Source organism: Bufo bufo, chromosome 1 (genome assembly GCF_905171765.1).
Source record: "Bufo bufo chromosome 1, aBufBuf1.1, whole genome shotgun sequence".
Taxonomy (NCBI): domain Eukaryota; kingdom Metazoa; phylum Chordata; class Amphibia; order Anura; family Bufonidae; genus Bufo; species Bufo bufo.
In genome coordinates, this window is record NC_053389.1 from 46,863,072 (window position 1) to 46,984,984 (window position 121,913).

Sequence of the window (121,913 nt, forward strand, 5' to 3'; positions counted from 1 at the left end):
GCCCGAGTTATAGGTCTCTTGTCATCTTCCATTCAAGCTATCTTCCCCGCACCTCTGCATTATCAAGCTCTCCAACGACTCAAGATCGCCCACCTGCAGGCGGGTGCATCATATGCGGATCTAATCTCCTTGGATTCGGAGACGAGGGACGAGCTAGAGTGGTTGATTGGCAACCTTTCCGCATGGAACGGCAGAGCACTGTTCGGACCACATCCGGATATTGTAGTGGAATCGGATGCCAGCCTCCACGGCTGGGGAGCCCACTGCGAAGGTGTTTCCACCGGAGGCCCATGGTCAGCGATAGAGTCCCACCTACACATCAATGCTCTGGAGCTCCTGGAAGGTTCCTTTGCGATTCGCAGCTTCACCAGTGGGAGGGCCAGGGCATGTATTCGTCTTCGGATGGACAACGTCTCCGCAGTTCGCTATATAAAATCCATGGGGGGTACCCGCTCCACCATGTTGACTCATTTGGCGAAGGACTTCTGGAACTATTGCCTGACCAACAACATATCGGTAGTGGCGGAATATCTGCCTGGTCTACACAACACGTTGGCCATCTGGAACTCGAGTTACATTTCGGACGCCAGTGACTGGAGGTTAGATGTGGACATTTTCTCCGCTATCGCGTCACGTTGGGGTCCGTTCTCTATCGACCTCTTTGCGTCTCGCTGGAATGCCCAACTTCCCAGGTATTTCAGTTGGAGACCGGATCCGACCGTGGAGGCGGTGGACGCATTTCTTCAACAATGGTCGGACGACGTGATGTATGCCTTCCCTCCGTTTTCCCTTATCCCTCGGATCTTAGCCAAGGTGCGTCTCCAAGCTTCGGAGCTTGTTCTGATACTTCCTTTTTGGAGCACTCAGTCGTGGTTCCCGCAGCTGTTGGAGTTACTGGTGGAAGTACCCCTGTTACTTCCCATCCGGTCGTCTCTGCTACTGGGTCCAATGAATCAGACGCATCATTTGGTTCTGGAGGGCTCCTTGCATCTGCTGGCCTGCAGAGTGTCGGGATGTCCTGGCAAACCTCGGGAATTTCGGAAACAGCTAGATTCCTGTTGGAAAGCGCGTGGGCCCCTGGAACCAGAAGAGCCTATCGGGCAGCTTGGAAGTCTTGGGCTAGTTGGTGCCTCCTTCGGAACCTGGATCCCACTACGGCAGCTGTGAATGATGTGATTCAGTTCCTCACCTCTCTCTAAGAGGAGGGCAAGGCCTATCGCACTATTAATGTGTTTAGGTCGGCTATTTCCTCCGGCCATAGGGGGTTTGAGGGTTGTCCTGCGGGACGTCATCCTCTGGTATGTCGGTTACTTAAGGCTTCCCGCCTCACTCGGCCGCCTCGGCCTCGCTTTACTAGCTCTTGGGACGTCTCCTCAGTTTTGTCATTCCTTTCAGCTTGGCAGGCCAATGAGGAATTGTCACTTCTCCAATTGTCGGCCAAGTTGGTTACTCTCTTTTGTCTGATATCATGCAAAAGGGTTTTGGATGTCCGAGCTTTGGATCATGACGCCCCGGTCATTTACTCCGGAGGGGGTGACATTTAACATTTCTCGATGTACTAAGACCAATATCAGCTCGGTCTCTTATCCCACTTTTCCTTCATCTGTGGCGCTCTGCCCGGTCGCATGTTTGAGGGAGTACCAGTTCAGAACTCGGTTGCTACGATCCCCATCGGCTTCACAATTATTCATTTCATTTCGTAGACCCTATGCTCCGGTTACTCTTCGGTCACACTGTCACGGTGGGTGAAGTGGATTCTATCACTGTCGGGTATAGACACTTCTATCTTTACAGCGCATTCCGTTCGTGGGGCTTCCACCACGTCTTTGGCTCTGTCTGGTGCGCGCCTAGAGGATGTCATGAAGTTGGCGGACTGGTCGCGAGTCTCCACTTTTAGGGAATTTTATTTCAGACCGGACCCTCATGTGTTTGCCTCTATTGTAAACCGGCTTTAAACTAGCAATAGGAGCCTCCGTGTCTTGAGATAAAATTGTATGATTTTACTAGTTTATGACGTAAAGTCATGATTTTATGAAAGACACGGAGGCGAGTATTGACCCGCCCTTATTTCCCTCCTCGGTTGGTTTTCACAGTTTACTGTTTCCCGTGGTGTGTTTTTCTGATATGTTGCTTATTTATTTATTTTATTTATTTATTTATATTTGCATTCTGTTCCGATGCTAATGTTGATAAGGTAGACGCCTATTTTGCGTTATCTCTACTATTTACCTGTTTTATTTCTTCTCAAGGTTGATTCTTGAGGTTGAAACTTCGGATGGAAAGTTGATTCCTGCTTCTGAGGATGGTGTTTCGCTGTCAGACTCTCCGTTTCGGTTGTTTGAGATTGGGTTTTCACTACGGTTCAAGTTGATCAGTTCCTTCAGGTGGCGTTTGTTCCGGTTCCTTCTGAGGAGGGTGTCAAGCCGACAAAGAAAGAGGAAGAGGATTGGAGAGGAGTTCCCTTTATACTGGGACTAGGAGGAGGGGCTATCCGTCTATTGGTGGTTATGTTATTGTATTTTCTTTGCTGCTATGTGGTTCAGTAAAGAAAGGGTTAAGCAATACTCTCCTCCGTGTCTTTCATAAAATCATGACTTTACGTCATAAACTAGTAAAATCATACAAATGTTGACTTTGACACACATACACCTACCTCCTGGAGAGTGTTCTTGATCTGGCCAACTGTTGTAAAGGGTGTTTTCTTCACCAGGGAAAGAATTCTTCGGTCATCCACCACAGTTGTTTTCCGTGGTCTTCCGGGTCTTTTGGTGTTGCTGAGCTCACCGGTGCGTTCCTTCTTTTTAAGAATGTTCCAAACAGTTGTTTTGACCACGGCTAATGTTTTTGCTATCTCTCTGATGGGTTTGTTGTGTTTTTTCAGCCTAATGATGGCTTGCTTCACTGATAGTGACAGCTCTTTGGATCTCATCTTGAGAGTTGACAGCAACAGATTCCAAATGCAAATAGCAGACTGGAAATGAACCCTGGACCTTTTATCTGCTCATTGTAATTGGGATAATGAGGGAATAACACACACCTGGCCATGGAACAGCTGAGAAGACATTTGTCCCATTACTTTTGGTTCCTTAACAAGTGGGAGGCACATATGCAAACTGTTGTAATTCCTGCACCGTTCACCTGATTTGGATGTAAATCCCCTCAAATTGAAGCTGACAGTCTGCAGGTAGAGCGCATCTTGTTCGTTTCATTTCAAATCCATTGTGGTGGTGTATAGAGCCAAAAATTTTAGAATTGTGTCGATGTCCCAATATTTATGGACCTGACTGTACATACACTGCGGTACCTAATGCTTGTTGGAGAGGCATTTGTTCTGTTCAGAGTCACCAGCGGATGCAGAGCAGACCTGGGTCGGTAAGATCGTGCACGCACCTCATTACAGTGTTGGCGCCTAGAGACTGAGACCAGGTCTGTAGTTAGTTAGTTAGGGTTTCTGTTTGTGTCAGGCCACAAGTGTTACTACTGTTCATTGCAAGGACTCCATAACTTAAAGTGACATTTCACATCGTAGAGCTGATAACATTCCGACAAACTCAAGCCAGGCTGGCGTTTTGCTCAGAAGGAATACTCAGGCACGCGCTACAGGACCAGTTATGGGAGCGGGAATACTGTAAAGCTTTGTAAGATTGTAAGCTGTTGTGCTGCACCGCAGGCTAGCCCGTACCACACACCCATACAGTGGTTCTTGTTTTTTCAGGGTAATAACAGGCAGGGCCGGTGCAAGGATTTTTGCCGCCCTAGGCAAGATAAAAATTGCCGCCCCCCCCCCCCCCCCTCCCTTATCAGATGATCTGCCCATATCATGTTCCACCCCTTTCTCAGCATTTAAATTAAAAGAACTGCTATGTTTCCCTTAGGGTTAATCAAGCTTCTTGTAGCCGTCTCCCTGACAGCCGCTAGAGGTGCTTCCGCGATTCTCACTGTGAAAATTACAGTGGGAAGACGCGGGACATAGTTTTGAATGTGTCTGCGCATCCGCATTCGCAGCTGAGAGGAGGATCGGGGAGAAGAGTTCCCAGTGATGGCGCTGGAGAAAGGTAAGTGGCTGAAGGGGTTTTAACCCCTTCAGCCCAGTGGGAGGGGGACACGAGGGTGCCCCACTCCTAACAACTATATAGTGCCAGGAAAATGAGTTTGTTTTCCTGGCCCTATAGTGCTCCTTTACCACCGGTACTGCACAGTGTCTGTTCTCTACAGGAACAAGCTACAGACACCAGTACCACTACATTAACTGTACTGGTTCTGGGACTATAGTGTCCTTTTAGGCTCCATTCACACGTCCGCAATTTCGTTCTGCATTTTACGGAACGGAATTGCGGACCCATTCATTCCTATGGGGCAGCATGATGTGCTGCCCGGACACGGAATTGCGGATCCGCACTTCTGGGTCCGCACTTCCGTTCCGCAAAAAAATCAAACGTCCTATTCTTGTCCGCAATTGCGGACAAGAACAGGCATATTCTATTAGTGCCGGCAATGTGCGCCCCCCCTCCCTTGTCACTCTCTTCTCCCCCCCCTCTGTGCCTTGTCACTCTCTTCTCCACCCCTCCGTCCCTTGTCACTCTTATTCCCCCCCTCCTTTGTCACTCTCATCATTCCCCCCCACTCCCTTATCACTCTCATCATTCCCCCCCACTCCCTTGTCACTCTCATCATTCCCCCCCCACTCCCTTGTCACTCTCATCATTTCCCCCCCCCCACTCCCTTGTCACTCTCATCATTTCCCCCCCCCCACTCCCTTGTCACTCTCATCATTTCCCCCCCACTCCCTTGTCACTCTCATCATTCCCCCCCACTCCCTTGTCACTCTCATCATTCCCCCCCCTCCCTTGTCACTCTCTTCTCCCCCCTCCGTCCCTTGTCACTCTCTTCTCCCCCCCTCCCTCCCTTGTCACTCTCTTCTCCCCCCCTCCCTCCCTTGTCACTCTCTTCTCCCCCCTCCATCCCTTGTCACTCTTATTCCCCCCCTCCTTTGTCACTCTCATCATTCCCCCCCTACTCCCTTATCACTCTCATCATTCCCCCCCACTCCCTTGTCACTCTCATCATTTCCCCCCCACACTCCCTTGTCACTCTCATCATTTCCCCCCCCCACTCCCTTGTCACTCTCATCATTTCCCCCCCCCCACTCCCTTGTCACTCTCATCATTTCCCCCCCACTCCCTTGTCACTCTTATTCCCCACTCCCTTGTCACTCTCATCATTTCCCCCCCACTCCCTTGTCACTCTCATCATTTCCCCCCCCCACTCCCTTGTCACTCTCATCATTTCCCCCCCCCCCACTCCCTTGTCACTCTCATCATTTCACCCCCCCACTCCCTTGTCACTCTCATCATTCCCCCCCCACTCCCTTGTCACTCTCATCATTCCCCCCCCCACTCCCTTGTCACTCTCATCATTTCCCCCCCCCCACTCCCTTGTCACTCTCATCATTTCCCCCCCCCCACTCCCTTGTCACTCTCATCATTTCTCCCCCACCACTCCCTTGTCACTCTCATCATCCCCCCCCCCACTCCCTTGTCACTCTCATCATTTCCCCCCCACTCCCTTGTCACTCTCATCATTTCCCCCCCACTCCCTTGTCACTCTCATCATCCCCCCCCCCACTCCCTTGTCACTCTCATCATTCCCCCCCTCCCTTGTCACTCTCTTCTCCCCCCCTCCCTCCCTCCCTTGTCACTCTCTTCTCCCCCCTCCATCCCTTGTCACTCTTATTCCCCCCTCCTTTGTCACTCTCATCATTCCCCCCCACTCCCTTGTCACTCTCATCATTTCCCCCCCACACTCCCTTGTCACTCTCATCATTTCCCCCCCCCACTCCCTTGTCACTCTCATCATTTCCCCCCCCACTCCCTTGTCACTCTCATCATTTCACCCCCCCACTCCCTTGTCACTCTCATCATTTCCCCCCCCCCACTCCCTTGTCACTCTCATCATTCCCCCCCCCACTCCCTTGTCACTCTCATCATTTCCCCCCCCCACTCCCTTGTCACTCTCATCATTCCCCCCCCACTCCCTTGTCACTCTCATCATTCCCCCCCCCCACTCCCTTGTCACTCTCATCATTTCCCCCCCACTCCCTTGTCACTCTCATCATTTCACCCCCCCCCCCCCACTCCCTTGTCACTCTCATCATTTCACCCCCCCCCCCACTCCCTTGTCACTCTCATCATTTCCCCCCCACTCCCTTGTCACTCTCATCATTCCCCCCCCCACTCCCTTGTCACTCTCATCATTCCCCCCCCCCACTCCCTTGTCACTCTCATCATTTCACCCCCCCCACTCCCTTGTCACTCTCATCATTCCCCCCCCACTCCCTTGTCACTCTCATCATTCCCCCCCCCCACTCCCTTGTCACTCTCATCATTTCACCCCCCCACTCCCTTGTCACTCTCATCATTCCCCCCCCCCCACTCCCTTGTCACTCTCATCATTCCCCCCCCCCACTCCCTTGTCACTCTCATCATTTCCCCCCCCCCCACTCCCTTGTCACTCTCATCATTCCCCCCCCCCCACTCCCTTGTCACTCTCATCATTCCCCCCCCCCCCCACTCCCTTGCACACTCTCCGCGCTGTGCAGCACAAGTGTCTCAGCCTTCAGGCCGGGTGTATGTAAATCTATTGGAGTTTTCCAGCATTTGTGGTTGTGTTTATTGCCACATTTAAGTAAAATTCTGTTTTGGCAAAAGCTGGTGTTGGGTTTGCTTTTCTCGTTCGTGACTTCACTGTATCCTGGGGAGCCCACCCCGGTACACGGCATACAACTATGGGGGCATTATGTATACTGTGAGGGCACTGTGGGGGCCACGTGAGGTCCAGGAGGCACTATGGGGGCATTATGTATACTGTGAGGACACTGTGGGGGCCACGTGAGGTCCAGGAGGCACTATGGGGGCAATATGTATACTGTGAGGGCACTGTAGAGATTGGGATGTTAAAACAAAATGGCTGTTTTTAAAGGCCATTAAAAACGTATGCAGAATAGCCATAAAAAAAACGGACAGATGGACAGAAAATGTGTGACTGTAGCCCAAATGTAGTAGAAACCACTACTAGTTTTCTGAAGTGCGAACCTAATATGTTCAGTTAATACACTCTATGCATTAGACAAACCATAGGAGTGTATCCAGAGTCTTATCATTTCCATCCATTATATGCCCTATTTACAGGGCTGACCTTATCCTATTTGGCTGCAGGGCACCTGCTGCTAGGGTTACTCTGCCAGCAGTACCGCGAGTGCCCGCACGGGGGCGAACTCCAGCGCGGTTTCCGGACGCTAAGAAGGACGCTCTGGTTTCCCCTGTGGCCATAGAGACGGGCGGAAGTCCGGGGTGTAGTAAGATGGCGGATAGCGATTACGAGTCGGTGTTGTGTGTTAAGCCCGAAGTTCACGTTTACCGGATCCCACCCCGAGCGTCTAACCGAGGTTACCGGTGAGTACCGGGGGCAGAAGGAGCGGCGGAGGCTGCGCTGGAGGCTCCTGGAGCGTCGTAACCGATCTCTCCTCTCCACAGAGCGGCGGAATGGCAGCTCGACCAGCCGTCCTGGAGCGGCCGCCTCCGCGTCACCGCCCTGGGGAACAAGGCGTTCATCAAGCTGGAGGATAAGAACTCAGGTGAGGAGGAGATGGGGGGCACACCCCGCCCGGGAAGCAGGAGCGCCCCCATAATAATGTGATAAACAACCCTCTATGGGGGAGGGGAGCAGGAGACATCATCCCCTCCAGCCATCAGGCTGATCCTCACTTTGCCACACTGAGGAGATAAGCGCTGCCGCAGGAAGGGATGTGCCGCTTATCTCTTCCCACTATACGGCACGTATTTCCCATAGAAAACAATGGGAGGTGGAGTGGAAGTCTGCGTGGGAAAATGCGCCATGTGGACATGCCTTCAGGCTAGGGTCAGATCCCTGCAGCATTTCCGTACCAGTATGGTGTGAACATAGCCTTAGCCTGGTACATGATCCTCCTGAATGTGGTAAAGGTGGTGGCTGGGGGCGTGTACTTCCCGCTGCCCTCATCTTTGGTCAGTCTCCATGGACTATGCCCTCACCCCTCATAGACCGTGGCCGGACGCCGCTGTAATCTCGTCTCCTGACCTCCCCTCCCTGCTGCTGTCAGGATTTCCTTTAGAGGGGATGATCAGCCCCCGAGTCATGATATTGCAGCTCTCCGTCTCAAGGTCCTAGGTGGAGGAGCCCCTCCTGACATGTCTGTTTTAGTGACTACATGCATTCCCCTTGTAATAACAGTTCTGGAGCATCAATTCTTGTGTCTCTGACGTGTTATTCCTCTATTATTCCTGCTAGATGTTATAAATGAATTTCTATAAGTTTGCAATGAAGGTCCAGATGGGTGTTAGCATCTGACACTGGCAGCACTGATTGTATAGTGTCAGGGACCCTGTACCCTTACTGCAGGCTGCTAGCAATTCCTTCATAACTTCTAGTAGAAATAACAGAGGAATGGGAACATACAGACATGAGAATAGATGCTCCAGAATTGTTATTACATGGGGAATCCATGAAGCTATTAAAACAGACATGTCAGGAGAGGGGAGAGGTCCTCTTTTAAACTGCGACTGTGCCAAGAAGGGACGTCTCTTCTTGCCGTCATGTGTCTGTCCGCTTCCGGCTTTGTTACATTCGGTAGGAACTCCCATAGAAGTCAATGGAGAACACAGCGAGGCTGTTTATCGTTTTACCTCTGTGGCCCCGATCTGGAGATAGGTGCAGGTCCCACCTCTGGGACCCTCACATATGACATTGGTGGCATATCCTAGTGATATACCATCAATGCCTGAGCGGACACTTCCCTCTTCTGGGCAGTGGCTGTAGCCCCCCTCTCTCCTTCGGGGCACTACCTGCAGATCCTTATTTTGCAGTCTTCCCTTTCTCTGCGTTGTGCCCGCCGCCCCCCCCTCCCTTTCTCTGCGTCGCGCCCACCGCTCCCCCCTCCCCTCCCTTTCTCTGCGTCGCGCCCGCTGCCCCCTCCCTTTCTCTGCGTCGCGCCCGCTGCCCCCTCCCTTTCTCTGCGTCGCGCCCGCCGCCCCCCCTCCCTTTCTCTGCGTCGCGCCCGCCGCCCCCTCCCTTTCTCTGCGTCGCCCCCGCCGCCCCCCTTCCCTTTCTCTGCGTCGCCCCCGCCGCCCCCCCTCCCTTTCTCTGCGTCGCGCCCGCCGCCCCCCCTCCCTTTCTCTGCGTCGCGCCCGCCGCCCCCCCCTCCCTTTCTCTGCGTCGCGCCCGCCGCCCCCCTCCCTTTCTCTGCGTCGCGCCCGCCGCCCCCCCTCCCTTTCTCTGCGTCGCGCCCGCCGCCCCCCCTCCCTTTCTCTGCGTCGCGCCCGCCGCCCCCCTCCCTTTCTCTGCGTCGCGCCCGCCGCCCCCCTCCCTTTCTCTGCGTCGCGCCCGCCGCCCCCCCTCCCTTTCTCTGCGTCGCGCCCGCCGCCCCCCCTCCCTTTCTCTGCGTCGCGCCCGCCGCCCCCCCCCCCCTTTCTCTGCGTCGCGCCCCCCCCCCCCCCCCTCCCTTTCTCTGCGTCGCGCCTGCTGCCCCCCCTCCTTTTCTCTGCGTCGCGCCCGCCGCCCCCCCCTCCCTTTCTCTGCGTCGCGCCCGCCGCCCCCCCTCCCTTTCTCTGCGTCGCGCCCGCCGCCCCCCCTCCCTTTCTCTGCGTCGCGCCCGCCGCCCCCCCTCCCTTTCTCTGCGTCGCGCCCGCCGCCCCCCCTCCCTTTCTCTGCGTCGCGCCCGCCGCCCCCCCCTCCCTTTCTCTGCGTCGCGCCCGCCGCCCCCCCTCCCTTTCTCTGCGTCGCGCCTGCTGCCCCCCCTCCTTTTCTCTGCGTCGCGCCTGCTGCCCCCCCCTCCTTTTCTCTGCGTCGCGCCTGCTGCCCCCCCTCCTTTTCTCTGCGTCGCGCCTGCTGCCCCCCCTCCTTTTCTCTGCGTCGCGCCTGCTGCCCCCCCTCCTTTTCTCTGCGTCGCGCCTGCTGCCCCCCCTCCTTTTCTCTGCGTCGCGCCTGCTGCCCCCCCTCCTTTTCTCTGCGTCGCGCCTGCTGCCCCCCCTCCTTTTCTCTGCGTCGCGCCTGCTGCCCCCCCTCCTTTTCTCTGCGTCGCGCCTGCTGCCCCCCCTCCCTTTCCTCCCTCTGCTCCTCCATTTTGCTGCAGCCTGTGTTTGTCTTTCCCACTTTGCAGGGGAGCTCTTTGCTCAGGCCCCAGTGGAGCAGTTTCCTGGAATCGCTGTGGAAAGCGTCACTGATTCCAGTCGTTACTTTGTGATTTGCGTTGAGGATGGGAATGGTGAGTGCACGCTGGGGGTTCCTTGGTAAGGTCATTCTAGTCGTCTTCTGTGACTTACCTGCTGTTTTTCCTTCATCAGGACGGCGGGCATTCATCGGTGTGGGATTTGCTGACCGCGGGGATGCGTTTGACTTCAATGTGGCTCTACAGGATCACTTCAAGTGAGGAGATATCTATGCAACCAAGTCCTTTAAAGGGGTATTCCAGCCTTCTGACATTGATGACCTATCCTCAAGATTTTAGGTCATCAATATCAGATCGATGTGGGTCCGGAAGCAGAAGGCTCCACCCATTGTGTGTTGTCCTTGCCGGCGTCTGCAGCAGAGGTCACATCCTGGTGTCTCTGGTGGATGTCCTGTAGTTTGTGTATTAAGATTACTGCACTGACTGATGTTTTGGGATTTGTGGGGCACACCCTGAGGGCCGCTGCTTCTAATGATCTCCAGCTCCTCCCTGACGTCTCGTTACGTATGTGTCACGTCTGCTCCAGTGTCTGATATGTCTGGATCCTGATGGCGGGATTTCTTCCTTCCGTGACTATTGTCTTGGCTTTTCTTCCCGCAGGTGGGTGAAGCAGCAGTCGGAATTTGCGAAACAAGCTCAGAATCCGGATACAGGGCCAAAGCTTGATCTCGGCTTTAAGGAGGGACAGACCATCAAGATCAACATAGCTGTACGTCCTAAAGAGCCCCTGCCAGTGTTATATTGGCTACCGTTTGGAAGAAAAATACATTTAGGGGGTCATTTATTAAGCCCCTGCGCTGGCGATGGGTCCGCCAAAGTTGCGAAGAGGCACTGGCCTAATTTTACATCATTTTCTACGCCTAAAACAGGTGTAGAAAATGGTAAATGAGACTGGCCTGTCCCCGCCCACACCACACCGCCTTTTTTGTAGCGGGGAAAAGTCACATTGTTTTGATTATATACAAAACGTGCATATATTTGATAGTAAATGACCCCCTTAGTACCTATCCACATAGACGTTGGATGGAGCACAGCATGCACGCTCCATTCAGACTCCTCATTAATGCGGAACCATTTTCTACTGGCTTGTTGGTGTTCCACTCATCATACATTTATCAGCTGCCCTTCATTATGCAAAGACAGTGTAAGGGTTCGCGCACACGGCCGTTGCCGTTTTTGCGATCCGTAAATTGTGGATCCACAAAACGCAGATATCAGGCATGTGCATTCCACATTTTGTGGAACGGAATGGCTGGCACCTAATAGAGCAGTCCTATTCTTGTCCGAAAAACGGACAAAAATAGGACGTTGTATTTTTTTTGCGGGGCCGTGGAAGGGACATATGAATGGACTTGTTTTGTTTTTGTGGCTCTATTGAAGTGAATGAGTCCGACCGGCACAAAATGGGGATACGGTGGGGGCCAAAAATCCGTTTGTGTGCCTGAGCCCTAAGAAGTATGATAGGGTTGTCCAGGATTTTACCACTGGTCATCAATGTCTGAACAGCCGGGATTGGACACCCCGCCCCTTCCGTTCTTTCAGAGTAGATCCAGTGCTAGAACTGCACAGCTCCGTCCATTGTGAAGTGGTTATGGCGGTATTCACTTCATTGTCAGCAGCGCTGCGGTAATCGGCTCCTTCCACTACACAATGGACAGAGCTCTGCGGTTTCCAGACTGCAATCCAGCGCCGGGGCTACTCTGAAACAGCTGATCGGCAGAGGTGCAGGTTGTCGGACCCCCGCCAGTCAGATATTGATGGCCTTTTCTGGGGGAAATCCTGCACAGCCCCTCTAAGATTAAAGTGCAATTGATTTGTGCAAAAATATAACGTACTGATATCGTCTGTACAGACCCCGGAACGTTGTTCTTGGGAGCCCCGAGGTGGATGAGGAGAGTAGCTGTCTGAAACATAACTTTAAGGGGTTTTCTGGGAGTAAAATATTTGACTACTTAGGGCTCTTGCACAAAAATTATTTTTTGTTTACGTTCCGTTTTTTGCTTTTTGTATACGGAACCATTCATTTCAATGGATCCGCAAAAAAAACGGAAGGTACTCCGTATGCCCTCAGTTTCCGTTCAAAGATAGAACATGTCCTAATATTGTCCGCATAACGGACAAGGATAGTACTGTTCTATCAGGGGCCAGCTGTTCTGCTCCGCAAAAAACTTAATACACACGGACGTCATCCGTATTTTTTGCAGACGCAAAATGCCTAAAAACCCATATGGTTGTGTGCAAGAGGCCTTATCCTCAGGATAGGTCATCAGTATCTAATAGGTGGGGGTTTGATTCCCGTCACCAGCACCATGTGTCAGCTGTTTGTGATGCGTCCTCCTCGCACAGCACAGTGTATTGTAGAGTGCTTGTGTTTGGTATTCCAACCCAGGCCTATTAACTTGAGCTGCGCCTAGGCCATGTGACTGTGGAGTGTGACATCACTGGCCTAGGAAGAGACCCCAACACTCGCCAAAGCCCCGCAGCCTCTTCATGCAGCTGATCGGTGGGGTGTCGGGAGTCAGATCCCCACTGATCAGATATAAATGACCTATTCTCAGGAAAGGTCATCAGCATTTTATCCCAGGAAAACCCCTTCTTAGCACAAAGCAGACTCTTGACTATTGGCTTTCTCTAATAACCTGTCTCCATAGTATTGGGGCGCTGGGCTGTCTTCTCTCTCCTGAGACTCTATTTACCCTAGTAACCCTCAGAGTGCCGCTCTGATAGACCTTGTCCTTTATTTTCCCTCAGAACATGAAGAAAAGAGATGGCGCTCCTGCAGCTGGTAAACCGCGTCCTCTGAGCACTGGAGCCAACCTGCTGCCCCCACCACCTGGCACCAAGACAACCTCTCACCAGAGCACCCCGCAGCCGGCCTCAGCCTCAGGTACTCCGCTCATCATTGTCATGTAGCACACTGTAAGTGTCGGTGCGTCCCCAGGATTTTCATCTTGCATCTCATTTGAATGCGGTCAGTTTGGACGTACCCCAGCGTCTGCTGTAGGCGAAACCAAGGATCATGTTCTATTTCATCATGTTCCATGCTTGGTGGAGATAAGTGACATTGTCACAGTGATTTATACTCTTTTAATCTCTCCCGGTACAGGGCTGCTCTTTGATATTGGGAGTTTCTCCTCCAGTGCAGAACCAGCAGCTTCTACAGACGCTTGGGGAGATTTCACGAAGGCTTCTGGGTGAGTGGGGTCTGTCATTACTGGGGTGGAGGGGCTCGTCCTTCTCCTTCCAGGACTTTATAATGGAAAGTTGTCTACTGTTCTCTTTTGCTCCTCACAGTTCAGCAGCCAGCCAGCCAAGCTCCGAGTGGGTTCAGTTCTGATGGTTGATTCTGCACCTTGGACCATCTGTCTATGAACACTGGGTTCATTCATGGACGAGAGCAGCACTAGAAGTCTTGGATTTTGTGGACTTAAATCAGCATTTCGAGATGCCACAGCTTCTGGCCTTGCTCCTCTGAACTCAGTGATGGCGTCTGAAGAAGGTGGGCGGTTTTCAGTTTACTCACTTGGGTCGGGGGCTCCCAAAAAATGTGGCATCTTCTTGGATATTGGTGTCTTCTGCTGCTGGGATCAGAGTTTGTTCGGAAACCACATGGACCATACTGGATGAACGGAGTTCTCTATGGGAGAGCCTGCTTCTTCCCTCCCCATTCATGGAGGGTAGGCTAAGCTGGTGCTCCCATCTGATGTCCCCCTTCTGAAGGACAATCGTATAATCCCCGAAAACTGTTTACTTAAAAATGGCGCAACTTTGGACACAGAGCACAAGTCACAACCTCAGTTTCCTTTGGGGTGCCTAATGTTATATATTAGGTTATACGTAGTCGCTGCCACCAAAGAGAGCAGTAAATGGTATCTCCAGTGTGAATTCAGGGGTGCACCGTTAGTTATGCCCCTTCTGCCTGTATCTGAGGAAAGCTGGGCAAACACTATCCGATATGCGCCTCTTCATAATTTTGACTGATTCGCCACCAGCTCAGTAGTAATTAAGACCAGCATCTAAAAAGCCAGTCTTAATAAATAATGACCCTCTAAGATTTTAGATCAGGTTTTCATACTGATTCCTGAGTCATCCCCATGGTCGGTATTGCTAGGGGGGCGAGCGATGCTTGCCACGTTGGCCGTCATCCACCTCTCTCCAAGGGCCTTCTGTGCAGTTGCTCTGTCTGGAGTTGTGCACTCCCTCACCTGAGTGCCCCCCTCATCACGTTCTCACCCAAGTGCCCCTGTCGTGTTTGAATGTAGATTTTGGGGGGTTTTGCCTTCAGCCTTCTGATGCGGACACAAGTCCCTTCCCTGCCCCCGCCCTTCTGTGCACTCCTTTACATTTGTATATATTTCCACTCCTTGTCAGAGCTTTTGGTGCAATGAAAATTTCCAAAGATTTTAAATGATTTTATACCTTGTAGAGAAGAAGAATGAGAAGACTTTATGTATAGCGAGGGGGCTGTGGTGATATTCCTGAATGTGAGGTCGATGCTGGGTAATCTGTGACTTCTGGCTAGGCAACGTCTGACTCCTAGCACCCCTGACAATCAGCTGTTCGCAGAGGCTGCAGCCCTCCGTGAGCGCTTAGGCCTTTTTCTAGGCCGTGTGACAACACGTTTGTCACCTGGCCTAAGTGCATCTCAGTCCCATTCAATTGATTGGGGCTGAGCTGTGATACCAAGCACGGCTACTATCAAATGGGCGGCTCGGTGCTTGATAAGCTGCAAGGAGGCTGCAGCACTCATCATGGCTCCAGTGAGTGTCCTTAAACAGCTGATCGGCCGGGGGTGTTGGAGGTCGGACCCCCACCGTTTTTTTTTTTTTTTTTTTTTTCATATGGCCTATCCAGCGAAAAGGCCAATGATGTAAAAATGCCCTTTAAAAATTTTCTGGCCGCCTGTTAGCTGTCAGGCCGCCACACCACATATCCCAGTGCTGCCCCCTGCTGGTTGACTGTACAGGGCATTCTCAGCTGTTGTCCACTGAGGACTGGGCATTTGTGATAAAATAACACACGCTATTTCATCCAGCGCTGACTCTCTGATTCCAAGGAGCGCCAACAGAACTGCAGCTCTGGATGCGAGTGGAGTAGAAGCCATGACGTCGCTCAGAATCTATACAAGAGAAGTAACTGAAATGATTTCCAAAATGCCTACTTTATAAAGAGAGCCTGGTTGGTTGCCTTGGCCGAAGAGCTGACACTCTCTTGGGCGTGCACGGCCCTCTGTGTAGCATTCCCTGCTTGTATATGGACCAATAATCAGACATATGTAATGTTTTTCTATTGCTGCAGTGATCTCTATTTCCGGGCTCTTACTATTAATTGTGTGATGTTCTAGATTCGTTGCTTTTTGAGGCTTTTGTTCCTTTAATATTTGTGACATTTTATGAAGATTTATAATAGTGGAATAAAATTTTATTTCAGTAAATATAAGAACTGATGTCGTTCTCCATTCCTGCATCCTTCATGCATACATCTACATTGTGTAGTTTTCCTGCTCCACAGCTCCAGTCAATCTGCCAGTGTGTCAGTCTTCAGCGGCATTCTATTCATGAATCAGTAACCTCAGGATAGACAGAGATTTTTAAAAGGGTTTTCTGAGATATAGGATAGGTCATCAGTATCTGATCGGTGGGGGTTCACCACCCGGGACCCATGTCAATCAGCTGTTTAAGAAGGCTCACACTAGCGCTGCGGCCTTCTCCCTGCTTGCCAGGCACAGCGCCGTACATTGTATAGCGGCCATGCTTGGTATCACAGCTCAGCCCCATTCACTTCAATGGGGCTGAGCTGCGCCTAGGCCACATGACAGATGAACGTGACAACATGTGTCCTAGGAAAAGCTGAGAAGGCTGCGGCACTATCGCTAGCCCTGGTGCCTTCTCAAACGGCTAATCTGCTGTTCGAGAAGGCATCAGTAGATCATCAATAAAAAGATCTTGCAAAACCTCTGAGTCTAGGGTTACACCATTACATTGCATGTTATATTGCCATGGGGTTTTGCTGATGACCTCAATTAGGCCTCCTGCACACAACCGTTTTTTCTTTCGCGTTCCGTATACGGAACCATTCATTTTAATGGTTCTGCAAAAAAAAATGGAAGTACTCCATATGCATTCCGTTTCCGTATTTCCGTTGAAAGATAGAATCAAGTTCCGTGGCTCCACTCAAGTCAATAGGTCCGCAAAAAATAAAAAAGGAACACATATATGGAAATGCATCCGTATGTCATCCGTTCTGCTTTTGCAGAACCATCTATTGAAAATGTTATGCCCAGCCCAATTTTTTTTCTGTTATTACTGTATACTGTATATGGCATACGGAAAAACAGAATAAGGGATCCGTGAAAAACGGACCGCGAAACACTGAAAAATCCATATGGTCGTATGAAAGAGGCCTTACACTGTGAACATTTCACCTGCTCTGAGGTTCCAGTTTTTCACCATTCTTCACATAACTATACGCATTTCCATTCTTTAGCGCCATTTAGGATTTTTTATTTTATTTGTAAGGTTTGTATCACATGGTCTGGGTCACAATCTTCAGAAAATGTCTCATTAAAGGGATATTATGCAGTCTAATTTTTAATATTTAACCCCATACCAGTTTTGCCCAAGCTCTGTTCGGGCTGTGGGAAAAGGACCTAACAGTCCAGCCTGAGTGGAGCTCGGGCATACGGAGGAGGGCTCATTTATCCCTTCGTATCTTGGGCTTTGTAGCAGCTAGCGATGGGGGCCTGCTGTTTATACAAGATCAGGCTCGCATCTCTAGCTGCTACACAGCCCGAGATATGAAAGGTTAAAGTAGCCCTCCCCCTTCTGCTGGCTGTGATCTCATGGAGGAGGTGAGGGGGGATTGTAGGCAGGAGAGCAAAAAACATCCTATCTCATGACCCGGGAAAGAGGGGGGTAATATGGACTTCTGTGCATGTTATCTATCCCCTTTCCACCATCATTTAGACAGCATACTTGCTTTCTGATTGTCAAATATGAAAGTCTTTTTTTTTTTTTTCAGAAAAGGAGAGAGAAGATGAACACTTGCTCATCTAATCACCCCTTTGTGCCAAATGAGGCCATTTTACAATAACATTATCCAGACATTGACCAGCATCAGGATCCCAGCATCAAATAAGTCACACCAAACACTTTTACTCCCACACAGAAACATCAATCAAGTTTCCTTTCCATTTTACACTGTAAGGCTGGGTTCACACGAGCCTGTCCGAATTAGTTCCGGATGCGTCCCGGCAAACCCGCGCGAGTAGGAATGCAACTGCAGTCAGTTTTGACTGCGATTGTGTTCCGATGTTCAGTTTTTATCGCGCGGGTGCAATGTGTTTTGCACGCGCGTGATAAAAATTATTATTGATGACCTATTCTCAGGATTAGAGATGAGCGAATTTCTGTAAAAGCAGAAAATTGCGTTATGGATTCTGTTACCACGGACCATAACGCAATTCTATGACTGAATGCCTTTAGAGGCATTCCGTCATAATAGAAGTCTATGGCTTGCAATACGGATCGTTTCCGTTATGCAGGGGAGTCCTGCAGTACCGTTATGACGGAATAAATAACGGAATGCCTCTAAAGGCATTTTGTCATAGAATTGCGTTATGGTCCGTGGTAACGGAATCCATAACGCAATTCTGCTTTTACCACCAAACGAAGCGTCAACGAATTTCATAACATGAAATTCGCTCATCTCTACTCAGGATAGGTCATCAGTATCAGATTGGCGGGGGTCCGACACCCGGCATGCTAGCAGATCAGCTGTTTAAGGAGGCTGCTGCTCCATAAACGCCACGGCCTGTTCCAGTGATGTCACCGTACGTTGGTCACATAGCCTAGTTGCAGCTTAGCCCCATTTAAAGGGCTTCTGTCAGCCCACTAAACCGTTTTTTTTTTTTGTTGTTTAATAATAATCCCTACACTGCGATCTCTGCATACATAAGTAAAATAATAATTTTCGTTCAGTAAAATTTGATAAAACGCAATTTTTATAAAATGTAAATTACCTTGCTACCAGCAAGTAGGGCGGCTAATTGCTGGTAGCAGCCGCATCCTCCGATCCTAATGACGCCCCCTCCGCATTGTGATTGAGAGGGCCAGCGGACGGGATCTCTCTCTGCTGGCCCTGCCTGTTTTCATTCAATATCTGGCGCCTGCGCCGCGGCCGTACCTATCTTCAATCTGCGCAGGCGCACTGAGAGGCGGCCACTCACTCGGCCGGGTGTAGATGTGACGTCATCGGCGCAGGCGCATTGAGGATGGAGCGGCCGAGTGAGTGGCCGCCTCTCAGTGCGCCTGCGCAGATTGAAGATAGGTACGGCCGCGGCGCAGGCGCCAGATATTGAATGAAAACAGGCAGGGCCAGCAGAGAGAGATCCCGTCCGCTGGCCCTGTCAATCACAATGCGGAGGGGGCGTCATTGGGGTCGGAGGATGCGGCTGCTACCAGCAAGTAGCCGCCCTACTTGCTGGTAGCAAGGTAATTTACATATTATAAAAATTGCGTTTTATCAAATTCTACTGAATGAAAATTATTTTACTTATGTATGCAGAGATCGCAGTGTAGGGATTATTATTAAACAACAAAAAAAAAAACGGTTAGTGGGCTGACAGAAGCCCTTTAAGTGAATGGGGCTGAGCTGCAATACCAAGCACAGCCACTATACAATGTACGGCGCTGTGCTTGGAAAGCTGTCGCGAGCCGGCTGCGCTCACCAGAGCTCTGGGGAGCGTGGAGGCTTCTTGAAACAGCTGATCGGCGGGGGGTGCTGGGACTCAGACCTGCCCGGGCACATCACCAGCCTGTACTGGGCAGCAATTTTAGGCTGGGTTTTCACCTAGCGGCTGCCACCCTGGCCTCCTGTGGCAACAAATGAGTGCACAATTCTGAAGGTAATGCCTTTGTGAACCTGCAAATTTGTGCGCCCTTTGCCCACATTGTGGCTACTATGTGAAATCCTAACCTTACATTACATGCGAATGGCTCCACGTCTGGGATCTGTCTCTGGCATACTGGGTACTAAAATGCTAAAGTGTGCCAAGGGACCTGTCTGTTCAAGAAAAAAAATTAACATTAACTGTGGAAGAAACAGAACACTTGCACCCCCTTTTCATCTTTTTAGCTGCAGATCCATTTATTCTCGAGCTGCTCTCCTACCATCCTAGATAGCCGCACCGCTTCTCAGACTAGCTGATGCACGCTGGGCGGCTTCCTGCTTGTTTAGCACTGCTTTTGTGGTCAATGCTGGCCAATCCACGGGCCGACGGATGTGTTTTAGGCTACAAAATGCACCATGTGCACCAGGTCGTCTGAGAAGTATTACAGCAGAAGAGCCTGGGAATAGGTGGATCTGCTGCTGAAAAGATGAACAGGAGAGCATTAGGTAAGTGTTCTGTTCTCCCAGGTAATGTGATTTTATTAAAATTTTTTCATCTTGAACTAGAAGGTCTCTTTAACCACCTCAGCCCCCAGTGCTTAAACACCCTGAAAGACCAGGCCACTTTTTACACTTCTGACCTACACTACTTTCACCATTTATTGCTCGGTCATGCAACTTACCACCCAAATGAATTTTACCTCCTTTTCTTCTGACTAATAGAGCTTTCATTTGGTGGTATTTCATTGCTGCTGACATTTTTACTTTTTTTGTTATTAATCGAAATTTAACGATTTATTTGCAAAAAAATGAAATTTTTCAGTTGTAAAATTTTGCAAAAAAAACGAGATCCATATATAAATTTTGCTCAAAATTTATTGTTCTACATGTCTTTGATAAAAAAAAAATGTTTGGGTAAAAAAAAAAAATGGTTTGGGTAAAAGTTATAGCGTTTACAAACTATGGTACAAAAATGTGAATTTCTGCTTTTTGAAGCAGCTCTGACTTTCTGAGCACCTGTCATGTTTCCTGAGGTTCTACAATGGCCAGACAGTACAAACACCCCACAAATGACCCCATTTCGGAAAGTAGACACCCTAAGGTATTCGCTGATGGGCATAGTGAGTTCATAGAACTTTTTATTTTTTGTCACAAGTTAGAGGAAAATGATGATTTTTTTTTTTTTTCCTTACAAAGTCTCATTTTCCACTAACTTGTGACAAAAAATAAAAACTTCCATGAACTCACTATGCCCATCAGTGAATACCTTGGGGTGTCTTCTTTCCAAAATGGGGTCACTTGTGGGGTAGTTATACTGCCCTGGCATTCTAGGGGCCCAAATGTGTGGTAAGGAGTTTGAAATCAAATCCTGTAAAAAATGGCCAGTGAAATCCGAAAGGTGCTCTTTGGAATATGGGCCCCTTTGCCCACCTAGGCTGCAAAAAAGTGTCACACATGTGGTATCGCCGTACTCAGGAGAAGTTGGGCAATGTGTTTTGGGGTGTCATTTTACATATACCCATGCTGGGTGAGATAAATATCTTGGTCAAATGCCAACTTTGTATAAAAAAATGGTAAAAGTTGTCTTTTGCCAAGATATTTCTCTCACCCAGCATGGGTATATATAAAATGACACCCCAAAACACATTCCCCAACTTCTCCTGAATACGGAGATACCAGATGTGTGACACTTTTTTGCAGCCTAGGTGGGCAAAGGGGCCCATATTCCAAAGAGCACCTTTCGGATTTCACTGGTCATTTTTTACAGATTTTGATTTCAAACTCCTTACCACACATTTGGGCCCCTAGAATGCCAGGGCAGTATAACTACCCCACAAGTGACCCCATTTTGGAAAGAAGACACCCCAAGGTATTCGCTGATGGGCATAGTGAGTTCATGGAAGTTTTTATTTTTTGTCACAAGTTAGTGGAATATGAGACTTTGTAAGAAAAAAAAGAAAAAAAATCATCATTTTCCACTAACTTGTGACAAAAAATAAAAAATTCGAGGAACTCGCCATGCCCCTCACGGAATACCTTGGGGTGTCTTCTTTCCAAAATGGGGTCACTTGTGGGGTAGTTATATTGCCCTGGCATTTTCCAGGGGCCCTAATGTGTGGTAAGTAGGTAAATGACCTGTGAAATCCTAAAGGTGCTCTTTGGAATATGGGCCCCTTTGCCCACCTAGGCTGCAAAAAAGTGTCACACATGTGGTATCGCCGTATTCAGGAGAAGTTGGGGAATGTGTTTTGGGGTGTCATTTTACATATACCCATGCTGGGTGAGAGAAATATCTTGGCAAAAGACAACTTTTCCCATTTTTTTTTTATACAAAGTTGGCATTTGACCAATATATTTCTCTCACCCAGCATGGGTATATGTAAAATGACACCCCAAAACACATTGCCCAACTTCTCCTGAGTACGGCGATACCAGATGTGTGACACTTTTTTGCAGCCTAGATGCGCAAAGGTGCCCAAATTCCTTTTAGGAGGGCATTTTTAGACATTTGGATACCAGACTTCTTCTCACGCTTTGGGGCCCCTAGAATGCCAGGGCAGTATAAATACCCCACATGTGACCCCATTTTGGAAAGAAGACACCCCAAGGTATTCAATGAGGGGCATGGCGAGTTCATAGAATTTTTTTTTTTTTTGGCACAAGTTAGCGGAAATTGATATTTTTTATTTTTTTCTCACAAAGTCTCCCTTTCCGCTAACTTGGGACAAAAATTTCAATCTTTCATGGACTCAATATGCCCCTCACGGAATACCTGGGGGTGTCTTCTTTCCGAAATGGGGTCACATGTGGGGTATTTATACTGCCCTGGCATTCTAGGGGCCCTAAAGCGTGAGAAGAAGTCTGGAATATAAATGTCTAAAAAATTTTACGCATTTGGATTCCGTGAGGGGTATGGTGAGTACATGTGAGATTTAATTTTTTGACACAAGTTAGTGGAATATGAGACTTTGTAAGAAAAAATAAAAATAATTCCGCTAACTTGGGCCAAAAAAATGTCTGAATGGAGCCTTACAGAGGGGTGATCAATGACAGGGGGGTGATCAATGACAGGGGGGGTGATCAATGACAGGGGGGTGATCAGAGAGTCTATATGGGGTGATCACCCCCCTGTCATTGATCACCCCCCTGTAAGGCTCCATTCAGATGTCCGTATGTGTTTTGCGGATCCGATCCATGTATCCGTAAAAATCATACGGACATCTGAATGCAGCCTGACAGGGGGGTGATCAATGACAGGGGGGGGGGTGATCAATGACAGGGGGGTGATCAGGGAGTCTATATGGGGTGATCACCCCCCCTGGAAGGCTCCAGGGAGACGCCTGTATGTGTTTTGCGGATCCGATCCATCTATCAGTGGATCCGTAAAAATCATGTGGACATCTGAATGGAGCTTTACAGGGGGTTGATCAATGACAGGGGTGTAATCAATGACAGGGGGGTGATCAGGGAGTCTATATGGGGTGATCACCACAGTCATTGATCACGCCCCTGTAAGGCTCCATTCAGACGTCCGTATGCGTTTTGCGGATCCGATCCATCTATCAGTGGATCCGTAAAAATCATGTGGACATCTGAATGGAGCTTTACAGGGGGTTGATCAATGACAGGGGTGTAATCAATGACAGGGGGGTGATCAGGGAGTCTATATGGGGTGATCACCACAGTCATTGATCACGCCCCTGTAAGGCTCCATTCAGACGTCCGTATGCGTTTTGCGGATCCGATCCATCTATCAGTGGATCCGTAAAAATCATGTGGACATCTGAATGGAGCTTTACAGGGGGTTGATCAATTCCAGGGGTGTAATCAATGACAGGGGGGTGATCAGGGAGTCTATATGGGGTGATCACCACAGTCATTGATCACGCCCCTGTAAGGCTCCATTCAGACGTCCGTATGCGTTTTGCGGATCCGATCCATCTATCAGTGGATCCGTAAAAATCATGTGGACATCTGAATTGAGCTTTACAGGGGGTTGATCAATGACAGGGGTGTAATCAATGACAGGGGGGTGATCAGGGAGTCTATATGGGGTGATCACCACAGTCATTGATCACGCCCCTGTAAGGCTCCATTCAGACGTCCGTATGCGTTTTGCGGATCCGATCCATCTATCAGTGGATCCGTAAAAATCATGCGGACATCTGAATGGAGCTTTACAGGGGGTTCATCAATGACAGGGGGGTAATCAATGACAGGGGGGTGATCAGGGAGTCTATATGGGGTGATCACCACAGTCATTGATCACGCCCCTGTAAGGCTCCATTCAGACGTCCGTATGCGTTTTGCGGATCCGATCCATCTATCAGTGGATCCGTAAAAATCATGCGGACATCTGAATGGAGCTTTACAGGGGGTTGATCAATGACAGGGGGGTGATCAGGGAGTCTATATGGGGTGATCACCACAGTCATTGATCACACCCCTGTAAGGCTCCATTCAGACGTCCGTATGCGTTTTGCGGATCCGATCCATCTATCAGTGGATCCGTAAAAATCATGCGGACATCTGAATGGAGCTTTACAGGGGGTTGATCAATGACAGGGGGGTGATCAGGGAGTCTATATGGGGTGATCAGGGGCTAATAAGGGGTTAATAAGTGACAGGGGGGGGTGTAGTGTAGTGTGGTGCTTGGTGCTACTTTACTGAGCTACCTGTGTCCTCTGGTGGTCGATCCAAACAAAAGGGACCACCAGAGGACCAGGTAGCAGGTATATTAGACGCTGTTATCAAAACAGCGTCTAATATACCTGTTAGGGGTTAAAAAAAACACATCTCCAGCCTGCCAGCGAACGATCGCCACTGGCAGGCTGGAGATCCACTCTCTTACCATCCGTTCCTGTGAGCGCGTGCGCCTGTGTGCGCGCGTTCACAGGAAATCTCGCGTCTCGCGAGATGACGCGTATATGCGTGATTGTGCGCAGCGCTGCCACCTCCGGAACGCGAATCTGCGTTAGGCGGTCCGGAGGTGGTTAAATCCTGTATCATACTCCAGAGCTGCACTCACTATTCTGCTGGTGGAGTCACTGTGTATATTACATTACAGATCCTGAGTTACATCCTACATTATACTCCAGAGCTGCACTCACTATTCTGCTGGTGGAATCACTGTGTACATACATTACTTATCCTGTACTGATCCAGAGTTTTACATCAAGACACGGAGGCTCTTATTGCTATCTCTTTCTTTACTGTCCACCAATAGCAGCAAAGAAATTTACATAGAGAACAATGTAACCATGGTAACAACAGTCCCTTCCCAGTCAGCCCCTATAACAGGCCGCTCCTCCTCTGGACCTTCCTCTTTCTTTGCTGCTGCCACCTGATAAGTACACCTCTATACTGTTTCTGTTGGTGATTTAGCTATATATTTCATTATTGTCATTTACTTTGGGTTATTCCATTTTGTTACCCTTCTACCCTGTTCGGGTGTTCTGTTCCCCACTTTATTAGGTGCATCGCCACCCCACAAACCCCCCCCCGCGGCCGCCATCGTTCGCCACCACTACCATTTGTTTTGTGCATTCTCTGTGTCTCCTTTAGTGCCCAACTCTTTTTCTTACCCCCTGCGCCTTCAGACATTCTCACTTGGCGCTTTGCGCGGCCCGCGCACCATTCCTCACCTCCCCGGCGGTCACGAGATCTTGGCGGCCATCTTTTTCCCCCCGCATGTTTGCACTATTATCGCGCGAGTTCGGCCGCCATCTTCTCTCCCTACAGCGCGGCTCTTCAGGTCGGACTCCCGGTCTCCCGCTTCTGCTCGGTTCGTCCTCTGGGTGACTAACCCCTTACCTGCCCCTCCCTTAGTTTTCGGGCTCAGTAGGTACTGTTAGTTGGTTTACCCGGGTTTAGCGTTCCTCCCTATAGATTACTGGGGTCATCATCTGCCAGCATGTCTAATGCAGACCAGCCACCCACTCATGCTAGCCACCCATCCTCCGCTGAGGATTCAAGGCTTACAGGAGAAGATGCTCAGGCGCTGGCACTGCAGCGTTCTGTATCCAACGCCATTATGGCGGCTATGGGCTCAATGTCCTCCATCCTGTCCCAGAGCATCTCACAGGCCTTGCCTGCCCATCCTCCTAGAGAGGCCCTGCAGACGGCCTGTATCTAAAATGCCCCAATTTAGGGCTGCTTTAACAGCCCCATTGAATAATCTGCAGCCTACCTACTTAGACCCTCCTGTCTCACAGGAGACTGTGACTGGTGTGCATACTGCCACCCATGAAAGCGTGCTGAGATCACGCAAAAGACGCCAGGCGCGTATGTGGAAATGTGCTAGAGCACAACCTTATAGTGATTCTGACTCCGAAAGGGGTTCAGACGAGGAGGCTTTTGCGGAAGCTAGTTTTCAATCTGAGGAGGATGCCCCTAATCAGGTGTCAGACCTCATTTGCCCCACTCCTTCGACTTCTTTGGTCAAGGACTCTTCATCCTCCGCTACTAACTTAGCCGCTTCGCTGGTGGACCCTTTGGGCGAACCCATGTTCGACCCAGATGCCCTCCACCATCTGAGTCTCACAGGAGACTATGACTGGTGTGCATACTGCCACCCATGAAAGCGTGCTGAGATCACGCAAAAGACGCCAGGCGCGTATGTGGAAATGTGCTAGAGCACAACCTTATAGTGATTCTGACTCCGAAAGGGGTTCAGACGAGGAGGCTTTTGCGGAAGCTAGTTTTCAATCTGAGGAGGATGCCCCTAATCAGGTGTCAGACCTCATTTGCCCCACTCCTTCGACTTCTTTGGTCAAGGACTCTTCATCCTCCGCTACTAACTTAGCCACTTCCCTGGTGGACCCTTTGGGCGAACCCATGTTCGACCCAGATGCCCTCCACCATCCGAGATCGGCGGAGTGGCTTTCGGCGGATAACATGCGTAAATACCTCGAACATTGGGTTCGTCATCCCCTCAGTAAGGAGGCACGCAACAAACTCAGATCTGAGTGCCCCACTGCCCCTGGTCCCCAACAAGGTTTGCGACACTCCTGTTGTCGATCCGAAGATGACACAATTTCTGTCTAAGACTGGCTGGAACCCCCATAAAGGGTTGGATTCCGCTTTGAGGAGCTGCCAGGACAAGCTCCTTGATATAGTCGGCCCTTTGGCCAAACTGTTTGAGATGGCTAGAGCAGAGGGCTCTCCGGTAGATCCGGAGGAGCTGCGAGGCTGGGTCCAGAGAGCGATATGTATCGCAGGGAATGCCAATACGTCCCTGGCTATAGAACGGTGTAAGGCCATTCTTTTCAAAATCGACCCCAAGTTGGCCAACCTTGCCCTTACCGAGGCAGGTAAGGATGCACAGGGTCTTTTATTCGGTGACTCGTTTATTAAGGACCTGAGTCGCTTTGTGGGGGCATTTACGGCTTTAGACAAGGCCCAATCCTCTATGCGTAGAGTATTTCAGGGACGGGTCTCCACCAGGGCCGGCAGTAGCAGGGGCCGCCTGTCCGGCCGATCCAGCTTTCATGCCCGTAGCGCGGGCCGAGGCTCCTTCAACAAGAGACCTCCCTTCCAGGAGCAGAGGAGCTCATTGCCCTTCTTCCCAGCCACAGGTGGCCAGTGGCGCTCCAGGTCCTTCAGAGGAAATCTCAATTCCAGGAGACCTTTCGGTAAGTCCTCCCCCAGTGGGGGATTTTTCGGATCATTGCATCGGGGGCAGACTCCGTAATTTTTTCCATGCCTGGTTAGCCATCACGTCAGACCCTTGGGTCTTGACCACAGTCAGGGTTTTCCACATCGAACTCGTAGACTCCCCAAGCCTCCCCCCCCCCCCTCCTCTTGTGCTGTCAAGGCCCGATTGTGCCCTAGTAGATCTGGAAATCATGTCCCTTTTCCGCAAGCGAGCGTTAGAGAGGGCTCCCCCGTCTCCCAGGGGAGTCCTCAGCAATATCTTTCTAGTACAGAACAAAGGAGGTCAGATGCTCCCTGTTATAAATCTTCGGGCTCTGAATGCCATGGTTCGCTATCGCCACTTCAAGATGGAGGGGATTCACCTCCTCCGAGATTTGCTACTTCCTGGGGACTGGATGGTGAAATTGGACCTCAAGGACGCTTACTTGACGGTTCCGGTTTCTGCACCGTCCAGGGACTTACTCAGTTTCCTATGGAGAGGGGAGATTTGGCGCTTCACCTGCCTCCCGTTCGGCCTGTCGTCGTCACCTTGGTGCTTCACCAAGCTGATGCGTCCGGCCATGTCCTGGCTACGCAGTCGGGGCGTACGGTTGATAGTATACCTGGACGACATCCTCATCATGCACTAATCCAGGGCAACCTTGCTAGAACACCTGCGTTGGACATCGGATCTCCTCTCAACCTGGAGAAATCTTGCCTTACCCCGCTACAGAGGATAGAGTTTCTGGGCTTCACCGTGGACTCGATTGCGGAATCGCACAGTCTCCCTATAACAAAGTTGCCCTCTATTCGCAAGGAGCTCAGGCACGCTCTGTCCGCTCCCCAGTTATCGCTACGCCATCTAGCCCGCATCATTGGCCTGCTGGCCTCTTTGATCCAAGCTGTGTTCCCGGCTCCGTTGCATTACCGCGCCCTTCAGCGTCTTAAGATCGCACACCTTCACTCCGGTGCGGCGTTTGCGGATACAGTGGTCCTAGATTCGGAAGCTCGAGAGGAACTCCACTGGTGGATCAAAAACCTGGAGGCGTGGAATGGCAAGGTGATTTTCGGTCTTCAGTCAGAGTTCACAGTGGAATCGGATGCGAGCCTCCAAGGCTGGGGGGCCCATTGCAACGGAATCTCTACGGGCAACCGATGGACGGAAGACGAGACGCGTCTCTACATCAATGCCTTGGAGCTTCTGGCCGATTCCTTTGCCATTCGGAGCTTTACCAATGGGATGGCCCACGCCTGCATCAGGTTACGTATGGACAATGTCTCTGCTGTGCGTTATGTCAACCGTTTGGGAGGAACACACTCGGCAACTCTGGCGCGTCTGGCGAAGGAATTTTGGTTCTATTGCCTATCCAAGGATATCATGGTTCAGGCGGAATACCTTCCCGGTCTCTACAACACTCGAGCGGATTGGAGTTCCCGCTACTTCACGGACGGCAGCGATTCGAGGCTGGCTCCGGAGATGTTCTCGGCAATATCAGACGTTTGGGGTCCTTTTGCCATAGACCTTTTTGCGTCGCGACTCAACACACAGCTTCCTCGCTTCTTCAGCTGGCGCCCGTACCTGGGGGCGGTGGATGCTTTCCTTCAGGACTGGTCCGATTCTCTTCTTTATGCTTTTCCACCTTTCGCGATGATCCCGAGGATGCTGCTGCAGACACGTCGCCAGTTGGCCGACCTTGTCGTGGTGGTCCCGTTTTGGGGGACTCAGATTTGGTACCTGGCTCTTCTGGAACTCATCATAGATGTGCCCCTTCTTCTTCCGAGTCAGGTGGATCTTCTTCGCGACCCTCAGGGGCTACACCACCCGCTCCTGCTCGAGGGATCCCTGCAGTTGCTAGCATGCAGAATCTCAGGATATCTATATATATCTATAAGTTGAGGGCATTTCGGATGCAACTAGACGCCTCCTGGACAACGCATGGGCTCCCGGCACCAGAAAATCTTATAGGGCAGCCTGGAGATCTTGGGCTAGCTGGTGCTTGGAACGGGACCTGGATCCCGTTTCGGCGCCTGTGAGTCACCTCTTGCAGTTCCTTACCTCCTTATTTGAGGCAGGGAAAGCTTATCAAACTAGTAACCTCTTTAGGTCTGCCATTTCCTCCACTCATCAGGACTTTGAGGGCACCCCTGCGGGACAACACCCTTTGGTGTGTCACTTATTGCGCGGCTCTCGCCTGGCTCGATTTTCTACCACTTGGGATGTTTCCTTGGTATTGTCCTCCTTTGCTTCCTGGCCTAGTAATCCGGATCTCTCTTTGCGACAGTTATCGGCTAAGTTGTTGGTGCTCTTTTGCCTCATTTCTTGTAAAAGGGTTTCTGACGTTCGGGCTCTCGATCACGACGCCAGATCCTTGTCACGGCGGACAGGATACCAGATACACAGAAAATAAACAAACAAGTGTCTAGGCGAGAAGCTGGGGATCAAGGTCACCTCCTGACAAATCCCTACCAGCTCTCCCTATACTTCTATGCCCACGTTCAGACCCTGAAGGTGGGAATAACGTGTCCTCGTGCCTGGGCTGAAAATTCCCTAAAATCCCTAAGATGGTGAAAGGAGAGAGGCAGCCTGCTCCCTCAGAACCTGGAGGGGGCAGGCGTCTCTCTAACAGCCTAGACAGCCAACCACAAGAAAACAAAAACCAACTTATCTTTTCTGAGCAGGAACAGCAAATCCTTCCTTCCTTTCACAGAGCCAGACAGAAGCTGTTACCCGCACAGGACACTGGGAGTGGGCATAATTTAAACTCAAACCAAAGACCCCACCCAGTGCACCTGAAGGGAGGCGGATACAGCTCAACTCCAAACAAAAACAAAAGGCTACACACGTGCTGCTAATCTGGCAGACCTCCGCACATAGCCTGAGCAGGGCATGACAGTACCCCCCCTTCTACGGGTGACTTCCGGACACCCCGGCCCAACTTTATCCGGGTGGGATCTGTGAAAAGCCCTCACCAGTCGGCTGGCACTAACATCCACAGCCGGAACCCACATCCTCTCCTCAGGGCCGTATCCCCTCCAGTGTACCAGGTACTGAAGGGAACCCCGAAGAACTCTTGAGTCGAGAACCCTGGAGATCTCGAACTCTAAATTTCCATCAACCAGAACAGGGGGAGGAGGCAATGGCGATGGTTCCACCGGTTTCACATATTTCTTCAGTAAAGACTTGTGGAACACATCATGGATCCTCCAAGTCTGCGGAAGATCCAGACGAAACGCTACTGGATTGACCACCGCAGATATTTTGTAAGGTCCAATAAATCTTGGACCCAGTTTCCAAGATGGTACTCTCAGTTTAATATTTTTAGTAGACAACCACACCAGATCACCCACACAGGTCCGGACCAGTCACACGTCTCTTGTCAGCCATTCGCTTATACCTCTCACCCATCTTCTCCAAATTCACTTGGATCCTCCGCCAGATAGAAGACAAGGCAGAAGAAAATCTCTCCTCCTCTGGCATCCCAGAGGAACCAGTCCCAGAAAAGGTACCAAACTGAGGATGAAAACCGTATGCGCCAAAAAATGGCGACTTACCCGTGGACTCCTGCCTACGGTTATTCAAAGCAAACTCTGCTAGGGACAAGAATGAGGACCAGTCCTCCTGATTCTCAGCCACAAAGCACCTCAAGTAGGTCTTCAGGTTTTAATTAGTACGCTCTGTCTGCCCATTCGACTGCGGATGAAAAGCCGAAGAGAACGAAAGTTAATGCCAAGCCGAGAGCAGAGCGCCCTTCAAAACCTGGAGACAAACTGCGTGCCCCTATCAGAAACCACATCTGAGGGAATGCCATGCAATTTCACGATATTATCAACAAAAATCTGAGCAAGAGTCTTGGCATTGGGCAGACTGGCTAACGATACAAAGTGAGCCATTTTACTAAAACTGTCAACAACCACCAAAATTACTGTTTTCCCGGAGGAACTCGGCAGATCCGTAATAAAGTCCATAGACAAGTGCGTCCAAGGACGAGACGGAATAGACAAAAGAAGCAGTGAACCAGCAGGTCGAGTGTGAGCAACCTTTGACTGTGCACAGGTTTCACAAGCTGCTACGTAATCCTCAACACTCTTACGTAACTCGGGCCACCAGAACCTCCGGGAGACAAGATCAAAGGTGGACTTACCACCAGGATGTCCAGCAAGGACAGTATCGTGATGTTCCTTGAATACCTTGTATCGCAGTCCATCAGGAACAAACAACCTCCCTGGGGGACAAGAACAAGGAGCCCCCTCCTGGGCTCCCAACACCTCCATCTCCAATTCGGGGTACAGAGCGGAGACCACCACCCCATCAGCCAAAATCGGAGCAGGATCCTCTGAATCACATCCCCCAGGAAAACTGCGAGACAACGCATCGGCCTTGACGTTTTTAACCCCCGGGCGAAAAGTAACCACAAAATTGAACCTGGTAAAGAACAGTGACCATCTGGCCTGTCTAGGATTCAGACGCTTGGCAGATTGTAGATAAGCCAAATTCTTATGATCCGTATATACTGTAACGGGATGAGACACCCCCTCCAACCAGTGACGCCATTCCTCAAAGGCCAATTTGATGGCCAGCAATTCCCTATCTCCTACATCATAATTCCTCTCGGCGACCGAGAGCTTCTTGGAAAAAAAAGCACACGGAACCCATTTGCCAGGAGATGAACCCTGCGACAGCACTGCTCCAACCCCCACTTCTGATGCATCAACCTCCACCATGAATGGTTAAGACACATCGGGCTGCACCAGAATGGGAGCAGACGCAAAACATTCCTTAATAGCCGAAAAGGCCTGCAATGCCTCATCCGACTAGACAGAGACGTCGGGGCCCTTCTTTGTCATATCGTCAGAGGTTTTACAATGGTAGAATAGTTCAAGATAAATTTTCTATAATAATTAGTAAACCCCAAAAACCGCATCAAAGCTTTCTGACTCTCCGGTCGGTCCCATTCCAGAACCGCCCGGACCTTTTCGGGGTCCATACGAAAACCAGAGTCAGAAAGCAGATAACCCAGAAACGGAAGCTCCTGCACAGAAAACACACATTTCTCCAATTTGGCATATAATTTATTCTCCCGAAGGATCGACAAAACCTGTCTCACATGATACTGATGGGTCTTCAGATCAGGAGAGTAAATTAGAATGTCATCCAAGTAAAACTACCACGAACCTCCCCACAAAATGATGGAAAATGTCATTGACAAATCGCTGAAATACCGCTGGCGCGTTAGTTAACCCAAAAAGCATAACCAGATTCTCAAAATGACCCTTGTGCGTGTTGAAGGCCGTTTTCCCACTCATCCCCTTCCTTGATTTTGATCAGATTGTAGGCCCCTCTTAAATCCAAGTTAGAGAACACCTTGGCTCCAACAATCTGATCAAAAAAATCGGAGATCAAAGGAAGGATATACGGATCACGGACCGTAATACGGTTCAATTCCCGGAAATCCAAACAAGGTCTCAGCGATCCATCCTTTTTCTTTACAAAGAATAAACCCACTGCAACCGGAGACTTAGATGGCCTAATATGACCTTTTGCCAAACTCTCGGCAATATACTTCCGCATGACCTCTCTTTCAGGTTGAGAAAGATTGTAAAGCCGAGACTTTGGCAACTTAGCCCCTGGGATGAGATTAACTGGACAATCATAGTCACGATGAGGGGGCAATTCCTGAGCCCCACCCTCCGAAAAGACATCCGCAAAATCTGAGAGATACTGAGGTAAGGCCGTAGTAGACACATCAGAGATAGATGTGCCAAGACAATTGTCCGAACAAAATTCACTCCAACCAATGATCTGTCTTGCTTGCCAATCTATGATTGGGTTATGTTTTGTCAACCATGGTAACCCTAAGACTATAGGAGCGGGCAAGTCCTTCATGACAAAACAAGACATGACCTCAACATGTGAATCACCCACCCTTAACAGAATACTGTGAGCAATATGAGTGAGACTCCTTTGAGAAAGAGGGGAAGAATCAATTGCGAAAACCGGAATCTCTCTTTCTAAAGTGCAAGTACTTAGACAAAGATTTTGAAGAAAAAGAAAATCAATAAGGTTTACCCCAGCACCACAGTTAATGAATACTTCAACAACAAAAAATTCTTGAGTCTAGCGCCACCATAGCTGGAAGGAGAAAACGAGTATTACAGGGAGCTTGCATACCTGCTTGCTCCACCACCCCATTCACACTACCAAGAGTCAGGGATGTTTTTTTTTCTTTAAGTAAACCTCTTTGTGATTCTTTCTCATCAACATGTGGTTTAACAAAAGGAGAAGCAAAAATAAAATGACCACTTTTTCCACAGTAATAACATAGTTTATGCAACCTCCTAAAGTTCCTACTACCAGAACGGATAGACACCTGACCCAGCTGCATGGGTTCCTCCCCTACCCCAGAGTTACATGTCATATCACCCTGGGGAGCAGGTGAGACGAAACCACTCACAGAAGGGATCCCTTGCGCGGAGAGAACCTTACACCTCTCTCTAATACGTCTATCTAACCGTACTGCCAAAGACATAGCATTCTCCAATGTATCCGGGTACTCATGAAAAGCAAGGGCATCTTTCAATCTCTCAGATAACCCCTGACAAAACTGACTACGTAACGCGGGGTCATTCCACTCTGACTCGGTAGCCCATCTCCTAAACTCAACGCAGTAAGCCTCTGCAGTATTTTCACCTTGTAATAAATTACGCAATTTAGACTCCGCCATCGAGACCCGATCTGGATCATCATAAATTAATCCCAAGGCTTTAAAAAATTCTTCCACCGACCAGAGGGCCAGAGAACCGGACGGCAGAGAGAAGGCCCAGGATTGCGCGTCCCCTTTAAGCAGGGAAATGATTATCCCTACCCTCTGACTCATCACCAGACGAAGATGGACGCAGCCGAAAATACAACTTGCATGACTCTTTAAAGCGGATAAAGTCATCCACACCCCCTGCAAATCTATCAGGGAGAGCGACCTTAGGCTCCCCATCAATTTGACTTCCTCTTATTGCACCTGATGCCAGTGCATTCTGACACCATGTGACCGAATTACGCAGATCTGCAACCTCTAGGGATAATCCCTGCATGCGATCAACTAGCGCATCAATTGACTCCATCTCAAAACAGCTGAGAAACAGCTGAGAAATGGCAGTCAAGGTATTGGCGGGTTATAATGTCACGGCGGACAGGATACCAGATACAAATAAAATAAACAAACAAGTGTCTAGGCGAGAAGCTGGGGATCAAGGTCACCTCCTGACAAATCCCTACCAGCTCTCTCTATACTTCTATGCCCACGTTCAGATCCTGAAGGCGGGAATAACGTGTCCTTGTGCCTGGGCTGAAAATTCCCTAAAATCCCTAAGATGGTGAAAGGGGGATAGAGGCAGCCTGCTCCCTCAGAACCTGGAGGGGGCAGGCGTCTCTCTAACAGCCTAGACAGCCAACGACAAGAAAACAAAAACCAACTTATCTTTTCCGAGCAGGAACAGCAAATTCTTCCTTCCTTTCACAGAGCCAGACAGAAGCTATAACCCACACAGGACACTGGGAGTGGGCGTAATTTAAACTCAAACCAACGACCCCACCCAGTGCACCTGAAGGGAGGCGGATACAGCTCAACTCCAAACAAAAAGCTACACACGTGCTGCTAATCTGGCAGACCTCCGCACATAGCCTGAGCAGGGCATGACAATCCTTTACTCCTGAAGGCGTCTCCTTCAACATTTCCCGACGCACCAAGACAAACATCAGGGAGGTATCCCAGTTTCCCGTCTTCGCCGGCTCTTTGTCCGGTGGCCTGTTTGCAGGAATATGAATCCCGGACGAGGGCTCATCGGTCTCCTACGATCCCTCAACTCTTCCTTTCCATTCGCCATCCTTTTGGCCCGGTCTCCAGCCCGACTTTGGCTCGTTGGATGAAGTGGGTTATGTCCCTGGCTGGAATGGATACTTCAATCTTCACTGCACATTCGGCGAGAGGTGCGGCTGCCACCTCTTTAACAATCTCGGGGGCGCGTTTGGAGGACATCTTACGTTTAGCTGAATGGTCTAGGGTCACGACGTTCAGGGAATTTTATTTTCGTCCTCCTCCTCATCCGTTTTCATCCATAATTGACCAGCTTTGAACTTGCAGTAAGAGCCTCCGTGTCTTGATGTAAAACTGCATGATTTTCCTAGTCTATGACGTAAAGTCATGGTTTTATTAAAGACACGGAGGCGAGTATTTTCCCCTCCCTTTTTGGTTCTTCTGGCGGTTTTGTATTGCTCTTGTGTTTTATTATTACATGCAGTTGTGCTTACCTGGATTGTTTATTATAATTGCTTTCAGGTGATAACGACTGACAGACGCTGTCTGGTTTCTACCCGGTATTTAAACTGGCTATATTGTCTGTTTTCTCTTTTCAGGCTGAAGCTCTGCCGGTTGCGGGACACTATATTCTTCTGTTTTCTCTTCTAAGTTTTAGCCACGTTGGCTTCGGTTGTGGAGTTCGGGTGGAGCTGAGATAATCGCTTCCAGGTTCTAGGTTCCAGCTCGTGGTTCAAGTTCGTTTGCCGGCCGTGGTGTCAGGTTTACAAAGAAAGAGGAAGGTCCAGAGGAGGAGCGGCCTGTTATAGGGGCTGCCTGGGGAGGGACTGTTGTTACCATGGTTACATTGTTCTCTATGTAAATTTCTTTGCTGCTATTGGTGGACAGTAAAGAAAGGGATAGCAATAAGAGCCTCCGTGTCTTTAATAAAACCATAACTTTACGTCATAGACTAGAAAAATCATGCAGTTACATCCTGTATTATACCCCAGAGCTGCACTCACTATTCTGCTGGTGCAGTCACTGTGTACTTACATTACATTACTTATCCTGTACTGATCCTGAGTTTTACATCAAGACACGGAGGCTCCTATTGCTATCCCTTTCTTTACTGTCTACCAATAGCAGCAAAGAATACATTTTACAAAATTAATCAAGAACAAGTAACCATAGTAACAAGGTCCCTCCCCTGACAGCCCCCTATAATAAGCAGCGCCTCCTCTGGACCTTCCTCTTTCTTTGCTGCTGCCACCAGATAAGTACACCTCTGTATGATACCTCTTGATGTGTCTATTATTCTCAGTGTGGATAATTGTTTGTATTTTCCTTAATTCCGTTTGTACCCCCTTTGTATCCTCCGCTACCCCTGCTGCCGTCCCACCCGCCCCTCTTATCTGCAGTTCTATCTGTCCTCTATCTCTTTCCTCGCTCTGTGTTGGTCCGCTTTCGCTTCATCCATCTTTCCCGGTCGGCTGCGAGATCTCGTGAGTTCTCGGCGGCCATCTTGCTTCTCCTGTGGCCTTTACTCTGGCCGCTCGCGAGATCTCGGTGGCCATTTTGCGCGCCTGTTTCTTGCGCCGTTGGACCCGGGATCTCGCGAGATTTCGTCGGCCTCTTCTTAGGGCCGCCTTCTCGTGAGATCTTGGCGGCCATTACCCCTCGGCTTGTTTCTCATCTCGGTGAGCTCCCGTCTTATCCTGCTGCGCCGTCTAGGGTGATTAACCCTTCATAGTTAGACCTCCTTCCCCTCTATTGTAGATCTCTTGGCCCTCTATTGTGTTCCCCTTGGGCTATCATTTATAGAGTTATGCCTCGCTCTGACCCCCCTCCCAATGCAAATAGCCCCCCCTCATCCCCTGAGGGAACCCTGCAGACTGGGGGAGAGGACCAGGCCCTGGCGCTCCAGCGCTTTGTCTCTAGTGCCATCATGGCAGCCATGGGCTCTATGTCTACCATCTTATCCCAGAGCATCTCTCAGGCCTTGTCTGCTAACCCTCCTAGAGGGAACTTACAAGCTGCCCTATTAATGCTCCGCAGCCTACCAATTTAGATCCTTAGACAATGACTGGTGTGCATACTGCCACCCCTGAAAACGTGCTAAGTTCACGTAAGAGAGCCTTACCGCGCCAGGCAGAACGGGCGCGGCTATGGAAATGCGCTAGAGCGCAACATGACAGTGAGTCTGGCTCCGAAAGGGGTTCAGACGAGGAGGCTTTCGCGGATGCAAATCATGATTCGGAGGAGGAAACCACTTACCAATATTCGGCCCCTAACTGCCCTACTCCTTCCACTTCACTGGTCAAAGACACTGCTTCCTCCTCCGCCAATAATGTAGCCACCCCCCTGGTAGATCCAGCGGGTGAGCCTATGTTTGATCCAGATGCCATCCATCACCCAAGATCGGCGGAGTGGCTTCCGGCTGATCACGTGGGCAAATACCTAGAGCACTGGGTGCGTCGCCCCCTCAGTAAGGAGGCACGTAGTAAACTCAGGGCGGAATGCCCCAGGCCTTTAGTCCCCAATAGAGTGTGCGACACTCCGGTCGTGGACCCCAAAGTCACGCAGTTCCTCTCTAAGTCCGGCTGGAACCCTCGTAAAGGGTTGGATTCCGCTTTACGCAGTTGCCAGTACAAACTGCTTGATATCTTTGGCCCCCTGGCCAAATTGTTTGAAATGGCAGAAGTTGCCAGGGCAGAAGGCTCTCCGGTAGATCCGGAAGAACTTAGGGGCTGGGTCCAGAGAGCAATTTGCATCGCAGGTAGCACCAACACCTCCCTTGCGATTGAACAGCGTAAAGCCATTTTGTTTAAGATTGACCCTAAACTGGCCAATCTGGACTTAACTAAGGCAGGCAAGGATGCCCAGGGCCTCTTATTTGTGGACTCATTCATTAAGGACCTGAGTCGCTTTGTGGGGGCATTTATGGCCCTCGATAAGGCCCAGTCCTCTATGAGGAAAGTTTTTCAGGGACGGGTCTCCACCAGGGCCGACAGTAGCAGGGGCCGCCTGTCCGGCCGATCCAGTTTCCACACCCGTAGCGCGGGCCAAGGCTCCTTCAACCAAAGACCTACCTTCCAGGAGCAGAGGAACCCATCACCCTTCTTCCTGGCCAGAGGTGGCCAGTGGCGCTCCAGGTCATTCAGAGGAACTCCCAACTCCAGGAGACCTTACGGTAAGTCCTCCCCCAGACGGAGGTTTTTCGGAACATTACATCGGGGGCAGACTCCGTCATTTTTTCCATGCCTGGTCAGCCATCACGTCAGACCCCTGGGTCCTGACCACGGTCAAAGGGTTCCACATCGAGCTGGTAGACTCCCCAAACCTACTTCCCCCTCCACCGCCTCTTCTACTGTCGCGACCCGACGGTGCACTAGTAGACATGGAACTTATGTTTCTCTTTTGCAAACGAACGATAGAGAGGGCTCCCCCAATATCCCGATGGAGTCCACAGCAATATCTTCCTAGTGCAGAAGAAAGGTGGTCAGATGCGCCCTGTCATAAATCTTCGGGCTCTGAATACAGTGGTTCGTTATCGCCACTTCAAGATGGAAGGGATTCACCTACTCCGGGATCTACTCCTTCCTGGGGACTGGATGGTGAAGCTGGACCTCAAGGACGCTTACTTGACGGTTCCAGTTTCTGCACCATCCAGGGATCTCCTGGGCTTCCGTTGGAGAGGAGAGATCTGGCGTTTCACCTGCCTCCCCTTCGGCCTGTCATCGGCTCCTTGGTGCTTCACCAAGCTGATGCGTCCCGCCATGTCATGGCTACGCAGTCGGGGAGTACGGCTGATTGTATATCTGGACGACATCCTCCTCATGCATGAGTCCCGAACGACCCTACTAGAACACCGTAATTGGACGTCGGATCTCCTCTCACGACTCGGATTCCTCCTCAATCCGGAGAAATCTTGCCTGACCCCGTTACAACGGATAGAGTTTTTGGGCTCTACCGTGGACTCGATTGCAGAGTCACTCAGCCTCCCGACGACGAAGTTACACTCTATACGCAAAGAACTCTGAAATGCTCTGTCCGCTGCCCATTTGTCTCTGCGCCAGCTAGCCCGAATCATCGGCCTGTTGGCTTCCTCTATTCAAGCCGTTTTCCCAGCACCGTTGCATTACCGTGCACTTCAGCGTCTTCTTCCGGTGCTGCGTTTGCGGATACAGTGGTCCTGGATTCGAAAGCCCGAGAGGAACTCCGCTGGTGGATCAACAATCTGGAGGCGTGGAAAAGCAGAGCGATTTTCGGTTTCCAGCTCGAATTCACCGTGGAGTTGGATGCGAGCCTCCAGGGCTGGGGGGCTCACTGCAACGGGATCTCTACAGGTGGACGTTGGTCAGAAGACGAGACACTTCTCCACATCAATGCCTTGGAGCTTCTGGCCGGGTCCTTTGCCATTCGGAGCTTCACCAATGGGATTGCCCACGCGTGCATCAGACTTTGTATGGACAATGTCTCAGCCGTACGTTACGTCAACCGTCTGGGCGGAGCACACTCTGCGACTCTAGCACGTTTGGCGAAGGAATTTTGGTCTTACTGCCTATCCAAGGATATCATGGTTCAGGCGGAGTACATTCCGGGCCTCCACAACAGTCGGGCAGATTAGAGTTCCTGATACTTCTTGGATGGCAGCGAATGGAAGCTGGCTCCGACGGTCTTCTCCGCAATATCACTCGTTTGGGGTCCTCTCGTCATAGACCTGTTCGCCTCGCGACTCAACACTCCGCTCCCTTGCTTCTTCAGCTGGCGCCCGGATCCGGAGGCAGTGGACGCTTTCCTGCAGGACTGGTCCGATTCGCTTCTCTATGCGTTTCCACCTTTCTGGTGGGACCTGGTAATGGTGGTCCCATTATCTTATAGGGCAGCCTGGAGAACTAGCTGGTGCTTGGAACGGGACCTGGATCCCGTTTCGGCACCTGTTACAGTTCCTCACTTCCTTGTTTTAGGCAGGTAAGGCTTATCGGACGATTAACCTCTTTAGATCTGCCATTTCTTCCACACATCAGGGTTTTGAGGGCACTCCTGCTGGGCAGCATCCTTCGGTTTGTCGTTTATAGCGTGGATCTCGCCTGGCTCATCCTCTCCGACCTCGTTTTACTACGACTTGGGACGTTTCTTCCGTATTGTCCTTCTTTTCTTCATGGCCCAATAATCCGGACCTATCTTTGCGGCAGTTATCGGCCAAGTTAGTGACTCTCTTTTGCCTTATTTCGTGCAAACGGGTCTCTGACGTCCGGGCTCTTGATCATGATGCCAGATCCTTTACTCCTGAAGGCGTCACCTTCAACATTTCCAGACGCACTAAGACCAACATCAGGTCGGTATCGTATCCCAGTTTCCCCGTCTGCGCCGGCTCTCTGTCCGGTTGCCTGTTTACGGGAGTACAAATCGCAGACGAGGGCTCATCGGTCTCCCACGGTTCCTCAGCTTTTCCTTTCCATTCGGCCCAGTCTCCAGCCCTACTTTAGCTCGTTGAATGAAGTGGGTTATGTCCCTGGCGGGAGTGGATACTTCCATTTTCACAGCGCATTCGGCGAGAGGTGCGGCTGCTACCTCTTTGGCGATTTCTGGGGAGCGTTTGGAGGACATCTTACGCCTAGCTGATTGGTCTAGGGTCACGACATTCAGGGAATTTTATTTTCGTCCTCCTCACGTGTTTTCATCCATAATTGAACAGCTTTGAACTTGCAATAGAAGCCTCCGTGTCTTGATGTAAAACTGCATGATTTTCCTAGTCTATGACGTAAAGTCATGGTTTTATTAAAGACACGGAGGCGAGTATTGCCCACCCTTTTTTCCCTCCCTTGTTTATTATAATATACGTTTATATTTATATTATTTATTATTCATGCATCTAGATGATTTTGACTGGCCAGCGAGTTTGGTGTCTACACACTATTTATTTCCCTATATCCTCTGTTTTTCTCCTTTCAGGTTGAAGTTCCTACCGACTGCGACTTACTACATCTTTGGTTCGCCTTACCACAAGTTGGCCCCATCGTGCAGTGTTGCTGGTGCTGAGGCGGTTTTCCTCCAGTTGTACGGTTCCAGTTCGGGATTCGGTTCCTGTTTGTAATTCCGGCCTTGGTGTCAGAGTCTCAAAGAAAGAGGAAGGTCCAGAGGAGGAGCTGCCTATTATAGGGGGCTGTCAGGGGAGGGACCTTGTTACTATGGTTACTTGTTCTTGATTAATTTTGTAAAATGTATTCTTTGCTGCTATTGGTGGACAGTAAAGAAAGGGATAGCAATACTCGCCTCCGTGTCTTTAATAAAACCATGACTTTACGTCATAGACTAGGAAAATCATGCAGTTACATCCTGTATTATACTCCAGAGCTGCACTCACTATTCTGCTGGTGGAGCCACTGTGTACAGACATTACTTATCCTGTACTGATCCTGAGTTACATCCTGTATTATACCCCAGAGAAGCACTCATTATTCTGCTGGTGGAGTCACTGTGCACATACATTACATTACTGATCCTGAGTTACATATTATATTATACTCCAGAGCTTCACTCACTATTCTGCTGAAGGATACATACAATTGTGTAGTGGTATGATTACATAACTAGGCAGATTTGCTCTTCAGGATTGTAGGAAGCTGGGTGACATTGGTTATCACGCAGCCTTCCCAAATGTAAGTAAGAAACTGATTTTGCAAATGAGTCTCCCAACCCTTTGCTGGATTATGACCCCCTGCTGAGCCCTCGGGGCACAACCTTCCGTCCAGCGCCAAGCTGAGCAGTTACTTCTCAGGTGTAATGGAGATTTGAGTGTTTTTTTTTTCTGCAGGAATCCGAGAGTCACTTGAATTTGTGAAGCTCTCCCAGGGCAACCCCCTGTCAAACACGCAGGTTGTGTTTACCAGCCACCCAGGGCTCTATGTTAATAAGCTTAGATCACAGGGATTACTGCTGCCGTTCCCTACCTGGTAACCAGGGCACGGGAACAAAAGACCTTTAATTGATTGATTGTGTGAGAGGCGGGGATGACAGGCACCTGCGTCCATGGAAAGTGACCCGGCCAGACTCACAGAAGCCACCGAGGAGCAGGTGAGGACGGCCGAGATTCCTGCACACAGGTGAGTGAGCAGTCACTGCTGCTTACAGGGGGGCACATACTCTGCCATCTGGTGCTACTCATCTCTCTCAATATAAAAAAAAAAAAATCACAGTGATCAATTTTAGGCCTCATGCACACGACCGTATGTATTTTTTGCAGTCCGCAAAACACGGATGACGTCCATTCCGTATTTTGCAGAACGGTAAGGCCGGCCCCTAATAGAACAGTCCTATCCTTGTCCGTAATGCGGACAATAATAGGACATGTTCTAATTTTTTGCGGAATAGACATACTTAAAAAACGGAATGCACACGGTCCGCAAAAAAAAAAACGGACACGGAAAGAAAATACGTTCGAGTGCATGAGGCATTAACCATTGAATGATTCTCAGTGATGAACCAATTGGAGGACAGTCCTCCCCCGATGCAGCACGCTGGTGGCATACTTTTCATGTTGGGGAGGGGGGGGGGTGTATTGCATCCTCCAGGGTTTGCACACATTGGGGGTCATTTATTAAGAAGCTTATACCAATTTGTAATTTATGTAAAAAAGAAAAAAAAAGTTGCAAGACCCAATTCTGCTACTTTTTTAATGCCCATGCAGCAATTTAGTCTCACGGGCGTTTTAGTTTTTTAAACTCGTTTTATTGAACAAGTGGTAGAAATGAACCTTGTTGGACAATATCGTTTGGCTTACAGCAGCCTCACAATGGTACAGGAAGTGATTGTGTACGGCCGCGCACCGTATGTAGAGGCGCCAGGATATTCCAGCCAGGGGCATAGCAGATGAGATACGATCAGCTATTGTTACAGTATGTGTCCGTTAGGCTACATTCAGGTTTTCATGGCCATTGTGCATCCAAGTGTACAACCATTTTCTGGCCATTTGTCCGTTTTTAATGGCCGTTAGAAACGTCATGAAAAGCAGATGAATTTCATTGTTAATACCCCCTATATATAAAATTCTCCTAATAGTTTTCCCCATAGTATAAACATTCCCTCAATATTTATAATGCCCCCCCTTGTAGTGCCCCTAGTGTCTATAATGCCTCCCATAGTAACCCCGGTATATATAAGACCCTCTGTATTTAAAATACCCCCCAATAGTGCCCCTATATATAAAATGCTTCCAATAGTGTTCCCTTAGTATAAACAGGCCCCCAGTGTCTAGAACAGGGATCAGCAACCTTCGGCACTCCAGCTGCTGTGCAACTACAACTCCTAGCGTTTAGAGAGCAGCCAAGCAAATGTGCATGCTGGGAGATGTAGTTTCACCACAGCTGGAGTGCCAGAGGTTGCTGACCCCCTGGTCTATAATGCCTCCCATAGTAGCCCCAGTATATATAAGGCCCCCTCCCCCACAGTACCCCCTGTATATAAAATACCCCCCAATAGTGCCCCTATATAAAAAAAAAGGCTCCCAATAGTGTCCCCCTAGTATAAACAGGCCCCCAATAGTCCCCCCATTGTCTATAATGCCTCCCATAGTAGCCCCAGTATATATAAGGTCCCCAACAGTACCCCCTATATATATAAAATGCTCCCAATAGTGTCCCCCCCATGTAGTGCCCCCAGTGTCTATAATGCCTCTCATAGTAGCCCCAGTATATATAAGGCCCCCCACAGTGCCCCCTGTATATAAAATACTTCTTAATAGTGCCTCCCCATATATAAAATGTTCCCCTAGCATAAACAAGCCCTCAATAGTGCTCCCAGTATCTATAATGTCCTCCTCATGTAGTGCCCCCAGTGTCTATACTGCCTCCCATAGTAGTTCCAGTATATATAAGTCCCCCTCTGTGCCCCCCTGTGTGTAAAATCCCCCCAATAATGTTCCCCTTAGGCCTCATGCACACGACCGTATGGCTTTTTCAGTGTTTTGCGGTCCATTTTTCAGGGATCCGTTGTTCCGTTTTTTGTTTCCGTTTTTTCGTATGGCATATACAGTATACAGTAATTACATAGATAAAATTGGGCTGGGCATAACATTTTCAATAGATGGTTCAGCAAAAAACGGAACGGAAACGGAAGACATACGGATGCATTTCCGTATGTGTTCCGTTTTTTTTGCGGACCCATTGACTTGAATGGAGCCAAGCACTGTGATTTGCGGACAAGAATAGGACATGTTCTATCTTTTCACGGTACGGAAATACTGAAACGGAATGCACACGGAGACACTTCAGTTTTTTTTTGCTGAACCATTGAAATGAATGGTTCAGTATATGTACCGCATACTGAACTACAAAAACGGCCAGTATACTGAACGCAAAATACTGTCGTGTGCATGAGGCCTTAGGGTACTTTCACACTAGCGGCAGGACAGATCCGACAGGCTGTTCACCCTGTCGGATCCGTCCTGCTGCTATTTCGCCGTGCCGCCCCCATTGACTATAATGGGGGCGTGGGGCGGAGCTCCGGCGCAGCACGGCGAGAGGCCGTCGGACTAAAAAGTCGGACATGCAGTACTTTTAGTCCGGCGAGCTCTCGCCGTGCTGCGCCGGAGCTCCGCCCCCCACCCCCATTTTAGTCAATGGGGACGGAGCGGCAGTCCGGCGAAATAGCAGCAGGACGGACCCGACAGGGTGAACAGCCTGTCAGATCCATCCTGCCGCTAGTGTGAAAGTAGCCTTATCTCCCCAGTGTAAATAAGCGCCCCCCGAACATGGGTGACAGTGAGGAGGACGGACGCCCCTTTCTACAAAGTCTCACTGGTGATGGACAATGCATATGTGAATCAGGTTGATAAAGGCCTCCTGCACACGACCGTGTCCGTTCTGCGGTCCACAAATCGGGGATCTGCAAAATATGGATGCCGTCTGTGTTGCATATGCACGTTTAAAAATGCGTCCTCAAAGTTGAGGGTGACGTGCGCTGGGACGCCGTGCCGGATTTAAGGATCTCATTATTCTGTGCCAGAACAAACAGTACGAGTCAAGTTTGCATTGAAAATGATAGGGAAAACGGACACGGATCACGGACGCACACAACGGTCGTGTGCATGAGGCCTAAGGCTCATGCACACAAACCCTATGTATCCTGCAGTCTACAAATGCCAGCTCCACAAAATACGTCTGTGTTGCATCCGTATTTTTTGCCATCCCATTGACTTCAATGGCTTTGTGGGCCGCATTTTGCTGCCAAGAATAAGATGCGCCCCATCCTTTGCAGAGCGGACATACGGATGGCTTTTTCCGCATACGTACGTATGCATGTACCATTCTTGGCCGCAAAATGTTTTCCACGCACCCACTGAAGTCAACGGGTCTGCAAAAAATGCAGATGAAACACGGACGGTATCCGTATTTTGCAGACCACAAAATACATACGGTCGTGTGCATGAGCCCTATGGGTTGGTGTCTGGTATATTCTCAACATTGGGCCTCATTCACACAACAAAACCAGGAGTGAAGCACAGATGAGGACAGAAGACGAGCAGATCTTTCCATTGTACTTTGTCGTCCTTCCACTCCCGGTATTGGCCGACACATCGCGGCCAGTATATGCAAGTGTGAATGCGGCCTTAGAGGACGGGCGGCGGGTTGGTGGGACGTTGTCCTGTTTGCGGTGGCCCTGGTTACGTGTGCACAGGCTGCGTATACAGGAGACCGCTTATCAGATAACACAGAACGACACCTCGTCCTGCCCGGGACACGCTGACACCCGAGCTGCAGGAAACAGGCATTCATCACCGTCGCAGGAGTGACGGCTCCGTGCAAACGGAAATCCCTTTAGTGCACTTACACATATAAATTTACCTGTAAAAAAAAAAAAAAGAATTTTTTTTCGGAATAAGCAGAATTTTTTTTATCTGCAGTTTTTTGGGGCTTTTTTTTTTTTTTGCACATAGTGGAGGAAAATTATCAAGACCTGCATTTACTCTGCCGCCGGAGGATGCACTTAATTTATGACAAAGCGACGACATTCTCCGCCAGTACGAAATCCGCCCCCGCTGGTGGCTGGCGAAGATTTCAGTCGTACACACTAGAAAAGTGGTGTAAATGATGATAAATCTGCCTAGAAGTGTCATTTGCACAACATTTTTTGTGCAGATGGCATTTAAAAATTTCGCAAACCCAGGGTTTGTGACTCTTTTTTTTTTTACACCAGTTTAAGAGCCCCGTGTGCGGAAGAATTAATTTCAATGGGGCCACAAAAAAAAAAAAAAAGTGTGCATTCCGTTTCCGTACGTCCGCAAGTTTGTTCCGCAGAAAAATAAAACATGTCCTAATCTTGTCCGTTTGGCAGAGAAGAACAGGCATTGTTACAAAAAATACGGATGTAACACGAACGTCATCCACGTTTTGCGGACCGCAAAATACGTACGGTCGCGTGCATGAGCCCTTATAGATCTCTCCGTTAACGTTATTCCCTTATAGGGAAAATGTCAAAACACCTAAAAATAAAAAAATGACAAAAGGACCGGAAGGAAGACAAAAAGGAAAAAAAAATCAGGACCTGGCGTTTTTATCACCAAAAAAGGTGCAAAAATGCGAAAAAAAAACAAAAAAAAAAACCCCCCACTAAATATTACGTGTGAAACCATCGTAATCCTGGTCCGGTAATATTTTCCACAGCGAAGACAACATATGGCGCTTCTGCAAAATAAAAACAACAAAAACCATCAGTCGGCCATTGCGTTTTAGGGCGATAAATGTTTTTCATGTGAGACTGCGTTCACACACGTATATTGGCGCCTATTCAGACGGTGCAGTCGGTAATCACATCAGAAGCGATTTGCTGCGACGTGTAAAAGGCGATTTCTGGAGTGCTCATCATCCGCTATGCCCACCCCCACTCTGATTTAGGTTCCCAGGGGCCCCAGTCCTACGTCCAGCACAGACATGATGCCATCCGATAATCCAGAACATCGGACGATCCGGCGCCCGTCGGTCCCCTTGATGCCGCCTGTGCGCCCCCCTCTTCCCAGCCTGCAGGCCGCCGCCCCTCTCCTGTCTGTCAGAGGCTGGGCGGTGTCAGGCCTCCGCCAAATGAGCCAATCCCCGGACTTTCCTGCAGGCGGCTGCCGGGCATCATGAGAGGCTGGCGGCTGGCATAGGGCGGGAGACTCCGGCCAGCGGCATGGAGAGAGCGGAGGTTAGAAGGTGAGGGAGGCCGCGGCAGGCGGCTCTCATTCCGGTCTAACAGACAGAAGCTCTGGCGTGACGTACCCCACAATCCTGCAGACACCCCTCGTGTATCCCATTATGTCTGGGCCCCAACTGCAGTATCGCAGCAGAGCCCTCAGCACCTCTTGTACCCCAAATTTCAGAGCCCACTTTTTGTACCCCAAGATTTCAAAGCCTCTTTTACCCCAAAAGATGAGCCCCCTGTGTGCCCTGAAATATCTGAGCCCCTTTATGTACCCCAACATTTCAACTCCATCTGCTGACCCTTATACCCCAAAAGATGAGCCCCCTGTGTGCTCAGAAATATTGTACCCCGAGATATCGGAGTGCCTGTGTACCCTGAAATGTCTGACCCCTCCAGCTGCGCGCCTGTGTACCCCGATATTAGCCAGCAGTGCCATTGTGTTTCCTGAAATATGAGCCCCCCCTTTTGCACCCCAAGATATCGGCTCCAGCCTTCCCACCCCCAAAATATCTGTGCCTCCCTGTGTATTCTGAGATATCTGAGCCCCCCAGGACCTCCGGATCACCAAATAGCCTCTGTGTACCCCAAGATAGGTGGGTGCCAGACCCCCCAATCTAATCTCACCCTGTACTCACTGAAGGCTTGTGTACCCCAATAGTCACATCACAACCCTCAAGACCCCTTGTGTACGGTAACATTAGAGCGCCGTCCTTCTGAGCCCCTAAGAGAACGCGCTCAATACCGTAATACAGAACTGAACCCCGACTCCCTAGACCCACCTAATACTCCAGGACCCCCCAATATCCTACATGGTAAATATTTCACCAGCGGAAGGGGGGGGGGGGGACAGTTTTTTATTATTAGGTGCAAATTTTGCACTGTTTCTATGTGTTCACCTGACCATTTACATTGTAAACCTTTTGACCCCCGCATAGCGCCCCCTATAGACACCGCACACACGTGATCCAGGATGTTTGGGTTCTCCATGGCTACTGTCCCTTGTACGTAACTATGGCTGCCCCCCCCCCCGATTATGTAGATTCCATGTGCGGGGGTCCTAGCTCCTGCCCACCCTCTCCTGTGATGTCTTCATTCATTGTGGGTATTGTCTGGGGGTCTGGGAGGGGCCGTGCCGACAATGGCAGCAATTCGCCGCCTGCTTCGGAGGATGAACGAGGACGGGCCTAAGCAGATTTACGGCTAATCTGAGAGGCTGCACAGTGCACAGAGGGGGGGCGGGCAGGGAGCCGTGCTGCCCATGGAGTCCGCTGCCATGTTACTGGGAGTTTACAGCACCAGAGCAACAGCTCCTGTCTTCTGAGGCATCAATGAGTGCAGCTCTGGAGAAAGAGGATGCCCAGGACACTACTGAGCAGAGGCTGGAGGCCGTGATAGAGGTCGGTGCCCTCTCTATTATAGGACCCCAGTGTGACGCTCGCCTGTGTGCACTTAGGATCCCCTATAGAATCCAAGCGCAGGAATATTAAGTATCTTCAGAGCTGAACTCAGAGTGCTTATCCAGAATCACATGTCTTCATTCATTCACTTCTTATTTCTCCTCTGTAGGCGCTGTCTGCCCGGGTGCTCGGATCTCCAGAAGATAAGACGCTCACCTTCCGCGGTGACCCCACAAACTCCCTCCCTGCCCGTCTGCCGGCGCGTATCCGAGAGATTGTTACCAGGAACTTAAGCCCGCCACCCGGCCCCGGTGAGTAGGAATATGTGCCGTACTGCAGACTACAACTCCCAGCATACTCATACAATTGCTAGCAGTGGATGCTGAGGTCTGGGTGCTGCAAGTACATTTCTCTAAGGGGTTAGATGCCTTTTTCGTAGATCATTGAGACAGAGAAGATCGTTGGGGGTCTGTGAGCTGAGACCCCAGCCGATTCCCAGTTCAGGAGACGATTACTGTGGTCGGAGTGGCCCTTTAGCCGGAGCGCTGCTTCTGTGAGGAGGGTGCAGGTGAAGGCGCATTGCTGAGTAGTGCAGGTGTAGTTCCACCGGCAGGTGTTACTGTTGTCCCTAATTTTCAGCAAAGGAAACGGCGCCACCCGAAGGCTAGAAAATGCTAAAAAAATATATTTGAATAGCACATCCGTCAAGGAAAGCAGTCTGTCCTGTGTGAATATCCTTAGTATTCGCTCTTGTGTTCTCGTCCTGCGCAGGTCTCCCGGCAGACATGTCGTCGCTTCTTTCTCTGCAAGAGGAAAACCGTATCCTGCAACAAGAGCTGTCGCGGGTGGAGGATCTCTTGGCGCAGAGTCGGGCGGAGAGGGATGAGTTAGCCATTAAATACAACGCAATAAGCGAGAGGGTAAGGAGGAATTCTCTGTCTTCAGACAATTGCCGCAGCTCACTTCCTTAAAGGGGATGTTATGCCGTACGGCCAGGATCTGACCTGTGGGACGCTGCCGATCCAAGGGAAGTTCGTTGCACTTGATGATGGCAGGACCCCTGCTGACCCTTACACATGATATAACTGGCAGCCAAATGCTCCTTCATCTCCTGATCCCCCACCATACATGTGCAGGCCGCCAGGAGGACCCTATACACGTAAAGTGGTTGTCCGGTTCAGCCGACATATATCTAAGGCCTTATGCACACGGCCGTTGTTTGGCGGCTCGGATGAGGACCCATTCACTTCAATGGGGCCGCAAAAGATGCGGAAAGCACTCCGTGTGCTGTCCGCATCCGTTGCACCGTTCCGTGGCCCCGCAAAAAAAATATAGCATGTCTTATTCTTGTCCGTTTTGCAGACAAGAATAGGCATTTCTACAATGGGCCGCCCGTTCCGTTCCGCAAATTGCGGAAGGCACACGGGCGGCTTCCGTTTTTTGCAGATCCGCGGTTTGTGAACCGCAAAAAAATGGAACGGCCGTGTGCATGAGGACTTATGTATATGGCCAGCGGCAGAATAAAGGGGCTGTCCCACAAAAAATATTCTACGTTTTTTAAACCAGCACCTGAATCTAAATAGTTTTGTAATTACATCTAATCAAAAATTTAGCATAGCCAGTGAGCTATTCAGTACAATGTATCTGTATAGCGCCACCTGCTGTTTGTTCTTTTTCTTATTTCTCTGTCCTGCTCACTGAGATGGCCGCACATGATCAGTTCCATCCTTCAACTGCCATCACAGCAGTAGAAAGGACACGCCCCCTAAATAAGTGCAATGAATGTGGAGATCTCTGGACCCATGTGAGGTACAGGGCTGGTTCTAAATTTGTTAGGGCTCATACACACAAGCAAATTTTCTTTCCGTGTCCGTTCCATTTTTTTTGCGGATCGTATGCGGAAGCATTCACTTCAACGGGTCCACAAAAAAAAAACCGAAGTTACTCCGTGTGCATTCCGTTTCCGTATGTCCGTATTTCCGTTACGCAAAAAAATAGGACATGTCCTATTGTCCGCATTACGGACAAGGATAGTACTGTTCTATGAAGGGCCAGCTGTTCCGTTCCGCAAAATACGGAATGCACATGGATGTCATACTTATTTTTTGCGGACCGCAAAATACACATGGTCGTGCGCATGAGCCCTTAGAAAGAGACTGTCATATGCTATATGATTACATTAATCATGGGAGAACCCCTTTAATGTTTCACCTGAATTGGGCCATGATACAGTTCCCTGTAACGTGCAGCGTGCAGCAATGATGTGGCTTCAGTTGTCATATGCTGTATACTGCTGAGGCCAGCGATTGCCTGCAGCGGTCATATGCGGTATATGGAAACATTATGGCTGCAGAGGTGGGGGGGGAGGATAGGAGCGCTGGAACAAGTGGGGTTCAGGACACTCAGGTTACCTGCACACGATGCAGATTATGCATTGTTTTTACTGCACAGAGTTTCGTGCGGAAAAACCGCAGTGTAATACAATAGTGAGCAATGTGAATGAGATTTGATAAATCGCATGTAGACTTAGCTTTTTTCTTCTGTGCGGAAATTGACCTGCCGCCTGTCACATATGTGTAGAGAGGTTTTCCCCATAGACTTCAATAGGGCTAAAAAACAGAAAATAAGCTCGAAAATCCCCACCATAAGGCCTCATGCACACGACCGTGGTGTGTTTTGCTGTCTGCAAATCGTGGATCCGCAAAACACGGATGGCGTCCGTGCGCTGCGGAACGGCACGGACAGCCTTTAATATAAATGCCTATTCTTGTCCGCAAAGCGCGGGCGAGAATAGGACAGGTTATATTTTTTTAGCGGGGCCACGGAACGGAGCAACGGATGCGGACAGCACACGGAGTGCTGTCCGCATCTTTTGCGGCCCCATTGAAGTGAATGGGTCCGCATCCAAGCCGCCAAAACGGCGGCTCGGATGCGGACCAAAACAACGGCCGTGTGCATGAGGCCTAACTGTGATAAATAGAACGGATTTATGCACGCATTTGGTATTAATTTTCTGCATACAAATCTGCACCATGTGCAGGTACCCATAGTCTACTTTTTTAGACAAACCCTTTAAAGGGCATCTGTCAGCAGTTTTGTACCTATGACACTGGCTGACCCGTTACATGTGCGCTTGGTCCCATGTTCATACCTCTTCTTGTATATAGTGATATGGACCATGCTGGTATAACCTGGGCATCTCCTGTATATAATTATATATGTACAGCTGGTATAAGTTATACATCTTCTTGTATATAGTGATATGGACCTTGCTGGTATAACCTGGGCATCTCCTGTATATAATTATATATGTACAACTGGTATAAGTTATACATCTTCTTGTATATAGTGATATGGACCATGCTGGTATAACCTGGGCATCTCCTGTATATAATTATATATGTACAGCTGGTATAAGTTATACATCTTCTTGTATATAGTGATATGGACCATGCTGGTATAACCTGGGTATCTCCTGTATATAATTATATATGTACAGCTGGTATACGTTATACATCTTCTTGTATATAGTGATATGGAGCATGCTGGTATAACCTGGGTATCTCCTGTATATAATTGTATATGTACAGCTGGTATAAGTTATACATCTTCTTGTATATAGTGATATGGACCATGCTGGTATAACCTGGGTATCTCCTGTATATAATTATATATGTACAGCTGGTATAAGTTATACATCATTTTGTATATAGTGATATGGACCATGCTGGTATAACCTGGGTATCTCCTGTATATAATTATATATGTACAGCTGGTATAAGTTATACATCTTCTTGTATATAGTGATATGGACCATGCTGGTATAACCTGGGTATCTCCTGTATATAATTATATATGTACAGCTGGTATAAGTTATACATCTTCTTGTATATAGTGATATGGACCATGCTGGTATAACCTGGGCATCTCCTGTATATAACTATATATGTACAGCTGGTATAAGTTATACATCTTCTTGTATATAGTGATATGGACCATGCTGGTATAACCTGGGTATCTCCTGTATATAATTATATATGTACAGCTGGTATAAGTTATACATCTTCTTGTATATAGTGATATGGACCATGCTGGTATTACCTGGGTATCTCCTGTATATCATTATATATGTACAGCTGGTATAACCTGGGTATCTCCTGTATATAATTATATCTGTACAGCTGGTATAAGTTATACATCTTCTTGTATATAGTGATGTGGACCATGCTGGTATAACCTGGGCATCTCCTGTATATAATTATATATGTACAGCTGGTATAAGTTATACATCTTCTTGTATATAGTGATATGGACCATGCTGGTATAACCTGGGCATATCCTGCATATAATTATATATGTACAGCTGGTATAAGTTATACATCTTCTTGTATATAGTGATATGGACCATGCTGGTATAACCTGGGCATCTCCTGTATATAATTATATATGTACAGCTGGTATAAGTTATACATCTTCTTGTATATAGTGATATGGACCATGCTGGTATAACCTGGGGATCTCCTGTATATAATTATATATGTACAACTGGTATAAGTTATACATCTTCTTGTATATAGTGATATGGACCATGCTGGTATAACCTGGGCATCTCCTGTATATAATTATATATGTACAGCTGGTATAAGTTATACATCTTCTTGTATATAGTGATATGGACCATGCTGGTATAACCTGGGCATCTCCTGTATATAATTATATATGTACAGCTGGTATAAGTTATACATCTTCTTGTATATAGTGATATGGACCATGCTGGTATAACCTGGGCATATCCTGCATATAATTATATATGTACAGCTGGTATAAGTTATACATCTTCTTGTATATAGTGATATGGACCATGCTGGTATAACCTGGGCATCTCCTGTATATAATTATATATGTACAGCTGGTATAAGTTATACATCTTCTTGTATATAGTGATATGGACCATGCTGGTATAACCTGGGGATCTCCTGTATATAATTATATATGTACAACTGGTATAAGTTATACATCTTCTTGTATATAGTGATATGGACCATGCTGGTATAACCTGGGCATCTCCTGTATATAATTATATATGTACAGCTGGTATAAGTTATACATCTTCTTGTATATAGTGATATGGACCATGCTGGTATAACCTGGGCATCTCCTGTATATAATTATATATGTACAGCTGGTATAAGTTATACATCTTCTTGTATATAGTGATATGGACCATGCTGGTATAACCTGGGCATCTCCTGTATATAATTATATATGTACAGCTGGTATAAGTTATACATCTTCTTGTATATAGTGATATGGAGCATGCTGGTATAACCTGGGTATCTCCTGTATATAATTATATATGTACAGCTGGTATAAGTTATACATCTTCTTGTGTATAGTGATATGGACCATGCTGGTATAACCTAGGCATCTCCTGTATATAATTATATATGTACAGCTGGTATAAGTTATACATCGTCTTGTATATAGTGATATGGACCATGCTGGTATAACCTGGGTATCTCCTGTATATAATTATATATGTACAGCTGGTATAAGTTATACATCTTCTTGTATATACTGATATGGACCATGCTGGTATAACCTGGGCATCTCAGACTGAGTGAACAGGTGAATGTGTGAACAGGGTCAAATACATGACGCCAATACTTGCTAATAAGCAGTGAAGAAGCTCCTAGCGCATATTATTGATCAAAAATATGTCGGGCCCACCTACCAGACGACAAGGTAGCTTCTTATCAGATGGGACCTACTGGTAGGTGGGTCTGACATATTTTTGATCAATAATATGCGCTAGGAGCTTCTTCACTGCTTATTAGCAAGTATTGGCGTCATGTATTTCACCCTGTTCACTCAGTCTTAGCGCATATAGTGCTGTGCTGCTACTTTATTTGTTTGCTGTATTATTGCCGGGTAGCTTGCATCTGCGATTTGTCTCTGGAGGTGCTATTCCGTTTTTTGGATATATAATTATATATATATAATCTATCCCAGAAAATGAACGGCACTCCAATGGATTATAGACAAATAACTCCTTTATTCACCCGTGCGGTGCAACGTTTCGGCTCAGTACTAGAGCCTTTTTCAAGCCTATATATACATATACACATATACAGCTGGTATGAGTTTGGGTTTTCTCTGGTTCTCTTCATACTATGTCCTTCTCCCACCCGGTTTGGTCAGTAGTTTTCAGATATTTTGCTCTTCGTTCTTGTCTCTAGGTTTTCTTGTCCGGGCAGGCAGCGGGCAGTGATGGGCAGCCGGCAGGCTGAGACTTGCCCGTGTTCCCCATGTCCAGTGTCCGGATCTCAATGGTGCATTCATAAACCTCATTGTCCCATCATCCGTTCCCACCAGACTGTCCAGACCCCCAGCAGTGAGTGTCGCTGCTTATGTATGGTGACCACCATCCCTGAGGAGCTCCTGCCGCTTACACTGGTGCAGAGTCATCTTCTAGGTCAGTGTAGTGATGACATCAGCGCTCACCCATTATAAAGCTATAATGCCTTCTGGGCCGACAGCGCCTGCGGGATTACTGTCATTTATAGCAGGGGACTTTATTCAGCCATGACGTTGCACCTATCTCGACCACTTGGTTGCAGAGCTTGCAGTCATCACTCTAGATTGATGGAGGGGACTGCAACTCTTATCATTGTGACTGACATGTGTTGTCCCGGCAGTGACCACTGGGTTTCCTGAATTGACGGTCGCTTTGGTGACTGTTGCCGGGCAGATGGTAAACGTCCGCTATTCACAGCCGTCTTTCAGTGAGGGACAATAGACATGGCTGCAGGACGCTCGTTTATTGCGGACTCTCCCAGGACTGAAAATAGGGAGAGATACAGGGCTACAATATTGAGGTTTACTATGATCTACATGTACAGACTTGTCTTGTCAACACTGACACATTGTAACAATCCCTCAGCTTTGTGAGCAGGAATAGATCAGGAAAGAATACCAGCCCTTGGAAGTAAACATTAAATTTTCTCATTTACTGACAGCAAACAGAGATCTTACAAGACAGGGTCTATTAGAAAGTCACTCTGACGCTTTAAGTGCTTTATAGTATATAGTATATACCAGAGCGGCCGTGTTATATATATTATTATAGCATAATCTGAATCGCTACGACAGGACTGAGTTCATACACGTGGTCATCCTCTGAATGTCATCCCCTAATATGTTCAGGAGATGCTTGTCCATGATTACGATCGGCACGCCGTACACATCTGATATATCGTGTCAATGTGTCAGATGATGTTAGGTCATTATAGTCACAAGTGCTCAGTCACATTGGAGTACTTTGGGGCTTCCAGCATCCAGGAACCTCGCTCCTCAGGGATACGTCCAGTTCTGTGAACCTAGTGACTAATGGATCTTCGTGTCCTCTTCCTATTCTTCTGCCTTTGTGTCTTTGACTTATGGATCTCATTTCTCAGCGGATCTAATTTGGATCTCATTTCTCTGTAGACTACGTTTCAGCAACATGTTCTGTAGACCTCATGTCTCAGCAATATGTTCTTTTCGGTAGACCACATGTCTCAGCAACGTGTTCTGTAGACCACATGTCTCGGCGACATGTCAGGATGAACCTAAAATGCACTCTAATCTTTTACAGGTGAACTTAATGTGACCTTCTCTAAACTTTTGAATGCACATGTCCAACTGTTCAATGTTTCAGTACTTTTTGCACAGCTTATCGGCAAAATTCACAACAGGTGTTTGATCCATCAATCGCCCAATAAATGTCCTGGTTCAATTAGAATTGGTATTTAAACAGTCCTCCTCATCATGCTGTTCACATTTTAACATCATGAGACCAAGACGACACCTAACAATTGATCAACAGTACCTTGCCATTGTGAGGCTTCAAGCAGAATGTTCTCAGATGGAAGTGGCCACTGAGCTTAGAGCTTCACAGAGTGTCATCAGCAGATGGCATCAGAGATACAGAGAGACCGGAAGAGTCACAGAAAGGGAGAGAAGTGGACGTTCTTTGGCCACATCCCACACTGATGACCGCTTCATTGTGTACAATGCCCAGCGGAACCGGATGATAAATGCCACACAACTCCAGGCACATTTAATGGAGGTGAGAGGCACCCAAGTGTCATGTCAGACCATTCAAAACCGTTTACATCAGCGTGGTCTGTGTGCTAAACGAACTGCAAGGAAACCTGACCACACCACCAGGCACATGTGTCATCGTCTTGCAAGGGCCAGGGAGCATCTACACTGGACGAGGCAGCAGTGGGCCTCAGTGCTGTTCAATGATGAAAGTCGATTCACACTGAGCAGAAATGATGGCCGCCAACGATGTTGGAGACGTCAAGGAGAGCGCTCTGCATCAGCCACTGTTGTCACCAGACGAGCCTTTGGTGGTGGTGGAGTTACAGGGTGGGCAGGTGTGTCTTGTCAGTACAGAACTGCCCTACACTTTGTGAATGGTCCAGTGACAAGCCCAGACTACTTAAATAACATCATTAATCCAGTCATTGTGCCTCTGCAGGAACAACACAGGCCTAATGTCCTCTTCATGGATGACAATGCGCCAGCTCATCGAGATCGTATCATTAGGGAACGGCTCCTGGAGACTGGGGGACCTCAAATGGAGGTGGTCTTCACTTTCTCCAGACCTGAATTCCATTTAAAACCTATGGGATCAGCTGAGTCGCCATGAAGAGGCTCATAACTCTGTACCCCAGAACCTCAATGACCTGAGGGCCGTCCTTCAAGAAGAGCGGGATGCCGTGGAGACGTCGTTGTCAAGCTGTAATTGATGCTCAGGGCCACATGACAAGTTATAGAGACAATGACCTTTTTGTGGAGGTATACCCACCACTGGTGTTGGGTTTTGTTTCATTAAATAGTTTGAGATGAGGACATCACCATTGCTGCTTCTACTTAACTGTCCTACTTTCATGATATGATATTACTGGAGCGGAAACTTTTTAAATTTTCCATAAATTTCACCCAAAAGCCAAACTTTTTGTGAGTAGTGTACTTTTCTGTATACCTCATGTTTCAGCAACGTGTCCTGTTCTGTAGAATTTATACCTTAAGATTATATGCTTTTATGTTATCTTCATGCCTCATGGGTATATCCTGCTCTGTGCACCTCATGGGAATGTCTGGTTCTTTGAGGTGCCTCAGTGGCAAGTCTTTTCTGGACCTTGAGGCTTGGGGAGTATGTCTTGGTTTGTTGAACTTGTCCCCAAGGCATATGTCCTGTTCTTTAGACCTCATGCCTCAGTTAATTACCTAATCTGAGGACCTTAGGCCTTGGGACTTTGTTTTCTTTTGTGACCTAATTTCTTGCAGAAATACCTATTCTGCGGACCTTTTGCCTCATGGGGTATGTCATTTTGTCCTCGTGCCTCAGGATTATGTCCTTTTGTCCTTGTGCCTATGTTCTGTGGACCTTGTCCCTTGGGGGTATGTCCCGTTGTCTTTGTGCGTATGTTTTGTGCGTCTTGTGCCTCGGAGGGTATGTCCTGTTGTCCTGCTACTCGTGTTCTGTGGACCTTGTGCCTCTGGGTTATGTTCTGTGTATCGTGTGCCTCGGGGGTATGTCCTGGCTTCATGCCTCTCCTACTGCCTGTGCTCATTCACCCTGATTATTGGGTTATGGTCGAGCTCTCCGGAGCTGCAGCCTCTCTACATTATAACGCTGTCCATCTGTGTAGTAGGATTGGAGCGTTCAGACATCAGGAAGGGATTTCACGTTTCCCTCGTTGATAATCTCATTATTCCCGTCTCTTAGTGCTGATTGTGAATGGGGAGGGGGCACTGGAGGTGCTGGCGGTATAATTAGGGTGAGGGAGAAGAGGACGGTGCTGCAGCAGCTGTTGTTGGACTCCATTTTCTTGTAAGAATGGAAGAGGCGGAGGAGGCCGGAGTCTTTGTCAGGAAGAGAGTGGTTCGGGCAAGTATACTGATGTCCGACGGGCGATGCAGAGCCGAGGCTGCCGCTGTTTGCTCCTGCGCCTCTGTAAGCGACACTCTGAGGAATATATACCAGGGTGACTTTAACTGCTTCAGAACCAGGCTGCTGTCACTGGGTGTAGTGTGACTGTGTACAGTGACAGGTTATGGATTCCCATCCTCTCCTTAGAGGACCTGAGTATTGGACCCAGGAGACTGGTGAATGAAAATGATGGGCCCTGCCAGATAGAGGCCACCTACTGGAGCAAGTGTGAGGAGAGGATGGATGCTGGTGCAAGTGTGGAGAGGACAGGACGGGTGCTGGAGTGAATACAGGGAGGACAGGACGGGCGCTGGAGTGAGTGTGGGGAGGATAGGACAGGCGTGGTGTGAGATCGGAGAGGCTGGGAGCTGGAGCAAGTTCAAGGAGGAGAGGCCAGGAACTGGAGTGATTGCGGGAGGAGAGGCCAGGATCTGGAGCGAGTGCGTGGAGGAGAGGCCAGGAACTGGAGCGAGTGCAGGGAGGAGAAGCCAGGAACTAGAGCAAGTGCAGGGAGGAGAGGCCAGGATCTAGAGTGAGTGCATGGAGGAGAAGTCGGGAGCTGGAGCGAATGCAGGGAGGAGAGGTCGGGAACTGGAGCAAGTGCAGGGAGGAGAGGCCAGGATCTGGAGTGAGTGCAGGGAGGAGAAGCCAGGAACTAGAGCAAGTGCAGGGAGGAGAGGTCAGGAACTGGAGTTATTGCAGGGAGGAGAGGTCAGGAACTGGAGTTATTGCAGGGAGGAAAGGCTAGGAGCTGGAGAGAATGCTGAAAGGAGAGGCTGGCATCTGGAGCGAGTGCGGAAAGGAGAGGCTGGGATCTCGAGCAAGTGCGAGAATGAGATGACAGGAGCTGGAGCGAGTGCAGGGAGGAGAGGCTGGGATCTGGAGCGAGTGCATGGAGGAGAGGCTGGGAGCTGGAGCGAGGGCGGGGAGAAACCTAACATTCTGTGTTACCCAGATGTGGAGGGTACGGACCTGAGTATGGGACCCAGTAGACTGGTGAATGGAAAGGATGGGCACTGCCGGATAGAGGCCACCTACTGGAGCAAGTGTGAGGAGGACAGGATGGGTGCTGAAGCGAGTACGGAGAAGTTGGTAACTGGCTCCAGTATAGGGAGGAGAGTCTGGGAACTGAAGCAGTGAGGGGAGGAGAGGCGAGGAGTTAGAGCAAGTGTAGGGAGGAGAGGCTGGTAGCTGGAGCGAGTGCGTAGAGGACAGGACAGAATGGGTGGTGGAGTGAGTGTCGAGAGGAGAGGCTTGGAGCTGGCACCAGTACGAGGAGGATAGGCCGTAAACTTGAGTGAGTACGGGGAGGAGAGGCTGGGAACTGGAGCAAGTGCAGGGAGGAGAGACTGGGAACTGGAGCAAGTGCGGGGAGGAGAGACTGGGAGCTAGCACCAGTACGGGGAGGAGAGACTGGGAGCTGGCACCAGTACGGGGAGGAGAGGCCGGGAGCTAAAGCGAGTGCGGGTAGAAACCTGACATTGGGGGGCACTGAAATCGGGGTGCAGTTGCATTACCTCTCTCTGTCTGCCACAGCTGGAGGATTGCCTGCGCCGGAGAGGTCTGGATCCTGTCACGAACTCAGATGTGTGTATCTCGTAATGGCGTATTCTGTGGGCCGTCACTGAAGGGTTTATTTTCTACTTATTATCATATGTGTTGTATGTACCATGTCACATGCCTCCCCTGACTCCGCCTCTGTTTGTGGTACAAGCTGCACCAGCCCCTGTTCTGGGAGTGGGAGGAGCCAAGAAGAGCGCTCACGTACGGGCTGGACTGCACCAAGCAAAGCGAGGTGTGTAGCCTGCAACGTGACCACGACATTAGGACAAGCCCCTGGACCCCGAATACTAGGGGGAAGGTGGCAGTCATCTCAACGTTACAGGCGCTTTCTGGTTTTGTGGGGGATCATGTGATCACTATAGGAGAGGATGCACGTGACCAGTCACCATTGCAGCAGTAGGTTGACAAATATCTGTCCTGACATATCCAGGCTATTACACTGATACATTGCAACAAACTGCAGCTTTGCAAACATAATGGTTCTAAATAAGAGATCAGCCATGCACTGCCAGCAAGCAGAGGTTTTGTAAATAGTGAAGCACTGGAGCAAAAAATAACTATTTAAAAAAATGGAGGATGTTTACATAAAATTGATATATTAGCGGTCACCATGACGAGGTGGAGAAATAAAATATGTGCGATAACTCCGCATCTCCTCTTGGGCACGGCAGCTGGAGCAAACCCTGCGGCTAGAAACCGGCGAGCGTGAGAGGGATTCCCTGGAAACACGGAGCTTGGCGCAGCAGAATGTTGAGCTGCGGCGGCGGCTGGAAGAGGAGCAGGCTGCGTACAAGCGGAAACTGCAGGCCTATCAGGAGGGACAGCAGCGGCAGGCGCAGCTTGTGCAGAAGCTCCAGGCCAAGGTGAGTGAGAGTGCAAGGGGTGGTGAGCGCATCTCATGGCGTGAAAATATTCCAGTGCCCGTGACACCAGAGAACAGCAGAGTCCTTTAAGTTACACGCAGTCTCCATACCTGTCACTCATAACTTATCCCTCTCATCCCTCTGTCAGGTCCTGCAGTACAAGAAGCGGTGTGGAGAGGTGGAGCAGCAGCTTCTGGAACGTTCCACGCAACTGGAACAGGAACGTCTCAGCGTGAGTCTGACAGCGGGTGGAAGTATGAGACCCGAGCTCTGCAGATTTCTGGTGCAATGTGCACTAGTGTTCTGGAGCACATATCGTTGACCAGTTCATACATTATCATGTACATGTACGTAAAGATGATGCATAAGTGGTTGTATGGAATGGGCTGCTGCTCTGAGCTCACTCCATTCATGGCGAGGTCCAGCTGTATAATACAGCAGGCACCTGGCCGCAGTGACAGGGATTAACGCTGAACATTTCACCCCTCAGACGCCGCCGTCAATAGTGATTGCGGCATCTGTGGAGTTAGATAGAGGGAGGGGGCTCTTTCTGCCTTACGATCAGAGCCCCTGCAGTTAAATTGCGGCACTGTGATCGATTACCATGGCAGCCTTGGGCCTTCTGAAGGTTCCCGGGTCTGCCATGGTATACTGCCTGTAAAGCTGTGCACGAGGCACAGCTCAGCAGGCAGAGCTGCAGAATCCCATAGACCATAATAGTTCTCTCTTTCTGTTTTAGGTGTAGAAAGTGGTCTAAATGTAAGCCAGCAAGGAAGCTTACATTTTAGACCAGCGCCTCTACATAACTTTGGCGGATCCACCACCAGCGCAGGGGTTATTAAAACGCTGGTCTTAATAAATGTCTCCGTAAAGTTTGCCCCCAATAAAACAAGCCCCTATATAGCTCTGTAGACGGAAATATAAAAAAGTTATGGCTAGATTAGATTTTTTCCAAAGCTTATTAAAATAAAATAAAAACTATACAAATCTGGTATAGCTATAATCATATTGACCCGCAGAATAAGGACGTCATGCAATTTTTAGCGCACAGTGAACTCGGTAATATCAAAATGCCAAAAAGCTTGGTGGAATTATTAATATTTTTCAATTTCGCCCCCACAAATAATTTTTTTCATTGTTTTCCAATACAAAACATGATAAGGGTACTTTCACACTAGCGTTTTTCTTTTCCGGCGCTGAGTTCCGTCCTAGGGGCTCAAATCCGGAAAAGAACTGATTAGTTTTATCCCCATGCATTCTGAATGGAGAGTCCGTCCTTCAGGATGCATCAGGATGTCTTCAGTTCAGTCTTTTCGACTGATCAGGCTTTTCAGAAAAACGTAGCATGTTGTATTTTTACCTCCGGCCAAAAATCCTGAACACTTTGACTGAACGCCGGATCCGGTCTTTTTCCCATTGACTTGCATTAACGCCGGATCCGGCGCCGTGTGTTCCGTCAAACCGGACCCGGCTTTTGCATGTTAAACCCGAAAAATGTGAAAAAAAAGTTAAAGTCCATAAATAGCGGATCCGTTTTTTCCAATGCATTTTTTCATTGTGATCAAAATCCTGATCAGGATTCAAATGTAATCCGTTTTCACACGTTTTTCCGGATCCGGCGGGCAGTTCCGGTGTCGGAATTGAACGCCGGATTAAAACAACGCTAGTGTGAAAGTAGCCTAAATTAAATGGTGAGATTTAAAAAATACAATTTGTCCCGTGAAAAAAATAAGCCATTGTATGGAATCTTGGAATGTGCGGAGGAAAAAGCAAAAATGAAAATGGGCTTCATTTTGAAGGGGTTAAATGTAACATCTGTTGCCCACCCATGCACTGCCTACTTTTTTGTAAATGTGGCAAGGGAGTTGGAAAACAGGGAAAAGTGCCAAATTTTGTTGCCAAATTTTGCCACTTATGCACGCCATAGGACAATTATACATTCCTCTTTGTATTTTAATCCAAGATCTCTGCTTGCCTCCTCTAATGCATTGTAGCAACCTATCAGCTAGATGTGATCTATTTCCATTCAATGACCGCAAGCAGAGAGCTTGGATCTGAGGAGGCGTATAACACAAAGCCTTGCAGTTCCACCTTAGAACTGCGTGTTCAGTCGCCATATGAGTTCTAAATGTCACAAATTCCTTGCTTTTCTGCACAGAGCCGCCTGGAGATGACCGACTCGCGGCTGAGACAGGAGGAGGAGACCAGCAACGAACTAGAGAACGCTCTGATCCGATTGGAGGAGGAACAGCAGAGGTAGGAGGAGGGTCCCGCGGCTGCCAATCAAATATTCACCTTGTTCTTTTGTATAGAAAACCGATGGAAGTTCTGAGCTGACACATATAGGGAGGCTGATAACAGGGAGCAGTAGTCTGCAGTTTTTGGGGGATTTCATCACTTATCGTTGCCTCCTCCACGCACAGGAGCGCCAGCCTCACCCAGGTGAACGTCATGCTGAGAGAGCAACTGGACCAGGCCAACTCTGCCAACCAGGCGCTGAGCGAGGACCTGCGCAAGCTGACAGCCGACTGGACCAGAGCCCGCGACGAGCTGGAGCAGAAAGAGAGCGAGTGGCGGCGCGAGGAGGAGGTGAGGGTGGTGCACACCCTAAGATAAACCTCCACCAACCTTCCAGTCTCATAGGGTTCCATCTCATCTTTCATTTTGTCACCTCCCTACAGTCCTTTAACACGTACTTCAGCAACGAGCACAGCCGCCTGTTGTCTCTGTGGAGACAGGTGGTCGGCTTCAGGAGACATTTCAGCGAGATGAAGACAATGACGGAGAGGTGGGTGCCCGGCGGGATGGCGGTGTCTGAAGAGGAGACATTTTCATACATAATCACATGTGATCCCCTTCTCTGTGCAGAGACCTCTCGGTGATGCAGAAGGAGCTGTCACAGTCCTGCCGCTCGCTGCACGCCTCCTGCCTGAATGTCAGCAGCTCCCTCCGCCTGGCCGAGAACAGCGGCGTGGTGGCGGTGGAGAGACAGGCGCTGCAGCTCGCCCAACTGGACGAGCAGCTGAAAGACAAAGTGCGAGAAATGATCCAGTTACAAGCCGCGTACGACGCAGAGAAAGCAGAGCTCAGCGCCAGGTAAGTGATGGGCACAGAGGTACTCAGCGCTGCGTTACTGACCCTTGCCTCAGCGCCAGTCGTGGTACTGGTTCTCTGTCTGATGCCAGTCTCCATTTACATCACAGGGCGGCAGAGCTAAGTAAGGCTCTTGAGCGGCTGCAGAGCGAGAACATGGACAAGGAGCTGCAGATCAGACGGCTGCAAGAACAGGTGAGCAGAGAAGGATAGGCAAGAAGGGGTTAAATCAGAGATCCACTTTTGAACGCCAAATTGATGTCAGAGCTGAGCAACGGTGTGAATCCTTATGGCTACGGCAGGCATTCTGGTAATGGCATCCATCTGGTTTCTGGCATACATGCCTAAGCTACATCAAGTTTTATACACCAATCACATCCAAAGCTACATTTAGAGGCTTCCTTAGCCTACATGATCCCACATTTCACTGCTGGTTCAGTATCTGGGGTCCATACTGCTACTGCCCCATTGTCCTCCATTCATTGCCCCATCCAGTGTGGTGATAGAGAGCCGTGAGACTTATTTGTGATCGGTCCTACCAGGCTTCTCATCTGAGATTATTCAGAGGTTCTAGGGGTGTAAGAAGCAGTGGAGAGGAGCAGGTGGGCATGTTATGTGACAGCGTGGTGGCTCAGTGGTTAGCACTGGGGTCCTAGGTTCAAATCTGACCAAGGGCAACATCTGCATGGAGTTTGTATGTTCTCCCCGTGTTTATGTGGGTTTCCTCCCACACTCCAAAGACATACTGATAGGGAATTTAAATTGTAAGCTCTGCTGGGGACAGTGAGTGATCAACGTTTGTATTGATTTGGTTATTACAGGAGAAGAATCAGATGGAGGAGCGGGTGACGCTGGTAGGAGAAGAGGTGGAAGCTCTGAAGTCTGAGAGGGAGATTCTCCAGGAAACCCTCCGGGAGCTCACACAGGTATCTGGTTACCTGTGATATACACTTCTTATTAGATCATTATAATATCCCCTATAATTGCGTCCTCCACAGGGGCCATTAGTACAAGCCTTTATAACTTGTATCATACACTCATTCTTTCAGGACCACATTTTGGTCCATGTTTTTTTTCTTCTGTTTGTATCCGCTGCTGTGTACTTACCCCATGCAGACTGAATATTCGGCCATGTCATCACAGCTTCACTGCGGGTCCTTTCTGATATTTCAGTTTTGTCTTTGTGCCGTCTCCTCTAGGCGGTCCTAAGTGATGCAGACAGCGGTCTTCAGCTTTCCACCAGTGATAAGACATTCGAGCTTCCAGACAGTGAGGGTCCGGGGCTCAGCCTCAGAGGCCTCTCCAGCAGCCTGCGTACATCTTCTCCTATCCGCCGCCCCTCTCCACATCGCAGTGCCTCCCCTAGACGTAGCCTGTCTCCAGCTTTCCGTGACTCCGCACTCTCAGCCGTGCAATCTGCTCTCCAGAGGAGACAGCTACAGGTCCAGGTATGTTGTGTCCAGGCCGTCCGGTTGCATCTCTTTCTTCTTATAAGGTTTTTCCGAAACTTTTATACTGATGACCTATCCTCGGGATAGGTCATCAGTATCTGATCTGCGAGGGTCCAACACCCAGGACCCCCGCCAATAAGCTGTTTGAGAAGGCACTGGCGCTCATGTCAGCATCGCATTCTTCTTGCAACTTAGGCTAGGCCAGTGATGTCACAAGTGAATGCGGCCGAGCTGTGATACCAAGCACAGCCGCTATACAATGTACGGCACTGTGGTTGGTGAGCTGCGAGACCCCCAGCGATCAGATACTGATGACCTAGAGCAGGCATGCTCAACCTGCGGCCCTCCAGCTGTTGCAAAACTACAACTCCCAGCATGCCTGAACAGCCTACAGCTATCAGCCTACAGCAGGGCATTGTGGGAGTTGTAGTTTTACAACAGCTGGAGGGCCGCAGGTTGAGCATGCCTGACCTAGAGGATAGATTATCAATTAAAAAGTCTTGGAAAACCCCTTTAATGGGAAAATGTGAAAACTGTAACTAATGGCTTTCTTTTCTGTATGTATGGCACTGTATTTCTAGGTATAAACAGTGCCCTCTGGTCGCACATTGATATGCTTCTGCTGCAGATTTTGTGTTGCACCCTCTTATCGCAAAACCCTCTTACTAGGTCCCAGTTTTTATCATTATCCTGAGTAAGTCCTGGGAGTTTTGCTGTAACACTGGTTGAATTGATTGTTTGCAGGAGCTGCGGGGGCGGCTGGATGCCGGACAAGAGACGGTGGGCACTCTACGCAAACAACTGAGCGACAGCGAGAACGATCGCTGGGTTCTAGAGCAGAAAATAAGTCAATTGCAGCAAGATCTAGACACGTCCTCTATGACCAAAGACGATGCGGAGCTGACCATCACTAGACTTCGTGGAAGCTTAGAGCAGCTGAACAGGTGCAGACAGACACTGAGAGCAATGCAGAAAACATACAGTGCGCTGTAGGTCTGTCACTTATGTGGACACATACGTTCTCTCTTTTGCTACAGCGAGCGCGCCGTCCTGGAGCGCAATGTCCAGAATCTGCAGGAACAGCTGGAGGCTCAGCGTCAAGAGGCTGAAAAACTTCAGGTGGCGAACAGCGACCTTCAGCGTCAGAGGGACATCTTACAGGAGGAGAAAGATGACGCCTGCCAGGATCGCGACAGAATCCAGCGAGAGGTGGAGAGAGGGTGAGCAGAGGACGGGCTGAGGGCGGACTCGCCCTTCAGACATCATGCCCTATGGATTACGGGTCCACACAAAGTAGAGACCCCAGAGGAGACATCTGTCAATTTGAGCTCTGAGGGAAGAGCATGTTGTCCAGTAGGACTGAATGGGGATGTGATGTGCAAGCATGGTGGCTAGGATTCTAGCTTCAAATCTGAGCAAGGACAACATCTGCATACCGATAGGGAATTTACATGGTAAAGGTCCCGGACATTAGGGGTGAGAGTTGACACTGTAATCCTGATTTTTTTCAGGCACAAGATCCAGGAGCAGCTGGAGGTGAAACTTTCTGCTCTCAGGAAGGAGCTGGTTGTGGTGAAAGAATCTCTACATCAATCCAGCCTGGAGAAGGAAGTGTTGGAAGCAGAGAAGATGGACATATCCCATGCGCTCTCCAAGGTGAGATCCGGCAAAATGTACATGATCTCTCACAGGAGAGATCTAGAGACGTGAGAATGATCTCATAAATGATCCAGCTGGGAGTCCATGCACAAAGATGAATTATTGTAAAATCATGGTAGACAGTGCTCTGTTGGCCACACTCCAGCCCTTGTACCTACGCTGATACGTTGCAGCAAGCCCATCAGCCGGGTGAATGGGACTTGGTTACAGAATTGGTTTTCAGTCTCTAAAAAGTTCCCATTCACTGACAGAACTCGAGAATGGGGCCTTGTCTCGCCCCAGCCTCAATGAAGAGGTTCCCGTGCATGCACGGCTCTCTCCTTTCACTTCTTTGAGATTGCTGAAAATAGCCAAGCTTAGCATTTTTTAGAACTTGCATAGAAGTGAATGGTTTGAGCTGTGCGTACATGACTTCCTCTCCATTCTTGGCCACACAAGCAACAGCCATAGTCTTAAGGCAGGAGCGGGTCCTAGAGGTGAACATGCAATAAATGTCCTAAGACGCACCTAGCTCACTCACCATTCTTCACCTCTTCACTTATATTGAGCAGTAACCTGATCCAGTACTGTAGACACTGAAAAGTATGTACCCCCCCTCTAACCATCCAGGCTGAAATAAACCGGGCAGAGCTGGAGCTGTCGCTGAATAGACAAAGGACAGAAGAAGCTTCACTTCGAGACGCATTATCTAAGATGAGTGCATTGAACGAGAGTCTGGCCCAGGACAAGATGGAGCTCAACAGAGTCATCGCTCAGGTACATGTCCTTGCTGGGGGATATATGGGGGCCGAAGGAGGGAGAAGCCTCAGAGAGGAGCAGGAGGCTGCAGGGCAATGGAGCTCTACTTACTCTATTCCTTTTGCAGCTGGAGCAGGAGCGGTCCTCCTTGCAGGGACAGAAGCATGAAGTAGAGCAGGAAAAGACCTCCATCAGGGATGAACTGGTTCGTTTGGAGCAGGAAAAGCTGGAGCTGGACACAGAACGCTTTGGGCTGGATAACTCCCTGCAGGCCATGGAGCTGAGCAGAGAGAAACTACTTCTGGAGCTACAGTCACTGCGTAAAGAGAAGGGACATCTACAAGAACAGCTGGGGCAGGTAAGAGCAAGGCTACATACAGAGTGAGAGAGGCCATGGAAGATACGGGGTTGGGGTGGAGTACCTGGGGTAGAAGGACTGGACAGGTAAGTGTATGTTGAGTAGCAAAGAATTGTGGGAAGGCTTAGTACCTCAATTTCTCGCTTTATTCATTGGGGGACACAGGACTGTGGGTATAGCTGATTGCTGCCACTAGGAGGCGACACTAGGCTGAAAAGTGATAACTCCTCCCCTGCAGGCTATACCCCCTCCAGCCTGGGGAGAGCATGTCAGTTTTTAGCTTAGTGCCGTAGGAAGCAGACCTCCCTGCTTTTGCAGGGCGGCTTCCCTTTCTTATTTTTTCTTTTTTGTTTTAACTTTTCCCATTTAGGTAGGGGAAACAGAGGCGCTTGCCCCTCTGTCTACCCCGGGAGCTAGGCCGGTGTTGGATTCCCTCACCGCTCGCCCTCCCCAAGAAGCAAAAGTGGACCAGGGCAGCCCAGCTCCCCTGCTTCCCGCTAGCCAAAGGGTCACCTGAATCCGGCGAGACCCTCCGCCATTCCAGTCTCCTGCCACTTCGGGTGCCAGCTGCTGAAGAGGTGACCCTGGAAGATGGGGTCTGCGTCCGCTATCTAACAGGGCGCATATCTAACATTCCAGGGGCCTCTTGTTATCTGGCCTGCGGGGTGAGCACCCGCGGCCGGTATGCAACCAGGGCGCTTGAGAGCTCCGCTCCAGACACTCCGCGCTGAAAATTTAGGCCCCAGCTTCTTTTCGAGCCTACCGGTACTCGGCCCGCGCTGTTTCTTGTGGCCATGGGGTGGGTTCCTGCGGCAGGTGGACGCAAGCGGGCACATCCGCCCACCGATTCAAGTCCCTCTGTTTGAAGCCGACCGGCAGTACGTCCCTGTTGGCTGTGCGCCGAACTTTATGTCCCGGCTTTGCGGCCTACTGGGCCACAACTTTCAATCCAGTTATGGAGGGGGCGGGTTCGTCCCTCAAGCGCAAATTCTCCCCGACTAGCAGTCCTCCTCCCCCAGGTGCCCGCTGAGCTCTGCCTCCGGTCCTCTAAGCTGGGTTAACCCTTCATGGTAAGCCGCCTCTTTGCAGCCGGCACTGGATTATCCGGTGTTCCCTCTCTGCAGGCCAAATACCTTAAGTTTTAAGGAATTTAACCCCTTCCTGCCTCTTGTCCATTTGGCGGGGGCATCACAGGTAGTACTGCCCACCTCAGCCCACATCACCGCAGGACCACCCTGATGGTGTGGTACCAGACTGGGCCCATGTCCTATCCCGGACAGTGGAGGATTGCTCACAGTTTCCCAATCCGCCCTCCGGGGCCGTTTGGTTGATAAAGGACATCTGAAGAATTCCCAAACCACCCTTCTGGGTCGTCTAATTGATATGTCACCACCTGTGCAATCCAATGGAGGACCTCTGTAAGTTCCCAATCCGCCCTACGGGGCCGTTTGGTTGATAATACTCCACCTGCGCAAATACAGGAGAGCACATCTGTGGACCGTTGGATACGGTTCTGATTATCTCCCTACCCCCCTTCCTTGACCGGAGGATTGCGCTACCACTGAATACTATTCAACAGTCGTGGCATTACCCCCTTCTACAACTAACTGGGAAATCACTAAGCATCTTTGCATGCTTTAATTAAACTACGCCACGACACTAGATACCTTGGCTTCCTTCACAGGTGGGCCGGGGCAACAGTCGTTACCGTTGGTGCCTTGTACTCTTCATCTAGTGGTATATGGATACTGAGGCTATTCCCATATCGTATCCTTCCTTTTCTTCCGGTGCTGGTTGGGGGCGCAGATATGTCGACCTTTGTTCTCTCAGGGGGGGTCACCCAGCAACACTTAGTTGCCCTAGAGACCCCCATCCCCATGGGCCTTCACCGTTCAGGTCGGTCATGGATTGGTCCTCTGCAACGTGTGGTGTGCACGCCATTACACACAATATTGTGATTACGATCCAGCGAGCTCAAGGTTGCACTGACTCTGTATTCTTTGCCACCTCTCTTCCTTATCTAGGTGAGGGTGTTTTGCTGGCATTCTGCAATGGCTACTACAGCGTGTTCTTCTAAGCAGGGGAAGTTTTCACACTAGGGCCGGAGATCGTACTCGCTGCAGTGGGACAGCACCCCTCAGGTAGGGGTTCTACCCTGGCACTGCTTCGGCGGTTGCTCCTGTTCAGCCCCCTTTTTAGACGGAGTGCCTCAGGATGGCTCTACTTAACTGAGACAGCATGGTACCATGCTACTTCTGGGTGTCCTTAGGCCTCTCCCTCAGTTTTACGCTGGCGGACCATGCTGTAGCTCTTACTGTACAAGGGGTATTTGCACCTCCACTACATACTAGGGTTCCTACTGCACAGTTCCTTCATCAGGTGACAGTTTTTTCTGACTCTGGAATCGGTATCCTCTACGGTGTGGCCTCCTCCTCAGCTGGAGTATGGCGTTAGCATTACTCTTGTGGCTTCCCTTATATGGCCTCCTCCTCAGGGGGTGTATTGCATTACCAATAGATTCTGTAGAGTGCCAGTCTCTGATGGCAATGGGCTTTAGCCCTGACCTCTTAATGGTCTACACTACTGTTAATTGACCGTTGCTCTGACAACTGTTGTCCTTGTGTCGTCAACTCTGGCTTTGCAATGGCGTAAATGCCATAGCTATCAGCCCCTTCCTTTGGGTGCGCTCTACTGGGTAGCTTAGTCCCTGCGGCACTCGTCTACCACTACAGTGTTACCTTTCTTCAAATATGATTACTTCTGTGTCACCTCAAGCCGATGGTGGTCATTCCTTTCACTGCTCATTCCGGGGGTGGACTACGGGTCCCCCCACGCCGGGCAGAGCGGGTGTCTGTCACGCCTTGCCACCACTGGTAGGGGTTTTGTTCCTGGAACGGAACACCCTTTTCATTCCTGTCCTTCCTCTAGCTGGATGGCTGACCATCTTCCCCTTCGGTCTAGTTGACCAGTAGCAATGAGTTGTACGGCTATGGAATCCGAGATCTATTTTTTCCACGTGACCATGGTTCCCCGGGTACGGTGAGGGCGTTGGACGTAGTAATCACATTTCACCAGGCAAGAGTATTCTCTCATCTTGGTCATCTGCCCTTCCAAGCAGTGTTTCCGCATGGTCAATATATGTCACTTACGGGGCTTCCCATCACCGGTGATGCTCACATCGGTTTTTGCTTCTACCTTTATCCGAGGTATTGGTTCTTTGGCCTGCAGTTGGGCATGCCTGGCTCAGAAATTATTTTCTCAGTAGTTTCTCAAGCAGCTTCTCTCGCTAGAAGTCTCACCACAAGCCCCAAAGGCTCTAGGGGCATTAGTCTACCAATTTACCGCTTCCTAAGGGGTGTTCTCTAAACTTCTCTTATCCAGAGGAGGATCTTGCGGACCTGGATTTTGGTTCTGCTTCCACAGTTGTGGCCAGCAGCCGGCTTCGTCCCAACGACCTGTGGATCGCTGGAGGCGTTTCAGTGAGAAACAAGTCCTCCCTCTGGGACTTCTTCTCCTTTTTATTTCTAGGAAGGCGGCATTCCGGGTGGCGGGTTTTCCACCCGGCGGCTTTCCGAGTTGATAGCGCCTTCTTGTACATACATTTTTCTTTTGTCATTTGCACAAGGCAGTGCTCCGCCCAGTATCTTCTTTCTTTGCAGAAGGTAGTCGCCGCTTTCCAAGTCATCTCAGACATGGTATTCTCTTCTTTCTCCCTCGCATTTTAAAGAGCGGGCTCTCCATCAGCCATCGAATTTGGCCTCTGAGATTTGCTGGTCCATAACTAGCGCTTTCCGCTGTACGGACTTTTACCAGTTTTTTTTTTCCTGGAGGTCCTTGTCTTAGCCGACGACCTCCAAAGGGATGTTTTTCCAGGTATGTCTGCCTGACAGTTGCTTGGGCACTCCGCTCCTAGGACGAGGCACCGCCCAGCGGAGTTATGGCCTACCCGACCAGCGGTCGGCACTTCTCGGGTTCATCTATTCCAGGCATTGCTTCTAGTGGTAGAAGGCAGCGTCTTGGTCTTCCGGCACGTTCACCAAGTTTTTCCGGGTCCTTTCCTAGGCATCGACGGATTCTGCTCCGGGCAGCAAGGTCTTGCAGACGGCAGTGGATTACGCATCCTCGAGGGCGTTTTTCTCCATGGGCGTGTGATTTGTTTCCCTCCCCGTAGACTGCTCTAGGACGTCCCACGGTCCTGTGTCCCCCAATGATACCAGCGAGAAAACGAAATTTTTGTGAACTCGCCTGTAAAATCTCTTTCCCGCTTAGTTCATTGGGGGACACAGCTCCCAGCCAGTGTTCTGTTTGCCGCAAATGATGGCGGTTGGTGGGCAAGTATGGTCCTCGGTTTTGGTTCGATCCGACTGACATTTGTCAGTTATTGGTTGTTTACCGTATGTTTTTTTTTTTTTTTTTTTTTCTCCTACTCCTATTGCTTGAGCACAAACTGATCTGCTCTCTCCAGGCTGGAGGGGGTATAGCCTGCAGGGGAGGAGTTATCACTTTCAGCCTAGTGTCGCCTCCTAGTGGCAGCAAGCAGCTATACCCACGGTCCTGTGTCCCCCAATGAACTAAGCGAGAAAGAGATTTTACAGGTGAGTTCACAAAAATCTCGTTTTCATAATTTCCCTACTAGGTAACCCGTCAGAGGAACGGCCTGAGCGAGGACCTGCTGCAGAGCCGCAAGGAGGTAGAGCAGCAAAGCGAGAGTCTACTGCGTGCCTCCAGAGAGAAAGAGATGCTAATGAAAGACAAAGGCAGCCTAGTGGTACAGCTCACTGCGTCCGAGAGAGAGAACCGGGCGCAGTCAGAAGAGATTGCCGCACTCAGGTATTCAAGGCTCCATAGCTTCATTACATAACTGTTTACATAAAAGATGAGCAGAGTCCTGCTTCTGGGTCTATCCCCTGTCTTATCCGGCATGTCCTGCCCCATAATTACACTTTACAATGATACTGAACTCGTACCCAATGCCTAGGTGCCAGCATGGCTGTTTCACAGGCTTGTGTCTGGGTGCCATTATACTGTTTGTCCTGAGGTTTATCGGCCAGTAGGGGGCAGCATCTGTGTGACGCTGGGCTGGCTGCACGTAGCTAAGCAGCAAACTAAACACACAGGTAGTAACACAAGCCACACTGGGACTGACAGAGACAAACCTTGGAGCCCCATGGGAGAGGCCGGCTGTTACGAGGGATGCAGATCCCAATCGCTGTCTGTCTCCACAGGTCAGAGAAAGAGGCGCTGGAGACGGCACTGTTTGATGTCCAGCAGCAACTAGTCCAAACGACTAACCGCAAAGAGCAGCTGGAGGGAGAAAACCAGAATCTACGGCTGGCAAAGGAGGCATTGCAAGGTAGAGACCCGTCACTGTGCATGACTAGAGCTACCATATAGAGTCCAGTCCACAGCAGTCCCTGCACATTGGTAGCCTGGGTCTGAGCATCAGGCGTGGCGGTGCGTGTGGCCACTAAGAGGACTCTGTATGTAGCTCAGCTAGAATGAACTCCTTCCCTTATGAGAGAATGGAAAATACCTGAACCCATAGACGGCTATCTCCAGTGCTGATAACGGCTTATGTCTGGTCCTCAGCGGAGACCAGCTCTGTAAGGAGGCAGATGGAGGCCGAGCTCGCTAAACTTGAGCGAGACAAGGATTCTCTGAATCAGCAACTGATCCATGTGGAGGAAGAAGCACAAATCGCCCTAAAGAGCAAGCAGAAGGATCACGAAGAAGATATGGATAGGCTTCTGCAGGAGAAGGTGGGTAACCAAAACACTTGCCAGCAGTCAGTGTGGAACTACAGGCCCCAGCAAGTTGTGTCATCTATTGTTCAGGGGCTTAAGGGGGTATTCTGGTTCTAAAAATCTAACATGTTATCCCCTATCCACAAGAAATGTGATAAGTATTAGATCCCATAACCCGAAACTAAAGGAACGGCGGGTCACACGTTCGCCATGCCACTTCATCACTCTCTGTGGGACTTTTGGAATAAGTGCTGTACTCTGCCATCTCCAGCAGTCCCATAGCAAATTAATGGGGCATCACGACGCATATGTGATGCCGCCAAGTCTTTAATTTTGGGGCACAGGGCCCCAATTCTTGTGATCGGTAGGGATCCCAATGGTTGGTCCCTCACTGGTGCAATAGTCATGCCCTGTCCTGTGGATAGGGTATAACTTGCTACAGCCCACAATACCCATTAATGAATAAGAATGACTGAATTGTCCTGTGGTACAGGAGGACGTCCGTCTGGAACTGCAGTCGGAGAAAGAAGAGTTACTCCGCCGGCTGACGCAGGAGCGGGAGGAGCTGTTGGCACGATACGAGATGGAGCGGGATGAGCTGAGCGAAGAGATCGCGACTCTGCAGCAGGAGCGAGATGACAGCTTGTTACAGGCAGAGAGCGAGAAGCAGCAGGTGAGGAGGAGAGCGTCGGACCTCCTGATATAGTGATAGCAGAGCCCCAGCAGCGATCATCTAGAGCAGGGGGGCCCGGCCTTTTCTCTTTCAAGAGCCACATTGTCATATTGGTCCATTCCCAAGGGCCACAATACAATTTGAAGGGCTATTACCATCTGAGACATTTATGGCATATTGAAGTATGTGCCATAAATGTTCACTCCTAGGAGATGGGGGGGTGGGGGGGGGGTGTCACTCTTTAACCATATTGCCATTACAGAGAGTAGGAGACCATTCATGCATCTGGTACTCCCCATTGTAAATCTTGGGTTTTATGGTAACAGACTAGCATTACACAATTCTGATAAACTGTAATGGGAGCCATTTGCAGGGAGGGCCACCACTGTACGTCATATACTCCTTTCTGGAGTGCCGCATAGGGTCGGGGGATGCACAGAGGACCCATGGATGGCTGCATTAGTCCTTGCCCGTTCCTACTGCTAAGCTGTGTGCCATTCCTTTCTGACATGGACGCTATGGTACATGTATGCATCCACACACAGACCAGCATTTCTGTGTCCAGAAGATTGGGGTCCGCACAGGATGGCATCGCAGGCCACATGCGACCCCCGCACCACAGGTTGTGCACCCCTGGGCTAGAATAATAATGTCACATAAATAACCCGTCATCTCTTCTGCTTACATCTCAGGCTTTATCACTGAAGGAATCAGAAAAAGCATCTCTAAGTGAGAAGCTGAGCAACGCTCACCATACATTGGCCTCCCTCAACCTGGAGCTGGAGAGACACAAGCGGGAGAACCAGACAAGGCAAGAGCAGGACCGGGTGAGTCTGAGGGGGGGAAACTGCTGGTAATGAGGGGAGACGTCATCCCATGATGTCTGAACTAGTGAAGACCACAGCACACCAGAGCTTACTGATGGACCCTGATAGACGGGGGAGTGCTGATCAGCAGAGGTGACACTGGATGTGAACCACTGTGTCCCTCACCTACCTTTATAAGATGAGAGGTTGGGATGATTAGAAGAGGATATCAAGGCCACTGGTCACAGGTGAATCATGATATTGGGGTGCAGCTCTGGTGGTGGTGACCCAAATCCTTGACTGCGTGCTCCTTTATCCACAGAACACCATCATCTCTCTGAACTCTGAGCTCAAGAGTCTCCGGGTGCAGTATGAAGAATCACTGGCGTCTCATGAGCGAGAGCTGAAAGGTCTCCACGAGCAAATCCGAGAACTCGGAAAGCAGCGAGAGTCAGCGCTGCGGGAGGTGAGGGATCACAAGACGGAAGCATCCGCCGTGATAAACGTATTATGACATGGGAAATTTATCAAGAGTAGCATGTGGAACCCCCATCCTGATATCCACTGCGGTACCGCAGGATGTGTTTAATTGATGGCGTCGTTCTAAGTTAGGTGCACCCTCCAGCAGCCAGTGCACCGAAACAGATATCTATGGCAGCTCCTCTTTCAGTCTTCATGCACGCTAGAAAACTGGCTTAAAGGAAGATATAAAACACTAAAAAGTCTCCCAATACGTTGCCTGTCAGTCGTGCGCTGCAGGTCCTATAGTGAAATGGGTAAAGTTCACACGGCAAGTGTTTATAGGTATCGGACCGCGCTGCTCAGATTTCTCCGGAGGTGTTCCTCATTAGTTTGGAGCCATATGCACCTTCAGATATAGGGACACATCGGTATCCGCACAAGACGCCCTTTAATCCTTGAGCAACTCTGTGGATTAGCAAAGGGGTCGCACAAATTGTGAAGCACCGTCAGCCAAGGACAGTAATAAAAAGGTTTATTATTACATAGATGAGTTTAAAACATATCATGAAAGAAGTATATCCTCTTGTTCATGCCCGACCCGGGTTTCGCTTGACGCTTCGTCAGGGGCGAACACGCTCTCTCATTCCAGGCGGTCTTTTTTTTAAAGCCCCGTAGATCCCTCCCTTTGCTCCATTTCACATCACCAACAATAAAAATCCACATAAATTAAAACATTCAGCTATTAGGTCACCGTCACATGTTCTCCCCCATCCAATGGGAAGTTACAACCGTCATGACTACTACAACCTCCCCGCGGCTTTCCTTAACAGTCAATCCATATTGTGTGGGCATCTCTCTAAATAAGTCTCAACTCACTCTCGGCGTAGCATCTTCCACTTTTCAATCCATCTCGCATACCCCCCAAATATATTAAATAAGGATATGGAGGTACCATCATAGCCAATTACACCCTCTCTTTAGGTATTGCCACATATTCACACACTCAGTAGTGCAGACCGCATCCCTCACCTTCATTATTGGATCGTCTGCAATATAATTACAGTTCACATCAAGCAGGGAGATGTTTACTTCGTAAACCGTATACATATTGGAATCCCGTATCCATATAAATTAGTGTCAGCAGAAAGTATGTTATTCCTCTATTATTTCTATAATCAAAAGACTCGAACACACTCATCATTTCGGGCAATATTCAACATTTAACCCCTGTGGCTGCAGGGTCTCAAGTTTGTATATCCATTCGACTTCACATCTATTTATTTTAGCCACGGGACCTCCACCCCGCCAGTGAGGTTTAACTAATTCAATGCCTGTAAAGGTGGATTTTTTGGGGTGGATTTTTTTGAAATGGAGAGAGACACTGTGTGTCTCCAATCCTTTCTTGATATTCCGAATGTGTTCCGCAAGGGCACTCCAATAGGTAGACAACCCCTTCATGCTCACATGACATCTCCTCTCTAATTTTATAGTCTACAGGTGAAAATTTTTTAATATCGTGCAAAAGTCCATTTATTTCAATAAGGCCTCTGTCACAGGGGTGTTGCGGGAAAAGGTGCGTGTGCGTTGCGGGAACATGGACGATTTTTCTGCGCGAGTGCCTTCTTCACAGAAGTTCAAGCTTGGGATCGGTGTTCTGTAGATTGTATTCTTTTCCCTTATAACATTTTAATTTTTTTTTTTAACCCCTCCAGCGCTATTGTACTATGCATTTTGTATTCCGAATGCTATTCTTTTCCCTTATAACCATGTTATAAGGGAAAATAATAATGATCGGGTCTCCATCCCGATCGTCTCCTAGCAACCGTGTGTGAAAATCGCACCGCATCCGCACTTGCTTGCGGATGCTTGCGATTTTCACGCAACCCCATTCACTTCTATGAGGCCTGCGTTGCGTGGAAAACGCACAATATAGAGCATGCTGCGATTTTCACACAATGCACAAGTGATGTGTGAAAATCACAGCTCGTGTGCACAGCCCCATAGAAAGGAATGGGTCGGGATTCAGTGCGGGTGCAATGCGTTCACATCACGCATTGCACCCGCGCGGAATACTCGTCCGTGTGAAAGGGGCCTAATGCAACTTAAAAGGAATTCCATTAATGCAGCTTAAAATTAGAAATTTGTGAAAAGGTTCAGTATTCTAGGCTCAAAGTGTCGCACTCTAGTCAGCTGATTAATCCATACCCCCTGAGCAAAGGGGACCTCAAAATTGTGACTTTGGGGTTTCATAAGCTGTAAGCCATAATCATCCACATTATAACAAATAAAGGCTTGGAATATCTCGCTTTGCATGTAATGAGTCTCATATGTTAGTTTCACCTTTTAAGTTGCATTACTGAAATAAATTAACTTTGCTATTTGATATTCAAATTTTTCGAGTTTCACCTGTATATCTCTCTTAGGCCGAATGCACACGGCCGTGGAACGCGGACATGAGCGGTCCGTGGTATCCCGGCCTGGCATCCTGCTGACAGCAGGAGCGCACGGCGTCATTGGTTGCTATGACTCCGTGCGCTTCATGCCGCCGCTGCACTACAGTAATACACTGGTATGATCTATACAAGTGTATTACTGTAGTGCAGCGGCAGCATGAAGCGCACGGCGTCATAGCAACCAATGACGCCGTGCGCTCCTGCTGTCAACAGGATGCCAGGCCGGGATACCACGGACCGCTCCTCACGTCCGCGTTCCACGGCCGTGTGCATTCGGCCTTATTAGAATGAATTGGATGTAGACTTCTATTTTTGCTTTCTTTAGTTCTATTTTTACACGGGAGGCAAAAGCCGCACCATGTGAACCGGCTTCCTTTCTTCTTTGTATCACCTCCAGCAATATAGCTCCGCACCAGGTGGTTTCGTATGCTCGGGGCTTTCTTAAATGTTGTTAAAGGATGATCAGGGATCACATTTCCTAAAATTGGGTGGTTGTTTTTTTTTAATTTTTCATGAAAATCTGTTTCCTTCTTTTCCTTCATTTTCTTTTCATTTTTCACATCAATATCTTTTGCTACATCTAATTAATTCATCTTCACAGTAACCGTTTTCTTTAAACCGTTCATGGATAAGGCTACTGGTGTTTCTGGGTCCGCTTGTAAGATCCGTTTCAGGGCTCTCACAAGCGGCCCAAAACGGATCAGTTCAGCCCCAATGCATTCTGAATGGATAAGGATCCGTTCATAATGCATCAACTTGGCTGTGTTTGGTGTCCATTAAGTTTTTTAGACGGTCACTAAAACGCAGCTCGCAGCGTTTTGGTGTCCGTCTGACGATGCGGAGCCAAACGGATCCGTCCTGACTTACAATGTAAGTCAATGGGGACGGATCCGTTTTCACTGACACAATATGGTGCAATTGAAAACGGATCTGTCCCCCATTGGCTTTCAATGTAACTCAAGACGGATCCGTTTTGACTTAGGCTTTTTTTTAAAAATGAATAATGCAAACGGATCCGTTATTAACGGATACAAGCGTTTGCATTATTCGTGCGGATCCGTCTGTGCAGATACAAGACTGGTCCGCACCGAACGCGAGTGTGAAAGTAACCTAAGTTGACTTTGTTCCTCATTCACATCTCTATCAGTGCAATTACAATAAATTCTTTTAAATTGTCCTTTTGGTATGTTTTTGAGCCAGGGACCATAATGGCAGCTGGTAGTTTCTATGTAAGCATTCACATCTGTCTCCTTAAAGAATGTTTTTGTTTTAAAGACCTTCTCCTCAATATATATAGTAAAGGAAGATAAATGTGCTGGCCATGGCGGCATAGAAAACGTTGCGACTTTTTAACAGCAGAAAAATGGCGTACGGAGAATAGTGTTTCATTTCTAACCATTTTCAAGATCTCACTGAGGGTTTGTTACAATGTATCAGTGTGGAATCCACTAGGGGCTGAACATAGGCACAGATCTCTCCCATGTCTTGGGAGGTACTAGGTTTTCAGCCACTGTCATGAAGAATGACAGCAAGCAGAGATCTTGAAAATGGTAAGGCAATTAAAATCAAAGTTGCAGAAGGTGATAAGGTGATCAATTTAAGGTGATAAGTCCTTTAAAGTTCTCATCATGTAGTGTTGTAGTTAATGTGGAGAGTAACTACGTAGCGCCCTCTCTGGTCACTTTAGCTAGAGGAGCTGAAGACTCAGCTGTGTGTCGTTGAGGACGCCAGGGACGCGGTGCGGCGGGAACTCATCGAAGCTCATCGACGTGTGCGGGAGAGCCACGAGGCAATGGAGGTTCACAAGAAGGAAGTCCTGGACTTGCGGCGATCTCTCAGTGATGAGTCTAAAGAGAAGGAAGCCGTGCAGAGATCTAACGAGGAGCTACGAGGAGCAGTGCGCCGGGCCGAGAGTGAGCGCATCAGGTACCCATCCCTGCCAGCATCCGTGCGGAGGAAATCTACGCCGTCCCTTAGAACACTTACTGGAATTAATTTTACTTCACTGTCACCTGACGACACCGCAAGTGGAGCAATGATCAAACGCCACATCTCTCATACGCCACATCTCCTATCATATACCACATCTTTTATCATACACCTCTCCCATCATACGTTACATCTCCTATCATACACCTCTCCCATCATATGCCACAACTCCCATCATATGCCATGTATCTCATCATACCCCACATCTCCCATGATATACCACATCTCCTATCATGCACCTCTCTCATCATATGCCACATCTCCTATCATACACCTCTCTCATCATACGTCACATCTATCATACACCTCTCTCATCATACGTCACATCTATCATACACCTCTCTCATCATACGTCACATCTATCATACACCTCTCTCATCATACACCTCATCTCCTATCATACACCTCTCCCATCATACGTCATATCTATCATACACCACATCTCCTATCATACACCTCTCCCATCATACACCTCATCTCCTATCATACACCTCTCATCATACACCTCATCTCCTATCATACACCTCTCTCATCATACGTCACATCTATCATACACCTCTCTCATCATACACCTCATCTCCTATCATACACCTCTCTCATCATACACCTCATCTCCTATCATACACCTCTACCATCATACACCTCAGGTCGCTTATCATACACCTCTCCCATCATACACCACATCTCCCACTATATGCCACGTCTCCCTTCATACACATCTCCTACCATAGAAGACTGTATATGCCTCTTCATACACCAAATTGGAGCCTTTGTTGGATCGGGGGGATCTTTGTCTGTGGAGGGGGGTGATGTGCAGCGTCTTGTTCCAGGGCTGCTCACCAGTATTTCCTTCCTACACCTACAGCTTGAAGCGTGCTAATGAGGAGAAGGAGCAGAGACTTTCAGTGCTAGAAGAGTCTCGAGTGGCTTCGGAGAAGGAGACGGCAGATCTGCGCAGCAACCTGAGAGAGGTGGAGCGGTCACGGCTGGAGGCACGGAGGGAACTGCAGGATCTCCGCAGACAGGTGAGCAGGACAGGGGTGAAGATAAGGGGAGGCACAGTGTAGTCCCTGATACGACAGACCTCATTGCATTATTTTGGGCCTGTGCAGAACTACATACCCCACCATTATCTACCAGTTATCCAGGATTTCAGGGTGATTGGTCTTTGCTCCATTTTGTATTTCTCACCTCTTGTTTTCCAGCTGAAGGTCCTGGATGATGAGGGTGTGAAGCGCAGCCGAGATCTGGCCGAGGTGCAGGCACGTCTTTCTCTTTGTGAACAGCGAGAAGAAGAGACGCGCAGAGACAGCTTCTCCCTGAAACAGAAGCTTGTGGAGACAGAGAGCGGCCGCGAAGCTGCCAGGAAAGAGGTGAGCGTGTGTTCAAAAGCTGTGTGATGAAAAGGGTCCGTGATCCAGGTTCCTAACATGTCATCCCCCCTGCAGCTCAGTGCCCTCCAGAGGAAGTTGTCTGAGGTCGAGAGTGACTTCAACCTCCGTGAGAAGGAGCTTCAGGGCAACTTGGAGGAAGCGCGAGGTAATGAGAAGAAGCTGCTGGATAATACCCGCAACCTGGAGATCAAGCTCCTCGCATCACAGGAGGAGGCGGCGCAACTTGGTCTGAAACTGAGCGCCAGTGAGGGCCGCGTGCACGGACTGGAGGCTGAACTGTCCCGGCTCGAGGGGCAGAAGAGGGAGCTGGAGTTTAAACTCAGCAACTTGCACTCTGCTCTGAGGAGGACACTGGGAATCGGCCGTGCCGGACGTACGCCAAGCCCAGCTGTACGAGGGCGCAGCGGCTCCCCCAAGAGGACGTTTTCACCACTGAAAGGTACATCTAAGCATACAAGTAAATTGGAGAATCGATTACACGGCAGAATTCCCCCCACATCACTGTCTGTCTTTTGCTCACCTAGGATTTGACAACACTTACACGACCACCACTGACGGACGCGGCAGCCCCATTCCCCGCACAGGAAGTCCAGAGCGCAGTAAGACACCAGAGAGGGCGACGTCCCCCACACGAGGGGAGCAGCTCACTGCAGACATTGACCCTGAGGTGATTCGAGCCGCTCTGCGTGATTTCCTTCAGGAACTGAGAGACACTCAAAGAGAAAGGGTAAGAAATGGAGTAAGGTGGTCTTTGGTGGTCACCCATTAACACACCATTATGCACCTGTACATCATGGATTGCCGTATGTTAAGGCCCCATTCCATACAGGTATGTCGGAGGCATAGTAGCTATGCCGAGGTTTTTGACAGCAGGAGACTTGCTGTAACAGCCAGATCAGAGAAACCGCCAGTCCCTGCCGTTTAACCTCTTAGATGCTGCAGTCAATACTGACCGTGGCAACTGTGAAGCCTGACAGAGTAAGGGGCTCCCTCTCTCTGCTCATTAGCCCCTCGCAATGTGATCGCAGGATGCCTATGCAGTACCCCGACAACCCCCCAGTCTGCCCACTCGTCTGCCATAGGTATAACCCATGCAGGTAGGTTGCCTTACACAGACAGTCTATAATGCTCTGGAATACTGAATATAAATCAACCTATTTTTGATGGAAAAAAATGTGACTGCGTAAAAATAGTGAAACAAAAAAAATGCACGTAGCACACCGCCTCAAAGTTAATGTATGAATTATACCACACAGCGCATGGCATAAATGAAACAAAAAATGCTGCCATGAGGCAATGATGAATTTGCCTTTTTACCCCTGTTCCCCCCTAAAAAAAAAAAAAAAAGTATAAAAATTATGTAATACATTATATGCATGCCAAAATGGTATCAATAAAAACTTCCATACATCCAGTAACATGACTACTTCAGTGGAAAACAAAAAAAAAGGTATGGCACTGGCAATGTGGTGCCCTAAAAATACCTCTGTGTGTTTGGTATCCTTACATTTGTACCAGCCTGTAGTATACAGTACATGTAACTTATTATTCTTACCACACGCTGTACAGTGGGAAGAAAATGCAAAAAGAAACATTAGCAGAATTCCTAATTATTATTTTTTTGCATCCCTCCTCCTGCCACGGAAAAACACACCTAAGGCCTCATGCACACAACAGTATTTTTTCACGGTCCACAAAACGGGGTTCCGTTTTTCCGTGATCCGTGGCCGTTTTTTCGTCCGTGGGTCTTCCTTGATTTTTGGAGGATCCACAGACATGAAAAAAAGTCGTTTTGGTGTCCGCCTGGCCGTGCAGAGCCAAGCGAATCCGTCCTGACTTACAATGCAAGTCAATGTGGACGGATCCGTTTGACGTTGACACAATATGGTGCAATTGCAAACGGATCCGTCCCCCATTGACTTTCAATGTAAAGTCAGGAGTTAATATACAATAGGATCTGAGTTTTCTCCAATCCGATGGTATATTTTAACTTGAAGCGTCCCCATCACCATGGGATCGCCTCTGTTAGAATATACCATCGGATTTGAGTTAAATCGTGAAACTCGTATCCGACAGTATATTCTAACACAGAGGCGTTCCCATAGTGATGGGGACGCTTCAAGTCAGAATATACTGAGAACTGTGTACATGACTGCCCCCTGCTCCCTGGCAGCACCTGATCTCTTACAGGGGGCTGTGATCAGCACAATTAACCCTTTATCTGTGGCACCTGAGGGGTTAATTGTGCGGATCACAGACCCCTGTAAAAGACCGGGTGCTGCCAGGCAGCAGGGGGCAGTCATGTACACAGTTCTCAGTATATTCTACCTTGAAGCGTCCCCATCACTATGGGAACGCCTCTGTGTTAGAATATACTGTCGGATATGAGTTTTCACGAAGTGAAAACTCATATCTGAAAAAGCTTTTATGCAGACGGATCTGCGATCCGTCTGTGTGAAAGTTGCCAACGGCCACGGATCACGAACGCGGATGCCAATCTTGTGTGCATCCGTGTTTTTTCACGGACCCATTGACTTGAATGGGTCTGTGAACCGTTGTCCGTCCAAAAAATAGGACAGGTCATATTTTTTTGACGGACAGCAAACACTGATCACGGCCGCGGATGAACAACGGTGCATTTTCCGAGTTTTCAACTGACCCATTGACAGTCAATGGGTCTGCAGAAAATCACGGAAAATGGAACAACGGCCACGGATGCACACAACGGTTGTGTGCATGAGGCCTAATCCCGCAAACGACAAGCCCTCATACAGATATATCTGCGGAAAAAATTAGAAAGTTATGGCTCTTAAAATGCAACACAGAGAAGATAGAAAAAAAACACGTCTTGGGCCGTAAGAGGCTGGTCTTCTGTTCTGGTGACGTGGTCGGAACCTATTGTCATGTCTACCTTATGTGTGAACTGCACCAATGGTCGACCTGTACAGCGGCGCCTAAGGGGTTAAACAAGAGGCTATGCCTGTCATCACCCGCTCACTCTGGACCTGTAGCTCTGAAGGTGCAGATGGATGTCAGTTGCTGACCCAACATAGGGGACCCGTCTATGTAATGTCACTGGCAGCACTATACGGCCTCTGATGTCAACAACCACAGACTCCTGGGGCCCGCGCTATTAACCAGATGATACGTCACCCACGTCCTAACGTTCCCAGTTATTCCCCGTCCTCTAATTCCGGATTGGAATCTACGGTAGTAAAATCCTTTCTCTTCCTTATTGTAAGGACGACCTGCGCACTCAGGTGGGGGCCACATCACGGCAGCTGGTAGAGATGGAGGCTGAGAAGGACGGAGCAACCACTCGGATTCAACAGCTGCAGAAAGTGCTGTCAGAGATCGAGGAAGGTGAGGAGACTTGGGGTGCAGAGTTGTCGGGGTGAGAGGTGTCAGCAGTTCAACTTGAAGGAGAATGGTAATGTGCTTCATTGCCTGAAAGGCTCTGCTGTGGGCAGGTTACCTCCTCCTATCTCCTGTCTTACGCATTTCTCTATACCTTTAAAGGGAAGCGCGCCACTGATGGGAAGCTCAGTAACGTGCAGACCACACTCATCCTGCAGGAGGAAACCCTGCGACGCTGCGAGAGGGAGCGCAAGATAGCGCTGGAGAAAGCTGCCAGCCTGGAACGTAGTCTGCAGGCAGCAGAGAACGAGCATCGGGCGGCCCAGGTATCATCTATGGGGGATATATATATACAGGAGCTTATCAAGACTGATTATACAGAGGCCATATGTAATACAGGAGAATGCTGATTACATTTTGGAGGCTGATTGTGAGATATTCAGTGTCTTTGTACACCGATGCATTAGGGCCAATCTGTCGCCATGATTCTGGACTATTATCTGCAGTCATACATGACGAGTACTGCAGATAATTGTACAGATAATTGAATTTCTTGAAATTCATTTCGGGTCCAATTCGCAGAATTTTGCTAAACATTTGATTCAGGTCTAAATTGATTCTACACGAATCGGAGAGAATAAGGCCTCTTTCACACTTGCGTTGTTGGGATCCGGCGTGCACTTCCGTTGCCGGAGGTGCCCGCCGGATCCGGAAAAACGCAAGTGTACTGAAAGCATTTGAAGACGGAGCCGTCTTCAAAATGCTTTCAGTGTTACTATGGCACCCAGGACACTATTGAAGTCCTGGTTGCCATAGTAGTAGTGGGGAGCGGGGGAGCAATATACTTACGTGATCCATGCGATCACATGATCCATGCGCTTGGGGCGCCCTGACGTCACTCTGGAGCGCCCCGGGAGCCGCACGGACGGTAAGTATGCTGCTCCCCCGCTCCCCGCTACACTTTACCATGGCTGCCAGGACTTTAGCGTCCTGGAAGCCATGGTAACCACTCTGAAAAAGCTAAATGTCGGGTCCGGCAATGCGCTGAAACGACGTTTAGCTTAAGGCCGGATCCGGATCAATGCCTTTCAATGGGCATTAATCCCGGATCCGGCCTTGCGGCAAGTCTTCAGGATTTTGGGCCGGAGCAAAAAGCGCAGCATGCTGCGGTATTTTCTCCGGCCAAAAAACGTTCCGTTCCGGAACTGAAGACATCCTGATGCATCCTGAACGGATTTCTCTCCATTCAGAATGCATTAGGATAAAACTGATCAGGATTCTTCCGGCATAGAGCCCCGACGACGGAACTCTATGCCGGAAGACAAGAACGCAAGTGTGAAAGAGCCCTAAGACTCCGGACTAGAAACATGCAAATCTGTCCTACTTAGGGTAACTTTCACACTTGCGTTAAAGTTTTCTGGTATTGAGTTCCGTCCTAGGGGCTCAATACCGGGAAAAAACGCTTCAGTTTTACCCTAATGCATTCTGAATGGAAAGCAATCCGCTCCGTATGCATCAGGATGTCTTCAGTTCAGTCACTCTTACAGTATTTTTTTTTCTCCGGCCAAAATTCCAGAACACTTGCCGGAATGCCGGATTCGGTACTAAGTGTTCTGGAAAACCGGACTGGTTTCCTGATCTGCGCATGCGCAGACCTTTTTAAAAATGAAAAATAAATAAATACTGGATTCGTTTTTCCGGGTGACACCGGAGAGACGGATCCGGTGTTTCAATGCATTTGTCAGCCAGATCCGGAAACAAATGCTATCCGTTTGCATACGGATTTCTGGATCCGGGTACTGCCTGCCGGAATCCAACAATGCAAGTGTGAAAGTACCCTTAGGACTGTTGAGCATGTGAGCATGATCCTCCGTTCTGGACACTGCTCGTCTTGCAGGAGCGCACGGCTTTATACTGATTTATAATGCTATGTGCCTCTTGTGTGATGCTTGTGTGAAAGAGTCCTAAAGGATGGAATGCTAAATGTCTCCATTTAACGCTCCTCTGGCAAAGAGATATGCAAATCTGTTGTCCTTCCAAAAGGAAGGAAAAATAAATGCTTCCACAGAACACTCCTTCTGGAAAAAGAAACATGCAATACCCTCCTTCTATCAAGAGGAAAACAGCTCTTCATACCAGCAAACAGCTCTTTTTTTTATTTTTTTATTAGAGCTTAGCAGGGACAATAAGCTTGGTTGGGGTCTGGGGGGGGGGGAACCTTCCTCCTTATGTAAAGCGTGAAGAGTATTGTAGGCTAGACAATGCTCCTCTGGGTTTCTGGAAAAATATATGGAAATTCTAGCACCCTACATCTTATGGTATCATATCTTTTCATTTTGGAAGGAAAGCTAATTTTCATACCTTTTGGGTTTTGGAGAAAGACATTCAAATAAGCTTTACTTCAAAAAAGAAATGAACAGTAAGGCCAGACACAAACAAGCAAGTTCAATGCGGTAAACTCAGAGCGGGCGTCAATGTGAGGTCCCTTTCTGACCTCCCCTTCTCTGACATGATCACACAGCATTATTATAATGATTTATAATGCTGTGTTGTCTGGGATATAAAGCAAATGGTTTATATAAAAAAAATATAGGATCAAAGGAAACATTTCAAAGGGCATTGATCCTCGAGGTGGACATATAAAACACCTTAAAAAGAGATCGTTGTTAATTTAATTATATTGTGCAATCCGTAAATAAGGTACAAGCTCCTATGCAAAAATATAATGATAAAATGATTTATTATACAATAATTTAAAATACAATCAATGTGAAATTCAATAATCTGCAATGATACACAGTGATATGCAGTACCCAAAATTCGCCACTAGATGGCACCAACACAAATACCAGCGTGTACACAGTACCTCTCAGGCAGAAGAATATAATACAATCCACCTCGACCACAAATTTTAGATATAAAAGCTTAATAATGTTAAAGGATAAATACGAACCCTTGCTCTGCACAAACCATGACAAATCTCAGATAATCGAGTAGGATGGTCACACAACTTATAAATTATCAAGCCTGGTATTGACTATGGAATGAAATTATTCCAATCAGAGAGTTACCTCTGAAATCAATATTTAGGTCTTTTATTCAGTAATATGCATCTTTACTGAATAGTGACAATATTGATGTAGCACTTTTAACAATTATACATCCGCCAACAGCGGGGAGTTTGCAAAATATCAGGTTGATTAATTTATATCAATACTACACAAAATAAAGTCATACATTACCGAGAATGCAGATGATGTGCAGAGACTAGGTACGATCTGGTCATTAGGATCTTTCTCCTGGGTTTTCTTTGTTTCTTTGTGTTTTCCTGGTTCCCCCTTTTTTTTTTTTTTTTCCTGTTGCTCTTTTTGTTTCCGTTCTGTTTCTCTCCCTCGTGTGTGTGTGTGTGTGTGTGTGTGTGTGTGTGTGTGTGTGTGTGGTTTATGATCAGAAACTTATCAGTTAGACACACCTTCCTAACTGGAGTTTTCCAATCATTGTCAGCTAGGCGTGTACATATGATAAGGTCTGTGATGTTGTTGTATTACCCAAAATGCACTTCTGCTGTTGGTGTAATGTTACTCATTTACCCCTAGGTGACACTATTACCTAAACTATTAGTATCATTCTATTAAAGGGTTTCTGTCACCCCACAAAACTCATTATTTTTTTTTTGGATAGTTAGATTCCTCATAGCGCGATATAGGAGAATATAATAGTCTTACTTACTTTCATGCGGCCGATTCTTTATAAAACGAAGTTTTATAATATGTAAATGAGGGCTCTACCAGCAAGTAGGGCGTCTACTTGCTGGTAGCCGCAGCAGAAAACCGCCCCCTCGCCGTGTTGATTGACAGGGCCAGCCGTGATCTCCTCCTCCGGCCGGCCCTGTCAGTAATTCAAAAATCGCGCGCCTCTGGTCATTCGGCGCAGGCGCTCTGAGATGAGGAGGCTCGTCTCCTCAGCACTCCCTCAGTGCGCCGATGACATCATCGAAAGAGAAGACGTCATCGGCGCAGGCGCACTGAGAGAGTGCTGAGGAGACGAGCCTCCTCATCTCAGAGCGCCTGCGCCGAATGACCAGAGGCGCGCGATTTTTGAATTACTGACAGGGCCGGCCGGAGGAGGAGATCACGGCTGGCCCTGTCAATCAACACGGCGAGGGGGCGGTTTTCTGCTGCGGCTACCAGCAAGTAGACGCCCTACTTGCTGGTAGAGCCCTCATTTACATATTATAAAACTTCGTTTTATAAAGAATCGGCCGCATGAAAGTAAGTAAGACTATTATATTCTCCTATATCGCGCTATGAGGAATCTAACTATCCAAAAAAAAAAAAATGAGTTTTGTGGGGTGACAGAAACCCTTTAAGGGTTAAATATCCAAGTATGACTTTCTCACATTCTATATACATGACCTCTGGAACCTAAATCAAAGCTAGAGCGATTAATTCTGACACTTCTACCAATTAAGCACAGACTTTTAGGCACCATTTGAACTTTTCCCATACTGTCAGATTTATGTATTGATAAATAATATAATGAACACTGTACTCTCGCAGATATCTGTGCCTCCTCTTCTACTCCAATGGGTGATTTATGGTTAGTTAAAATAACACATCTTTACAGATATTCATTAACAAAGTCCATACTTAAACTGTTTTCATCATATAATAGGAATATATGCGTTCCTATTGAGAAATATATATGATGTCCTTCATAATATTCAACAATATAAAACAATACATATGTCTTATTGATTTTCTTATACAAAACTAAGGTTGATTATACATATACGTATACATCACAGATTTTCTGCTTCATTAATAAATACCAAACTGTAGAGGTATTTAGCACCAGCTACCTGTAGAGAATATCCTTATCTAAGTCATAAATCCATAAGGAGACAAGCATGCCTCTTCTCAGACTGGTACATTCATGAGAAGAAATCTCATGAACAGTGACCTTTCCATGAACTTCTCTCGGCCATCTTTAAAATACATTCAAAATGGTGAATATAACACACATGGCCTATTATACACCAAATCCACTATAATTAGGATAATTTTACATAATGTTATATACACTTATGAAAAAGCACAACAGTTGTAACCCTTAGGCCTCTTTCACACGGGCGTCATGTTTTTGGCCCGGATAAGATGCGGGTGCGTCGCGGTAAAATGCGCGATTTTTCCGCGTGAGTGCAAAACATTGTAATGCGTTTTGCACGCGCGTGAGAAAAATCGGCATGTTTGGTACCTGTACCCGTACCCGAATCTCAACCTCTTCACAGAAGTTCGGGCTTGGGATCGGTGTTGTGTAGATTTTATTATTTTCCCTCATAACATGGTTATAAGGGAAAATAATAGCATTCTTAATACAGAATGCATAGTACAATAGGGCTGGAGGGGTTAAAAAAAAAAATAAAAAAAAATAATTTAACTCACCTTAATCCACTTGCTCGCGCAGCCCGACTTCTCTTCTGTCTTCTTCTTTGAGGAATAGGACCTTTGATGACATCACTGCGCTCATCACATGGTCCATCACATGATCCATCACCATGGTGATGGATCTTGTGACGGACCATGTGATGACCACAGTGACGTCATCAAAGGTCCTTTTCCTGCACAGCAAAGAAGAAGACAGAAGAGAAGCCAGGCTGCGCGAACAAGTGGATTAAGGCGAGTTAAATTTTTTATTATTTTTTTTAACCTTTCCAGCCCTATTGTACTATGCATTCTGTATTAAGAATGCTATTATTTTTCCTTATAACCATGTTATAACCATCCCGATTGTCTCCTAGAAATCGTGCGTGAAAATCGCACCGCATCTGCACTTGCTTGCGGATGCTTGCGATTTTCACGCAGCCCCATTCATTTCTATGGGGCCTGCGTTGCGTGAAAAACGCACAATATAGAGCATGCTGCGATTTTCACGCAACGCACAAGTGATGCGTGAAAATAACCGCTCATGTGCACAGCCCCATAGAAATGAATGGGTCCGGATTCAGTGCGGGCGCAATGCGTTCACATCACGTATTGCACCCGCGCGGAAATCTCGCCCCTGTGTGAAAGGGGCCTTAGAGTCCTGAAATATACTGAATTACACTGACATCATTCTGTCAGTGTAATATAATAGATTCCAGGACTCCTTGGGTCACACAACATTATGAATCAGTATAATGCTGTGCGATACTGTCAGAGAAGGGGAGGTCAGAACGGGATCTCACACTGATGCACGCTGCGAGTGTATTGCATTGAACTCGCTCGTGTGTGTCTGGCCTAAGCCTGTCTCTCTCATCTTCTAGGACTTGGGTAGAATTGATTCCTACCCTAATAGAATTTTCTTAAAAGTTCGGCAAATCGGAGACAAAACAAATTTCAAGAAATTTGCTCTTCTCTAGTTTGCATCTCGCTCTCTCTCTATCACCCAAAATTTTAAAACAAATCAGGACAAAGTCTGAATCAGTTCGCTCATCTTTAGTCCAGATGGCCATTTTCTTATTTTTCTACAATATCCTTCGTGTCAGCACTCAAAGCCCTATTGAAATACAGTCCTGACTGTTGTGCTAATATAGTGGAGAGGACTCCTGTGCGCATGCACAGCGGTACAGACAATACATTTCATGGCAGCTTTAAACCCTGACAGCGAGGAAACGGGGGGCAGTAGTAAAATAAAATATGGTGATCTTGACTCTTTATGTGCAGCACTGCTCACGTAATTACAGCAGATAATAATCCAAGATCATGGCGACAGATTCCCTTAAGTACTAAGGACGACCAATACGGAAACCTTTCTTCTCTTGTCATACAGTCTGAATGCAGCCTTAAAGGGAATGTCCACATTTATTCATCATCCAGCCTAGTGGAATTTTAATGCAGATGGGGGCTATATAGATGAGCTCCCCCTAGTGGAGACTGTTTCCACACAGCCATTGTCCATCACTGTTGGAGTTTGTAATTTCAGACAGTTTATAATGTTTTTATTGTATTTGAGCAGCTTATATTTTATTCTAAGCATCTCACGTCCGGACATTATCAGCCCTGTTGCCTTTTTGTTAGACACAACATGCAGGGTCTTGGGGATATCATGGCCGACAGCTGGTTCCTTGGTTCCAGGCAGAGCAGTTCTATGACGGGTGCAGATGCATTTACCTTTTACTTCTCATTTGTTCATCAGGAGAAAGTCAATAAAATGAAAGCGAATGAAGCAAAACTTGAGAGCGACAAGCGACGTTTGAAGGAAGTGCTTGACGCTGCCGAAAATCGCAACACTAAACTGGAGCTGTCCCGCAGAGGATTGGAAGGCGAGCTGCAGAGGGTCAGGCTGGTGCTGGCTGATCGAGAGGCTGAGATACAAGATATGCAGCAGCGGATAGAAGGGCTGCAGAGACAGGTGATCAGTGCAGATGTAGCAGAGCTGACTTCACTGTTTGCATGCGTTATAACCGGTAATTCCATAGGAATGCCTGTAACGAGTATTATCATCAGTGGAGAACACCCCCCTTTCCCACACACACACTCAGATGTTTGTTACAATCTAAACAGTTTTCCCATAAAAAAGAGAGAAGGTTGTAACAAACACTCATAGCGCCAGTTACATCCTGTATTATACTCCAGAGCTGCACTCACTATTCTGCTGGTGGAGTCACTGTATACCTACATTACATTACTTATCCTGTACTGATCCTGAGTTACATCCTGTATTATACTCCAGAGCTGTACTCACTATTCTGCTGGTGCAGTCACTGTGTTCATACATTACATTACTTATCCTGTACTGATCCTGAGTTACATCCTATATTATACTCCAGAGCTGCACTCACTATTCTGCTGGTGGAGTCACTGTGTACATACATTACTTATCCTGTACTGATCCTGAGTTACATCCTGTATTATACTCCAGAGCTGCACTCACTATTCTGCTGGTGCAATCACTGTGTACATACATTACATTACTTATCCTGTACTGATCCTGAGTTACATCCTGTATTATACTCCAGAGCTGCACTCACTATTCTGCTGGTGGAGTCACTGTGTACATACATTACTTATCCTGTACTGATCCTGAGTTATATCCTGTATTATACTCCAGAGCTGCACTCACTATTCTGCTGGTGCAGTCACTGTGTTCATACATTACATTACTTATCCTGTACTGATCCTGAGTTACATCCTATATTATACTCCAGAGCTGCACTCACTATTCTGCTGGTGGAGTCACTGTGTACATACATTACTTATCCTGTACTGATCCTGAGTTACATCCTGTATTATACTCCAGAGCTGCACTCACTATTCTGCTGGTGCAATCACTGTGTACATACATTACATTACTTATCCTGTACTGATCCTGAGTTACATCCTGTATTATACTCCAGAGCTGCACTCACTATTCTGCTGGTGGAGTCACTGTGTACATACATTACTTATCCTGTACTGATCCTGAGTTACATCCTGTATTATACTCCAGAGCTGCACTCACTATTTTGCTGGTGCAGTCACTGTGTACATACATTACATTACTTATCCTTAGGGGGTACTATCTCTCCTTAGGGAGAGAGCACCTTAATCAGTGTGAGGAGACTTATAGGCCATACATGCTCCTCTGGAATTCTGGGAGAAAAGGGATGCAAATCAGCTCTTAACAAGCTCTGCCTCTAATGCCACCAGATGTAAGGCAGCTATCCTATAAGTCAATGTTCAGCTCTTTAACTAAGCCTTGAGACATGACTTTGATATTAAATAAGCCAGCATCTCATCTGCAGACAGCTGTTTCGGGGTGATTGCCCCTCATCAGTGCAGAGCAGAGAGTACTGGCATGCTGATTAAGGTGATCTCGCCCTAAGGAGAGTTAGTTCCCCCCTGACCCGGACACAGGCCTCTCACCCAGTTAAGCCTTTCTCTGCTCTGCACTGATGAGGGGCAATCACCCTGAAACAGCTGTCTGCAGATGAGGTGCTGGCTTATTTAATATCCAAGTCATGTCTCAAGGCTTAGTTAAAGAGCTGAACATTGACTTATAGGATAGCTGCCTTACATCTGGTGGCATTAGAGGCAGAGCTTGTCAAGAGCTCATTTGCATCCCTTTTCTCCCATTACTTATCCTCTACTGATCCTGCATTACAGCCTTTATTTTCAGCTTAAAATCCTGCAGCATATTTCACCTGTAAACCACCTATGTTACTGAAGTGCATGTGCTGACTGGCTGTGTAGTAGCGCCTCTCCACAGTATAGTGCGGTACTACATGTTCTGTCAGGGTGTGCTCTTCCTTTCCATTAGATTTTCTGGTACAGTGTATAATGTCCAGGACCCTGAAGAAAGGATTTACTGCACAGAAAGGGATTTACCAGTTCCAGTTTCTGACTTTTATTCACAACGACTTAACTTTGTTAGTTATTAGATTAGTTTTCACTTTTGTTCTCTTTTGGTGAGATTCAGAACCAATTACTAGTTTTTCATATTGTTCCGGTCTTAAAGGTGGTTTCCGGAAATAGAATATTAGTGACCTGTCTCCTGGATAGGTCATCAGTGTGTCATCTGTGGCACTGACGCTGACCATCTCTTTGAAGAGGCTGTGGTCCATTGAACGCCATGGCATACCAAGCACAGCGCCATACCTTGTATAGTGGCTGTGCTTGGTACTGCAGCCCAGTCCCATCCACTTGAATGGGACTGAGATGCACATAGGCTGTGTGACCGATGAATGGGATGGCACTGCACTCCCCGGAGCGTCATGGCTTCTTCAAACAGCCGATCAGTGGCAGTGTTGGGAGTCGGACCCCCAGCAAACTGATATTGATGACCTATCCTGAGGATAGACGATCAATATCAGAATCCTGGAAAACCCCTTTAAGTTGTAATGCTCATCCCGGGAGTAATCCTATAACTTCAGAGAACGCTGTATACATTTCTATTAAATCTTTTTCGGATTATTTGAGTGCTCTCCTATTTACAACCCTCTTCTTGCTCTCCCCAGCTTTCAGACAGTGAGGGGAAGGTGGGTGCGCTGCAGCTGTGTGTGGACCGCCTGAACACCACCCTGGGTAAGGTCCAGGACAGCGAGAACTCATTGAAGGAGAAAGTGCAGAGCTTGTCCAGCGCCCTCTCCGAGAGCAACTCCAGCACCAGCTCCTCGCAAGAGAAGATGGGACAACTGCAGAAGATGTTGACCACCAGCGAGCACGAAAGACGCATCCTGCAGGTCAGACCTGTTGAACCCTGCAGAGCATTGCGCCTCTGAACACAACAGAACAGACCTGTGCTAAGGTCTCTGACATTTCTTCCTCCACCAGGAGCGTTTGGAGGTGGCACGGCTCGCCGTGGCAGATGGGAAGAAGCAGAACGCGGGATTAATTGAGCAGATCCAGGAGCTGAGGGATGAGGTGGCAGAGGGAGAACTTCGGCGCATGGAGCTGGAAGGACAAGTCCGACAACTGCAGGAGGTTAGTTACCATTGATGCCTCTTATAAAGGTCCATTCCCGGTGCCGCCTCATATTTTCATTTAGTATTTTGTACATGAACCCCCTTTTTCCCTTCACCTATGACAGCACCATAGAGAGAGAGATGGATCCAACCCCACAACTGGACAGGAAGCTTCCTCCCTCAGTGTGGTTTCCTGTCCTCCGGACAGAGGAGCCTGGAGCATGCAGCCTCCGGGACTGTGAAACAAGGAACACCTTATGAACTTAGGTTATACATCGAATCTTTGTGTTGCGTGGTTGGTATGAATCTGTTTGGTGCCTTTTAGCATGATTGATAGGTTTGAATATTTGTCGGGCTTGAGGGCCCGGTTGACTGCCTCATGGCTTCGGGGCCTGGTTGACTGCCTCTTAGCTTTTAGGGGGAGGCCTGAAAGCTATGGGGCCTGGTTGGTTGCCTATTGGCTTCAGGCTGAATGCCTTTGATCTCATGTTGGTTTCATTGAATTCCGATGCCCTGTGCCTGCTTGGCTGTATGCCTGTGTGGCTATGCCTGTCTGGCTAAACATTTTTGCATCTATGCCGACTTTGTTGAACGCCTGGTTGGCGGTCCATCTGTGCATCTATGCTTGCTTAGCTGAATGTCTTGCATCTATACCTGCTTCGTTGAAAGCCTGGTCTGCTGAGCGCCTGTGCATCTATGCCTGGTTGGTTGAACACTTGTGCGTCCATGCTGGGTCAGCTTACTGCCTTTGGGTCTATGCCTGTCTGGCTGGCTGCCTTTGAGCCTACACCTGGTAGGCTGGCTGCCTTTGAGCCTGCGCCTGGGGCGGCTAGCTGCCTTTGAGCCTGCGGCTGGCTGCCTTTGAGCCTGCGCCTGGGGGCGGCTGGCTGCCTTTGAGCCTGCGCCTGGGGGCGGCTGGCTGCCTTTGAGCCCGCGCCTGGGGGCGGCTGGCTGCCTTTGAGCTAAATCGCGCAGGGCAAAGGCATTTTCTGGAGTTCCGGTGACTAACCGGGCTCTCCATAGGGCTGCCAGGCGGAGGCTTCAGCCCAGCAGTGAGCCCGGTGACGTCACTGGCACTGATGGGCGGGCTTTAGCGCTGCCCTGCCCTAGCCTGTAAAACGGCTAGGGCAGCGCTAAAGCCCGCCCATCAGAGCCAGTGTCGTCACCGAACACACTGCTGGGCAGAAGCCTCCGCCCAGCAGTGTGTTGTTGTAAATAAAAGAGCCCTTGCCCTGTGCGATAAAGCGCAGGGCAAGGGAGCGCATCGGAGCATGAAATACTCTGATGCTAACATCGGGGGGGCTGCCTGGGTAAAAGTCATGGGAGAAGGGGAAAAATTATAATTACACTTACCAGTAATTGGATTTTCCAGAACCCATGACAGCACACCTCTAATTCCCTCCCTGGTGCTTATGGTTGTTTCTGTCTTTCAAGTAAAAGAAAGAATGAGGTTATAGGAATTCTATTTTGTATGGCTCCTACTGATCTACTCTGAAATGAACACTGAGGGAGGAAGTTGGTGTTCCCTTTTTGATTGCTCTGGGGCTTCCTGTCCAGTTGTGGGGGCAGACCCATCTCTCTCTATGGTGCTGTCATGGGTTCTGGAAAATCCATTTACCGGTAAGTGTAATTATGATTTTCTACTCCTTCCTCACAGCTTCTGCAACAGCGTCAAGAATGTGAAGGTGTGTCTCTCCGTAACCTCAAGAAGCTGCAGGAAGAGAGAGACGTCCTCCAGGAGCGGCTGGCCGGGCTGCAGCGTGCAGTGGCTCAGTTAGAGGGGGAGAAACGGGAGGTGGAGCGCTCGTCCCTGCGCCTCGAGAAGGATAAGAACGCACTGAAGAAAACACTGGACAAGGTGAGGGGAGCATGTCGGGACCTTTTACCCTGTACCCACATATTAACAATGCCGGAGCGGAGGCCGATCTGGATTTTAGGTGCAGTGTTGTCAGGGAGACTTCATGTGGATCCTTATGACCATCCACCTCAATATCTAACACCTGCTTGGTCAGAACGGTGCCAGTCATGTGCGGACATTCATGTGGATTCGGATCCAGAATGGTGTGCCATTAGAATGTCTCAGTAGTGCAGCCTCAAGCTTTGTGTCAGCATGTGTTTTTCTCTGTTGTCCGGTTCACTGTAGGACCTTCTCCAAATCTTATTCTGTCCGCCCTCGGGTCCAGCATGTTCTCTCTCTCTCTCTGCTCGGAGGATGTGGTGCAGTTTATACGCTGCCGTATGAAGTCATATACTTTGGCCTCACTGCAGGTAGAGCGAGAGAAGCTGAAGACAGCGGAGGACACGTTGCGTCTGTCTGCAGAGAGGGGTCGCTTGGATCGGTCCCTGACTACGGTGGAGCAGGAGTTGGCGGAGGCCCAGAGACAGGTGCAGGCGCTGGAGGTAGGAGTCCCTCTGTATTGACCGCAGCTTTCACAGGCCGAGCTCTAGTTCAGGGAAGTGGTTGGGGGCTGGATGGGCTCGGTCTTCCTATTGGTTGGTTCATGTCATTCTTTCTCCCCTCCCCCGCTGTCCCTGTGAAGGCGCAATTATACAGGGTTAGGCGCAAGATCACATTCAGTCTGGTGAGTGAGGCCTAGTAGTCAGGAAACAGAGCTAAGGTGCCCCCACATCCTGACCATCTTCACCCTCTTGCCCTCACAGGATCCGTTTTCCGAGCTTTCCCCTGGCTGCCTGCATGAGCCCTCCTCTCTCATCTCCTCCTCGCAATAATGCTGAGCATGTGGATTTTTCATATTTTTTATTTTTTTTTAAGCCAAGATCGGGGGAAGCGTTCCTAAACCAGTGTAAGGACTCATGCACACGAACGTGTGCTGGCCAGGCCCGTGCTGTGAATCGCAATGCATAGGCACTGACCGTAGGGCCGCACGTGGACCCATTCACTTGAATGGGGTCCCTGATCAGCACTGCAAAAAAGTAGTAATGCTTCCGTTCCGCACCGCAAACCCATTCAAGTGAATGGGTCCGCTTTGGTAATGCGGTGCAAAAACGGCCGGGGCCTGTATTTTGCGGACCCACTGTTCGTGTGCATGAGTCCTTATTCTAATTTGCAAAGTGAGGTATAATAGCCTCCCTCCAAAAAAAAAAAAAATCCTTTTTTTTATTCGTGCACAATGCTGTGTGCCAAAAAAAATGTCCACTCGGGTGGATTCAAGAAAAGCGTCACATTAGATTTTTTTTTCTCTCCTTAGAGTCCAATCCTGATTTTGGCTTAAAAAAAAAAAAAAAAAAGTACAATACTAAGTGAAGCCTCAAATTTAAATCCTCAATAGAAATCAGGTTGTGTACTCCAGTCACAGCCAAAGCTGTAGCAACACTTCTGCTGACAGACACACTGAGCATGTTGGCTAAGATCACACAATGCACTGGGCTCTGCTTCATTGCATTGCTGCCTGTGTCCTCTTGACTCAGAGACAACAGGGATCGGCAACCTTCAGCACTACAACTCACAGCACGCTCTATTTCTGAGCACAACTGAGCAAATGTGCATGCTGGGAGTTGTAGTTTCACAACAGCTGCATTTCCAATGGTTGCTTTTCCCTGGTCTAGGGTTGAAGACTACTTCTCCCAGAGCGCAGAACTGCTCTGAAGCAGCAGCGATCTGTCAAGCCTTGCAGACCGAGATCTAAGCTGAAACCAACAGAAAAGTGACTGCAGTTCTTGATGTGAATGGAGTATATAAGACGGTAAATGCTTTGTTGCTCAGTGCTGTATGGAGACTTAGGCTGGGTTCACACGAGCGTTTCCGGATTAGGTCCGGATGCGTCCCGGTGTGTTGCGGCAAACCCGCGCGAGTAGGAATGCAATTGCAGTCAGTTTTGACTGCGATTGTGTTCCGATGTTCCGTTTTTATCGCGCGGGTGCAATGTGTTTTGCACGTGCGTGATAAAAAACCGACTGTGGTACCCAGACCCGAACTTCTTCACAGAAGTTCAGTTTTGGGTTAGTTGTAGTGTAGATTGTATTATTTTCCCTTATAACATGGTTCTAAGGGGAAATAATAGCATTCTGAATACAGAATGCATAGTAGGTGATCAATAGAGGGTTAAAAAAAAAAAAAAAAAAATTAACTCGCCTCCTCCGCGTAGTTCCTGGTCTCTTCTTTAATGATGAACTACAGGCTAGGACCTGTGGTGACGTCAGATCACATGCTCCAATCACATGGTCCATCACCACGGTGATGGACCATGTGATCTGACGTCACCAAAGGTTCTTTAGCCGACAGCTCATCAGAAGAGCCCGGGAACTACGCGATCAAGAGGAGAAGGTGAGTTAATTTGTTTATTTTTTTTAACCCCTCCAGCGCTATTTTACTAAGCATTCTGTATTCAGAATGCTATTATTTTCCCTTATAACCATGTTATAAGGGAAAATAATACAGTGAATAGACTGTCACCTAGCAACCATGCGTGAAAATCGCACCGCATCCGCACTTGCTTGCGGATGCTTGCGATTTTCACGCAACCCCATTCACTTCTATGGGGCCTGCGTTGTGTGAAAAACGCAGAATATAGAGCATGCTGCGATTTTCACGCAATGCACAAGTGATGCGTGAAAATCATCGCTCATCTGAACAGTCTCATTGAAATGAATGGGTCCGGATTCAGTGCGGGTGCAATGCGTTCACCTACCGCATTGCACCCGCGCGGAAATCTCGCCCGTGTGAACGCAGCCTTATCCTGTGAGGTGGTGCTCTGGATCCTTCGCTTTCTGCTGCCGCTTATCCCGACCCCATCAGCTGTCGCCTCCCGTTCCATCTAGAGCAGAACTATCCAATGCTTGCCGCCATAGATCCTGCTCCTAGTGCCAGATCCACCCGTGTACCGTCCGATCCCATCACCCGCTTTTCCACTCAGGCTCAGATCGCAGACATGGAGCAGACACATTCCCAGAGCCTGATGGAGACGGCAGCGCGACATCGGCAGGAGCTGCAGCTGGAAATCGAGAGACTACGGAGTGCCCAAACCCAGGCCGAGCGCACACTGGACGCCCGGGAGAGGGCACACCGCCAGAGGATCAGAGGCCTGGAGGAACAGGTAGAGCCTGGGGTACTACATCTCCAAGCAGGTGCGGTCAGGATCTGCATCTCCATCATCTGCTGTTACTTTGTCATCCACAGATTTCCACCTTGAAGGAACAGCTGCAGCAGGAACTGCGCCGGGGCCAGTCTCATTACACTCCGCCGCTGCTCTCAGGGAAATAACACGGAGACCCCCGCGCCGCTGCTCACACCCCTGGTGCTTCATCGGGACCAATACTTGTTGATATCTTCTTATCGCTCTGATCACAGCACTGACAACGAGGACTCTGAGGATGAGAGTTGTACTTCTATACAGAGGCACATTTGCAGGGTCCTCTTTACACTGAATGTATTTTTTATTTTTGGGGAGGGGGGTATAAAACTGTGAATTAATCAGGGAGAGGCGGTGATATAAGACCAAACCTGAAGGACGCAGGATCGGGGACTTAGATTGGCAGAGGCTGTCTCCCCTGTGACGCACACGGAAAACATTTGTATACTTTTTTAAGTGGAGAAAATATCTATTTTAATATTAAACGCACTAAAAAAAGGACGACGACATCATCAGCCGCCGCTCCGCTATGGGATCTGCAGCACCAAGGTCTGTGAGCCAAATTACATGGGGGACCTAACAGTCACCCTATTATGGGTACATGGTATTAGAGGACAGGTGCCGTCACCCTTTTGTATTAGTACTTTTCTGACTTCGGGGGAACACAACATGCCTTTGGGGTTTTGTACACTTTGTGCCACTGTGATTATTATTGTGATTTTAATAAAAAAAATAATTATATATAATAAATCAGTAGTGTCAATAATCAATGCAGAGAATATTCCATTTAATTCTGTAGTATGAGGTTGTCACAGCCCCGCCCCCTGTTACTGACATTGTGATCAGACATGAGATCCTCACACCTTATACTACAGGAGCAGCTACTCATCTATTACTGCTGACAACCAGCCTGTATATCATGTCTGAGAGGTTGTCACAGCCCCGCCCCCTGTCACTGACATCACTGATATAATATCATTACATTGTGATCAGACATGAGATCCTCACACCTTATACTACAGGAGCAGCTATTCATCCATTACTGCTGACAACCAGCCTGTATATCATGTCTGAGAGGTTGTCACAGCCCCGCCCCCTGTCACTGACATCACTGATATAATATAATTACATTGTGATCAGACATGAGATCCTCACACCTTATACTACAGGAGCAGCTATTCATCTATTACTGCTGACAACCAGCCTGTATATCATGTCTGAGAGGTTGTCACAGCCCCGCCCCCTGTCACTGACATCACTGATATAATATAATTACATTGTGATCAGACATGAGATCCTCACACCTTATACTACAGGAGCAGCTATTCATCTATTACTGCTGACAACCTGCCTGTATATCATGTCTGAGAGGTTGTCACAGCCCCGCCCCCTGTTAGTGACATCACTGATATAATATCATTACATTGTGATCAGACATGAGATCCTCACACCTTATACTACAGGAGCAGCTACTCATCTATTACTGCTGACAACCTGCCTGTATATCATGTCTGAGAGGTTGTCACAGCCCCGCCCCCTGTCACTGACATCACTGATATAATATAATTACATTGTGATCAGACATGAGATCCTCACACCTTATACTACAGGAGCAGCTATTCATCTATTACTGCTGACAACCTGCCTGTATATCATGTCTGAGAGGTTGTCACAGCCCCGCCCCCTGTCACTGACATCACTGATATAATATCATTACATTGTGATCAGACATGAGATCCTCACACCTTATACTACAGGAGCAGCTATTCATCTATTACTGCTGACAACCTGCCTGTATATCATGTCTGAGAGGTTGTCACAGCCCCGCCCCCTGTCACTGACATCACTGATATAATATAATTACATTGTGATCAGACATGAGATCCTCACACCTTATACTACAGGAGCAGCTACTCATCTATTACTGCTGACAACCTGCCTGTATATCATGTCTGAGAGGTTGTCACAGCCCCGCCCCCTGTCACTGACATCACTGATATAATATCATTACATTGTGATCAGACATGAGATCCTCACACCTTATACTACAGGAGCAGCTATTCATCTATTACTGCTGACAACCTGCCCCTATATCATGTCTGAGAGGTTGTCACAGCCCCGCCCCCTGTCACTGACATCACTGATATAATATCATTACATTGTGATCAGACATGAGATCCTCACACCTTATACTACAGGAGCAGCTATTCATCTATTACTGCTGACAACCTGCCCCTATATCATGTCTGAGAGGTTGTCACAGCCCCGCCCCCTGTCACTGACATCACTGATATAATATCATTACATTGTGATCAGACATGAGATCCTCACACCTTATACTACAGGAGCAGCTATTCATATATTACTGCTGACAACCAGCCTGTATATCATGTGTGAGAGGTTGTCACAGCCCCGCCCCCTGTCATCACTGATATAATATTACATTGTGATCAGACATGAGATCCTCACACCTTATACTACAGGAACAGCTATTCATCTATTACTGCTGACAACCTGCCTGTATATCATGTCTGAGAGGTTGTCACAGCCCCGCCCCCTGTCAGTGACATCACTGATATAATATCATTACATTGTGATCAGACATGAGATCCTCACACCTTATACTACAGGAGCAGCTGTTCATCCATTACCGCTGACAACCAGCCTGTATATCATGTCTGAGAGGTTGTCACAGCCCCGCCCCCTGTCACTGACATCACTGATATAATATAATTACATTGTGATCAGACATGAGATCCTCACACCTTATACTACAGGAGCAGCTATTCATCTATTACTGCTGACAACCTGCCCCTATATCATGTCTGAGAGGTTGTCACAGCCCCGCCCCCTGTCACTGACATCACTGATATAATATCATTACATTGTGATCAGACATGAGATCCTCACACCTTATACTACAGGAGCAGCTATTCATCCATTACTGCTGACAACCAGCCTGTATATCATGTCTGACATCACTGGCCCCTGTCACTGACATCACTGATAAAACAGTAATATAATTACATATTAGTATAAGGATCTTCGTCTTATCAGAGTGGTGTACTTACTGTGGAGGCAGCTTCTATTGAGTTCAATGGTGATTGTATATATTCCTGTGCACTAAGCTCCCTCTAGTGGTGGCTGCAGGCAGTAAGTTTCATACTATACTATATGGAGAGGAAGCAGGGGATTTAAATCTGTATTGGGGAGGTTTATCAGTGTTTTTAGGCCAGTTCTCTAATGTAAATACATTATATTGAAATATTACTTGCTCCACTTTTTAGGACGTGGAAGTTGAGTAAAGTTGCAACAGAATAGTTTTTTTTATTTTTAATTTAAAGGGGCCCTGTCATATCTGTAATTATTGAGAATCCTTGCATTTCCAGGTGACAAAGGTTTCTGTTCTAAATATTTCCCTTATTTAATCCCCAAACTAATTATTGCATTGTGGGGGGAGGGAGACTTCCTTTACTTCCGCTGCCTTTACCTCGCTATAATTATTATTATTTTTTTAATCCGATAATTTTTCTGAAAGACCTTAAATCACAATAACACAAACCCTTATCCATTCATCATATAGTTGTAGTGGTCTGTTTTTATGTTGCATTTCCATGAGCGTTCTATAGTGGAGGGATGTCACCCCAGTTGTAGTTGCGTGAGATCTATAATGGTATGTTTTGGCGCAGGTGTAATACTCTCTTGTTTCTCCTGGGATTGTATAGCGTGCCCTTAGTTGTAAATACAGATAAAAAGAACTTTTTGGGTATGTTAAATTCTCGTTGTATTTGTGCAAACTCTTTTAAGGCTTTATCAGAGTATAATTGAGTCATCCGACTAAGTCCATATCTGTATATTTGATACTTTGTCTATCTCTTTATACATGTAGTTGGGCCAGATTGGGGTATGACTTGTAAATCCAGTTATTAGCTATGTCTCTGGATTTCCACCAAACGTTATGTATTGTACGTACAGTAGCAGCTGGTATTGGTGCCTCTGACCATCTTCTAAGGCTGACATGACATTGTCTCCCTATCCTTCCTGCTGTATTTACCTTCTCGCCATTCTCCCCAACCCCTGATATGTTGTAATTGGGCTGCTGGATAATACACCCACGGGTCTGGTACTGCTAGCCCCCCTTGTGTTTTTGGCCTATGTAGTGTAGTAAGTTTTATACCTCTTTTCCATATTAGATCTCTAAATATTGCAATCACCCTATAAAAGAACCTGAGTGGGAATCCAGGTCGGGGCATTATATATAAGATATAAAAGTTGGGGCATCAGAATCATTTTTAGTGGATTGGTGCCTCCAATTATAGTGAGAGGCGGTCTGGTCCATGCTTCTACTTTACCTCTAAACCCATTAATCAGTGGTAGATTTAAGTCTTCAAATTCCTGTGTATTGGTAGATACCTGTATTCCCAAAAATTTAAAGGATGTGACTACTTGTAGGCCCCCTGTACTATACGGGGTTGAATTTCCCCCATTAGCCAGTGGCATCAGGACAGATTTTGACCAGTTGATGACCAGTCCAGATAACTTACCAAAATGATTTATAATTGTCATGGCTTCCGGGAGAGATGATTCCCAGTCCCACCTCGCTATAATTAGACGCGTCCTCGTGGCACGGGGTAAAATTCTGCATTTTATTTCTCTTTTATACAAAACACATTACAAAAAAGAAAGTCGAATCCACACGTCCCCGTAATGTGAAACGGATGGTGACTCAGAGGCTACAACAGGGAGGAAAGGTGAAGGGCGGGAGCCAGACAGCGGCAGAGCCCGGGGTGCGGGGGAAGATGGCAGGAGATCGTACAGTACACAACGACCGGAGCTCAGGATCCTCAGGACACATTGACCCGCTGCTGGCGACTGGCCACAATGTAACCGGAGCCCCAGACCCCTCCACTGCTGGAGAAACCAGTTCCGAGCAGAGCAGAGTCACTGGGAATATGGTGGAGCAGTGCAGTGTGCTGGGCTGGTTATTATATGGTAAGGACTAGTGGACAGAAGGGCGAGAGCCCACAGTGCCCTGACAGTGGCACATACAGTACAATACAGTAAAATATAGGGGGATATAATACTAGCACCTCCCACCCCTTTCAGTAATCACACTGACTGCGATTGAGGGCTCAGGGCGCCCTCCGGTGGCGGGTTGCTTTTCCTCTTGGTGGCACAGTCTCTTCTAACAGCCTCCACAGCTTCTGGTGCACTGCGCTCCCACCGAGTGACACAGCCCGCTGGACGCCACCACCCCGCAGCGGGGGAACTTGTCCCGGCACAGGTCAGCTGTGGGTGAAAAGAGAGGAAAGTGACTGCTCCGACATGGCCGACGAGCGCAAACCAGACAACACGACAACCAAAGCGAACAGATGGCGCCAACCATAATAATACGTGGACGTGCAATAAGCTTTAGGGCTCATGCACACAAATAACGGTGATGTGAACTCTCCCCAAGTTGCGTATAATAAATTAATAGGGAAGTTTGTAATGGGGGGCACATGGCAGATAATCGGGAGGATGAGACTCTAGGTCGTCATCATCATCACCACAGATTTGAGATGCTTTTACCTCTCAGGAGCTCCTCATGGGCGCACACAGTGCGTACACAGATCTCTTTGTTGATTACATACATGCGTCGTTGGCTGAGAAGACACAGAGGAGAACAAAGTTATAGAGAATACTGTACCCGGAGCCACCAACCAGAACAACCCAGCCTATACACCACCCCTGCAGAGCATCGACACCCATCCATTCAGACGCCAGCCCCTGCAGAGCATTGCAACCTTTCCGCATGTCTGTCCCAGTAGAGCACAGCCACCCATTCACACACTGGCCCCAGCAGAACACAGCTACCAGTCCGTACCGCAGAGCACAACTACATGTTCATACTCCAACAGAGCACAAGCACCCATCCACATGCTGACCCCAACAAAGCACAGCCACCTATCAACACACTGACCTCAGCAGAGAACCGCCACCCATCCACACGCTGACCTCAGCAGAGAACAGCCACCCATCCACATGCTGACCTCAGCAGAGAACAGCCACCCATCCACACGCTGACCTCAGCAGAGAACAGCCACCCATCCACATGCTGACCCCAACAAAGCACAGCCACCTATCAACACACTGACCTCAGCAGAGAACCGCCACCCATCCACACGCTGACCTCAGCAGAGAACAGCCACCCATCCACATGCTGACCTCAGCAGAGAACAGCCACCCATCCACATGCTGACCCCAACAAAGCACAGCCACCTATCAACACACTGACCTCAGCAGAGAACCGCCACCCATCCACACGCTGACCTCAGCAGAGAACCGCCACCCATCCACACGCTGACCTCAGCAGAGAACAGCCACCCATCCACACGCCGGCCGCAGCAGAGCACAGCCACCCATCCACACGCCGGCCGCAGCAGAGCACAGCCACCTATCCACACGCTGACCTCAGCAGAGAACAGCCACCCATCCACACGCTGACCTCAGCAGAGAACCGCCACCCATCCACACGCTGACCTCAGCAGAGAACAGCCACCCATCAACACGCTGACCTCAGCAGAGAACAGCCACCCATCCACACGCTGACCTCAGCAGAGAACAGCCACCCATCCACACGCTGACCTCAGCAGAGAACAGCCACCCATCCACACGCTGACCTCAGCAGAGAACAGCCACCCATCCACACGCTGACCTCAGCAGAGAACCGCCACCCATCCACACGCCGACCTCAGCAGAGAACAGCCACCCATCCACACGCCGGCCGCAGCAGAGCACAGCCACCCATCCACACGCTGACCTCAGCAGAGAACAGCCACCCATCAACACGCTGACCTCAGCAGAGAACAGCCACCCATCCACACGCTGACCTCAGCAGAGAACAGCCACCCATCCACACGCTGACCTCAGCAGAGAACAGCCACCCATCCACACGCTGACCTCAGCAGAGAACAGCCATCCATCCACACGCTGACCTCAGCAGAGAACCGCCACCCATCCACACGCTGACCTCAGCAGAGAACAGCCACCCATCCACACGCTGACCTCAGCAGAGAACAGCCACCCATCCACACGCTGACCTCAGCAGAGAACAGCCACCCATCCACACGCTGACCTCAGCAGAGAACAGCCACCCATCCACACGCTGACCTCAGCAGAGAACAGCCACCCATCCACACGCTGACCTCAGCAGAGAACAGCCACCCATCCACACGCCGGCCGCAGCAGAGAACAGCCACCCATCCACACGCTGACCTCAGCAGAGAACAGCCACCCATCCACACGCTGACCTCAGCAGAGAACAGCCACCCATCCACACGCTGACCTCAGCAGAGAACAGCCACCCATCCACACGCTGACCTCAGCAGAGAACAGCCACCCATCCACACGCTGACCTCAGCAGAGAACAGCCACCCATCCACACGCCGGCCGCAGCAGAGCACAGCCACCTATCAACACACCAGCCCCAGAAGAAAACAACCACCCATCCACACACCAAACCCAAACCCGAGCAGAGCCATCCATCCACACACCTATCTCAGCAGAACATAGCCACCTATCAACACACCAGCCCCAGAAGAACACAACCACCCATCCCGACCCCAGCAGAACATAGCCACATATTCACACACCGACACCAGCAGAACAGAGCCACCTATCAACATACCAACCCCAGCAGTGGACAAGCAGCCACTTACCTGTACAGACAGATCCCGTTCAGACACTGCTTGCAGGGCTTGTGGACAGAGTACAGGCGGGTGCAGGGATACTGCTCTTCACGACAATCTGTCAGGCAACACAAGTGTCATCAACAACGGACACGTCGTCCTCATAAAGCAGAGCTGTGCACATTTACAGTGGGAATTTATATTCTCCACCTAATAATAATGTGAATTGCAAATCATCATCTTCATCTTTATGATGAACGCCCATCAGATTTTAAGATGGCGATCACTGTTGTGTAGTCGTAGTCGGGATTCTTTCTTCCAGGTCAAAGACTACAATTCCTGCCCTTAGCCCTGTAAATACCCTGGGGTTGAGGTCGAATGCCTTGATGTTGCCCCCTGGCACCCAGGGCCCCTCCGCCCAGCTTTGCCTGTCACTTATGTCCTGACAATAGACTGATCTGGTGACACTTACCCAGGGGTCCAGGTTCTGTTGGTTCAGTCTGATAAGTATCTGAAATAGAAGACAAACAACTAAGCCGTCGCCGATCCTCTCCAGAGTCGCCAACAACAACATTTCACGCAGATCCCTCCTTGGATTTGGGTTTCAACTTCTTACCAAACGTTGGCGCTGGGATGATCTCCTGTTGGGTTTGCTGCTGTTGCTGAGGGACAAACTCAAACTGGTTTATCTGATGATCCGGTTGGGTCAGGACGTGGAATCCGGTCTGGACGGGCTGGTTCGGCTGATGCTGTACCACAGACTGTTCTGCCAGGGGCCCAGAAATCCAGAATATTAGATACAACGTAAACGAGTCACTACATGTGAAGGTCTGAAGATGAGACCTTCCTTTAGTTTCTGGATTTACAATGGTGGAGCTTACTGATATCTGCCCCTCATATGCAGTGGGTCTACAAGAAGGGCCAATTGTGTGATATTTGGTATCAAACAGCAATCCCCTCGGTCAGATCCGCCACTACTGGCCACTTACCGTCATAGTCGTAGTAATAAGGAGACTCTGGAAAAAAAAAAAAGGAGACGTAAGAGGCAGAAAGAGATTCTCCATTCAGAACATACAGCGCCCCTCCTGTCCATGGCTGGTATTGCAGCTCAGCTCCATTCATTGGAAAAAGGGGTGTTGTGTCTGGATACATAACCGAGACCCTTCCTTCTTATTTCACATTCACGCCAACCCTTCAATGGTTTAACAGCAATCTAAATTACTAAATGCTTTAATTAATCACCGTGTTCAAGATCTCTGCTGCTGTCAGTGAACAGACACAGCCAGCTTCTGAAAACCCATCCTCATCTAATGCTTTCCAAGCTGAGGGTTTGCTCCGATGTATTAATGCATGGGGGGAGGGGGGGGGGGGGGGGGGAGTTGTGCTGCTACTGTGTAACTCACTGATATAATTGTAACAAACCCTCAGCTGTGAGACGTATTGGGTCAGGGCGGGTTTTCAACCTCTGGGTGTAAACCAGACTGCTTCAATTTATTGACAGCAAGCATGGATCCTTAAAATGCTTAGAAAAGTAAGACATTTATCAATACGTCAGGAAAATGGTGTCAAAAAGTTGTAAAGTTTGGCCCACACTCAACTTATGCAAAATTTTGTTCTTTGCTCGACACTTTTCCAACCAAAATAGGGCGGGGGGCAAGAGAGCAGTCAGTGCGGGGCTGCGGCCTGGCGCAATTAATATAATGTATGCCAGGAAACTAGCATATATAATAACGGAGATCTACGCCGGCATCCTTGCTGGAATAGAGTTCAGTTTCAGCGCACAGATCTGCGCTGCATCATAACCTTGGAGCATCTGACGTCAGATTAAAACTCGCCATGTGAAATGCCGGTCTTAGTTAATGCCTCCGCCCAGTAGCTAATAGAAAGCTACTAACAAGATTTACCAACATGGGACTGCACCGGCCCTTTAAATGGTTTGAAACAATGTAACACAAGTCTTAACTACTATGTATCACACAGGAGGGGCGCAGCCTGTGGTCACAGCCCCGCTCAGGTCTTACCTGTGGGACTGTCGTACTGAGGGTTGGCCTCAAACTGCTGAGCCAAAATTCCTGCAGATACAATAAAGGACAGGTCACATATACAATGCATCAGCTCCAGGGAGAAGCACAATGGTAAAGCACTGAGACATGGGCTTGTCCAGGGCACAGGGGCGCACCACCAATGAGGCCAGGTGAGGCGATGGCCTCAGGCAGCACCAGGTAGGAGCAAGAGGGGGGCAGCCGAAGGGCCATGGGCTGAAAGGAAGGAGTTAGGTTAGGAAATTGGCATTGGGAGCGGGGGCGCTGTTTCAGTTTTCGCCTCAGGCAGCAGAAAGGCTAGGTGCACCCCCCCCCGCTAGGGAAGCCGCCATGTTGGCGATGATCGGCTGAGGCACAGCCACTGGATGCATCCCGGCGCAGTGACTGGCTGCGGATACAATCTGGATGATGAGGGGCGATGTAAAGGGGCCGAATTCACCACTTACCCTGGACACAGAGGAGGAGGAGACAAGCGGCGCGCATGGCTGCAGGAAACGGGCTTATCTGCAATACAGAAACATAAGGAGAATTAGGCCTCTTTCACACGGGCGTCGCGGGTGAGGGCCGGAGGCGATGCAGGTGCGTTCAGGGAAAGGCACGCAATTTCTGTATGTTTTGACTGCGATTGCGTTCCGTTGTTTCCGCGCGAGTGCAATGTGTTTTTCACGAGCGTGATAAAAAACTGAATGCGGTACCCAGACTTCTTCACAGATGTTCGGGTTAGGGATCGGTGTTCTGTCGATCTTATTATTTTCCCTTATAACATGGTTATAAGGGAAAATAATAGCATTCTTCATACAGAATGCATAGTAAATTATGAATGGAGGGGTTAAAAAAAAATAATAATTAACTCACCTCATCCACTTGTTCGCGCAGCCGGTCTTCTTTCTTCTTCTTCTTTCAGGACCTGCAAAAGGACCTTTGATGACATCATCGCGCTCACCACGTGATGTCAGCGCAGGCCCTGTTTCCCATGTTATAAGGGAAAATAATACAGGGAATACACTTTAATGGGGTCCGGGGTTCCTCATCCCTATCATCTCCAAGCAACCATGCGTAAAAATTGCACCACATCTGCACTTGCTTGCGGATGCTTTCGATTTTCACTCAGACCCATTCATTTCTATGGGGCCTGCGTTGCACGAAAATCACAGCTCATCTGCACAGCCCCATTGAAGTGAATGGGTCCGGATTCAGTGCGGGTGCAATGCGTTCACTTCACGCATTGCACCCGCGCAGAAATCTCGCCTGTGTGAAAGGGGCCTTAGGATGTCTTCAGAGCTGCACTCATACCGCAGACATTCTGTCGGTTGCTCCTCAGCGGCCACTTGAATGATGCTTGTTGTCAGATGCTGAGAAGGAACTGCTGGGAATTTAAAGGGATCTTCCACCTAAACTAGTACAAATCTATTTGTATGTGGCAGCAAAAGCCCGGCCAAGTCTCTTGCCCCTTTGGTGACTCTTCCTCATGTCTAATCTGTATATTTTTAGGCCACGAGCTCCACTGATTCCAGCAGACATTATAACAGGAGGTATCGAGGTACGGCCTTGCCGCCAGGACCTTCCCTCCTTTAGAACATCATCATAAAACTAAAGTGGCCAGCAGGGGGCATGACCATGGGTGGGCATTCACATTGACCCGAGGGGGAGGAGAGCCAAGGAGCCCGTTGATGAGATCACTTATATTCTGAGATGTAGGGTTAGATCAAAGTTTCACAAAATCATTACCGACACGGTTTTTCATTTTTCTTTCATCTTTAGCGCAGTTAGAAGCCGGGCAACGTGCCCAAAGTCACAGGGTAAGTCAGAGCCAATCAACACGCACGGATGCATCTACCGGCCTCCCGCAACGGCAGACTGGATGGACGCAATGTGGACATCCTAAGAATATAACGTGACGAGTGAAGGGATGGACAGAGCTGCGTCACCCGTTCAAGGGGTAGTAACCCCAACGGACGTCACTGCCATGTAAATACCCAGAGATGACTCTTTATATTAGGGCTCATTCACACGAATGTATTTTCTTTCCATGTCCGTTCCGTTTTTTTGCGGACCGTATACGGAACCATTCATTTCAATGGGTCTGCAAAAAAAAAAAAAAAAAACGGAAGGTACTCTGTGTGCATTCCGTTTCCATTTGTTTGTATTTCCATTCCGCAAAAAAGAACCGCATTACGGACAAGGATAGTACTGTTCTATTAGGGGTCAGCTGTTTTGCGGAACGCAAAATACATACGGTCGTGTGCATGAGGCCTTAGGGTTAGGACACTGCAGGGGCAGTCCTTGTCCTGGGAACATTGGAATATATCTGGCTGATGTATTCGGTGTGAAGAGGTATCACAGATTCACAGCTCTTACAGTAAAGAACCAGCTTAGAGGTGACTGTTCTACAGATTCAATGGGGTACTAATGTATTGTCATTGTCCATATTGCTTTGTTTGCTGGCTGGATTGATTTTTCCATTACATTATACCCTGCTCGTTTCCATGGTTACGACCACCCTGCAATCCATCAGTGGTGGCCGTGCTTGCATACTATAAAAAAAGCACCAACGTATGTGTACTCCTACGGTCCCGGCCACTAGAGAGCAAGCACGACCACAGCTGCTGGATTGCAGGGTGGTCTGTAACCATGGAAACTAGCCGCGTGTAATGTGGTGTAAAAATGAATCCAGTCAGCAGAGGAAGCAATATGGATGATAACAATACATTAGTAAGAGCCTTGTATTAACTTTCTCTACATGATAAATGCCACTTGCTGAAGTGACACAACCCCTTTAACCCCTTAAGCCTCATTCACATGTTCTCCACGGACGCAAGCTCTATTTTGGCCGTCATGCCCATTATAGTCTATAGAACATTAAGAAGAGATGCTTTGAAAATTATTTTTCAGCTGTTGAGTGTCGGTGAAACACGGATGACACACGGACAGCAAAAAACGGACACACGGATCCATCACTGACTACGTTTTCACAGATTTAAACACGGACGTGTGAATGAGGCTTTACTGATTTTACAGTAAAGAACCACCTCCTGAGATAACTATTTGACAGATTCACAGCTCTTACAGTAAAGAATCAGCTCCTAAGGAAACTACTCCTCAGACTCTCAGCTCTTACAGTAAAGAACCAGCTCTTGAGGTGACTAATTCACAGACCTTACAGTAAAGAATTGTTTATGAGGTTACTACTCCTCAGACTCACAGCTTTTACAGTGAAGAATCAGCTCCTGCGGTGACTACTCCTCAGACTCTCAGCTCTTACAGTGAAGAATCAGCTCCTGCGGTGACTACTCCTCAGACTCTCAGCTCTTACAGTGAAGAATCAGCTCCTGCAGTGACTACTCCTCAGACTCTCAGCTCTTACAGTAAAGAATCAGCTCCTAAGGAAACTACTCCTCAGACTCTCAGCTCTTACAGTGAAGAATCAGCTCCTGCGGTGACTACTCCTCAGACTCTCAGCTCTTACAGTAAAGAATCAGCTCCTGCAGTGACTACTCCTCAGACTCTCAGCTCTTACAGTAAAGAATCAGCTCCTAAGGATACTACTCCTCAGACTCTCAGCTCTTACAGTAAAGAATCAGCTCCTGCGGTGACTACTCCTCAGACTCTCAGCTCTTACAGTAAAGAATCAGCTCCTGCAGTGACTATTCCACAGATTCTCAGTTCTCACAGTAAAGAATCAGCTCCTAAGGATACTACTCCTCAGACTCTCAGCTCTTACAGTAAAGAATCAGCTCCTAAGGATACTACTCCTCAGACTCTCAGCTTTTACAGTGAAGAATCAGCTCCTAAGGATACTACTCCTCAGACTCTCAGCTTTTACAGTGAAGAATCAGCTCCTAAGGATACTACTCCTCAGACTCTCAGCTCTTACAGTAAAGAATCAGCTCCTGCGGTGACTACTCCTCAGACTCTCAGCTTTTACAGTAAAGAATCAGCTCCTGCGGTGACTACTCCTCAGATTCTCAGTTCTTACAGTAAAGAATCAGCTCCTAAGGATACTACTCCTCAGACTCTCAGCTCTTACAGTAAAGAATCAGCTCCTGCGGTGACTACTCCTCAGATTCTCAGTTCTTACAGTAAAGAAGCTTTGACGCTTCTGGAGACTGAACTTTTTCTTCTCCAGTCGGAGGCAGTGCCCCCTTGCTTTTGAGCGCATTTTACATGGAACAGCTTTTCCCCGTATGTTTTGTACGGCCCATTCATATATTTGTATAGGTTAAAGGGGCTGTCCGGGTTCAGAGATTAACACCCGGACATACCCATAATTTCACCCAGGCAGCCCCCCTGATGTAAGCATCGGAGCATTTCATGCTCTGATGCGCTCCCTTGCTCTGCGCTGGATCGTGCAGGGCAAGGGCTCTTTCATTTACAATAACACACTGTCTTCCACCCAGCAGTGTGTTTGGTAACGTCACCGGCTCTAATGGGCGGGCTTTAGCGCTGCCCTAGCAGTTTTACAGGCTAGGGCAGCACTAAATCCCGCCCATCAGTGCCGGTGACGTCGCCGGGCTTCCTGGCAGCCCCATGGGAGCCCGGTACGTCACCGGAACTCCAGACAATGCCTTTGCCCTGTGCGATTCAGTGCTGGGCAAAGGAGAACATCGGAGCATGAACTGCTCCGATGCTCAGGTCAGGGGGGGCTGCCGGGGTGAAAATGGGGGTATGTCCGGGTTCAGCTCTGAACCCAGACAACTACTTTAATCATGTCCCCCCCTTACAGATCTTCTCAAGACTAAATAAATTTAAAGGAAATGTGTCACCAATAATTTTATCTGCCAGTTAAAACCAGATAGCGACAGATCCTTTTCCTCTAATCAGTTTTCATTTTCTGATTGTAGATTTCTTTATTCTATTTTCTGACCATGATTATGGGGGCGGCCATCTTGCCGGAGCTCTTTCTTAACAGCATTTACACAGCATTAAAAAAAATAGCTTTACGGCAGCCTCATGGGCCACAGACACAATGGTCAGGGGGGACCTCACTGGTTTACTGGGCAGCTCTGACAATCACCTACTGTAAATGATGGATCCTGCCTTATCTATACACAGAGGTGATATTATTACAGGCAGGTAAGTACCCAGACTGTATACCTGTGTAGTACATCTCAGGTATACACACAGCAGGTAAGTACCCGGACTGTATACCTGTGTAGTACATCTCAGGTATACACACACAGCAGGTAAGTACCCGGACTGTATACCTGTGTAGTACATCTCAGGTATACACACACAGCAGGTAAGTACCCGGACTGTATACCTGTGTAGTACATCTCAGGTATACACACACAGCAGGTAAGTACCCGGACTGTATACCTGTGTAGTACATCTCAGGTATACACACAGCAGGTAAGTACCCGGACTGTATACCTGTGTAGTACATCTCAGGTATACACACAGCAGGTAAGTACCCGGACTGTATACCTGTGTAGTACATCTCAGGTATACACACACAGCAGGTAAGTACCCGGACTGTATACCTGTGTATTACATCTCAGGTATACACACACAGCAGGTAAGTACCCAGACTGTATACCTGTGTAGTACATCTCAGGTATACACACACAGCAGGTAAGTACCCAGACTGTATACCTGTGTAGTACATCTCAGGTATACACACACAGCAGGTAAGTACCCGGACTGTATACCTGTGTAGTACATCTCAGGTATACACACACAGCAGGTAAGTACCCGGACTGTATACCTGTGTAGTGCATCTCAGGTATACACACACAGCAGGTAAGTACCCGGACTGTATACCAGTGTATTACATCTCAGGTATACACACACAGCAGGTAAGTACCCAGACTGTATGACCTATGTACTACATCTCAGAAGCACCCATGACTCCTCTGTAGTTCCATGTTGAGGGTTATACTCCCAGTCCCAGCAATGACTGCAGATGTAGAATGTAACAATGGAGAAGGAATATTCTGCCTCCAGAGGAGCTTACAATCTAACGTCGGCCCCTAGTCCGGCGCAGACATAACACGATCCTGTGTCGGGAATGTGAGACGTTTAGGTTATTACCCGGGAGGTTCAGGAAACTGGAGAAAAGCCAAATCCTGCCTCCAGCCCCCGCAACACAGCGAGTCCAGACAAGACCCCCGAGCCGTGGTATGAGGCATTGAGTCACACAGACCAACCACAGAGCCATAGCCGGGGCATGAGGCATCCAGAACCACACACCAACCACAGAGCCACAGCCAGCCGGGGCATGAGGCATCCAGAACCACACACCACAGAGCCATAGCCGGGGCATAAGGCATCCAGAACCACAGAACCATAGCCAGGGAATGAGGCATCCAGAACCACACACCACAGAGTCATAGCCGGGGCATGAGGCACCCAGAACCACACACCAACCACAGAGCCACAGCCAGCCGGGGCATGAGGCATCCAGAACCACACACCAACCACAGAGCCACAGCCAGCCGGGGCATGAGGCATCCAGAACCACACACCACAGAGCCATAGCCGGGGCATAAGGCATCCAGAACCACAGAACCATAGCCAGGGAATGAGGCATCCAGAACCACACACCAACCACAGAGTCATAGCCGGGGCATGAGGCACCCAGAACCACACACCAACCACAGAGCCATAGCCGGGGCATGAGGCATCCAGAACCATACACCACAGAGCCACAGCCGGGGCATGAGGCATCCAGAACCACACACCACAGAGCTACAGCCGAGGCACCAGGAGCTACACACCAACAAAAGCCAAAGCTGAGGTACCTAGGACCACACACCAACCTCAGTTTGATTATATAGTTCAGGGATAGCTACTCTAGCCGCTGTGAAACTACAACTCCCATCATGCACATTTACTTGGCTGTTCCCATAGAAATCAAAGAAGGATTCTGGGAGTTGTAGTTTCAGAATAGCTGGAGTGCCGGATGTTGCTGATCTGGATGCCGCCGTCACATGGCAGCGGCCATTATTCACTCGGACTCGGTGGAAAGTCTCGTTGTACAGGTTTACCCCCCTTCCCGCGGGCGACGTGGTCACTGGCACAATGATGTCGCTCACAGGTAGACGCTCCGTACATCACATTTTCCACTTTTTGCTGCCAGACCCGGGGGGGGGGGGTGAAGGGTTTCTACGTGATGAGCGCTGCCAGCAAACAAGAGATGGCACCGGGGCCCGGGATTACCACATCGTGATGGAGGAAAACATGGAAGCCGTGACCACTGAGCGAGCAAATCTCTGCCCGATCATTACTGTGGTTAAAGGAGGAAAAGTGTTAAATAATCCACCCGACACCTCACGAAGTGTTACTTTTCCTACCTCTAAGGAGTCAGGAAGAAGTGTCATGTCACACTTGGCTGTCAGTTCCTTAGTGTGAGCCCCAAGGACTCCTCATCCATCTGGAATCCATTATGTATCACCACTTTGAGGATTAAGGGTCCAGGATTAGAAAAACATGGCTGCTTTCTTCCAAGAACAGCGCCACACCTGTCTACAGGCTGTGTGTGGTATTGCAGCTCAGCCCTATTCACTTCAATGGAACGGAGCTGCGAAGCAAACACACAACCCATGGACTGGTGAAGGAAGCAGACGAGTTTTCTAAATCCTGGACACCCCCTTCAACTCCTCCTGTCATTGGCCATTGCAGCCCAGAAAAGAGAATGGGATGGAAATTGCGCAGAACCCCCGCCACTGCTGCTCATGGAGGATGGCAGATCAAATAATGTCTCCGACAGTCGCATGGCGACAATTATACAATAAGTCTCAGCCGCCCTGAGTGTCCATTTACTACATGTGCCGACGTATCCGTAAAAAGAACCTCATGGGAACAGTTCGGCGCCCCCGGCAGGGTTTCTGATTTCATGGCGCTATTCAAAGTGGAGGTGTCTGTGCGGTATTTTTTGTAAAGTCCAGGTTCACATCAGCGACAGCTTCCGTTTTATTTTTTTCCCCGAGGAAAATCCAGTGTTAGTAAAGTGTATGAGATCACACACGTCGCACGTACACTCCGCTTTTTTGTTCCGTGCGGATTTTGAAATCTGCAGCGTGTCCGCTATTTGTGCGGATCTCACCCTCTTCAATGCAAGAGTGAGATATGCCGCAAAACCGCATCATATCCACACCAAACACACAGATATCTCCTGATAGATTGTAAGCTCTTGCGCACAGGGCCCTCAGTCCTCCTGTTTTAATTGTTGACCTGTTTGCTGCTGTACTAGAAGCCCCTAAATGTAAAGCGCTGCGGAATATGTTGGCGCTATATAAAGTTTATTATATTTGCACGGAACTTCTGCAAGTCAGCCCCACACCCGCGTGCGGATAGCCTCAGGGGCTCATGCACATGATCGCAAGGGCTCCGTGCCCGTACTGCAGACGGAAAACAGCGTCCGCAATATACGGGCACTGGCCGTGTGCACTCCGTGCTGCAGACCCCTTGACTTGAAGGGGTCTGCAAGATACGGCAAAAGGTAGGAGATGTCCTATCTTTTGCGGAGCGGAGGCACGGATCGGAAACACTACGAAGCGCTTCCGTAGGCGTTTCGGCTCCATATCTCCACAGCACAAAAGATAGGACCTACCTTTTGCCGTATTTTGCAGACCATGGACCCATTCATGACAATGGGAGCCCTTACATTTGTGTGCATGAGCCCTAAGGCTAGGTTCACACGTGCAGATCTTCTGCATTGATTTCAATGGGGAATCTGCATGTTAAGGGCTCAGGCACACGACTGAATGTATTTTGCGGCCTGAAAAAAAATGGATCCGCAAAAAGTACGCATGACGTCCGTGTGCATTCCGTATTTTGTGGGACGGAACAGCCAGCCCCTAATAGAACAGTCCTATCCTTGTCCGCAATGTGGACAATAATAGGACACATTTTTTTGCAGAATGGAAATACGGACATGAGGAAACGGAATGCACACGGAGTAACTTCAGTGGGTCTTTTTTTTTGGCGGATCTGTTGAAATTAATGGTTCCGTATACGGTCCGCGTTAAAAACACATCTGATCGGATTCTGCATCAGGTTTTTTTTCAGGTGTGAACCTAGCCTAATAGGTGTCCAAGGTGTCTGAGGGTATAAGGTAAGTGATTGTCAGCTCTTTGGCCCGCGCTCTCACATTTTCTCCTCTACATAGAGGTGTCGGAGCTGCAGATCCTGGACATTTGGTGTAACCAAATGGTCCCAGCAGCTGCTCCTCGGGGCCCGTAAACTGCCTGCGGCAAGGTGACATCCAGCTGTAAAAGGGATCATCATAACCCCCTCCACCCCCAGCCCCTGCTCCCCTCCTGAAATAGAGGAAGCCTTTGTTCCCTTCATTTTGTGGTTCATTCAGGATGGAAACATCTGGGATTCATCAGCAAACCCCCCTCTAACCCACCCCATCCAAAATCCAGGACAGCCCTCCCCCCCCCCCCCAGGGGCCACTCCCAGCCCCTACCCCCTAATTCCCTTTTATACACTTCCAGCTGTGAACAAGGGGGACAAAAGGCAAAAGGCAAAAAAATAAAAAAAAAACTAGACAAAGTTTAGGATTTGGCTGCTGATCAGGAAGACAAAGTCTAATTACATGAGCCGCCTGCGCTGGAGGGAAGGGGTGTCCTTATACAGGCCCCCCCCCCCCCCATTCCTGGGGTGCACTATGAAGAGCCCATTGCTGGAACCCCCAAAAATCCCTCCTAAAAAAAAAAGAACTAAAATTACCTGACTGCAAAAATGGGGGGTCCTATAACTGCGCCCCCCTAAGAAGAACCCACTGACCCCAGCCGTCTTGAGCAGCCATATTGTCTGAAGGTGGGATTAACCCTTTGTCACCAGTCATCTCATAGAATTTAACCGTGAAGGTCCTGCGTACGTTATATGGCAGACCGAGAAGTAATTAGAACAGAGTAACAAAGTATCTAATTAAATCTCCGGAATAATTACTAAGTATGCAGATGAGGGGTCTCCTGGCCGCAGGGGTCACTAGGTTTATGGATAATTGATACATTTCTGTTACAAGAATCATTCAATGAACCTATAAATAGCAACAAGTAGAAATGAATGACCCCCAGCCTGGAGCAGGACCCCCAACTCTGCGGCCCTTGTGGGACCCTGATCTGGGCTGGGGGGTCCAGCGTCTTACCACAGTGTAGTGCTGCAGGCTCCGGGCTGTCTCTTCTGTCTTGCAGTCTCTTGCTGTCTTCTCTCTATCTGAGGCTCTCACAAGGGGACAAATCCCTACATCCAGACTGAGCTGCTCCGCTGGGTCCTAAAGAAACAGGATACAGTTCAAGTATCCCCTCCTGACACCCTCTGTGCTGCCAAAAAGACATTGCTCTGTGACAGATGCATAGTGATATATTCTGCAGATTATTACACCTCTGACCTCTCTAGATATATGCAGAACATCGCTCTTTCCTCTCTACCTCCTGACAGATACAGTGATATATTCTGCAGATTATTACACCTCTGACCTCTCTAGATATATGCAGAACATTGCACTGTCCTCTCTACCTCCTGACATATACATAATTATCTATTCTGCAGATTATTACATCACTGACCTCTCTAGAAATCTGCAGAACATCACTCTGTCCTCGCTACCTCCTGACATATACATAATTATCTATTCTGCAGATTATTACATCACTGACCTCTCTAGAAATCTGCAGAACATCACTCTGTCCTCGCTACCTCCTGACATATACATAATTATCTATTCTGCAGAATATTACACCTATGACCTCTCTAGAGATCTGCAGAACATCACTCTGTCCTCTCTACCTCCTGATAAATACATAGTGATATATTCTGCAGATTATTACACCTCTGACCTCTCTAGAGATCTGCAGAACATCGCTCTGTCCTCTCTACCTCCTGACATACATAATTATCTATGCTGCAGATTATTACATCACTGACCTCTCTAGAAATCTGCAGAACATCACTCTGTCCTCTCTACCTCCTGACAGGTACATAGTGATATATTCTGCAGATTATTACACCTCTGACCTCTGTAGAGATCTGCAGAACATCGCTCTGTCCTCTCTACCTCCTGACAGATACATAGTGATATATTCTGCAGATTATTACACCTCTGACCTCTCTAGAGATCTGCAGAACATTGCTGTACATTAATGGATGTGTAAGGCGACTCTCCCCCTCTGACACCTCATTGTCACCTCCGTCCTCCCCCGCCGACCAGTGATTGCACCATCAGAGGCCTGGAGTTTATAGCAGGATGATAAACATGTCAGCCCCGTGGGGGGCTGTTGCACCCCCTTCCTCCAGGACATGGTGTCCAGATTGGAGAATTTTGGATCCACATTTAATTCTTATTTACTAGATATAAACACATGTGTAAACCGCGAGCAGGACTGAAGCCACGAGTCCAGATGCTGCGAACCTCTGGGGGATAATTCTATTGGGGGAAAAGGGGGTCAAAATCAGGATGAATGATATCAGAATAAATTACAGCAGTGCCAGAAAACCGTACCGAGTGCGACCAGCAGGATGGAAGATCGCAGACGTGGTTAACGCTACTCAATGCCAGGCGGCTGCTGGAAAGCTTGGGGGTCCGGCCACAGGGTCCGATTCCGGATGCCATTAATGATTTTGGCTTCCAAAAGCTGAAAAATAAGGCCTCATGCACACGACAGTTCCGTTTTTTTTTGCGGTCCGCAAAAAACGGAAGCCGTCCGTGTGCATTCTGCAATTTGCGGAGCGGAACGGGCGGCCTATTGTAGGAATGCCTATTCTTGTCCGGAAAACGGACAGGAATAGGACAGGTTATGTTTTTTTGCGGAGCAACGAATGCGGACAGCACACGGAGTGCAGTCCGCATCTTCTGCGGCTCTATTGAAGTGAATGGGTCCGCACCCGAGCCGCCAAAACTGCGGCTCGGATGCGCAACCAAAACAACGGCCGTGTGCGCGAGGCCTTACATTCATATACAATGTGATTCTCTTGTCTGTACATAATGTAATAATGTTACG

General features: G+C 48.6%; 3 protein-coding genes across 7 annotated transcripts; 2 read left to right on the forward strand and 1 right to left on the reverse strand.

Moving 5' to 3' along the window:
- The first annotated feature begins 7,324 nt into the window (after positions 1-7,324).
- Positions 7,325-13,792, forward strand: NECAP2 (NECAP endocytosis associated 2). The gene is made up of 8 exons (XM_040422969.1): positions 7,325-7,451; positions 7,533-7,633; positions 10,193-10,297; positions 10,377-10,458; positions 10,862-10,970; positions 13,013-13,148; positions 13,368-13,455; positions 13,556-13,792. Exons 1-8 carry the CDS (start codon positions 7,360-7,362, stop codon positions 13,596-13,598), a joined length of 756 nt encoding a protein of 251 aa, XP_040278903.1. The 5' UTR covers positions 7,325-7,359; the 3' UTR covers positions 13,599-13,792.
- A 27,800-nt stretch (positions 13,793-41,592) lies between these two features.
- On the forward strand, positions 41,593-101,003 carry CROCC (ciliary rootlet coiled-coil, rootletin). Of its 5 annotated transcripts, none has more exons than XM_040422901.1 (37): positions 41,593-41,681; positions 48,322-48,463; positions 48,924-49,072; positions 60,372-60,563; positions 60,712-60,795; positions 62,722-62,819; positions 62,987-63,152; positions 63,245-63,351; positions 63,432-63,659; positions 63,767-63,851; positions 64,478-64,582; positions 64,856-65,104; positions 65,852-66,051; positions 66,145-66,327; positions 66,619-66,763; positions 67,376-67,522; positions 67,632-67,862; positions 72,499-72,692; positions 73,088-73,215; positions 73,452-73,621; positions 74,100-74,279; positions 74,972-75,106; positions 75,408-75,551; positions 79,688-79,926; positions 80,855-81,014; positions 81,195-81,362; positions 81,438-81,822; positions 81,908-82,110; positions 84,626-84,746; positions 84,903-85,066; positions 91,917-92,132; positions 94,717-94,941; positions 95,033-95,182; positions 96,821-97,021; positions 97,432-97,563; positions 100,038-100,217; positions 100,301-101,003. In XM_040422901.1, the coding sequence occupies exons 3-37, from the start codon at positions 48,938-48,940 to the stop codon at positions 100,382-100,384; spliced, it is 5,934 nt and encodes a 1,977-aa protein (XP_040278835.1). In that variant the 5' UTR covers positions 41,593-41,681; positions 48,322-48,463; positions 48,924-48,937; the 3' UTR covers positions 100,385-101,003. The 5 variants fall into 5 exon arrangements, with proteins under 5 accessions (XP_040278835.1, XP_040278826.1, XP_040278807.1 ...); XM_040422892.1 differs by lacking the exon at positions 41,593-41,681 and adding an exon at positions 46,381-46,766; XM_040422873.1 differs by lacking the exon at positions 41,593-41,681 and adding an exon at positions 46,381-46,758.
- A 3,875-nt stretch (positions 101,004-104,878) lies between these two features.
- MFAP2 (microfibril associated protein 2) lies at positions 104,879-121,291 on the reverse strand. Its single transcript, XM_040422983.1, has 10 exons — positions 121,262-121,291; positions 120,062-120,187; positions 110,412-110,469; positions 109,945-109,995; positions 108,913-108,939; positions 108,540-108,689; positions 108,396-108,434; positions 107,954-108,041; positions 105,825-105,898; positions 104,879-105,542 (listed from the first exon to the last, which is right to left on the reverse strand). Exons 1-10 carry the CDS (start codon positions 121,274-121,276, stop codon positions 105,439-105,441), a joined length of 732 nt encoding a protein of 243 aa, XP_040278917.1. The 5' UTR covers positions 121,277-121,291; the 3' UTR covers positions 104,879-105,438.
- Positions 121,292-121,913: the final 622 nt, after the last annotated feature.

Coding starts and splice junctions, on each gene's coding strand:
- NECAP2 (XM_040422969.1), top strand. CDS start 7,360: ATGGCGGATAGCGATTACGAGTCGGTGTTGTGTGTTAAGCCCGAAGTT. Junction 7,634..10,192: donor GCTGGAGGATAAGAACTCAG/GTGAGGAGGAGA, acceptor CCCACTTTGCAG/GGGAGCTCTTTGCTCAGGCC. Junction 10,459..10,861: donor GCTCTACAGGATCACTTCAA/GTGAGGAGATAT, acceptor TTCTTCCCGCAG/GTGGGTGAAGCAGCAGTCGG.
- CROCC (XM_040422864.1), top strand. CDS start 48,084: ATGAGTGCAGCTCTGGAGAAAGAGGATGCCCAGGACACTACTGAGCAG. Junction 62,820..62,986: donor TTGGAGGAGGAACAGCAGAG/GTAGGAGGAGGG, acceptor CTCCACGCACAG/GAGCGCCAGCCTCACCCAGG. Junction 63,352..63,431: donor ATGAAGACAATGACGGAGAG/GTGGGTGCCCGG, acceptor TTCTCTGTGCAG/AGACCTCTCGGTGATGCAGA.
- MFAP2 (XM_040422983.1), bottom strand. Junction 109,996..110,411: donor CCTCCTCCTCTGTGTCCAGG/GTAAGTGGTGAA, acceptor TTGTATCTGCAG/GAATTTTGGCTCAGCAGTTT. Junction 108,435..108,539: donor CATCCCAGCGCCAACGTTTG/GTAAGAAGTTGA, acceptor CTTCTATTTCAG/ATACTTATCAGACTGAACCA.